At 46.1% G+C, this 125561-nt stretch overlaps 2 protein-coding genes, 1 long non-coding RNA gene and 1 pseudogene across 4 annotated transcripts; 2 read left to right on the top strand and 2 right to left on the bottom strand.

The window, feature by feature from the left end:
• Window positions 1-21769: 21769 nt before the first annotated feature.
• MAP6 (microtubule associated protein 6) lies at window positions 21770-100234 on the top strand. The gene is made up of 4 exons (XM_061139936.1): window positions 21770-23299; window positions 78228-78441; window positions 81121-81320; window positions 98851-100234. The coding sequence occupies exons 1-4, from the start codon at window positions 21915-21917 to the stop codon at window positions 100160-100162; spliced, it is 3111 nt and encodes a 1036-aa protein (XP_060995919.1). The 5' UTR covers window positions 21770-21914; the 3' UTR covers window positions 100163-100234.
• Window positions 33390-34258, bottom strand: LOC133054685 (large ribosomal subunit protein eL6-like; annotated as a pseudogene).
• A 6427-nt stretch (window positions 100235-106661) lies between the features above and the next one.
• LOC133054682 (uncharacterized) lies at window positions 106662-108296 on the top strand. The gene is made up of 3 exons (XR_009692488.1): window positions 106662-106754; window positions 107109-107202; window positions 108255-108296. It is a non-coding gene; the product is annotated as an uncharacterized LOC133054682 (long non-coding RNA).
• Window positions 108297-114936: 6640 nt separating this feature from the next.
• SERPINH1 (serpin family H member 1) lies at window positions 114937-125295 on the bottom strand. Of its 2 annotated transcripts, XM_061150597.1 has the most exons (6): window positions 125139-125272; window positions 123579-123622; window positions 120536-121191; window positions 118967-119065; window positions 118612-118844; window positions 114937-115955 (listed from the first exon to the last, which is right to left on the bottom strand). In XM_061150597.1, exons 3-6 carry the CDS (start codon window positions 121155-121157, stop codon window positions 115653-115655), a joined length of 1257 nt encoding a protein of 418 aa, XP_061006580.1. In that variant the 5' UTR covers window positions 121158-121191; window positions 123579-123622; window positions 125139-125272; the 3' UTR covers window positions 114937-115652. The 2 variants fall into 2 exon arrangements, with proteins under 2 accessions (XP_061006580.1, XP_061006570.1); XM_061150587.1 differs by lacking the exon at window positions 123579-123622 and having other exon boundaries at window positions 125139-125295.
• Window positions 125296-125561: the final 266 nt, after the last annotated feature.

Genomic DNA, 125561 nt, shown 5'->3' with positions numbered 1-125561 from the left:
TGTCCAAATTCTATCTGGACTCTTGTGGTTTTTAAGACTCTCGGGTACTTCTGAAATTAAAACAAACAGGAAAGGAGAAAGCAAGTAAAGAGGAAGCGAGGAGAGTTTGGGGTGGAAGGAAAAGAGTCAGCCAGTACCAGCCCTGGGGAGGCGCTCCCTCTGGTGGCGATTCTTCGTAGTTGCAGGCAGGGTGGACTTCCTTTGTAGCCCAGGGCTGGCGAGGGTTGGTGAGGAGCCTGAGAAATAGGCAGAGCTGTTGAGGGGAACTTGCTCACAGAGATATAAGCTTTTTGTTTATTTGTTTTTGTTTGTTTTTATTGAAATATTGTTGATTTACAATATTGTGTTAGTTTCCGGTATACAGTGCAAACTAATTCAGTATACACAGGTATATATACTCTTTTCCAGATTCTTTTCCATTATAGGTTATTACAAAATATTGAATATAGTTCCCTGTGCTATACAGTAAGACCTTGTTGTTTATCTGTTTTATTTATAATAGTGTGTATATGTCACTCCCAAGCTCCTAATTTATCCCTGCCCCTGTTTTCCCCTTTGGTAACCATAAATTTGCTTTCTATATCTGTGAGTCTATTTCTGTTTTACAAATAAGTTCATTTGTATCTTTTTTAAGATTCCACATGTAAGTGATATCATATGATACTTGTCTTTCTCTGTCTAACTTACTTCACTTAGTATGATAATCTCTAGGTCCATCCATGTTGCTGCAAATGGCATTATTTCACTCTTTTTATGGCTGAGTATAATATTCTATTGTGTATAAATAAATAAATATATATATACACACACACACACACATATACCACAACTTCTTTATCCATTCATCTGCTAATGTACACTTAGGTTACTTCCATTCTTGGCTGTTGTGAATAGTACTGCTATGAATACTGGGATGCATGTATCTTTTCAAATTAGAGTTTTCATCTTTTTAGAATACACACCCAAGAGTGGGATTCCTGGATCATATAATAACTCTATTTTTTGGTTTTTAAGGAACCTCAATACTGTTCTTCTTAGTGGCTACACCATTTTACATTCTAACAGTATAGGAGGGTTCTCTTTTCTCCACACCATCTCCAGCATTTATTTACAGACTTTCTGATGATGGCCATTCTGACTGGTGTGAGGTGATACCTCGTGGTTTTGATTTGCATTTCTCTAATAATTAGAGATACTCAGCATCTTTTTGTGTGTCTGTTGGTCATCTGGATGTCTTCTTTGGAGAATTGTCTATTTAGGTCTTCTGCCCATGTTTTGATTGGGTTGTTTGTGTTTTTTATATTGAGCTGTATGAACTATTTATATATTTTGGAAAGTAAGCTCTTATCAATTACCTCATTGCAAATATTGCCCCCCTATTCTGTAGGATGTCTTTTCATTTTGTTTATGGTTTTCTTTGCTATACAAAGGCTTATAAGCTTGATTAGGTCCCATTAGTTTATTTTTGCTTTTATTTCTGTTGCCTTGGGAGATTGACCTAGGAAAACATTGCTACAGTTTACATTGGAGAATGTTTTGCCTATGTTCTCTTCTAGGAGTTTTATGGTGTCTTGTCTTATATTTAAGTCTTATAAGCCATTTTGAGCTTATTTTCATGTGTGATATGAGGGAGTGTTCTAACTTCATTGATTAACACACAGCTGTCCATCTTTCCCACCACTGTTTGCTGAAGAGATTGCCTTTTCACCCTTGTATATTCTTGGCTGCTTTGTCAAAATTAACCACACGTGTGTGGGTTTCTTTCTGGGTTCTCTAATCTGTTCCATGATCCATGTCTGCTTTTGTGCCAATACCATGCTGTTTTGATTACTGTAGCTTTGTAGTGTTGTCTGAAGTTAAGACCACCATTTTGAACCCACTTATGTCCTGGTCATCTTCTTTCCTTCACACACTCTCCCTGGGTGATGTTGCTCATGACATGGTTTTATTACCCATCCATGTGTGATGACTTCCACCTTTATAAATACATGCTTTACCTGTCCTCCAAACTGTCAACTTAATATCTGTACTTGACTATTTCAAAAGCATCTCATGGCTAACATGTTCAAGGCTGTACTCTTGGTTCTCTTTTTCACTCTCACTCCCAATATTCCTTAACCTCTTCCAGTCTTCTCCTTCACAGAAATGTCACCATCTATCCAGTAGTTTGAGGCAGAAATCCAGGAGACATTCTAAATTCCCCCTTTACTAACACTCCCTTTACCCTCAACCAATCAGTAACATCTGTCATTTCTAGATCCAGAATACATCTTGAATGCCTCCATGTCTTCCCATCTCCCTTCTCCTTCACCTGCAGGGACTACCACAACAGCCACTGTACTCAGGGTCCTACTTCTCTTACTGACTTATTCACTCGACAGATAGTTGTCAAATGAGCACATCCCATTTGTCAAGCACCACTCTGGATACTGGGAACACAGCAGGAGCAAGATTTATCCACTGGCTTCTTGTCGTGTGTTCTTCAGTGTTATCATTGTGTTATAACTGTGTTTTTTTTTTTAAATTATGCAACTTGCTTGCTTAACAGTTACACAATGATTTCCAAACTCTTCATCTTGGCCCACAAGCACAGGAGTGATCTGGCCTCTCTGGTAGTTTCTCCTGCCACCCTTCTCCTCTTCTCCACCCATGTTCATATGCTTTAGCCACACTGCCCACCTTTCATCCTTCCAGTTCCTTATCTATGTCACACTCCCTCCCACCTCAGGGCCTTTGCTCAAGCTGTCCTCTCTGCCTGGAGTGTTCTTGCCCCAACATTTTGATTGCTGTTTCCTTCTTCTTCAGGTCTTGATGTAAATGACACCTTTGAACACCCTGTTATTCCCTCTCCTTCCATCCTGGACATTTCTTCCATAGTCTTCATCTCCCTGGGTGGTATTAAAATCAATCATTTTTACTTTTATCTACTACATAGACTGTAAACCCCTGTAGGGCAATAATCATGATTATATAATTCACCAGTCTATATCCAGCAGCTAGAAGGTACATTTATTAAATTAAAAAATGTAGGACTGAGACTTTCTCCTTCTCACTTTCACCTGTCCCAGAGCAGAAGGAAGCACCTCCCCCTCTGTGGCATTTTTCCCTTCAGGCTAAACACCCCACACAGTAGTCTGCTCTATGCAGCACTGCCTAAACTATGTTCAATGAAGTCTTGCTATCACAGAAAAGTTTCATGATGAGTTACATTTGGAGAGTTACAGCACATAGCATGCTGAGGTCCTGTTATAAAGAGCTTGTTTAGCTCTGATCAATTCCTCTGTTCCCCACCTACCTTGTTTGCCTAAATATTGCAGCACAACTTAATCAGAAACTCGGCAATTTCTGAGCTCAAGGACAATGGCCAGATTCCATACAGAATCGCTGCAGAGTCAGCCTGGAGTAGAAGCTGAAAGCCTGGACCTTGGACCAGACAGGCTTCCAGGGCCTGAGTGTGCTCTCCATACCCTGGGGATGATGAATGTACTGGGCACCTGTGGTAGGCTGAGTAATGATCCCCAAAGATGACCACATCCTAACCCCCGGAGACATGAATGCTATGTTACATAGCAGAAGAGACACTGCATACATGATTAAAGAAGTTTGCTGTTATCCTGGATCATGTATTATTCATGGGCCCGATACAATCACAACTGTCCTCAGAAGAAAGATGCAGGTGGGTGAGAATCATGGGAGAAGGCGGTGTGATGATGGAAGCAGAGGCTGGAGTGATGAACCTTAAATATGAAGGAAAGGGCTATAAGCCAAAGAACACAGAAGCTGAAAAAAGCAAGATAACAGCTTCTTGCGTCAGTGCCTCCAGGAGGAGTCAGCCTTGCTAATACCCTGACTTTAGCCTAGTGAGACTGATTTCAGACTTCTGACTTCTAGAAGTGTAAAAGAATAGCTTTGTATTATTTTATGAGGGAGGGATGATATAGGAGAATGGCACTGAAACATGTAAATTATCATATGTGAAACGAATCGCCAGTCCAGTTTCGATCATGATACAGGATGCTCGGGGCTGGTGCACTGGGACGACCCAGAGGGATGGGATGCGGAGGGAGGTGGGAGGGGGGTTCAGGATGGGGAACACATGTACACCCCTGGTGGATTCAAGTCAACATATGGCAAAACCAATACAATGTTGTAAAGTAAAATAAATAAATTAATTTAAAAAAAAGATCTGGAAATACATATACTATAGTATTAACAATAAAATAAATAAATAGATAAATTTGTAGTAATTGTGTTGGGAAGCTAATGTAGCACCTTGAAGAGGTTCAGTAAGTCTTAATTTGGAAATTTTTCCTTTTCTCTTGCAATCCCAAATGACCATGGCAAAACCCTTAGCCTGTAATCTGTGCACCATGAGCTAGCCTGCTCTTTTCTCTCCCCAGAAGGACTTGCTCTCATAGGTAGCCAGCCCAACCTCCCGGGCCCAATTCAACACCTCCTCCACCACACGGTCTGCTATGACCCCACCACACCCACCAGATAGAGCAGAGTCCACAGCATTGACAGTGGGGAGCCCTGTCCACCTCGCAGCACAGTTGCCCTCATTCATATCTCATTATCCACCAGACTGTGAACATCAGAGGAGGTTTCAGGGATAGACTGAATGAATGGTGTTATAAGGTAAAAGCCCAAGGTTCTAGAAGAGGGCTTTGCTCTCTGGTTCCACAGTGAAATAAACATGCTCTGTCTATCCTGAGTGGATGCCCTCATCTGTGTCCTCACCTTGGGCTCACCTTGTGAAGCCAGTACATCACTTTGCATCCTGGACGGTTTCCTTTGGACATCCCACAACCCCTCAAGCCTACTGGGTTTGCATGATGCAAACTGACACCATCATGTAACAAACATTGCTCTGCTGTACCCCCTGATGCCATCAGGTCATCAGCACCACCATGTACCCCTCCCCGCCACCCCCAGTCCGGGCCTCTTCCTTCTCTCACTTCCCATATCTAATTTACAAAGTCCTGCCATTTCTACCATATGTTCATCTCTCAAATCCATCTTCCTCTCTCCATCTCCATGCCCCTTTCTGGAGGCCAGACCACCATCACTTTTTCACTGGACCCTGCTACAGCCTCCTCCTTGGTTTTTCTCCTCCAACCAGCCCCTTCTCCACACAGCAGCAGCCAGAAAGAGCTGCTAAAACCCGCATCTGAGCGTTTTGCTCTCCTCGCCCAGACAGAGCAGATGACAGATGGATGTTTCAGTCTCCTATGTGTAGCCAATCAGCCGCCTTGCTCCTTGTCCTTCTCCAGTGTTTCCTAGGAGACCACAACTGCTGACGGCAGATGGCCCCCAGCTACGTCCCTGTCTACTGAATTATGATACCCAGTTCAGCAAGGAAATCAGCAGCAGCTTCCTCTGTGGCCACCATTATGACTCAAAGGGACCCAGCCCTGCAAGGCCAGCAGAGGCCTCCTAAGGCCTTCATAGGCTGGCAAGCATAATAAACTTGTTGTGCCAAGCGTTATAACTGGTTCCTGCATCAAATACCATTTTCCACAATAAAAGTTTTGAAAAGGATTTTTATAATTCTGAGTTTTGTGAAGAGTAAACTATTCATTTTGTTTTGTAACTTAACTTTATTCTAACTAAGTTAAGAATTAGTTTGGGATGCTTGTGACTAGTTGGCATCATACTGCATTTTTAGACATTTGAACATTTATTAATTTTGATATTGCTGTCTATCTGCTCATGTTTTAGAGTCAATATAATTTTCTTCTTGGGGCTTAACTATTTGTGTAAGATCTTGGAAAGCTTATGGGCCCCAAGCCATGAGGCCATGAGGCTATTAAAATGTCTCTGGGTTTTTGCTGAGGCCTGGCTCCCCCAAGAGCTTAGGGCCCCAGAGCCAGGTGATTCCTGGCATGCACTGTGCCTGGGGATAAGGAAAGGGGGGAAGAGGCTTGGGGTAGGGGGCGATCCTGGAAATTCTGAACATGCCCTCCCACCTTCATCTTGCACCTTCCTGCTTCCCACGCCCCCTCCCCACATGTGGCTGGCTCAGACCTAGCTCTCTAGAACTTTGGCTCCTCCAGGAACTTAGGCCCTGAGCTAAGTGAAGAGAGATCAGAGATGTTGGCTGCCCCATATCTCAATCTCTTTTCTGATACTCCATTTATAAGACCCCCATGTCCCCAGCATTCCAGCCTCACAGAGCTGTATAATGGAAAGAGTGGAGACTTTGGAGTCAGAAAGGCCTGGACTCACATGCTGGCTAGGCCTTGAATTAGTTCGATAATTTGGGGCAAGTCATTTCCCTTCTCTGAGACCTGATTTCCTCATTTTCAAGATGAATTGGATAATGCTAACTCATGGCTATGGTAAGGATCAAACATGAAGCCGCTGGCACAGTGCTTGGCAGTCTCTAGGCGCGTAGTAAAGAGTAGTATCTTTCACTCCAGCCATTTCTGAACCCACAGTCTCACCAGTCACTGAATGTCATTCTCATGTCCTGGTTTCCTGCCCTTTTTAGGTGATCATTGCCACTAAGTTGCCTGTGAGAATGCCAAGCCTATGTGAGGAAGAAAATGAGAGGTCTGTTTGCCACATAGCTGATAGGTACTGGGCATATTGGTGGATGCTTTAAGCAGGTGATACTATCATCCTTCAAGGACTGCTAGACAGAAATAGTTATCTTTTTCCAACAGGCTCTGCTCCCTCTTCCCCACCCTCAGTATCCCTGGTGCTCCACCACTCTGGAGAGGTGCAGAAGGCAAAATGTGGGTCCTCTTGGTGAAGTTATAAGCCATAGTCTCCTGTACTCATCAAGAGAAAATTGATTATAACTAAAACTGGTTCCCCTGACCATTGAACTCAACCCTACTATTTAAGCCCAGCAGGAAGGCATATCGTTTAAAATAGAAAAAAATATAATCACTTAATTTCAGTGCTCATCATAAAAGATTTTGAGTCAGCAAACCAACTTAATGGACTGTAGCTAATGCATTTTCCTTACAGAAAGCAGATGGCCTGTGTCCAGCTTCCATCAGAATTACAGTCATCCTGCAAAAGATGGCAGCACAAACTTGACCCAGCCTTCTGTTGTGCACCAAAACTTCTTGCAGCTTTCTTCTAACAAGGGGCAATGCCTCCAGAAATCCAAGTCAAAGACTGCTCAGTAAGCAAGAGGTAAGCTCTCTAAATTGTCTTCCAGTTACCATCACCACTATCTTCATCTGCATCACCACTACCATTATTACCACCACCCCATCATTACCATCACCATCATCATCATCACCACCACCACTGCTTCAGCAACATCACTACCACCATTACCACTATCACTACCACCATTACCACCATTTCCATCACCACTATCATCACCATCAGCCAACTACCATCATCAATACCACCACTGTCACCACCAACCAACCACCATCATCCCTACCACCACCATCATCATCATCACCACCACTGCTTCAACAACATCACTACCACCATTACCACCATTACCATCACCACTATCATCACCATCAGCCAACTACCGTCATCAATACCACCACTGTCACCACTGTCACTATCAACCAACCACCATCATCCCTACCACCACCATTACCACCACCATCACCATGATCCAACCATCATCATGAGCATCTACCATGTATCAGGCAGGATATACCACACAACATTGCTATGAGGTTAGCACTGTTATCCCTATTTTCCAGAGAGAAAACTGAAGCTCAGAGAAGATAAATCATTTCTCCAATCTTACCCAGCTGATAAGGGCTAGGATTCGAAGTGTGGTTACTCTAAAGCCCAGATTTGTTTGTTTTACTGTGATACAATGTCTATCCTGTTTCTCCTTTTATCACCATGAACTGCCTCTCCCTTTGCTTGTCAGCTCTCGTAAGCTCCTCCTCTCCATGCTCCCTCATTTCTGGCATACCCTCAAGATTAAATTCTGTATTTTATCCGTATGTTTTTGACTACGCTCTGTATTATGCTCTTGTGGCTACCTCAATAGCAGTGCTTAATACAGTATGTTATTACTTATGTCTGCTATTCTCCCATCTGTTTCAGACTTCTACTCTTTGAGGATGGAGACTGTCTACTGGTCAGTGTAACCCAGGTGCCCAGGGCTTGGCTCATGGTTAGCTCATAGTTTATTCAAAAGTTTCTAGACTGAATCCATGAATGAATATATCCATGTATGGACAGATGAATGAAGAGACAGATGGGTTAATGGATGAGTGGAGAGATGATTAAGTGCATTAACAGATAGTTAAGGGTAACTCTCAAGTCAGCATTTCAGTTTAGCCAATTCTTCCATCTCCAGATGCCTATTAGGACTTTCCACTTGGCTCTTTTGCTGTCATCTCAACCTCTACAAACCTGAACGCTACCTTAGGTGATTTCTTATCTCTTTTCTGACAATGGTGCTCCTTTTACCGGTCCTCTGTTTAGTTCATTCAGTCAGCAGTGTTTTTTGCTCATTTGTTTGGCTACCTGCTGTGTGCCAGACAGAGTTGTAGACAATGGAGACAGAGTCCCTAAGACAGGCAACTTTCCAAGGGACTCAAGGGAGTTCCCAGTCCACAGTAGGGTGGAAGGTGATGTAGCAAACAGTCAGCAAGTAAAAAGTTAGCAAGATGATAACAGAGCATAATGAGTGATACCTTAAGGAAATAAAGAGAATGATGAGATAGAAAGAAAGGACCTCAGAGCAGATAAGATGGTGGGGAGGGGGGCTTGTTTGATATGTGATATTAAGTAAGACCTGAAGGATGAGAATAAGCCATTGAATATAAGAGCAAAAAGAAGAACATTCCAGGCAGAGAAACCAGCAAATGAAAGGGCTGTAGGACTGCAAAGAGACTGGTGTGTTTCAGGTTCAAAAAGGGGACCAGTGAGGCTGGAGTACTGTGAACAGCAGGTGAATGTATGAGAGGAGGCTGTTAACAGACCTGAGCCAGGGCCTGCAGGGCCTGGAAGGCTATGGTTAAGAGTCAAATTTTATTCTAAGGAAATTGGCAAGTCATTGAAGAGCCTCAAATTGGAGAATTACATGATCCATCTCGCAGGTGGCAAGGAGGTGCCCCCAAAAACCCCAGGTGCAGATGATTTATGGGTGAATTATCTTAAGTCCTTAGGAAAGGGATAACTCCAGTTCCATTTACACTGTTAGAGTGCACAGGAAAGGAAACTATCCAAATGCTTTTTGTAAAGTCATCATAACACTGTTGGCCACTGTGACCAAAAAACCTCAGCAAAAAGAAAACAATCCAAGCTTGTTTATAAGTATTAATACACAAAAATCCTCAAAATTTTAGTAAATAGAATTCTGAAGCACTTGAAAAGAATAACACACCACCCACAAATTAGTGTTATACCAAAAAGGCAAGAATGGTTTAATTTTAGAAATTAAATTATAATTAAATATGTTGACAGATAAAAGTGGAAGAGACATGATTATCTCTGAAGAGACTGAAGACATTTGATCAATTCACCATATATTCTCAATTTTATTTAATTCTTAGTAAAATTGGAGTAGGTAGATCAATTATAAATATCATATGCCAAAAATCAACATCATTCCTAATGGTGAGATACTGGAAATATTTCCATTGAAGTTGAGAATAATAATTCTAGGGGTACATTAGGAACAATTGGATAAGAGAAAGAAGTGAGAGGTGTAAACAAGAAGGAAGGAGGCATCACTGTCATTTTTGTGAACAATAAGTTCAAGCTCATCTAGAAACTATTAAAACTAATTAGAGAGCTTAGTATGACTCCTGAATAGAGAGCAATACGTGCAGAAATTCAATTATCTTGTTTATAAGTACAGTGAAAGATACAGTTTTTAAATATGTCATTTCAAAGAAGCACATGAAAATATGTTCAGCATCACTAGCTGCTAGGGAAATGCAAATTAAAATAATGAGATACTACTACACACTCACTGGAATGGCTAAAGTGAAAAAGGTTGATAGCACCAAGTACTGATAGAATTGGATCTCTCATCCATTACTAATGGGAATGTAAAATGGTACAGCCACTCTGGAAACACATGGTGGTTTATAAAACGTTAAACATACACTTAACATACAACTTGTAAATGCACTCCTGAGCACTTATCCAATAGAAATGAAAACATGTTCGCAGAAAAACTTGTACAGGTATGTTTATAGCAGTTCTATTTGTAATCTCCACAAACTGAAAGAAAACTCAAATGTCCTTCTGTAAGAGAATGGTTAAACCAAAGGAATAATGTTCAGCAATAAAAAGGAACAAACTAGTGAAATATACAACAACTTTGGTAGATCTTCAGGAAACTCTGCTGAGTGAAAAAGAAAAGCAATCTCAATACTCCCAAACTTCAAAAATTTAGAGATGGACAACAGACAAGTAGTTGCCACATCTCCTCTGGACATTTTCCACCAGGAAAATCAGGGACAGATGTGACTATGAAGAGTTAACAAGAAAGAGATAGATCCTCTGTGGTGATAGAACAGTCCTGTAACTTGATTGTGGTTGTGTTTATATAAATCTGTACATGTGATAAAATGTCATAGACTATGCACAAAGACATACTTAACCAAATGAGTGCTTGCAAAAACTGGTAAAATCCAGGTGAGGTCTGTAGTCTATTTAATTGTATGGTGTTAATGTCAGTTTCTTTCTGGTACTGTACTATAGTTATTTGAGATGTTACCATCAGGAGATGATAGGTGATGGGTACAGGGGCCTCTCTGCAGTATTTCTGCACTTTCTTCAAGAAGCCTTCTGCTAACACCTCATTGGATAGAATCAAGTCATGTAACCACTTCTGGCTCTAAGGAAGTCAGAAAGAAAGGAAGTACAGTGTTGATGGAAACTGAAATAACATGGAACATGGTAAGTAAGGAAGAACAGGAGGTTGCCACAAGGACATCATGCACAAAAGATACATAAAAATATAAAAACAAAAATCTTAAAGACAATAAAGGAGAATATCTTTAACATCAGAGTAACTAAGAGTTCTTTTTAAAAAATATTTATTTATTTGACTGCAGCAGGTCTTAGCTATAGCATGCAAGATCTTCATTGCTTCATGCAGGGCCTTTCACTCTGCATGCAGGCTCAGTATTGCAGCACGTGGTCTCTCTAGTTGTGCCACAAGGGCTTGGTTGCCCCACAGCATGTGAGATACTAGTTCCCTGATCAGGGATTGAACCCAAGTGCCCTGTGTTGCAAGGCAGGTTCTTAACCTCAGGACAATCAGGGAAGTCCTGCTAAGAGTTCTTAAAGATGCAAAAATTACAACCCACAAAGTTTGATAAACTTTGATTTCATTGATACATTTGATTGTGTTAAAATTTAAACCTCTGTATGCCAAACTATACTATAAACAAGATTAAAGGATAAGCCACACACTGAAAGAAGATATTTTCAATGCATACAAGTCATAGTACTTAATATTGCAAGATATATAAAGACCTCAAAATAATTCATTAAAGTTAACCTAGTAGACAAACAGGTAATGCACAGAAACTCCAACAGGCAGTAAGCACATGAAAAGATGCCTAACATTCCTAGTATTTGAATTTAAACACTCATAATACAACATTTCATATCCCTCAGACTGGCAAAAGTTAAAAAAGTCTGGTAATACCAAATATTGGTGACCATACTGAGAAACTAGGAACTCTCACATCACAGGTGGGAGTGTAAATTGGTAAAATCACTTTGGAGAACAAATCGTTCCTTCCGTATTAAAAGAAACATATAGTATATGACTTAGAAATTTTACTTCTGGATTGTCAACCCTGGAGAATTGCTCTCATATAGCTTATGGCATTTGGTGCTGAGTTCATCGTCTCCAAAGGAGAAGATTTAACTGCGGGACCAAAGAAGCAGTCTCAGTCAGCGCAGCAAAGATTTTTATTTAAAGTGAAAGGACAGAGAAAACTTCTGACAAAGACATCAGAAGGGGGTACAAAGAGTACCTGCCTCATTAGTTTAAGAAAGGCATTATATACTTTTCAATTGGCTGCTGAAAATAGATAAAAAAGAACACTTCAAGTCTGTACAAGGCTGTAAAAGTTTTACCAAATCCCTTCTCCCACAACATATATCCCCAAATACCACTGACCCAAGATTCGTCAAGAACAGGTTCCTGGCAGAATGTTTCTGGGCAAGATATATTGTTTCTTAGTAAGCAGTGATATGAGAAAACATGTTCCCAGGCAAGATGTGTTACAATTAGACTCATTAACATAGAGACTAAGAAAATCATACCCATAATTAAGATATATTACTGCTGTGTGTTCATTAGGTCCAGCTCTAAAGAAAAGCTAGTTCTCTCAGGCAAGATACATCATTGCACAGGCTTAAGGAAAGTATGAGCAAGATATATTGTTGCCTGTGCAGCCTACCCTGACTAAAGCAAAACAATGTGAAAGGGCCTAGGGCTGCCTATTAACCTGCCTAAGCTTTAACTCTCTCAAATGGAGACAGACATAAGGAAAAATATGCTGTACCAGTTGTAACAACTAAAAAATGGCAACATCCTAACTGTTCAGCAGTGGAAGTTTAGATTTTTTTAAGTGGTTTATCATGCAACAGACTACTAGAGAGCAGTTGAAATGGCCTAACTAAATCAAGCTATATCAGTGTGGCTGAAGGAGAAGGCACACTGAAAAGCTTCATTAAGTATGATACCACTCAGGGGAAAAATACCAAATTTATTGTACATACACGTGTATGTAATACATGTACAAAAACATGCATCTATACCATCTTCTTTTGGAGGTAATTTCAGAGAAAAGAAGATAGGGAGGGTGTTCACCATGGACCTTAATATATATCTGTATCATTTTATTTAAGGGGAGCTGCAGAGTCATATCAAGTGGCTCCCACTGTGAAAATATGGAACAATTTGAGCATCAAAATAAAAAGTGAGAGTAATAAAAATTATGTCCATTGGAAAAGAAATTCATGCTGGTATACACAATGATGTCAACTAATAAATGTAAAAGGAATGGTGGAGGTAGAAAGTCACTCTGGCAAACAGCATAATAACTGTTTCAGGCAAGAGCCATCAATAGTTGTTAAAATAGTGGATTAAAGTTTGATGGGTAACAGGAGATCTATAGCATATCAAAGTATCTGGCTTCTAGTGTAATATTTGCAAAGGATAAGTGAAAGAATTAGGAATATTTTATCCCAAAGTGAAGTGAAGTGAAAGTTGCATCCAACACTTTGCAATCCCATGGACTATACAATCCATGGCATTCTCTGGGCCAGAATACTGGAGTGGGTAGCCTTTCCCTTCTCCAGGGGATCTTCCCAACCCAAGGACTGAACGCAAGTCTCCCGCATTGCAGGCAGATTCTTTACCAGCTGAGCCACAGAGGAAGCCAAAGAATACTGGAGTGGGTAGCCTATCTCTTCTTCAGAGAATCTTCCCGGCCCAGGAATCAAACCAGGGTCTTCTGCATTGCACACGGATTCTTTACCAACTGAGCTATCAGGGAAGCCACTGTATAGTCTACGGGGTCGCAAAGAGTCGGACATGGCTGAGTGACTTTCTCTTTACCCTGAGAAGAGAAGATCGGGGATATAATAGTTGTTTTTGAATATGACTTTAAAATGCTGTTGTGGGTGGTCTAAAGGAAAGATAGAAACTGCAAGAATTCCTATTTTAGCTCAATGAAGAAGTTTTTAAGCCTGCAACAAGTAAATAAAGGGTTTTAAAGAATATTCAGTTATTCCCACACCGTAGCAATTTTAGCATTCATTTTTCTAGGGTTCTAGGATTGTATTGTTCTATTAATTATGAGATTCTAGACTCATAAATATTTTATGACTCTATCCTTTTTAAATTCTGATTCTAAGATACAAAGATTTCACTATTTTGGTATCATTCCTGTGTCATGACACTGTCACAAGAATGAAAAGATAAGTCACAGACGTGGAGAAAATATTGACAAAAAGTGCATCTGAAAAAGGACTATTATCCAAAACGCACAGAAACTCTTGACACTTGGCAATAAGAAAACGAACAACCTGATTAAAAAGGCAAACTGAGCAGACGCCTCCCCAGAGCAGTTGTATAGATGGCAAATCAGCATATAGAAAGGTGCTCCACATCGTATCTCATTAGGGAAATGCAAATTAAGACAATGAGATACCACTGCACAACTGTTAAGAAGGCCATAATCCAGAACACTGATATCCCAAATGCTGGCAAGGATGTGGAGCTATAGGAGTTCTCATTCATTCCTGGTGGGAATGTAAAATGTCTTCCACAGGGAGACAAGCACTTTCCACAAACCTAAATATACTTTTCTACTACACAGTAACCATGCTGTATTTACTCAAATGAATTGAAAATGTATATTCATTCAAAAACATGCACATAAATATTGATAGAAGTTTTATTCATACTTGCTAAGCTTTGGAAGCAACCATAATATTCTTCAGTAGATGAATGACTAAATGAACTACGGTATGTCCAAACAATGAAATATTCTTTAGTGCTAATAAGAAATGAAATAGCAAGCTATGAAGATATGAATGAACCTTAAAAGCCTATTACTCAGTGAAAAAAAGCCAGTCTGAAAAGGTTACATGCTGAATGAGTCCATCTGATAATATTCTGGAAAAGGCAAGACTATGGAGACAGTAGGGAAGCCCTGGTGGCTCAGATGATAAGAATCTGCCTGCAATGCAGGAGACAATTTCAATCCCTAGGTCAGGAAGATCCCCTGGAAAAGGAAATGGCAACTCACTCCAGTATTCTTGCCTGAAGAATTCCATGGACAGAGGAGCCTGGCGGGCTATAGTCCGTGGGGTCGCAAAGAGTCAGACACAACTGAGGGACTAACACACTACTACATGGAGACAGTAAAAAGTTCACTGATGGCCAGGAGCAAGGGGGAAGGGAAGGATGAGTCTGCAAAACACAGAGGATTTTTAAGGCAGTGGAATTATTCTGTAGGATGCTATGGTGGTGGTTACATGTCAAACATGTCAAACATTTGTCAAAATCCATGGGGTGTAAAACACTAAGAGTGAACCCTAATGTAGACTGTGAATTCTGAATGACGATTGTGTCAATGTGGGTTCACTGAGCATAATGAATATACTGCTCTGGTGCAGGATGTTGGTAGCTGGGGAGACTGTATGAGCTTGGGGACTGACTAGAGTACATGAAAATTCAGTGTATTGTATGCTCAATTTTGCTGTGAACCTAAAACAGCTCTAAGAAATAAATATATTTTAAATAAATGTATACATAAGTATATAAAGTTCATTTAAAATTTTTAAAATTACCCTTACACTTAGCACTTTAAATAGCAATCAATATATATCACTTCATATAATTTCTGTGGGTCAAGACTTTAGGAATGACTAGCCAGGTAATTCTGCATCAGGGTCTTATGTGAAGATACAGTCACGATGTCAGCCAGCGCTGCTATCATTTGAAGGTTTGACTGGAGCTGGAGGATCCACTTCTAGTTTGGGTCACTCACATGGCTGAGAGCAGGAGGGCTCAGTTCCTCATCACTTGGAGCTGAGCTTGCCTGAATATCCTCCCAATATGGTGGCTGGCTTCCCCAGGGTGGGTGATCCAAGGGACATCAAGGTGAAGCCACAATGTCTTTTCTGACCTGGCTTTGAAACTCACACACCATCATTTTCACAGTGTCCTATTGGTTGCATGGGTCAGCTCTGGGCAGTGTGGTAGAGGACTACACAGAGCTATGCCTTCCAGAGGGTCAAGGTCATTGTGGGCCGTCTTGGAGGCTTTTACCACACAAGGCTTATAAATTTATCAGCAGACAGTAATTTTTAGTGTTTGCCAAAGAGTCTTTAAATCTCTGCTGTATCTACAATTGTCCCTCCTACTATCCTGAAATTGCTGCTGTGCGATTTTTGTTTCTGGATCAATCTGTCAGAGACTTGTCTATTTTAAAGAAGCTGCTTTTAGATTTTTCTTTTTTAAAGTCTCTAGTGTATGGTTATTTTATATGTATTATCTATCTTATTACTTTATTTTTTCCCCTTCTACTTCCTTTAGGTTTGCTCTGGACTATCTCTAATTTTTTAAGTCTAATCACTAGAGTATTCTTTATCTTTCTTTGTTTCTAAAGTATGTATTTAGGTTATAAATTTCCCGATAATATTATTTTTAGCTGCATCCCATAAACTTTGATGGATAATGGTTTCATTTTCTTTCAGCACTGAATATTTTCTAGTATCCATTATAATTTCTTTTTAAACCCATGGATTATTTAGAAGTATTTTTGTTATTTAATTTCTAAACATGTGGAAGTACCTCCTCCACATGTTTAGAAATGTTTTTTTATCTTTGCACCATCATCAGGAAAAGTGGTTTGAGTGAATCTTTGGTATTTGTTTATGTTAGTTTTGCAGCCTACTGTATGGTCAATTTATATATATATATAATGTAAATTTGAAAAATGTGTTTTCTCTAATTGTTGAACACAGGAATCATCAGATTAAGCTTATTAACTGTTAAATCTTCTGCATTCTGAATGTTTTATGTTGTTACCAATTACTTAGTTGTTAATTTTTAATCTTTTTTTTTATAATTATGGAGCTGTGCGTTTTTTTCTTAAAATTCTACCCAGTTTTGGGACTTCCCTGGTGGTACAGTAGATAAGAATTCACCTACCAATGCAAACACTGGTTCAATCTCTGATCTGGGGCGATTCCACGTGCCTCAGACCAACTAAGCAAAGTGACACAACTTCTGAACCCAAGTATAGAGTTCACAGGCTGCAGCTACCAAAGCCTGTGAGCCCAGAGCCCGGGCTCTGCAACAAGAGAAGTCTGTCTACCACAATGAGTAGCCCCAGCTGGCTGAAGCTAGATGAAAGTCCTTGTGCAGTAATGAAGACCCAGCACAGCCTAAATAAAGAAATAATAAATTCTACCAAGTTTTGCTGTATATATTTTGAAGGGTATATTGTTAGATACAAACTAGGTCATATATTTCTGGTGAATTGTTTCCTCTATTTTTTTTTTTTCTCTATTTTTATATGATGACCATTCATTTTTATCCCCAATAATGTTTTTTGTTTTAAGATCATTTTGTCTGATGTTAATATAATGGTATCAACTTTCTTTTGATTAGTATTTACCTACTACATCTTTTTCTGTCACCTTCTGTTCACCTTTATGTGTCATTGTTCCAAATGTGTTTCCTACATACAATGTGTAGTTGCATTTTGCTTTGTTTTGTGTTTTTCTCCTATCTGACATTCTCAGTCTTTTAACTGGAAAGTTTTGTTAGTTTTTTGTTGTTTTAATTTTTGTTTGTTTGTTTTGGCTGAGTGGGTCTTTGTTACTGTGTGCAGGCTTTCTCTAGTCGTAGTGAGCGGGGGCTGCTCTCTAGTAGTGACTTTTGTTGCAAAGCATGGGCTCTAAGGCACTGTGGACTTAGTTGCCCTGAGGCATGTGGAATCTTTCTGCACCAGGGATCAAACCCATGTCCTCTGCATTGGCAAGTGGATTCTTTTTTTTTTTTTTTAATACCTATTTTTATTTATTTATTTGTCTGCCCCAGGTCTTAGTTTCAGCACATAGGATTTTTAGTTGCTATGTGTGAGATCTAGTTCCCTGACCAGTGATTGAACCCAGGCCCCCTGCATTGAGAGCTTGGAGTCTTAACCACTGGACCACAAGGGAAGCCCCAGCAAGTTGATTCTTAACCAGTGGACTGCCAGGGAAGTCGTTATGGAAAGTTTTGATCATGTGCATTTACTTTGGTCACTGATATACTTGGAAATATTCCCACCACCTTATATTCTATTTTCTAGATATTTTCTTTGCTTAGTTTTGCCCTTTTGCAGGCCTTAATAAAGTTTTCTATATCTTCTTTTCTTTCCTTCCATGTGCATTTTTAAGTTAATAAATATTTTGGGTTAATAAATGAATCGATATCTCTCTTCCTCACAAACAAATAAGGACTTTGGAATACTTTAACTCTGATCACCCTTTCCCGTCTTACATGTATCTTAGTTTCACACTGTTTTCATGTACCTCATATTAATTCAAGCATGACCGGATCCATGTGCACAAATGACTAAAAAGCTAAACAGAGACCCCAGAGCAGTGGTTCAGACAAAAGAAAATGCATTTCTTACTCACGTGACGGTGCAGAAGCAGGCAGGTGGCCCAAGGTTGCTGAGAGAGCTCAGTTCTAGGAGATCACCCAAGACAAGTTTCCTCTATTTTGTTCTCTATCCTCCCAGACCCAGGACTAAACCCTGGCACCAGAACTTTCTTATCCCTTAATGCCCAGGTAATAATTTACATCTACCATGTCCACATTCTATGCTATGGGAAGGAGAAAGATGAAGTTGAACCCAAACAATTACCTTAAGGAAGTGGCCTGGAAGTACACACAATTGCTCTTTGCTGTAGGTAAGTTGGAAAATGGCTCTGGTTGGGTAAACAAGAGCCCAACTAAAACATGGAGGTTTCTGCTACTAGAAGGAATATAAGGAGAGAATGAGTGCAGGGGGAAAATTGCAGTTTTTCATTGACATCATCAGAATCCTGCATCCTCTTCTGATTTTCTCTGTTTGCTTCAGCCTTAGGCAGGCAGCCTCCCCCGGTGATAGCAAAGATGGTCACTAACAACAGTAGCCTCATGGTCTCCCATGTAACAATTCAGTGGAAAAGAGAGTGGCTTTTTATGGGTGGTTTCAGCTAATGTCTAGGATTTCCTCCAGCTGGTCTAATATGGATCATGTGTCAGTCACTATAGTCACTTTGGCCAGAATGATGACTAGTAAATGGGTGTGGGTCACAGAGTCAGCTCTGGAAGGTGGACTAAGTAAGGTTAACCCCACCCAAATCATATGGACTGAAATTAGAAATGAGGCATATCCAAAGTCAACCAATGAGGTATTGTTATCATCAGAATTGATGCTAAGCAATCTATGTAACAGATAACCATTAGACTTGATTATCCCATTGGGCCATTAGATGGTTCCAGGAGATTATACAATTGAATGTGTTTTAAAAATCTAAATGAATGTATGTGGAAGGTGATACTGATGATGAAGTTGCCTGAAGTGAGAAGTGAAAGTCACTTAGTTGTGTCTGACTCTTTGTGACATCATGGACTGTAGCCCACCAGGCTCCTCTGTCCATGGAATTTTCCAGGCAAGAACACTGGAGTGGATTGCCATTCCCTTCTCCAGGGTATCTTCCCAACCCAGGGATCGAACCTTGGTCTCCTGCATTCCAGGCAGATTCTTTACTGTCTGAGTCACCAGGGGAGCCCCTTAAAGAAGTTGCCTGGAGCACTCTTATTAATGCTTACACCTTGACTAGGAGAGTTCCTGTTCAGTCATTGTTAGTCATTCATTCAGCACCTTGTGAATGAACCTCTGTTATGCTGACCATACTATTTGCTAATTATTTATGTATCAGTCTCCCAGTCCTTCCATAATACACCCCTGTAATCGAGGGATTCCCTAGAGCTAGAACCCATCTGTATTCCATAGGGCCCAAAGCACAGAGTGGGCATCTAAATTAAGGAAGGGTACAATCTCAGTGACTCTTAATGACTTCCAACTCCGATTGCTAGTCCATCTTTTTATCTTTGGAAATTGTTACTGGAAAGACATAAGCCAAATCCCAGGGAGTTCCAGAACTGGGGAGAGGAAGGGCAAGACCAGATTATTTTGTTTATAGAAATGTATCTCCTAATGAATGGAAAACAGTGCCAGGCATCATTTTATTTGTGGAACTCAAATCAAGTTACCAATAGGCAAAGACCCACACAGGAGGAAGTTCAGCATTTAATTGACTAGTCAGAGCTGTCTTCTCATTGCGTTTGATCCTAAGGTTTAAAAAGAGCTATATTTTGAAATCAATTCCCAATCTAAACATATAAATTACTTTTCCCCCCATAGATATCAATGCCCCCCTGACTTAACTGATGCTGAAAACTCTGGCTGTATTGGAGAGAAACAGAGCTATAGGCCAGTGAATGTAGCTAGGAGTCAGAAGTGGAAGATAGTGCAAGGAGATACCCAAAGGAGACACTTGGAAGAACAAGAAGTCTTGCTGGAGAAGGTATCCAAGAGGCTGGCCTGCTTGGGAAGCTCCACCTCTGGGCTTCCCCGGGTGGGTTCTGTGAATACTAATAGATACCATTTATTGAACCATTGCTATATTCCAGATGTTGTGGCAAGGGTTTTTAGTGATCATTTTAATTCTCAGAGCAACCTTATGAGTTGAGAACTGGCACCCTCATTCATGGATGAAACTAAAGGTCAGAAACTTGCAGTAATGTGCCCATGGCAATGAGCTAAGGCATGAAAAAGCCAGGATTTGAATCCTCTGGGATCTGATTTGACTCCAAGCTTTGAGTCTTTAACTATCTTCACAAAACCACTATGAGGGAGCTATAATTTCCTCCAGGTAAGGAGACTGCAGTCCAGGGATGACTCAACTTTTGTCCAAGTGACACAGGTAGTAAGTGTCTGAGCAAAAGCAGGAACATCTGACTCCAAAATTTTTCTGCCTCCCAGATAGAAGAAGAGCAAAGGCCAGGGGTCAGGAAAATGGCAGAAAGCCACTGCATGTCAGGCCCCACCCTTTCCCAGGATACTATCTGGCTGTTTCCCACCCACCCCAACCTCCCCACTTAGGCCCCTTTTGAGAATTTTCTTCTCACTTCATCTCTTCCGGTGTGGTCCCTGGGTTAAACAGGAACTCGGTAGTTCTTAGGACATTCTAAGACATCCCTCTCTGCAAAGGGTCCCCCAGAAAGAGAACAGCTAAGGTACCATCAGCCTGCAGTTTCCTGACTCCACATATGAGCAAAGCCTGTGCATAAGACTGACAAGTGCTTAGGTCAGAAGCCAGCCAAAGGGGTTCAAATCCGGCCATAGATTTTGGCCAATAACAGGAGCTCTTTAAAAAAAAAAAAAAAAAAAAAAACATATATTCTGGGACAGACATCTCACTAGGGGTTTCCTCTGTATTTTTAAATTGAATCTCCCCCCTTCCCCCATGTTTAACCCTTATTTCACAAAAGAGGAGCCTGAGGCTCCCAGTCCTGAAGCAACCAGAATAAAGACTGCAAGTCATAAGGAGCCTGGGACTTGAACCCACCTAGGCCCCGGATTCCATGGTTGCCTAGGAGCTGAAGAGGGAGGAGCTGCCAGATCAGAGGGAGGGGAAAGAGAGAAGGCGAGCTCCCAGCAGCGCTCGCTGACGACAGCAGGTGATTTTTTTCCCCGCAGCGCTCTTTCTCTCAGCATCTTTCCTGGATTTTTCCCCCCTCTGCTGAACGGAGAAAAGGGTGGGGCCGCTTCCCTGCTGCAGAGACGGCGGCGGCGGCGGCTGCAGCATCCTTGGGAGCGGCGGCGGCGGCGGCAGCAATGCTCGGTCTCCTCGAGTGGTGATTGCCTCCGAACCCTGCTAGGTGGCTAGCTGAGACTGGACGCCGGCGGGAAGGAGAAGAGAGAGCTTTGTCCGCGACCCTGCAACCGCACTGCCCGTCCCTTCCTCTGCGCCATGGCTTAAGCCTGCAGCCACCTCGCCTTGCGTCGCCTCGCTTGGCCGGGGTCTGCGCGCCGCCGCAGCCGCAGGGAGGGGCGCGTCCCAGACGCCCTCGCCCGGCGACCCGGGTCGCCGTGTCTCCCGCTGCGGTGCCCGCAGCAGAACGCGCTCCCGAGACCTGTGCTGCGGCTCCAGGAGGCGTTTATAGCAAGGTATCGAAGGACTTTACCGACTTTTATCTCAGTGATAGCTCTGCCAGCCCGACCTTCCCGGGTGCTCTCTAGACAGGAGGGCGCGGTAGCTCAGGCCACCAAGGAAAACAAGGTGGGAACCAGACTGGCCGGTCGAGGGGACTGAGGAAGATTAGGGACTTGCTTTAGAATCCAGCAAGAAGGAGGGCGAGGTCTGCAGCGAGCACCATGGCGTGGCCGTGCATCACGCGAGCCTGCTGCATCGCCCGCTTCTGGAACCAGCTGGACAAGGCGGATATCGCCGTGCCGCTGGTTTTCACCAAGTACTCGGAGGCCACCGAGCACCCGGGTGCCCCGCCGTCGCACCAGCAGCCGGCGCCCGCGCCCCCCTCGGCGCGCACGGTCGCCATAGAAACACAGCCGGCCCAGGGCGACGGGGATGCGGTTGCCCGGGCAACAGGGCTGGCGCCGGGGCCTAGCGGAGAACGAGAGGCTGGGGCCTCCTCCGGCCGGAGCGGACCGGGCCCAACCTCTGGCTCCGGCTCCACCTCCAGCGCAGGTCCCGCGGACTCGGTGATGCGGCAGGACTACCGCGCCTGGAAGGTGCAGCGGCCTGAGCCGAGCTGCCGGCCGCGCAGCGAATACCAGCCTTCGGACGCGCCCTTTGAGCGCGAGACCCAGTACCAGAAGGACTTCCGCGCCTGGCCGCTGCCGCGCCGCGGGGACCACCCGTGGATTCCCAAGCCCGTGCAGATCGCCACTTCTTCCCAGGCGGCAGTGCCTGCGCTCCGTGCCCCCCAGCGCCGACCGCAGAGCCAGGAGCGCTGGCCTGTGCAGGCCGCCGAGGCCTCGGAGCAGGAGACGGCCCCTGGCGGAGCAGGTGTCCTTGCGGCTGGAAAAGCGTCCGGTGCAGATGAGCGCGACACTCGCAAGAAACCTGGGCCCGCCTGGATGGTGCGGCGCGCCGAGGTGTCGCAGAGCCAGGAGCGCTGGCTGGTGCAGGCCGCCGAGGCCCCGGAGCAGGAGGCGGCCCCTAGCGGAGCAGGTGTCCTTGCGGCTGGAAAAGCGTCCGGTGCAGATGAGCGCGACACTCGCAAGAAACCCGGGCCCGCCTGGATGGTGCGGCGCGCCGAGGTGCCTCAGAGCCAGGAGCACTGGCTGGGGCAGGCCGCTGAAGCCCCGGAGCAGGAGGCGGCCCCTAGTGGAACAGGTGTCCTTGCGGCTGGAAAAGCGTCGGGTGCAGATGAGCGCGACACTCGCAAGAAACCCGGGCCCGCCTGGATGGTGCGGCGCGCCGAGGTGTCGCAGAGCCAGGAGCGCTGGCTGGTGCAGGCTGCCGAGGCCCCGGAGCAGGAGGCGGCCCCTAGCGGAGCAGGTGTCCTTGCGGCTGGAAAAGCGTCCGGTGCAGATGAGCGCGACACTCGCAAGAAGCCCGGGCCGGCCTGGATGGTGCGGCGCGCCGAGGGGCTGGGGCAGGAGCAGACGCCGCTGCCCGCGGCTCAGGACCAGGTCCAGGCCACTGGCCCCGAGGCGGGCAGAGGGCGTGCGGCGGCCGACGCGCTCAACAGGCAAATCCGCGAGGAGGTGGCGAGTGCAGTGAGCAGCTCCTACAGGTGAGACGCGGTCCACAGTTCAGGCCTCGGGACTGGTCATCCTTATCCTCTCCCATAGATTCTCCGCATCGCAGGCATCCCTGACAGCCTCCCCTTCCCATTCCAGAACACACCCCCTCCTTCCCCCCACTCCTGGCCGACTGCTCTTTGACTCTTTTGTGAAAGCTGTTATCCATCCCATCTTGCTGAAGTCTTTCACTATCCACTTCAGCCATCTTTTCCCCATCCCCGCCCCACCCCAAGTCCCCTGCTTGCCCAACAGAGACCGTTGCAGTCTCTTCACAGGCTTTGCGTTCATTCTGCCCCACCCAAGCCACCGGCTTCATTAGCCTGGGTGCTGCCCTTTGCCAGTTCAGCTGACGCCAAAGAGTCTTGGTGCCTTGCTGCAGGGCAGATCCTCCCCCAAAACAGTGATCTCTACCCCTTCTCCACCTCCCTAGCCTAGTTCACCCAGCCCTTCCTTCTTCCCTCCTCCATCTCAGTCCTTGGCAGACACCCAAGCACCACACCCTTTTCAAGATTCCCTGCCAGACGCTTATAGAGCACCCTCCTCCTTCAGTCCCCTAGGTTTTGAAAGCAGATTGCTTATGCTTCTATTTGTGACACATTGGGCAAGTTTCTTAACCTTTCTTGGCCTCTGGTTCTTATCTGTAAAATGTGATGGATAACAGATTCTTCTCTTAGATTGTCTGCTCATATACTGATTTAATATTAAATACTCAACTTATTTTGAGCACCTATTATATGCTGAACACTGTGCTAGACATTTTGAAGATTAAATGAGATGATTCAGAAGAATTATGCCTGGCACATGGTAGGTAATTAGTACATCTTGGTTCCTTTCTGACCTTCTCATTATTTTGATTTCCATGTCCAAGACATTTCCAGCCTTCTCACTTATTCCTTTCTTGTTCGCCAGATGTGGTTGTCATCCTGTTACCATCAAGAACCCCCCTCTTCGGCATATTTAAATTCCCTTTAAATGAATGCCTTCAAACCTGAGCATATTCATTCACTCTCTTTCTTTCTAGAATTCTCCCTCTGCTGCAGCCTCAGCTCTTCTAGTCTGCTTTCTCATCCTTTCTCCATTTAACATATATTTCTGAATGCTTAGCTTTCAGTCCTGCCCTTATGCTTCAAACCAAAACAATTAGCTAACAGATTACTGTTGACTTTGTATACATGGCATTGGGCTTGGGGTCGCCAGGGAAGTAGATGTTCATGATGAGTGATTGAGCTAGAAGTGTGCAAATGTGACTTATGGGGTCCTTCATGAATGCCACAGCCAGCAACCTCCTTCCTGCAGAAGGGTGTGGACAGGAGGACTGCAGAGTTAGTGTCTTTTGCCAAGACCTTATATGTAGCCTCATCACACTGATGTCCCTCTCCAGTAAATATGACAGACACTCCCTCTTATGCTGAGGAAAGAACAGCATTCATAGACAAGGTCTTTTGTTAAGACCCCGCCCAGGTTTTGCCTCTGGAAAGCATTTCACAGTTAAAAGGGCAGCTTATCAATTGGCCCCTATTCCTTTCTCTTGAATTCTACCTCTCACCTGGCATTTCTCTCTTCGTTTACCAGTATCATGATCATACTGGTCACCCAAGAGTACACCACTTCCTTTTAAAGCTTTGGGTCAGGCAAGGACACAGATCTTTTCCCTTGGCTCTAGCTATGAGAAAGTGGAATGTTCACAAAATCTTTATGCTGTTACCAAGGAGGATCTAAAAGAAAAGAATGGAAATGAATAAGCAAGGGGAATACAAAAGCAAAGTCAAGATACAGTTTTGTGACTCTGCCATGGCTTTCTTGTTTATAAGGCTCTACTTTGTTCCCTAAGAACCCTAAGGCTGGCCTAACATCAGTTTTCTGGACTGACCTCTTCATCATCTTACTCCCAAACTACCACCCTGAGGCAGGTGGAAACTTACCACCTACCAGACAGAATCAACCTCTCCTCACCTCAATACTGGAGTAGGAAACAGAAACCCACTCCAGTATTCTTGCCTGGAAAGTTCCATGGACAGAGGAGCCTGGCAGGCTATAATCCATGGGATCGCAAAGAGTGGGACACGACTGAGCAATGAGCATGAGCACCTCAGTATAGTCAATACCAATCAAGAGAGATCCAGACTCTCAAATTTCATTTGATGATCCTACTCAGTTTATGTTTCCAGGTTGGTAGGACTTGCTTTGTCCATCAGCAATTGGCCAGACAGTCAAGGTATAAACCACCCTTCATAGGGTGGTGGGGGGAGGCTCAAGAGGAAAGGGATATATATATGTATACTTATAGCTGATTCACGTTGTTATACAGAAGAAGCCAAATCAACATTGTAAAGCAATTATCCTCCAATTAAAGATAAATTTTTTTAAAAATCACCCTTCAGGCAATTAACTCCAAATATTTTGGGATGTACCTTTGTTCTGTATAGCCTCTTCCTCCTAAACAATACTTTAACTGTTCAGTAAGCATGTGATACTTCGAGTTAGAATTACACACATCCTGCAAGTGATTGGATTGAGTAGGGGAACTATGCTCTTGCAACTGTTAAGAATGGTTTTTCATAGCTATCAGAATTTCATCAACCTGTCCAGAAAAATCTCTTCGTACCTCAAATTTTTTTTTCTAATTTGAGTCTTCTATAAAATTTAATTATGCATATGACTTTGGGGTCAGTAGTTCCATTTTGCTGTGTAATCAGAAGGGTTTGGAAGCATTAAGAGAATAAGTGTTGCTAAGAGACATCAATTTCTCTAATGGACAATTTAAGTGCATGACAAATTTGATGTGAAATTTAATATTATTTTTGTTCCAGGAGAAAAATTAACTAATAATAGGGAAATGCACTTTGAGTAAAAGCAGATATGAAGAAATAAGATAATTAATTAAATATACAATAAAGAAAAAAAATGCCTGGAAATTATAGGTTTATCTGTAAACTTGATTTTTTCCCTCCTTATTCTCTCACATCCTTTTCCTTGCCAGGATTTTGAGTATCTCTTGAATTTAAGTATGCTGTGTGTCTTACATCACCTTAGAAGCCAAACTGGGCTCCATTTTACCAATAATTTGACAAATCCATTTCTTCTGTCGCTCTACATAGATAATGGTAGTTTATACCATAGTGACCAGTTCATGTTATGGACTTTACAAATGACATCAGTCATATAACATCAATGTGAGTAGTTTGCTTAACTAGAGAAAGGATACACAATCCATCAGCTTAATATATTGGTATGTAATATGAAATATATATTCATCCAGAGTTGTATATCAGCACGTGCTATTTGGTTTTCCCCTGCAATATACAATCAGTGAGTGAAAGAAAGAAAGAAAGTGAAGCTGCTCAGTTGTGTCCGACTCTTTGCAACCCCATAGTCTGTAGCCTACCAGGCTCCTCCGTCCATGGGATTTTCCAGGCAGGAGTACTGGAGTGGGTTGCCACTTCCGTCTCCAGAGGATCTTCCTGACCCAGGGATCAAACCCGGGTCTACCTGCATTGTAGGCAGGTGCGTTACCATCTGAGCCACCAGGGAAGCCTTAGTTAACATCAAATATCCTTTGATGCTATGGTTTTGAGAAAGTGTCCCTGTTCAACCGTTCTAATTCTTAGCTTATCCAGACTAGCCAGGTATTTTTGCATTCAAGTGGTATCTGAGGTATCTTTAGAATTATTTGTAATCATGAAATTGATTTTCACTACTTTCATATTACATAAATGATATTATAAAAATTGAGAAACATGTCTTTATTATCATTTTAATGTTAAGGATGATTTCACTAGGCAGCTATCTGTGACTTTAGACCTAGAAATCTCAATCAGAAAATAGATGTCACAGGAGGGGATTAAAATTCCTCTCTCAGCCAACCCCATTGTCCCAGCCATGGGACAATGTTAAGAGTGATAGATTGAGTAGGAGGTGCTCCCCATAGAAATGTTAATAAGCAACTTTTCCTGGAAGAAATCAGCTGGGGCACCTGGAGGTAGAATTAATAAACTAGAGGCAAAATAGTACTTGAAAAATGAGAGGGGTAACAAGGAAATCAGAAAGAAAAGGAGTCTTTACTATCCCTACAGTTTTCCATAAAGGTTACAGAAAGGTCCATCTGACATGGCTATGCTATTCAGAACTGCCCTGGGCTTCCCAGGTGGCTCAGTGGTAAAGAATCCACCACAGGAGATGCAGGTTTGATCCCTGGGTTGGGAAGATCCCCTGCAGAAGAACAGCAGCAACCCACTCCAGTACTCTTGCCTGGGAAATCCCAGAGACAGAGGAGCCTGGTGGGCTACAGTCCATGGGGTTGTAAGAGAGTTGGACACAACTAAGCGACTAAGCAGCAACAATACAGAACTGCCCTATACCTACAGGCAACTGCCTGTTTCTCTAAATCTCAGCAACTCTTCAAGGCCAATCTCAGATACTAGCTTTCAGCAATGCCTTGCGGGTCCTGCCACGAGGGACTAATTTTTCTCTCATTTCCTTTTCGTATTCTGTGCACTTATTGTCTGCTTGATTGGAGGATACTCTTGTCTCTATCTGCCTCCCCTACCAGATAGGAACACTTAAAGAGAAGGGCTGTATTTTGTTCATCTCTGTATCTCTCACAGCTTAACATTGTGCCTAACAACCATATTGTTTTGTTGAATCTAGTGAACTTTTTAGAGTTTGGTGAAGAATTTATTCACTTACAGATTGATTCATTTCACTCTGTTTCATTTAACTGAAATAATTTTGGAAAATGACCACCAAGCCCCTGCTATGTATCAGACAGGAATCTCAGGACACCAAAAGGTGATAACCCTTATGTAAAGAAATTGTGTTTTCCTTAATCAAAATAAAGTGGGATTCCTACTCGGTTAGCACTAGAAGAAATGTTCAAATGGGGAAGGGCAGCAAACCTTACAGACCTGATTCTAGGTGCACTTTAACCAGGGCAGTGGTGGTCCTCGACCTGAGCTGTACAATGGAATCACTGGTGAACTTAAAAATGCTGTTGCAAAAAATAAATAAATAAAAAATTAAAAAAAAATAAAATAAAAATGCTGTTGCAAGGGCTTCCCTGGCAGTCCAGTGGTTAAGACTCTGTGCTTCCACTGTAGGGGAGGCGGGGTGAGGGTTCGATCCCTGGTTGGCAACTAAGGTCCCTCATGCCCTACAGCACAGCCCAAAAAAAAAAAACTGTTACATAACTGCCTTGCCAGATATTCTGATTTAATGGGTCTGGGGTATGACCTGTGCATGTGAGTCTTTTAAAACTGCCCCCAGATAATTCTCATGTGCAATTCAGGTTACACCCTCTTCCCTTAAGGCAGAGTTTCTCAAAATTTAATTCACAAGAGAATCATCTGGAGAGCTTCCTAAAATGTGGATTCCTGGCCTCATCCTCAGACACGCTGATTCAGCAGGTTTAAAATGGAGCCTAAGAATCTATATTTTAACAAGCACTCTAGGTAATTTTTTAAATATTTACTTATTTGGCTGTGTGGGGTCTTAGCTGCGGCATGCAGGATCTTCATTGCAGTGCACAGGCATGTAGGATTTTAATTCTCTGCCCAGGGATCGAACCCACATCTCCTGCATTACAAGGTGGATTCTTAACCATTGGATCACCAGGCGAGTCCTGTACTCTAGCTAATTTTGATGCAAGTGAACTTCAGGCTTTACTTGGGAAAACACTGCTTGGGGAGATTTGCTATCTGTAAGGTAGTGTGTTTTTTCATACACAAATATGGTATTGTTTGCCATTTATTTGTCTTTATGTCCTTCACTTACATTTTGTAATTTTCTCTGCAAAAGTCACGCATGTACACACATACAGCTTCCCTGGTGGCTTAGTAGTAAAGAATCCGCCTGCCAAGCAGTAGACTCAGATTTGATCCCTGGATCGGAAAGATCCCCTAGAGAAGGAAATGGCAACCCACTCCAGTATTCTTGCGGGGGAAATCCCATGGACAGAGGAGCCTGGCGGGCTACAGTCCCTGGGGTCACAAAAAAGTCAAACACAACTTAGCCACTAAACAACATACACACATACAAAATAGTTTTTAAGTTTTATTTTTCTATATTTAAGCCCCTAATAACATAATTGGATTTAACTTTAGGTATGGAATGAAATAGGGATCTAATTTTCCTTTTCTCATATGGAAAGCCATTTATTCCAATACATTTTTTAAAAGTTTATTTCTGCATTAATATCCCCACTGATTATCTCTTTATCACATAAGGTTGCATATGCTTGAGTATTTCTGAGATCTCTCTTCTAGTCCATTCATCTGAGCTAATACCATACTATCCTTTTTTTCTGAGCTATTTAAAGTTAGCTTTCTTGCTTTCAACATATATCTTATTACATTTTCTAATTTGTTGTTGTTACTCATATGTATTAATTTTTATATGTTCATATTATATTCAGCAACTTTTTACCACTGTCTAATTTTGTTTTTAGATTCTCTTGGGCCATCTGTGGAGATAATGTATGCTTTTAGTAAATGCCAATTTATCATCTTCATTCTGATATTCGTGTATTTTTGTGTGTTTGTATTTTGCTACATTGGTGGGGATATCCAGTATAATTTTGATGGTAGGTGATAACGGGCATGTTTGTCTTGAGACAAGTGGGAATGCTCCTGAAGTTTTTTCCTTAAGTATGAGGTTTGCTCTGTGTCATTAGGAGACAGCATCATATCAGGTTAAGAAATTTGTCTTTATACTAATTTCTAGAGGTTTCTAAAACTATGGATTTGTATTGAATCTTATTAAATGGTTTTTGGGGCCATCAACCAAGAAAGTCATATGGTTTTCATTTTTGGTCTGTTTATAGATTTTTCTGATGTTGTGCCATCTTTTCATTCCTAGGATAAATCTTACTTAGATAAAAATGTATTTTATGATGCTGAATTCTTTAGCTACTTTTTATTTGAAATGTTTGCACATATATTCCGGAGAAGGTGATGGCACCCCACTCCAGTACTCTTGCCTGGAAAATCCCATGGACAGAGGAGCCTGGTAGGCTGCAGTCGATGGGGTCACTAAGAGTCAGACATGACTGAGCAACTTCACTTTCACTTTTCACTTTCACGCACTGGAGAAGGAAATGGCAACCCACTCCAGTGTTCTTGCCTGGAGAATCCCAGGGACGGGGGAGACTGGTGGGCTGCCGTCTATGGGGTCACACAGAGTCAGACACGACTGAAGTGACTTAGCAGCAGCAGCAGCAGCACATATCAGTTCAGTTCACTTCAGTTCAGTTGCTCAGTCATGTCTGACTCTTTGCAACCCCATGAACTGCAGCACGCCAGGCCTCCCTGTCCATCACCAACTCCCAGAGTTCACCCAAACCCATGTCCTTCGAGTCAGTGATGCCATCCAACCATCTCATCCTCTGTTGTCCCCTTCTCCTCCTGCCCTCAATCTTTCCCAGCATCAGGGTCTTTTCAAATGAGTCAGCTCTTCGCAGCACATATATTCATAGGTAAAATTAGTCTGAAAGTTTTTCCTTTTTTATATCACTCTGGTGCAATATTGGGATCCTGGTTATATCTACATGATTAGATAGGCAGATTTTTCTCCTTTTCAGTTATTGGAACAATACTTATAACAAGTGTTCCTCCTTAAATAGCTGATAAGAATCTTCTGTAAAGTTCTCTGTACTCATCTCTTTTTTTGTGAATAGACTATTTTTTTTTACTATCAATTTGATGTCTTTAATAGTGACTCATTTATTCAGCTTTTGTATTTCTTCTTGAGCCAATTTTAGTAATTTATATTTTTCAAGGTAATGTGATCACTTTTTAATAATTTTTAAATTTATTGACATGAGTCCTCATAGCATTATCTTGTGGATTTTATATTCAATTCTACTTATCTGCAGTTAAATCCTCTTCCACACTTAATTGGTACCTTCTCTCTTTTTTCATAGTCGTTTTATTAAAGTTTGTTTAGTTATTTTTAGAGTCACATTTTGGTTTTGTTAATCATCTCCCTTTTTAGTAAGCTTTCCTTTTATTTTTACTATTCCTTTACTTTTTATGCTGTGAGAGGTCATACTAGGAACAGTTTTATATCCCTGGCTAAGGAGTTTGGATTTCTTTTTTAAATAAATGAGTCACTGAAAGAATCTAGGCTCAGGAACTACATGATAGTTGAATATGATTTAAAGTTTATAAATGTCCCACTGGCTGGTGACCTGGGGAGGTGAGAGAAAGGGTGTCCAGTAAGAGGCTATTGGAGTAATCCAGAGAGAATGATAAAGCCTGGACTATGGCTTTGGGATTTGAAATTTAAAGCATAGTACATATAGTTACTGAAAAACAGGTCTCAATGATCAACTGAGATGCAAGAAGAGGATAAATTCAAAATAAATTTTTCTGGTTTGCATAACTGGTAACGGTCCTAGTCATTGGAACAGACTTTTATTCAGACTTCTATGATCAATGTAGAGAAGAAAAAGTCAGGAGTGGAAGTTGAGCTTATTTTTGGAATTTGAATTGTCTATGAGATATCTGACAAGAAGTTTCAAGGGGCAGCTGAATAAATGGATCTGAAGTGTAGCGAGAGTTCAGGGCTGTGATTTGAAACATCCTGTGGAAATGATTAAAGACATGGGAGGAGGTGAAATCAACCCTAGAGAGGAAGTAGAATTAGCCAGCAGAGAATGGAGCCCTGAGGGACACATGCATTGAGGGTACTGACAGCAGGAGGAATAACCATGAAAAAGACAAACGATTGATCAGAAGGGAGGGAAGAAAAGTAGGAGCGAAATTAATCATGGAAACCACATTGGGTACCTATCTCAGCAAAACCTCATGCCACCCTGGAAAATACTGAGGAATTACTGTGTGCAAAGCATTTTTCTGGATCATTGATTGACCTTGCACAGTTAGATATAATGTTACCAAGACTAACCCACAAAGACCAGAGGAGAGAGGATACACACACTAATAGTTGGTTGCTCTCCTAGAAAAAAAAAAAAGAGGCATCTAATGCATCTATGAGCTTTCAAAAAAGCAGCCAAGGCAGTGACAGTTCTAAACCTATAATCACAAAGAACCACTCAGTGTCCCAGATATATAACTCAAATAATCCAACAGTGTCCTCTAAAACTAAAGAGAGCCATCTCTGTGATCAATGCAGCTTTGGTTTTTCAGATTGTCAGTTGTAGACACATAGACAAGTGAGCTTCTAATTCTCTGCCAAATGAAGAAAACTGAAAACGGACCTTGACCAGCAAACTAAAAATTCTCTTGATGTTCACTAAAAATGCTAGTTTTCACCATTAGAAATAATGATAATAATCAAGTGCCTCCCATGTGCCTGGCAGGCTGCTAGAAACTTTGTTATACCTCAATAAAAAATAAGAAACAAATTACAAACTAAGTATATGGAAATACAAATTTGATGCTCAGGAGAAAAGGCATAACAGAAAAGAAATATCTGGATATCAAGCTGTCAGTGAGGATCAAGCATGTGGGGGTCAGAGTGGTTGGGAAGAAAGGGGGTGAGACGAAGAACGTGCTGCAGCCAGAGCCCAGCCACCCCGACATCTCAGGGATGAGCAGAAGAGTCAGTCAAGGAAGGAGCGTACATGTCTGTGTTGTTCTCATCTGAGACTGAGCATGGGCCCACTATAGTCCCGCAAAAGCTACCCGCACGTGTATAGCATAGTAGTGATCTTGTCCGTCCTTCTGATCCCATCACAGTCCATTGTCGGTGTGTATTTCTTTTCAAACTGAATGAAGAGGCTTTGTAGGATTGAGCCTGATGTAATTCTTTCAATGGGAAAATAGGGCCCAAGCCCCAAACCACAAAACCCACCCTGAGTGCCTTTCACTGTGTTGTTGCCTGTGGTCACTGTCTATTTCCTGCAGTGACTTCAAAAAGCTGGCCCATGTTGTAGAATATCTTAGAGTGGCCCTTAAGAATTGTTCCTCATTAAACCATAGTGGGAGAAAAACAGTCAGTGGCAGAAAGCAAAAAAGCAGATTGTTCAAGACATAACCGAGTCTCAACCTCATTTACTGAGCACACAATGCCATACTGATTTAACATACCTTTTATTTTTTTTGAAATGGACAAGTTATTTAATTAGGTTCTTTGCAAGAAGTTCAGAATACTACTTTGTGAGGATAAATTCCATTTGTGAGAGCAAACACAGAGCGGAGGTAGCCCTGGAGCTGAGGGACATTTTTGATTCTTCACAGAATTTGTGAGTCCACAGCTTTCTGATCAGCTTTGCGCTGCTCTGTGATCTCATATTTCTCTCTCTGTCAACGATGTCACCCTCCTGGTGTCTGGGCTTACGCAGCTTCTTCTTGAAGTAAGTGTCAGTGAGATGTTCTGGGATTTTCACACCACTGATAATCGATTTTGATGGAGGTGGCAATGACGAATTTCTGGCGTGTTCTACGCAGAGGAACTTGATTGAGGGATAGAGGCCCAGTCACAAGTAGCAAGCCACTGCCCAGCTGCTTCAGGAAAACGACCCTTTTGCCTCTGTGGCGCCCCGTGAGGATGATCAGAACGGTCCCAGGAGTGACGCTGGAGGGCAGCTTCCTCCCGTGCTTACTGAAGGGTTTCTTGCCGTGACTCAACGGTTTCTGAGGCACATCTTCAGTAGGGTAATACCCAGGCATTTTGCAAAGTTTGACCACCCGGATACCACCATTCTTGTCGCCACCAACTGGTTTTGTGACAGTAGAAAGAACCCAAACTTTCTTTTTCTTTTCGACCTTGGATTTAGCTGCTGAATACTTTCTCTTGCACAGGGCCTTTCTGGAGTACATGGCTGATCGGGAATATCTGCCAATTCCTCTGACCAGGACAGGTAGTGGGTGCTTACCCTTCTTAACTTTCTTCACCATTTTCACCTTTTTAGCCTTGTTGCCAGCATCAGCCTTCTTGGCTTCAGGTTTTTTCTCCTTAGTATCTGGCTTCTCAGCCTTTTCACCTGCCATCTTGCAAGATGGGAAAGAGCTTAACATACCTTTTAATTTAGACTTTATCATGACCTCTTAAGGTAAACCTTTCTCTCTTAAAAGATGAAGGATAGAGTCAAGACAGTCTGGGGGCTAAGGTCACTGACCACCAGTCAGTGGCTGAGCTGGTTCAGGAGCCTGGCTCTCCTCATTCCAGCCTCCAGCTGTGTCTTTCTTGTGCAGCCCAAGCAGCCCTCTGCCTTGTTCCTACAATTCGACATGCCATTCCTGGGAGGGCAGCCATCTGTCCCCCAGTTTCCACTCTCCTAAGCCCATACTCTCTTCCTTCACCATTTTCTGCAGTGGCAGAAGGACGAGTGGTTTCACTCCTCCTTGTCCTGGGCTCCCCGGATCCTCTTCCCTTCCAGGGCAAGGTCTTAGCAGCTTAGCCTCCTGTCAAGGCTTCCCAGGCTCTGATAAATCTGGAGCAGTCAGCACTTTTTCCCTCTGCTCACTTTGCATACCTGATGCTTTTTCCTGCAGATTCTCAGTTCTGGTTGAACATTAAAATCTCAGGGACCCCAGGGAGTGATATAGCCAGATCACCGGCTGAGCTGACTTGACAAGCTCCACACATAACCATTGCTGGATTTTGCTCACAATTTTCCATCCCATCCACCTTCCATCTTCTTTCTAAATCCTTCTATCCTTCAGGGCTTTTAGTTCATGGTGAAAGAGGCTTATACTATAAAAGCAGGGAATTAGGTTGGATTTATTTGATCATAATATCATCATTATAATAATACAGTGGGCTTAATATCATTTTTATTCCAAGTTCAATGCAACATCTTAAGAGCATGCAAGGGCTGGGGCTATGGGTTATGAGGATTCAAGGTGCAGAGCACATGGAAATGTATGCCCACTCCCCCCCACCACCCTGTATAGGAGCTTGCGGTCTTATGTGGAAGGCAACATGCATGCAAGTATCTAAAGTACCAGGCAGGGCCTGCTGAGGTTTAATCAGGATCCGAGTTCTCAAGGTCTGAAATTAGGGCTGGTTAATTCTGTTGGAAGATTCATGGAAGGATGATTGTATGAGTCCTGGGTGATGTCCTGGAGCCCTGTAAAGCAGCGATCCCCAAACTTTTTGGCACCAGGGACCAGTGTCATGGAAGGTAATTTTTCTACAGACCAGGGAGCAGGGATGCTTTGGGGATGATTCAAGCTCATTACATTTATTGTGCAGTTTATTTCTAATCTAACACCACTGCTGATCTGACAGGAGGTACCGTGTGACCCAGGGCCTGGAGATCCTGCTGTAAAGGATTTGGTGACCAGTAAAACTAGGATTTGTGTCATCTCTCTCTAACTAAAAATCGATGACCTTGAGAAACCCTTTATATTTCTCGTCAATAAAGTGAAGTGAAAGTGTGAGTCACTCAGTCATGTTTGACCATTTGCGACCCCATGGACTATAGCCCTCGGGGCTCTCTGTCCATAGAATTCTCCAGGCAAGAATACTGGAGTGGGTAGCCATTCCCTTCTCCAGGGGATCTTCCAGACCCAGGGATCAAACCCAGGTCTCCTGCATTGCGCATAGATTCTTTACCATCTGAGCCACCAGGGAAGCCATCAATAAAATGGAGATAATTATGCAGTAGTGACCTCACAGAGTCATGATGAAGGTGAAGGGAGATAATGTTTATACGAGTGTATGCCCATCAGTAAGTGCTGCCCACTTTTGTAGTTATCATTGAGAGAATGAAACGGAGCAGGTTACCAATAAGACTTTCATTGATTCGTTTATTTAACATCTACCACATCTGGTATCAGGCACTATGCTAGAACCTGGGGCTATAGAAATAAATTACACACACACACACAAAAGAAATAAATTACACAGAATCTGTCCTACAAGGGTTCCTGGTCTAAAGTGAAACATAATAAGAAAATTATAGTAATGATATTAAGTGCAATAATAGAAATAAGCACAAGGCAAAACCAGAAACACAGAAAGCTAATGAAACTGATTGCATGGACCACAGCCTTGTCTAACTTAATGAAACTATGAGCCATGCCATGTAGGGCCACCCAAGATGGATAGGTCATAGTGGAGAGTTCTGACGAAACATGGTCCACTAGAAAAGGGAATGGCAAGCCACTTCAGTATTCTTGCCTTAAGAACCCCATGAACAGTATGAAAAGGCAAAAAGATACAACACTGAAAGATGAACTCCTTAGGTCGGCAGGTGCCCAGTATGCTACTGGAGAAAAGTGGAGAAGTAAGAACTGACTTATTGGGGAATACCCTGATGCTGGGAAAGATCGAAGGCAAGAGGAGAAGGGGAAGACAGAGGATGAGATGGTTGGATGGCATCACCGACTTGATAGACATAGGTTTGAATAAACTCTGGGCATTGGTCATGGACAGGGAGACCTGGCGTGCTACAGTCCTTGGGGTCACAAAGACTTGGACACGACTGAACTGAACCGAACTGAGAGGAAACGGGGATCTGAATTAGGGACCACTTCCTGAGTAAGTGAACCTGTGCAGTGTGTCAAGAGCAGAGTTAGTTTCACCAGGAAAGCAAAAAATAGGAACTATATAGTCCTCCCTAGAGGTTTTTCCCAATGAGAGAAGAACAAAGAAAGCCTTTTAAGACTACAATACTTAATAGGAATTCCAGCTCCTCCCAGGTGTCTAGCTTTATATGGAGATTTGCGTTCAAATCCTGCTTACCATTTATTAACTGTATGTCTTTGGTCGTTACTTAACCTATCATCTCTGATTTTGTTTCCTGGTTGGTGCAATAGAATCAATAATACCTATCTTGCAAGGTTTTCAAATGACTTAATGTTTCATGAAATCTGTGACTCCTTCACTTGTCATATTTACCATTGCACTCCCAGCACCAAGCTTAGTGCGTGGTTTTTAGGAGATGCTAAATAGATTTTAATTGAACAAATGCATGAATGATGTATGTTCGGCGCTTAGCACAGTGCTTAGCCCATAGTAAGCACTAAATAAATGGCAACTCTCTTCCTCATCACTCTCAGTAGGTGTGAGAACCACTTGGCTAATATAAAGAGGTAATTTTGCCCTTCTGTGTGCACACATTCTGAATTTCTGGGAACAGAACCATGAAATACTCAGATAAAAGATTTTCTGTGCTTTTAGTCTGATATGAAGGATCAGGGAAAACCTCAGGATGGAGGGTATCACCTAAGCTGAACTTTGAGGGCTCAGTCAGATTTCGGTAGAAACACACTGTCAGGTGGGCCCCACACTGCAGGCAGAAGGGACAGTGGGAGAAGGGACAGCAGGAGCAGGTGGAGCAAGGAGTGCATTTGGGGACCCACAGCTATTCAGATGTCCAAGTGTGAGGGATGATACGGCAGGTGGCAAGTCCGAGAAGGTCTAGACCAGTGATCAGCATCTGTTCTGTAGAGGGAAAAATAGTCATTGTTTTAGGCTTTGCTGGCCCTTATATAACCAGAAATAATAAATTTCCAGAAAGTTTCATTGATGAAATTCAAAGTATAATAATAATAGGTCTACTAATGAGAAGATTGGATTCTTTAGGGGATAACATCTGCTGAAAATGGATCCAAAATTAGTGTTCTTTTTCTTCATATTGATTGCAAACATTTATCTTCAGAAATCATTCCTAGCTCCTGGCTGAACAAAAGCAGCTTGAGGGCTGGATTTGATTCATGGATCATGGTTTGCCAATCTCTGATCTATATCACTGAGGACAGAACACTGTGCTACCAAGGTTCAGGCTCTGAATTTAAGTAGCAAATCACCTCCTGAACAGAGTGCCTGAGAATACTTGGTTTGACCATGCCTGAATTAGCACATCGCCTTTTCTTCCCAAGTGACATAGTCCCTCTCTTGTTTCCTTACAACTGAAAAGCAACAGGACACTGATGTATGTGAGAGTCTCTTTGTCTTCATATATAATGGGTAACCAGCCCATCTCTCATAGCAACAAGGATACAAGGTACGGGCATCGCCATTGTGAAATATGTTAGTCTCTGGCTGCTATGATCATGTTTGGAGTTCCCCAGGAATGGAACAGGTGCTTGTTTTTTGTTTTAAACAGACAAGGGAAAAGTGGTGTTAAAAAGTGCATTGAGATTTAACCCACTTGCCTAGGACTAAGCACCTAAGTAAAGTATAGAAGAAAGCTCTCTCATACGAGTTTTATCTGACTCCTCAAAGAAGCCCCTGATCCAGCATCCCTCCAGAGTTAGCCTAAGACTGGCTGAAGAATTGGAGACTTGGTGATTCTAGCTGCAAAGAATCTAATCTAATACCATCCTCTGGGGAGACTTTTTTAGCACATCCTAGTAGTCCTACTTCAAACAACATTTATAAGAAGGTGATATCTTATAAGTGCTACCTTAATCTCTATCTAGATGGAGGGATTTTGGTAGAGAGTATTACTTTATGAATGAATGGATTCAATTCCTATTCAATTCATTCATTCAATTTAATTCAATTCCTGTTTATTGAGTACTTCCTATGTATAAGACACTGAGCTTGGCTCTGGGGAAATGATTGTGAAGTCCACAGTTCAGAACATCCTAATTTACTCAATGTCTGTTCCTACTTCAATAGCAGGGAGATAGATGAGGAGGAAGAAGATGGTGATGATGATGATGGAAAAGGAGGAAAAAGCAGAAGATCTTGCATTGGCAGAAGCATGAACGCTTTTAACCAGAAAGGTGTTTAGTACTGGGGGCAAAAGAAGAGAGGCGAGCTCTGAGGAAATTAGTGAGGAATATGGGGGAAATTAATAGTCACTCATACTGATCTGGTAGCCACAGTGCAATAGATCAACCAAATGTCTTGGCATCAGATAAAACTCAGTTCAAATTCCAGCCTTCCTGTTTACCATTTATGTAACCTTGGTGAAGTTATTTCAAGTCTCAGAAGTTCAATTTCCTCCTCCAGAAAATGGGCAATATTATACATCATAGGTTGTGTGGATATGGATGTGTTCTGTAAACCATTAGGTCTTGCAATTGTTAAATATTAATACTCAGAAAGAGCATGGAATCCAAATGCACAGCAGCCTAGAGGCCAGGAGTGCAGTCACTCAGGGATTCGGCTCTGCACTTAAGTTGCTGGACTAGTGCTATGAGCAAGACAGGTGCGATTCACCATGGGTAAGCAGTACAACAATAGATACAGTGTTAAACATGCATTCCCATAACTAATATTAAACACAGCTGTGAGGAATTCTAGGCAGGGGAAGTACAAGATGTTAACAGGGCATTTAATGAGAGCTGACAGGCCTCGCCTAGACCAGGAGTTGGAGCTGTCATCTGAGGAAGCAGCATTTGAGCCGAGCCCGGAAGGATGAAGGTGAGCCTTGATGACTGCCTCCTGGGTGACCCTGAACAAGCCTCTCCCCCACTGACTTCATTCTCCTCACCTGTCACTAGAGGGCTGACCCAGTCCCCCCCACTAAAGTCCTTCCAGTGCTGAAGGACCAAACTCAAAGACCCCCATGCATGATGCCGAAGCGTCCTTGTCATTGGCTTGCAGTCGACAACCCTGTGTAGAGGAGAGAGCATGACCGTGACGGGAAGACTCAGTGACCTTGAAGAGGGGGTTCGTGGCTCGGGATTTGGTTTCATTCATTTGATACTGCTCTCGTTCCCTTCCAAATAGCCGATGCCATCTTGTCCAAGAAATCTTCAAAGCGCTTTTTATTTCTTTTTCAGAACTTTAAAAAATACTCCACAAAGAACAGTATAACACCCGTATTGCTGCTACCCAGAATTGTAAAAATTATTTTATTATATTTACTTTCATTCATTTTTGTGTTAAAACATCTTTTAGCCCACCTGGTCCAGACCCATTCTGCCCTGCCCTCCGACCCCCAGGAGGTCACCACCATCAACCTTGGTGTGCACACCTCTTTATCCATAAACTATGTAAGACATTGCTTTATGCGTGTATGTTTGTGTTTTCTTAAATGACCTCTCCAATGCTATGTATCATTTTGTGACTTTATTTTTTTCACTCAACATTATATATCTTGAAAGAAATACAAATATGCATATCTAAACATCCACTCTTATACAGTTCCTTCTTTTTTTTTTTTTCAGTTCCTTCTTTTTAACGGCTGTATAATCTGCCAGCAAATGAATCTATCACATGTTATTATTTATCTTTATTTACATTTTGGTTTTCCTAATCTTTAATTACCACAAATAATGCTGCAATGAATTTTCTTGTATATGTCTCTCTCTGAATATATTTAAGAGCTAAATATGAAACTATTGAATCTTGGGTTATACGACTTTTACTAGATACTGGAAATTTGCTGGACTAATTTTTATTTCAACTAACAGTGTATAAAAGTACCCCTTTTTCTTCTAATGTCAGAATTTAAAGTTTAAATTTTTGCCAATTTCATAGTGTGGAAATGGTATGTTGTTTAATTCATATCTCCCTAATTTTCAGTGAAATTAAGATGCTTTTCATGTGTTTATTGGCAATGTGCATTCCTCTCCTGTGGACTGGATATTCATTGTGGCTTTTGTATTATGAGGAGGTTATCTTTTTTCTTTTCATCTACATTGATTCTGATTATTAATCCTTTTTTTTTCCTGTGGCTTTTCTTTTACCTTTATTTATAGTGTCTTTTGTCACACAGAAAATTTTCATTTTAATGTATTTACTGTATTTAGTCCTTGCCTTTATGGTTTATGTTTTTATTCCTAATTGGAGAAATACTTCACTATCCCAAAGAGAGAGACACATTATTTTATGTTTTCTCCTGACAATTTCAAGGTTTATTTTTACACATTGAGGTCTGTGATATTTACACCTGGAATTAGTTTCTCTGTTTAGTTTGAGATAAGGACACATTTTCATGTTCTTCTCTGTAGAAGACCAGTGACCCAAATCCACTTGTTTGAAGGATCATTTTCCCCCAATTTAAAAAGTTCCCTCTATCTCATAGCAAGTTGCCTCATGAACTTACATTTTTGCTTAAGTGTTATTGTTTTCCTGAGTTTGAAGATGCATTACTTCTTCCATTCTGTGGAATTTCTTGACCTGTATCTCTGAATAGTGCTTCTCTCCATTTTCTCTGTTCTCTCCCCTACAACTTACATACACTGTTTCTTCTCGTATATCCTCTTTGTCTTTGAAAATTCTTCATATTTTCATATATCTTATCTCTTTGTGCTTAATTCTGGATAATGTCCTCAATATGTCACTAATTTTCACACATAAGATTTTACTTCATTCCCTGAGTTTTTGTTTCTATAGTATTTCATTTATAGAAGTTCTATTTGATTTTTTCAAATATGCTGTTCTTTCTTTCATAGTTCCCTACTGTCTTATTATGATTTTTCTTCTTTGTTTCTTTCAACATTTATTAAATAGTCTCTTTCAGGTCTTAATGTTATTTCAAGTTCTTAGGATACTAATCATTATAGCAAACCATTTCTCACATGGTTTTAAAGTTTTTATTGTGGGTTGTAAAAGTGGCCCCCTAGAGCACTTATGCACAATTAGAGATTCCACCCCCATGCTTAGTGTATTGATGGACTGTGACACCCCTACCTGGACCCTTAGCAGAAAGGGGCTTCCTTGTTACTACTCTAGGTCAGCGACGCCCTTACACAGCAGGGGCACCTTTGTGGCCCTGTTCCATGCAGGAGTTTCAGTTCCCACTGCCTAGATTCCAGAGGCCAGGTATTCTTACCATTAGAGCCAATACTGGGGTCCAAGGTCCCCGTTGGCCATAGTGAAGTCACTTCTCAGGCTTATTGCTCTGATGTGGAGGTGCCTTTGTTTTTGGAATCTGAGGTTTCTCATTTATTTCTTTTGGGCTCATCTCTAATGTAAAAAGATCTTTATTATATTTTATTATAATTTATCCTGATTTCTATGTGTTTTAATGGGGAGAGAAGAACTTAGCTTACTCAACCAAATTTCCATTCTTGGATTTTTCTATGTAAATGATCATATTATTTGCAATTAATGACAATATTTTCTCTGCCTCTATAACCTCTCTCCCTCTAATTTATTCAGTTTTGTCTTAATTCACTGTCTTGGAACACCAGTACAACATTGCAAAGCTTCTCCATAGACTACTATAGCAGAGAAGGAAGTATAATATAGTGGCTCACTTTGGTATCTAGCAAATCTGGATTGAATTCAAGCTCTGTGACCTAATACTTCTGGTTTTGTGCAGATTGCTTACTTATTTAAACCTGGCTTTCTCATTTATAAACTGGGATGATAGCATTTACTTTGAAGAATTATTTTTAGAATTAAATTAGTTACTATTGGTAAACCACTTGGGTTGGTCCCTGACCCATAATACAAGTATCATAAATATTAATTATCAGCAGTAATGTTGGATTGGCCAAAAAGTTCATTCTGGTTTTTCTATAACAGCGTACAGAAAAACCTAAGTGAACTTTTTGGCCAACCCAATAGTAGCTTACTATACATTATAACTAGTCTTCCCAAATCAATTGTAGAGGTTTGTTGTCTGAGGCCCAGAGAGGTTAAACACTTTCCTAGTGTCTCCTAGCTAATAACGGGAAGCATACATTATAGCCCTGAATAGGTCCTTTGAGACTGTATCTTCCCCTCCCTAGATCATGCTCCCCCTGACTGGAGCAGTAGTTTATACGCTGTTGCAGAATCAGGTCCTGGGCAGAGAACTTGGCAGGCCATCAGTGGGAACCTGGAGGACAAAGGTCCTGATACTTTGCTCAGCACTTCCAGAACAAACTTGGAGAAAAGCTCAGGGCTAGGCAGGATTCTTGAGAAGGACCTCAGAGAAAGAAATAAGCCTATAGCCTTTGACCTCTAAGAATAAGAATTCCTGTTTTCCAGTGTGTTGAAAGCATTATCTATAATATAGAGAACCAGAAGCTTCATAGGAGAGGAGCTGCTTTGCAAATCGTCCATCTATACGTACACCTATTCATCCCTGGATGCCTAAAGCCAGATGACCAGGGTTCTAATTCCAACTCTGCTCCTTAACCTTGGCCATGCTTTTTGACTTCACTAAAGCTCACATTCTTCACCTATAAAATGAGAATAAATCATAACAGCACCTACCTTATTGGGGTGGGGATCAAATGCGTTAATGCATGTAAAGCACTTAGAGAAGCACCTGGCACATTATTATGTGCAGGAAATGTCAGCTTTTATTATTATTACTTGTTTCTGCATATAGTCAAGGGCCTGCTCTGAGTTTCATCTCTGGGACCGCCAGGAAGGATGTATGAGATGTGTGGAAATTGGTGTTGTTGTTCAGTCACTCAGTCATGTCCAGCTCTTCGCCACCCCATGGACTGTAGCCCACCAGGTTCTCTGTCCATAGGATTTCCCAGGCAAGAATACTGCAGTGAGTTGCCATTTCTTTCTCCAGGTGGAAATTGCTGCAAGTGTACAGAATTAGCTGGTTCTACCAACTGTGAATTTCAAGAAAGACATGATAGATGAAGTCAGATCTGCCTTCAACACCTATCAATGTCCTCCTTTGTGCCAAGAACCTTGTTAATTAGTAGGGTTATAAGATAGAAAGTTCTAGTCTCTGCTATTAAGGAGTCTGCATTCTGGATGAAGAAGAAACTATGTGTTTATAGATGACAAACTCATAGTTATTTTTTAAAAAGGCAAGATTGATGCCCATCTGCTGATGGGCATCTAGGTTGCTTCCATGTCCTGGCTATTATAAACAGTGCTGTGATGAACACTGGCGTACATGGGTCTCTTTCAGATCTGGTTTCCTTGGTGTGTATGCCCAGGAGTGGAATTGCTGGGTCATATGGCAGTTCTATTTCCAGTGTTTTAAGGAATCTCCACACTGTTCTCCATAGTGGCTGTAACTTATTTAATCACATGTTTGTATTATGTATTTACATTTCTATAAATGCTGTACTTAACAACTGGCTCAGAACATCCAGCAGTTGACTCTCTCAAGGTAGTATGAGCTGGCTGCAGCACATCACTGACCTTTGAAACAGACATGGAAATCAGAGAAAGCTCCTGAAGGACTGGTGTTTGAGCAGGGTTCTGAGGGTTGAGTAGAAGTCTACTGGGTAAAGTAGAGGGCGGCATCTCAGGCAGAGGGAACAGAGTGAGGGAAAATACATCCCCAGGCTTCTGAGGAACAGGGTGGGAAGTAGGAGAAGAGCAGAGAAGACGGACAGAGTTTGTAATTCTTGAAGGGTCTTATGAACCCCTTATCCCTGAATTCTAGGGAACCGTGGATGGATATTAAAGAGGAGAGTGAGTGACTGGATTTGCATTCTCAAGAGACCTGTCTGGGAGCTGTGTGGTGAGAGGTTTGGAGAGACCAAGGCTGGAAGCAGAGCATGCCATGGTGCTGGGGTGCACTCAGTAAGGTGCCAGGTTAGGGAGGTCACATGTTGAGGCAAGTGCACCCAGACAGCATGGGCAAAGGCTTGAGGTGTGAGAAACCAAACACAGGAAGCAGGGATGGTATGGGAAGCCAGGGCATAGACTTCCTGCTGGAGAATAGCAGAGATGTGGCTGGAAATCCGGGCACTGTTAACACAGTGTCAAGGAGCCTTGTGCCAGTGGATATGTTGGAGATAGTTCTGTGCTTGGACTCCACTGGCCGGAAGTGGGGTCAGTGTTCTGCACTCACTCCAAACCACACTACTGAATAATTGCTAAATCCTATGGTTTGAGAATTCCCTGGTGGCTCAGCTGGTAAAGAATCTGCCTGTAATGCCAGAGACCAGGGTTCAGTCCCTGGGTCAGGAAGATCCCCTGGAAATGGCAACCTACTCCAGTATTCTTGCCTGGGAGATCCCATAGACAAAGGAACCTGGCAGGCTGTAGTCCATGGGGTCACAGACTGGGCTGTTGGTAGCTAAGTCCTGCATGAACCAGCCTCTGGGAGACTGACCGTTTAGGTTTTTGTTACTCAAAGTGTGTTCCAATGACCTGCAGCATCAGCCTCATCTGGGAGCTAACCAGAAATGCAGAATCTCAGGGACCGCCTTGGGTATCCTGAGTCAGACTGCATTTTAACAGACCCCATGGGTACTCTTAAAGTCTGGGCACCCCTGAGCTAGGACAGGCTTTCTCTCAGGTGGTCCAGACCAACTGCGTTGGAATCACCTGGCCCCCTGCGCAGAATCCTGGGTCCAATGCCTGATCTCCTGAGTCTGCATTTTTAAGTTTGGACCCAGGAACTTGAAATTTCAGTATGCTTCTGAGATTATTCATAGGCACATCAGCAATCACATTAATGACAAAAAGACGTGGTCCAAACAATCATGTTTGAATTGGGTCAGAAAAACTGAACTCAGACTGTTTCGGTAAGGTATTTCCTTCCCTTCGTATGCAAAGTGCTTCATAGGTCAGTGGCTGGCAGTGGGTTGGTACTCAAAAAACGTTAGCATTGTTGTTGTAGCATTTGTGATATTTGAAATGTCATGAGTTCTTTGTCAAGGCCAAAACCGAGCAAGATCTAGGAAAAACGTTTCTGTGTGTGTGTGTGTGTGTGTGTGTCTATGTTCAGTGTGTTGGGAGGAGGGGAAAAGGAAGCTGCAGAGTGCTGGGCAACTCCCATGTCCCCCAGCCTGTGCCTCACCCAGAGCCAGCGACCATCTGCTGTGAGCAGCCGCCTGTCTGAGAGTCGAGGGTATCCATGGGAACCAGTGTGGAGGTTGCCAGGAGGGCTTCGGGGCCACCAGCCAGAGGGGAGAGTGGAAATGAAGTGGAACCAAAAGTGACAGACTCATGTGTGTTCAATGGAGTGGGAGGCCATCCGCTGTGAGAGCAAGGTGGAGGCATGAGTACATAGCTCAGCGTCTGGCCCCGGGAGGAAAGCTCCAGACAGCAGTGTGACTCACGCAGCTGCGCCCAGAAGGATCTCTTGAGGCTGTTTAAATGTTAGCATTTCTCTCCCTCTCTCTTCCTCCCTCCCTCTTTCCTGTTCTCTCTCCCTCCTTACTTTAATAGCTTTTTTTTTTTAAGTACAACTTAGCAGAAAAGTTAAACATGAAATTTCTAATCACCTCATATCCCACCACTCAATAATTGGCTGCTTTAATTTTGGTGTGTGTTTGTCTTTTTCTCTATGCGTATTTTTGTAAGGTTGAAATCATGCATTTTCAGTTCGGTATTCTGTTCTCTAAAAGGTTCTTTTGAGTCAGGCATTTAGCTTTGAGGGGAAAAAAAAAACCATTGGAATTGTAATGAGATGCCCCCCCGCCCCCCGCCCCGCTTGCATCAAAGATCTGCCTGGTTGAAAATGAATGGTTGAGGGCAAAATGACAAAGTGATCTGAAGTGGATATTCCTAAGTGATGGCTCATTGTGCCATCTGAGCCAGCGGCATCCATTTCAGTCATCTCACCAGTTTTTGAATTGAGCATTTCTCATGCATTTAAGCTACTTTGGTGAAGCCTGTGTGTAAAGAAAAGCAACTTCTAAAGGAAGAAGAGAAAGGAGATTGTTTTGCTGAGATATTTCTAGGAATAGCATTGACATTGAATTGATGTACTGGACATAAAACGTGACATAGTGAGTAAGAACTGTATATCTAGATCATTTCTCCAGATTTTCCTGATACAACCAACCAAGCCCAATCATTCCTATTACCCCAAGAGTACTTATGCCACATAGCAGGTGCAGCATCCTCGAATGACCAGTCATATTTGAGGAAAAGTGACTTCACACACACTGAAATGTGCAAAGTACTGGTGAGACCAAGATCCCATTTCAAACAGACTATTTCTCAGATTAGTTCATTGTCGACACCAACTCTTTTCTGATGGGTTCACTCAGTTGTGTGTGACCTTGAACAAGACACTCCACAGAGGTGATAACAGAAGAGCTGTAATAAGGGCTACTGGTGATGAGTGAGGAGAGTGTAAGCAAATGGGACTCAATAAGGGCTATTCTAGTAGCCTCAAATTTTCCTGAGGCATTAAACTCCTGGTTGTTTTTTTTTTTAAAGAATTTATATTTATTTATTTATGGCCAACTCTTTACAACCTCGTGGATTGTAGCCTACCAGGCTCCTCCATCCATGGGAGTTTCCAGGCAAGAATACTGGAGTGGGTTGCCATTTCCTTCTCCAGGAGATCTTCCCGACCCAGGGATTGAACCCGGGTCTACTGCATTGGAGGAAGACACTTTACCGTCTGCGCCACCTGGGAAGTCTATTTATTTATGGCTGTGCTGGGCCTTCGGTGCACTGCGTGAGCTTCTCATCGCAGTGGCTTCTCTTGTCGAGGAGCATGGGTTCTAGGCACGGGGGATTTCAGTAGCTACACATGTGTGCTTAGTAGTTGCAGCACACAGACTTAGTTGCCCCATGGCATTTGAGATCCTCCCAAACCAGGGATTGAACCCATGTGCCCTACATTAGCAGGCAGATTCTTTACCACTGGACCACCAGGGAAGCCCCAAGTTCAGTTTTAGACAGGCCAGTCCAATGAGCACTGGACCAGTCCAGTGACTGAGCACTGCTCCAGAGCACTCTTCTCTCACCAAGCAACCTTCAGCTCCATCTTTTTGTTTGGACTGCTCACATTTTTCACATCCTTTTCACAGGAATACTCCCAGCTTAGTCCGTTTGAGCCTCTATAAAAATAGCTGAGTGTATTTGATTGGATGTGCTTCTGCCCTTTTAAATATTTCTGTCCTTTTACAAGTTTATTAATGAGTCAAAACTGTTTTCCTGGCAAACTGGAAAGCAGGAAATGTGTCTTTTTCCACTTGGTGTCAGTAAATACTGTCCTTGAATGACTGAAGGGAGCCTGTGATCCTGTTACCAAACCAGGTTCATTTTCCCCTACACTCAGCAAGTCAAAACACTGAGACGTCAAAGTTTGCTGCCAAGAGAAGGTTTATTCACAAGGCAGCCAAGCGAAGAGACAGGAGAACAAGTCTCAGATCTGCCTCCCAAAGGCAAGGGGCTCAGGGTATTTAGAAGGTAAAGAATAAAGAAGCAAGGTGGTCTGAGGCTCGGGGGCAGGGAAAAAGTGATTGGGAAAAGGTGTGACAACTGTTGTTCTGCGCAGCGAGACTGCACGTTCAAAAGGGCAGTGAATGGAGGATGGACACTCACACATGCCCAGCTGAACGGTCAGTGGTCCCATCCAGCCTTCATCAGCTCAGCTCGAAAAAGACACAGCCAACTCCATGTTCCTGGACAGCAGCTCGGGGCCAACATCATATTGTTTAGACGAAGCGCTGCTTGGAGGATGTGCAGGTCTTAAAGAGACTTTGATTAATGAAGGCAGGTGAAGTAGATTTGACCCATAGTTTCAATAACTCAACCACCATATGACCATATGCTGTTTCGCTGTACTCTTCTGCTTAAAAAAAAAAAAAAATCAGTTTCAGGGCAATTTCAAATTTTACTTAAAATTCAAATCCCCCAAAGTGAACAAAGTCACAGATAGAAGGCTTCTTGATTAAATTTTAGAATCAATTCAACAAATATGTTCGAACACTCATCGTGAACAAGACACTGAGTTAATCCAATAGCTGTTCAGAGAGAGACAGTTTGCCCTTAGGTTGCTTCTGGTTTACTCTGGGAGGCTGCTAGAAAGTATAGGCTTTATTATTACTTAGGTGTGATAAGCCAACACATCAGGAGAGGACTGCCATTACACATCAGGAAAAGACAGTTTGTTCTCAAGAAGAAGGGCAGGCCGCTCAGGCTCTGCAGGGCTCCTTAGGGGAGGCACCAGGGCTGGTCAGGAGGCAGAAGGAAAACCTTGGCAGAGGGCTTTGTTGCAGGTTTCACAGAAAGGAATGGGTGAGGCAGAGTAAGCAGGCTGAGCAGGGTAAGGATTGACTAGTTTGAACAAGTCCAGTGGGTTCTGGGGCATAGAGGCTGTCCACAGTTGTCTGGGGTGGTTAGAGCAAGAGGGTGGGGGCCCAAGAATGAAAGCCCAATAAAGGAGGTGATGGGGGTGGGCACTGGATTTGGGTGGTTTGCATGTGAAAAGTCTGTTTGCTCTCTAGGAATGGCTAGCCCTGCAGTAGGGGTGGGAACAGTCTCCCCAAGGTCAGTAAGGCCCCAGAGGCCAAAACACCAGATTAAAACACATGCTTACTGCAGAGACAAGGCAGATGCCTATTCTAGCACTGTACAAGGAGAAAAACTGTAGGTAGTAAAGAAAAAAAAGAAAGCACGCTTGGAGTATTAAGAGGAAAGGATTGTTTCAAGAATACTTGTCCTGACAGCGGCTAATGGAATAAATGGCTTTTCAGATTCCCTGGCTGTCCAGTGGTTAGACTCTGTACTCCCACTGCAGGGGGCATAGGTTTGATCCCTGGTCCCTGGGGGAAGGGGGGGGAGGGGAGGAGGGGGGTGGGGGAACTAGGGTCCCTCATGCCATGTGGCACAGCCAAAAAAAAAAAAAGAAAAAATGGCTTTTCAGCAAGACAGGGCAAAGGGAGGGAGCCCTAGCCACTCACTGGCAAGTTGCCCACCTTGGGCAAATCACTTAAACCCTCTGACCAAAGTTTATTCTGTTTCTATCTTGTGTATATCTGCATCTATTCAGCTTATATCAAAGTTATTATGTAGAACAAATGAATACCTCAGTGTTTCTCTCCCTGTGACAGTTCATAGATTTGTGTCAGAACCACATGGAAGGTCTGTTTAAAATGCAGCTTCCTGGGACCCAGAATCAAACTCTGAGGGTGGAGCCCAGGATCTGCATGTTATAAGTCCACTCACTTCCACCCTAGCTGAACTTCAGGGACACTGAAGTTGGAGATCAGCCTAAGGAAAGTAAGATAGGTGCATAGAATCTACGGGGTAAAATACATACGTAAAGAGATTTTAGATACTTATCCCAACCGTTACCCTTGCTAACCTTCAGTATCGTCTACATGTCAGCTCTTAAAACAAGAAAGGTGCTTGAGCTGTCTGCCTCACACGGCATCTGCTGAGCTCCATATTAAACACAGGACAGCAGAGATGCTGCCCCGGCCCCGCCTCCTCCGCCCCAGCTGTCTGCAGCTAACTGCTGGGGGAGCTGATACAGATTCTCTGATGGCTCCAGGAGGGACACAGCCAAGGAGCCAAGTCCCCTCAGATGGCCAGTAGGCTCCACACATGGCTTGGCCTCCAGCGTAGCTGTTTGGTCTTTCAAATTCCATGTTTACCCACAGAGTTTGTATCTTTAGCTCAGATTATTAAAAATAAGATCTGACAGACTAACTCAAAGTGATTTGGGCACTTTCAAGGGAAAATATGTAAGAATTATGAATAATGTTGGGTCTTCTGGCCTTGCCTAACTAGGGTCTTGGCAGCTGGTGCTGTAGGAACTGGTGGTCACTGGGAGGGTCAAGGAGAGGAAGGCTTAGTGAGCAGTGTTGCCTGGCCTTGACAGTGCTGTGTTAATCCTCCTAGAAGGCCTCCGAGGTGTGTTTCGCCACCACATTGTTGTGTCTCTAATTCAGCAAGGCTCATGTAGGTTTCACGGAAGGAAGGGGTAAGGGGGCATTCCAGGCAGCTGTTGGATTACGGGGGCCCCTTGCTTTCCCGGCCAGTCTGCCTCAAGAAGATGCTGGATCCCCGGTTCTTATTGTTCAGTAACTCAGTCATGTACCACTCTTTCTGACCCCATGGACTGCTGCATGCCAGCCTTCTCTGTTCTTCACCATCTCCTGGAGTTTTCTCAAACTTATCTCCACTGAGTCGGTAATGCCATCCAACCATCTCATCCTGTCACCTCCTTCCCCTCCTGCCGTCAGTCTTTCCCAGCATCAGGGTCTTTTGCAATGAGTCAGCGCTTCCCATCAGGTGGCCAAAGTATTAGAGCTTCAGCTTCAACATCAGTCCTTCCAATGAATATTCAGGGTTGATTTCCTTTAGAATTAACTGGCTTGATCTCCTTGCTGCCTAGGGGACTCTCAAGAATCTATTCCAGCACCACAGTTCAAAAGCATGAGTTCTTTGGCACTCAGCCTTCTTTATGGTCCAATTTTCACATCCATATTTGACTACTGGAAAAACCATAGCTTTGACTATACAGACCTTTGTCAGCAAAGTGATGTCTCTGCTTTTTAATACTCTATCTAGGTTTGTCATAGCTGATTCCCAGGGCTGGGGCTAAAAGGCATGATTCTAACTAATTACTTTATAAAGCCCTAGATGTAGCTCTTGGTTTATGAACTGAAAAACTTTCAGTTACTGCCTTTCATAGAGACCATTCTTACCAAATCTCTGATGGAACAACCCAGACCCTGGCTGCTGCTGCTGTTCTGCATTTCCCTTGCACTCCGCTAGTAATCATGCAGTAATTATCATGTTGGTAATTACATCATTAGTAATTTGGTGTGAGAAAGCTCTGCGAAAGAATAATAAATGGGGCGTCTCTTTATAGCGAAGAAATTACAAATGACAAATGCAGTTTTCATAGCCCTTGAAGCCTTACTAGAAGAAAAGGGAGAATTTTTCCCTGCATGATATTTTGAAAAGTGTTGGCATAACTCTTAATCGACACATGTCTAAGTTTTCCTTGTGGTCGGAAGAGCCCATTCCTAACTGAGCCCTCTAAAAGTTCTAGAAATGAAGAGCAGCAGCAACAATGATGAGCAGCCTCACATGCCCCACTGCCCCCCATCCTGACCATGATAGGGGCAGGGGAGGGGTGGAATGTAGGGGAAGGCCTCATAAAACTGGAAAAGGCACACCCAGTAAGAGAGCTAGCATCCGGGTCATTGGTCCCCGGTGCCAGCACCTCAAAGTCCTTTCACTGAAACCAGGTCAGAAACCCCTGGAGGCCAAGTCTTTGTTCTGCCCAGACCTTCCCAGCCTGACTCTTGGCCTGAAGAATGGAGGGATGAGAAGGGGCTGCTCAGCACAGTTGGTCTGGCTCCCCACCATCTGGCCATTGGCTGCCATACACCCCATTGTTCCCTTCCCTCAGGACACAGACCACACAGGTCTTTATGAATTTATTTTTACCATTTTAGCCATGAAAACCCTATGTTCCCCATCTTTGGTGCATTCTTAAGTGTCAAGATGGAACTCTTTGACATTTCTGCCCCCTTTCCCATAAAGCAAAATAAATTTTCTCCTGTATTTGCCCTTAGCACTGTTCACATAGATGCTATATAAGATGACTCATTCATTCAGCACCCATCTCCACTCAGAGTCTCATCTGCCTGGCCTGGGGATGGGGACACAGCTACTGCAGCCCACTCACCCTGTGATCTCTCATGGAGACTATTGACATAGCCTCTCCCCGGCCTCCCTGATTCCTCCTTGCATAAGTAGTGTCTATTCTTCACCTCCTAAAATGGCCACTGAATCATGGTGCTCAGCACCAGATGAGGTCTTTTCAAATCCTGCAGTGACACCCAACTCTCACAGAATAAAACCAGATCCCTCACTCACATGTGCAAGGCCCACCCGATCTGCCTGTTCTTTCCTGCTCCTGTCTCCCACTGCCCCCTCCCTGCCACCTTACTCCAGTCCATGGACGCTGGCCTTGGTTCCTCACACAGCTCTTGCCTCAGCATCTCAGTATCCTGTCTGGAGTAATCTTCCCCACTCATTCACAAGGGTCACTTCATCAGGTCTCTGCCAAGTGTCCCTTCATCAGAGAGGATGTCCTGGACACTTGCTAGCACAGCACACACAGACACAGGCATCTATCTGTGTCACTTTTATCAGTCTTGTTAGAACTCGCCACCATTTATTATACACCTGCTTATTGATCTATTGCCCATCTCCCTTCACCATAATATATGTCACTCTGTCCAAGGCAGCAGGGACTTGATCTCTTCTGGCCTCTTTGTATCCCAATCTCTTGTCCACAGAATCTAGGTTAATACACATCAAATAAATGAATGAGTTAATTACTGAGCATCACTCAGCCATCCCTCAGTACTTACTGATGGAAAATCCTGTTTGCTCAGTGTATCTGCCAAAAGAGAGAGATTTAATTTCAAGTCATGGGAGGATTAACCTAAAGAACAATAGGCAGGTGGATCTGTTGAAAGGATCACTTGCCTTCACATATCCTGCGGGATGGGGGTTTATGAGCAAATGCCAGGGAACTTGGAGGACACAGTGGGATGGTTTCTAATGCCCTCTAAATGGTGACTCAAGTGAAATATTTATGTAACCTACATTGCAACCTGTTTGTTAGCTTTTGTGCAAGTATTATTTCTTGTTTTTAATAGTATATATTAGCAATTTTAAAATAATCAGTCTATTCTGAAACTATCACTACATTGTTAATCAGCTATCAGTTCAGTTCAGTTCAGTGGCTCAGTCGTGTCTGACTCTTTGCAACCCCATGAATTGCAGCACACCAGGCCTCCCTGTCCATCACCAACTCCCAGAGTTTACTCAAACTCATATCCATTGAGTCGATGATGCCATCCAGCCATCTCATCCTCTGTCGTCCCCTTCTCCTCCTGCCCCCAATCCCTCCCAGCATCAGCTATACTCCAATGTAAAATAAAAAGTTAAATAATAATAATAATCAGTCTGTTCTGGTGCAAAAAAAAAAAAAAACCTGGACTAGGAGTTGAGAGGCTTGAATGCTGGTTCCATCTCTGCCACTAGTTTTTATGTGACTCCATGGAGTTACTCCCCCTCTCACCACTTCATTTTCCCAATCTGTATAACTAATATATTGGGTTGAATCATCTCCACAATCTACCAGCTCTAAAATCCCACCACATTTCCACAGTATTAACTCTCCTGATAGGTTCTAGTTTCTGGACCTTTTCCTGGTCCAAAAGATCCCTACTCTTTACCTGAAAATTTGTTATGTATACCCCTGAGGTCATTCTGTCCTTTTTGAATAGTAGACAGTTAGAAAACGTTGTAGATTGTAGATTGGTAAAAACAAACAAACAAAACCAGAAATGATGGTAACTGATGTATGTTTATTCTGTGAGAAAAGAAGAAAGAAGAGGGATAAATATATTGACTTACATCAAAGAATTGGGGAAGAAGATCAAGTTCACGGAGCTGGCTTTACTTGTTACTGTCTGTTTTTGAGAAGCATTTCTTTACACACTTTTGCACACAAAAATTACAGAGAATTACACATTGAATCTTCCCTCTGGCAAATTATAATCCCAGATGGCTGGATATGGAAAGATCCAGGGAAAAAAACGTAAAGGAGATCTTGCCCACCTGACTTGGTATCCTTGGGCAAATGCCCAGAGATGGCATAAGTGAGAACACAGAGAAGCCTGTCCGGATTCTGTCTGCCACTCACTTTCTAGGTGACCTTGGGTAAAGTACCCCCTATACCTCATTTTCCCTGAAGAATATAGTTAATAGAGTTGAAGGTTGAATTAAATAAAAGATTCAATGAGGTAAAGTAACTTGCCTTCAAGGTCACAGAACTAATCTTTGAACCCCAAAGCTCTAGTAGAAAGTGGGTATAAAAAGAATCAAAAAGAGACTCATAATTTTAGAGTATCTGTTGATTAACTGATTTAAGGTAAAAATGGCTATACGATTCCTGCAGAAGTAATTTCACCATTCCTAGACATTTACTCACTCACACACTTGGTGTCCATTGCAGCAAAATACGACAGAAATGTCTCAGCAGGTAGTATTTGCTGGATGGAACTGTATGATTCCATCTAAGTAGCATAATTGGATACTCAGTGCCTCTCTCCTGGGATGGCAGAAATGATCACTTTTCATTGATCTCCTTTTAGATCTGACCTTGGTATTCCTTCCTGTCTCCCCCTAAATATATCAAAGCACCCATGATTTAAGTGTTTTCTCCTTCAATTGAGTTCCACTGCTGTCATGCTGAGGTTTGTGTTCAGAAGCAAGCCTGTGATCTTCTAGTCACCAGCCTTTTAATCTGCCTCTTTTTTGCCCCTTTTCATGTTTGAGTTTTCTTAGCTCAGAGAGCCACCCAACTGCTAGCCATTGTCAGAGCTGTGAAAGTGCATCTGTGCTGTGTCCTGACAGCCCCGTTTTAAATGTTCCCATTTGGGGGAGGGGCAGGAAAGGGGGTTAGCAAAGGGCAAAAGTCAGGTGAGAAAATACTGTTGCTAAATTTCGTTAAATCATCACACTATGAGAGCAAGGTAGATGATACTACCACTATTTTACAGATGAGGAAACAGACTTAGAAAAGGCAGGGGTCTTTCTTGGGTACACAGCTAGTGAATGGCATGTTTGGGATTCAGATCCAAGCTCTTTCTGATAGGCCAGGCTTTGCTATTGTTGAGAATGAATGGAGATTGTGAAAGAGTGACCCCAAATACCTGGATATGGTCTACAAGGCTCTAACAATTAGCTTTCTACCCAAGTGCAACCCTCTTTGAGGTCATTCAGGTTATACTTAAACTAGTCATACTGGCTCCGGCATGTGCCTTGAGCCTAGGCTGTGTCAGGCCCTTCCCAGACACTGTTTCTTTACTCATTCCTTTCCATCCACACAATCATGGTAACCTTCAAGTGATGTTTCTCAGAATGAAAACTGTACTAGACCAGCTGTATTAGAATACAGTTGACCAACTCTGTATTAGATCTCTGACCAGCTGTATCAGAATCACCCCCAATGAGCCTGGTAAAATACAGATTCCAAGACTTAACCCCAAGGGAAGAAGCAGTGGAATTTTCACTAATAACAGAGTCACTGGTGATGTTTGCCACCCACAGTTGGAGGACAGTTGTTCTTAAAAGGTAATAAATTCTCATAATTAATGCAACACTGAAAATCACTACCTTTTTTGAAGACTTTCTAAGCTAAGCATTTTGTATTTGAAGTGCAGTTATGGATTCTTCTAGTGAACAGGGAATGAGTTTAAGAAAAATAAAAGGAGGAAGCTGGAACTCAGTGCAGGCTGAGTCAAGTGAATATTTCTGGGCAGCCAGAGGAATTTGAGGGAATTTATTTTTAGGGCTGATTGTAGGTCACAACTATAAAAATTCAAGTTCTGGTATAAATAGTTGGGAAAGTGGCCTCCATTCTGGACTTTTGTAATATTCTATGATATAGCAAGTAGCCTCTTCCATGTTTAGGGAAAATATTTGTAATAAGTTTTATCAGATAAGACACAAAATTATAGAAACAGATTTGTTTTCTAAATATCCTTTTTTAAGTTAAAAAAAGTTTTCATAGAGGTGTAATAGTATATGTAGGCTTCCATGGTGGCTCAGTGGTAGAGTCCACCTGCCCCTGCCAATTCAGGAGAGCCGGGTTTGATCCCTGGGTCGGGAAGATCCCCTAGAGAAGGAAATGGCAATCTACTGCAGTATTCTTGCCTGGGAAATCACATGAACAGAGGAGACTGGTGGAGCTACAGTCCATTGGGTTGCAAAAGAGTCAGACATAACTTAGCAACTAAATAGCAACAATATTAATATTATATGTACAATGTTATATGTTTCAGGTGTACAATGTAGTGAGACTCAATTTTTTAAAGACTACTCCATTCATAGTTATTGTAAAATATTGGCTGTATCTCTTGTGCTGTACATTATACCCTTGTAGCTTATTTCCACTATACATAGTAGCTTGTGCCTTTTAATCCCCTGCTCCTGATTTGCCCCTCCCTCTCCCCACTAGTTTTTCCTCTGTATCTCAGTATCCTTTAATGAATATCAATTCTGTGCTGAGTGCAATGAGTTTCCCAAAAATAAATCGATACATACACTAGTGAATTCTACCAAATATTCAAGAAGAATTAATACCAATCCTCCACAAACTCATCCAAAAAATAGTAGAGGAAGGAGCACTTCACAACTCATTCTATAAAGCCAGTGTTCCCTGATACCAAAATCAGGCAAAGGCATGAGATTCACCGAGGAAGGTGGGAGGTGTGAACCCGAGTCACCTGCTCGTTCTCTAACTCTGGCAAGCAGATTTCAGGGAGAAGCTGAGACAGAAGCATCAGTAGCAATGAAGACAATGACAGTGACTGTGCTGGTGATTATCATCGCAGGAGAGTGTGCACACACGCACACAGACATAGACCGAAATCCAGCCCTATGTTTTTGTCAAGCATTTTTCTAAGGTAGATCCTGGTCTTTCCCTTTCTCTAGAAAGTTCCTTTCTGTGGATAATTATAATGTATTAACAGAAGATATTAAAATAAAATGTCTATCTTATGAGCAAGAATCAGAATTCTTGCTCCTATGCCAGCCAAACTTACTCTCCCTGATATCTCTTCTCCCCTCCTACCCGCTCCTGGCCCTGTAATTAGAGCTTTCTCCATAGAACACCAGCACACCCCTGCCAGTAAGAGCTAAGCCTTGTTTCCCAACTTGATTTCAGATCCAGATCCAGCCTCTTTCATTGTTTCATTTAGTTATGGCTCCTGCCGTTTGTGGTAGTCCTTTGACTGTCAGTCAAGCGATGGCATCTTCAGAATGCAATGTTTCCTTTCCAATCCCTTTGACTTCCTTTGAGTCACTTAGTATTTGGACCAACACCTTTTTACAATTTTTTAAAATTTTGTATTGGGGTATAGCTGATTGACAAGGTTGTGATAGTTCCAGGTAAACAGAGAAGGGACTTAGCCATACACATACATGTATCCATTCTCCTCCAAACTCCCCTCCCATCCAGGCTGCCACATAACTGAGCAGAGTTCCATGTGCTACACAGCATGGACCAAAGCCTTTTATCCTTTGTAGTGAAGTCTTTATTAGTGAGAGCAAAATTTATGCAGAATAAATGTACTGGTGATTCAGAATGTCAAAGAAGCACCCATCCCAATTTCCTCAGCTCAGTTTGACCTGACAGCATCTGGAGCAAAGATACAGGAGAAAAATCCCAGTGTGGAGTCCCTGTGAATCTGGGTCACTCTGCCAGCTCTGTGACTTCAGACTTTTCTTTTCTGAGCCTCGTGTTCGAATGTGTGAAATAGGAAATAGTAACCTCTATCTTGAAGGATTGGTTTGAGATTAAACTAGATCAAGTATGTGAATCAACTATGAAAGCTTCCAGCACACAGTAGGTTTTCGCTAATTGTAACTTGTAAGATAGGACAGAATAGTAAGATGACTTTATTTTTGCCTCCACTCTCCCTTTAAATTTATTCTGTGGGATAAGTTTTTTCCCCACCCTGCCACGAAATTTTGGGCAAGTCCCATCACTTGTACAGCAGATTTCAGTGAATGAAAAGCTCTCCAGTCAATAAGCAGTCCAGTCCCACATTGTAGTCAAAATGTCGTCTATTTCAAGTTAAGACTCCCCCCACCCCCCTGCAGCTCTGCCTGCTGCAGAACAAATGTCTGTGTTGGGGCTTGTACTCCCACTCTGCCCTGCCCGTCCTCCGCCCCTCCTGCAGCATTTAACCTGCTGGGGGTTGGTGTTCAGGGAGTAAGAGCCAAGAGAGGGAACCAGGAGGGTTCTAGTCTGAACTGGCACGGCCGTGGTGATCGGTGCTCCCTGGATCAGCAGGTGTGCGGGGTGGGCTCTCTTGTGGGCACTGTGTGGGGTTCTCTTGAGGCCCCCACTTATCACGACAGATCTCAGCCTAGAAGTCCCTTGATAAATTACCTCCAGCAACTCCTCTTATTGCCATCCAAGGTCACAATACTTAACACCCTCAGCGCCTGTTTCCTCATCTGTGAAATGAGAATGATAATAATAGTGCTAGCTTCGTAAGTCCTCCGTGAGGATTAAAGGAGAGCACGCACACAATGGACTTTCTACAGTCCCTGGCACCGAGAAGTTTCTCTGTAATGTGAGCTACCTTCACTGCCATCACCATCATCGTGATTAATCTCTAAGCAAATCAGTGTCCAAGTGGGAAGATCACTCATTTTCATTTTCCTTTTGTTGCCAACCCTCCCTCCTTTTACTGCTTGGCCAGAGCACGCGCACACACACACTGATGCATACGAACACGCAGGGGACATACGGGCATGGCTGCTTGCACAGAGTAGTGGCTATTTGGGGGTGTCTCAGTCCCTGACCCCCTTTGATGTTGGCTCTCCTGCAATAGCACCCTAGGTGCTCTCTCCCCCACCACCCCTAATTCATGTGTCTCTTACACTGTCCCTCACAGCACCCTAATTAATTGGTGGCCCATGTGGAGCCATCTGCTGCTAGATTACCAACCATCTTTCTCTCAGAGTCCCTGGAACTCTGCTAATGGCCCCAGTGTTTCCTGAAGCAGAAAGACATTCTTATCCCATTGTTAGGAAATCACATGCAGGAGCCTCTGTGTTAAATGATTATAAGCGTGAAGATGGTTTTAGAATCTCATGCAGTGATGCTCTGCATACTTTTCCTTCTGCTTTTAGTTGTTTCTTTTTAGGTTCTGCATAGTCTGGTTTCACTCCAAAAAAAGAAAAGGCTTTGTCCATCACCCCCAAGAACAGTCTTCTCTCCCCTGTGTTTGTCGATTACAGCACCTCCCACACCACAGGTCTCAAGGCTGCTTATCTTTCTCCTCTGCCCTCAGAGACAGGGAGTGCCTTAACCTCTCTCCGAGGTACCTGGCCCCTGGGCTCTCTGAGGCCTTAGACAGTCACTTTACTCTTCTGAGCTTGCTGTCCTCACCCTTAAAATGGAAAGGAATCATGTCCATCTGGAAAGCTAGTTCTGAGGATTAAATGATTAAATAATGAGTGCAAAGCACCTGGCACATCGCAGGCCCTCAACAGAGAAGAACCATCTTATAACTGCTGAAGGTACTCAGTGAGGAATTCAATGATTTGTTAGCAGAGCTGACACTAAGTTTGTAATTCTATCATTTACTAAAACATACATGAATGTGCAGTCTTCAGTCTCTCCATCTCCCCCATCTCTAATTGCCCCCAAGTCACCCAACCAAAGTACCTCCCAGCCACATCATCACATCACTCCCCTGCTCTGAAGTCTCTGATGTCTTCTGCTGCCTCTCCTTTGTTGCTCCACGGCCCCTTGTGGAAGCCTCTGAGAGTCTCGGAGTGGCTGTCCAGGTCTGTTCCTCTGTGATTCTCCTGCAGTTGTGTTCACTTGACAAGCCTTTTCTGAATGTCTTCTCTGTGCCTGGCCCTGGACTTGCTCTGGGAACGCAAATCCTTCCCTCAAGAACCTCCAATGAGAGAAAGATGCCAGCTTGTCAAGAGACAAAGACAGCAGAGAGGATGTGCTCTGGGGCTGAGGTGGGGATTTACGTGAGAGTGGGACTTCCCAGATGACACTAGTGGTAAAGAACCTGCCTGCCAAGGCAGAAGACGTAAGAGACACAGGTTTGATCCCCGGATCAGGAAGATCCCCTGGAGGAGGGCATGGCAACCCACTCCAGTATTCTTGCCTGGAGAATCCCATGGACAGAGAAGCTGATGGGCTACAGTCCATGGGGTTACAAAGAGTCGGATATGACTTAGCATGCAGGCAGCATGTATTTTTGTGAAGCACATGACTCACTGTTGGCCCGACACATTCCGTCTCTTCTCTCCTCCTCAGCCACCCCTCTGATGACCTGCCCAGTGTGTTAGATAAAGAAGGCAGTTCGCTGATCTGAAAGAAGTTACCTATGAAATATTAATTGCTTCCCCCAAAGACTAGGTGTTCTGAAGGGCTGTGTTTGCCCAGCTGAAAGCTCGTGACCTTCCCAGCTAGAACCTGCCATTCCAGGCTGCTTTGGGGGATGTTTCTGAGACGGCTCCAAGTATGGGCTGTGTTCCTGAGTTCATGGATGGGATCTTCTTCCTCTCAACAGCCCCTGGAGAGCTCAAAGAGGGAAATAAATTTCCATGCTGCTTCCAGAAATGTCAGTGCCTCCCCTTCTCTATAAACCCCCACTCACCTTCTGAATCCCCTCAGATTCCTTGGGGTGGGAGGCCTCCAACTCTGGAGCACTTGCCCTCCTCAGGCCCTGCCGTTTGCCTGTGCTTTCCAGTATTGGTGGGGCTCCTGCCCTTTGGGACAGAAAGTTCCTGTAAGTCAAGTTCATACTTCATGGTACTCATTGATGCTTCACAGGTGCCTATTGAACAGAAGAGCTAGCAGAGGTTCAGAGGTGTGAAACAGGACTTGAAATATTGTTTGGGTACCTGCTATGTGTGATGTGCCGGGTTCAATCCTGTTTGCTCAATCGAGATGCGGCCAGGGGTCAGGCAGGATCTAGTCACAGCCCAACATTTGCCCATGTCAGAAACACAGACCTTTTCCTAACAGCCCCTGTGTTATACAGGCTCGTGTCTAATCTCTTTAGGGGCCTGTATTTGAATTACATCTTGACATAGCAGTTTTTCCAGCCAAAAAAGAGGAAGAATAATATATCCCAGGTAAGGACAGCCATGTACAACATACAAAGTAATGGGAGTGTTTCAGGTTTCACAGGGCAGCCTATGGTGTTGAAACGTGGAATTGCACAGACCTGGGCTCAGATCCGGCCCTGACTGACGGACATAGCCCAAGTAAGTTCTTGCCTCCAGCCATAAGGACTACACAGAAGGTTGAAGAGTGAACAAGTAAATTCCTCCCACCCTGGAACAGAGAGGAAGACAGACGCAGTGCAGCCCTAGCTCTTCTCTGGCACCCTAGCAACCGGCCTCTAAAGGCGTCTGCCACATCAAGTCACTGCAACACTGGCCTCTGACCCAGGCAAGTGACAAACAAGACTACACTCTACATGGTAGCTTCAGGAAGAGATTCTGGACCCCAGTTTTGAAGAAGCCCCTCCAGACTGTGTGGCCTGAACATGGGCTCACATTCTCTCAGCCTCTGATGCCTCTGAGGATGGTCTCTTGCTTCCTCAGACTTGCAGATTGCTGAAAGACTTCCTGGAAGTAAACTTACAACAGAAAGAAAAAGAATGGTATTGAAGCCACAAAAGGTTAGTCTGCCTGGGTAAATGAAGTCCTTTATTCACTCACCAGACCACCCACCCATTTCCTGCCAGGCTACCCCCTTCCTGCTGCACCTTAGGGCCCCCCTGACCTCAGACGAGCAAAGCATGGGCAGTTGAAGGCAGAATTTAAGCAATATCACTTCCAGTGAATCATTAGCAGCAAGAAACAAACTGGCCTTAAATGCACAAAAAGTGGCATCATGGGGATCATCTGTTTAATATGTTATGCTCAATATTACTTAATAATTTCTGGAGCCATGCTCCAGCACTGTCAGACTGAGAATGTATTCCTATTTCCCAACAGAGGAATGGTCTGCAGCCTTCACACATGTTGATAACCAAGTGTGTTATGATACATGAAAAAAAAAAAAAACTTTCTTGTCCAGTTATTTCTTTAAGGAAAGTTCCTAAAAATGGAATTGTGAGATCAAAGGATAGCAATTTTAAAATGCCATTCACTAAATTCACAAATTGAACAAGCATGCAGTGATCACATGTGATATTCCAGACCCTCTGCTGGGCCCCAGGGTTACAGAGACGCCCTGTTGTGCTGGACCAGGCTACACTTTCCCCACATCCTTGCCAATAGTGAGTACTGTGATGCTCTGTCTATTTTGGCAGTCTATGTAAAAATAGTAGTATATTCCCAATGGCTTAAGATTTAAAGGTGAAAAATAAATACATAAATGCACAAAGGAAAAGGTATGAATATTTATGTGATTTGACATAGAGGACTTTTAAAGCATAACCTCAAGAGTAAAAGGATAAAGGAAAAAATTGATAGATTAGGCCATGTGGATATTTAAAGCTTATATATGGATGTAGCCACAAGCAAGGAAGCCGCCCTGACTGTTGTCCTTTCTCAGGCCTTATGTACACAGCTTTCCAGTGATGCTCAGGAGACTGCTGTAGAACACACTGGGGTCTCTCAGCACGGACTCATCCAAACACCCTGAGGCCCCAAGCAGCAGGGCTCTAGTCCCAACAGGAGGCCGTGGCAGGCCACTGGGATTTCCATAGACATGGATAGAGCCATAGAGATGTAGGCAAAAGACAAACTGGGAAACACAGTGGCAGGGAAACGTTATATCTCATTTTTATCTGTAACACTTACAGAGATTCTTACCAATTAATGGGAAAAAGAAAAATGGACAACGACATGTTACTTTTACAATCAAAAAAGTAAAGACAAGGGACTTCCCTGGCTGTCCAATGATTAAGATGCCATGCTTCCACTGCAGGGTCACATGTACAACCCCTGATCAGGGAACTAAGATCCCACATGCTGCATGACCAAAAAAAAAAAAAAAAAAGCAAAGACAAGAGTACATGTCTGCTTGTTCAGCAACACTGGTTGAGTGCATGATGAAATGTTCTGGCCTCCAAACCAAGCACCTGGGTCACAGAGAGGGCTTTGAAGTCCCTATTGTCCTCCCAGGCCTCCCAAACGGGCTTGGAAACAGCCAAGAGCAGGCTGTGAGCAATCAGACACAGAAGCTGGTACAGAGAAGTCCCAGGGCACCAAAGGAGGCAGGGATCAGCTCTACAAGATGAGGGGGCACATCAGGGAAGAGGATGATCCAGCTGGATGTTTTAACAGCTTTATTGAAGTATGGTTTACATGACAAATAATTTACCCCTTCCAGGAGTCCAGTTTGATGAGATTTGGTGAGTTTATGCATTGGGGCAACCAGACAGTGTTAGAATATCACCACCCTCCTGCTATTTTACAGTCAATCCTTCCTCCCACTCCCAGGTCTAGCCAACCGTTGATCATTCTGTTTCTACAGTTTGTCTTTTCTAGGAATTTTATATAAACAAAATCAAATAATGCATTGTATCTTCTGTCTAGCCATTTCATTTAGCATGATATTTTTTGAGATTTCATTTATATTGGTTCATTCCTTACTGTTGCTGAGTATTATTCCCTTGTGTGGATTTACCATTTTCTTTATTCATTTATTAGTTGTTAAATATTTATGTGGGTTGTTTCCAGCTTTTTTGGCTACCATGAATAATACTGTTGTTAACACTTCTGTTGTTTGCAGTGTATTTCTCTTTGGTACTTAGGAATAGAATTGCTAGGTCATATGGTGTGTGGCTTCCCTGGTAGCTCAGCAGTTAAGAATCTGCTTACAATGCAGGAGCCACAAGAGATGCGAGTTTGATGCCTGGGTCAGGAGGATACCATGGAGGAGGGCATGGCAACCCACTCCAGTATTCTTGCCTGGGAAATCCCATGGACAGAGGAGCCTGGCAGGCTACACCCCATAGGGTTGCAAAGAGTTGGACACGACTGAAGTGAATGAGCACAATGGTGTGTGGCTAACTTACAAACAAATTTTTTCCCAAAATAGCTGTATCATTTTACATTCCCATCAGCAATGTATAAAAGATCCAGTTGCTCCTCATTCTTGTCAAAATTTAGTGTTGTCAGTGATCTTTATTTTAGCCATTCTAGTGAGTGTGTAGTGGTATTTCACTGTGGCTTTAATTTTATTTCCCTATAAATTGTGGTGTTGACCAAATTTTCGTGTACTTATTTGCCATTTGTATGTCTTCTTTAGTAAAGTGTCTATCAGTAGGTTTCCCATTTTAAAATTGGGTTGTCTGTCTTTTTATTATTGAGTTTTAAGAGATCTTTATATATTCTAGATACAGGTTTTTTTTTTTAATCAGGTACTTCTTTTGCAATATTTTCTCTCAGACTCTGATTTGTCTTTTCCTTGCCTTAATGGTGTCTTTTGAAGAGTAAAAATGTTTAATTTTGATGAACTGAATTTATCATTTTTATATTTTATTGTTTTTTGGCTTTTGTGTCATATCTAAGAAATCTTCGCCTACTCCAAGGTCACGAGATTTTCTTCCACGTTTTCTTTATGAAGTCATATCATTTTAGAGTTTGCCTTTAGTTTAGGTCTATGGCATCCTAGAAATTGATCTAGAATTTCATCTAGCTCCATTTTAATTAATTTTTGTATGTAGTATAAGGCAATGATTGAGCTTAAGTTTCTTTCCATAAGGACACCCAGTTTTCCTGGAACCATTTGTTGAAAAGACTATCCTCTCCACCATTGATTTATCTTAGCACTTTTGTCAAAAACAAATTTGTAAGTAGTGGTATGATGATAAATGTTTAGCCCTGGGGAAAAGAAAGGGCTTAATTTGTAGTGTTGGCCAATTTCCTAGTATGAATATATTCACATAGCTAATTTCAAACTACCAAAAATTTAATAATTAGCTTACCAAATTTCTGAAAATTTGACGGTCAGCTCTGTGAGTTAAGATAGGTAGACTTCAACACACTACTGTTTACAAAGATCGATTTCTGAACTCTCTATTTTGTTCATGCATCTATGTGTCCATCTTTATGCCAGTAGCACCCTTGATTACTGTAGCTTCACAATAAGTTTTAAAATAAGGAAATAGAAATACTCACTTTGTTTCTCTTTCTCAAAAAAGTTATATAAATTCTAGGTCTCCAGTATTTCTATATCAATTTTAAAATCAGCTTGTCATTTTCTACAAAAAGTCTTACTGGGATCTTAATAAGATTTGCTTTGAATTTATAGATCAATTTCTAGAATGCCATCTTAGGATTATTGAATCTTCCAATTTAAGAACATTGTGTAGGTCTTCATTTGTTTGCTGCTGCTGCTGCTAAGTCGCTTCAGTCGTGTCCGACTCTGTGACCCCATAGACGGCAGCCCACCAGGCTCCACTGTCCCTGGGATTCTCCAGGCAAGAACACTGGAGTGGGGTGCCATTTCCTTCTCCAATGCAGGAAAGTGAAAAGTGAAAGTGAAGTCGCTCAGTCGTGTCCGACTCTTCTCGACCCCATGGACTGCAGTCCACCAGGCTCCTCCGTCCATGGGATTTTCCAGGCAAGAGGACTGGAGTGGGGTGCTATTACCTTCATTTGTTTAGGTCTTCAAATTCTCTCAGCAATATTATGTAGTGTTCAGTATTCAGGCATTGCACTTCTTTTGTTGAATTTGTTCCAGAGTATTTTATTCTTTCTGATGCTGTTGTGAATGGATTTTTAAATTTTTTGTTTTCTTACTGTCTGTGACTAGTCTGTAGGAAGATAGTTAATTTTTGTATATTGAATGTGTATCCAGTAACCCTGCTAAACTCATTCATTTGTTCTAGAACTTTTTGTGGTTTCCTGAGGATTTTCTAAATGCAAGTCAATGTTACATGCAAATAATGATAGTTTTACTTCTTTTCTAATCTGTATCCCTTTAATTTCATCTTCTTTATTATATACTGGCTACTGACTCCACTGTAATGTTGAATAAAAATAATGACAGTGGACAACCTTATCTTACTCTAGATCTTAGGGGGAAAGCATTAAGTCTTTTACCATTGAGCATGATGGTAGTTGTAGTGTTTCTGTAGATGTCCTCTATTAGGCTGAGGAAATTTCCTTCTATTCCTACTTTACAGAGTTTTTTTTTAATCATTAAAAGGTGTTAGACTTTATCTAGTGTTTTCTCTGTATCTATTAAAAATGATCCTGTGATTTCTGTTCTTTATTCTATGAAAATGACGTATTACATAATTTATTTTTTGTATGTTAAACCTAACTTGCATTCCTGGGATAAAACTCACTTGTTAATGCTGCTTTAACTGTTTGTTTGTTTTTTATATATTGCTGGGTTTTATTTGATAATTTTTTTTATAATCTTTTGTTAAGAGTTTTAATATCTATATTCAAGAGTAATGTTAGCCTATAGTTTTCTTACAATGTGTTTCACTGGGTTGGTATCAGGGTAATACCTGATTTTACCCATCTTAAAATGAGTTGGGAAGTATTCTCTCTTCCTCCATTTTTAAAAAAGATTGTTAGGATGGGTATTTATTTTTTCCTTAATGTTTGATAGAATTCAACAATGTGAATTTTAATTCTAATGTTTGATAGAAAAATCACCAGGCATTTGGATTTTCTTTGTGGAAAGGTTTAAAATTACCAATTCAGTTTCTTTACTTGAAATACATTTATTTAGATTTTCTGTTTCTTTTTGAGTCAGCTTTTGTGATTTGCATCTTTTTCAGAACTTGTCCATTCCATCTATATTGTCAAGTTTATTGACATAAAGTTGTTCTTAGTATTTCCTTATAAGGGAGCTAAACTTTAAAGAGTAAATGAGCATAGATCTCAAAAAGTCATAAAATGATATCTTCAGCATCAGCTTTGATTATTGAAAAAGATTTACAAATCCCTCCTATACACAGAACAAAGAATGAGGAAACATACTTATCAAGCACTTCAGTAGGTGTATCATACAAGGTGTATCAACCACTTTTTATAGATCATCTCATGGGAGTGTTCTCCCAGAATTCTAGGTTTACCCAGAAGGAGGCAGCACTCCTTCCCCACTTTTGGGACAACTCTAAGGGTTCCCATTTCCTGTCCTAGGAACCATCTTTCTGCTAGTAATAGACACGGGTCTTTGGGGACACAACCATCCAGAAGAGAGCAGCCTCAACCAGATAACTGTGATCTTGCAGCACAACTACCCCTGCATTTCTGCAACCAATAAACCAAGATAATAATGCAAACATGGGAGTAGGGGATCGAGGAGGGAGTTAACTGTAATTTTCTCACAACCTCTCATCTAGCTCTTACTCTTTTCTGCGTGAGGCATATTTGTGTGTGTACTTACCTTCACCACCAATCTTTCTCACTCTGCCAACTGTAAGTTTCTTATTTTGCACCCTTTTTCTTCCCTACAGTTCCTAGCATAGATACTGCAATCTGAGTTTGTATAGAAACAAATGTTTGACTCCTAGTTTGAGCAGTTTTCACTTTTATCTATCTGTATTCTAAATTATGGGCTTCCCTGGTAGCTCAGTGGTAAGGAATTCACCTGCCAATGCAGGAGACGTGAGTTTGATCCCTGGGTTGGGAAGATCCCCTGGAGAAGGAAATGGCAACCCATTCTAGTATTCTTGCCTGGGAAATCCTGTGGGCAGAGAAGATTGGCGGTCTACAGTCCATGGATCGCAAAAGAGTCAGACACGACTCAGCGACTAAACAACTCATAACTATATACATTTTGTGCACGTGTCTTTCTCTCTGTGAGGCACTGTTTCCCAGGTGCACAGGGGCCTGTGAGCCCCACTCAGCCCGTGACAGACTGAGATGGCAGTGACCTGCAGAATGAGCCATTTACCTATTGAGGGGACCCACATCCCGACACTTGTCTTTGCCAACTGATGTCCATGGCAGATATCTCCATGTAAGAGAAAGGAGGATTCTTTTCCTTTCATTCTCTGTTCATGTTAGATTAGCTTCCAACTTTACATACTGACAATTTTTTTTTTTTTTGCCCAATGTGTGCTTTCCTTATTTTAGAAAACCATCGAAAAAAAAAAAAAAGAAAACCATTGTACACAGTGTGCACGTGCATACCAGATCTTAATGGGTAAGAAGAGCAATCTTAGATGATTAGAATGTTGGCATTCTCCATAAGAGTCCCTTTGCTTCCTTTCACCCAAAAGAAACTGAAAGATGCATGAAGCACATAAACCTGCATAGATCATGACACTCCTCTCTTGACCCAGACATCTCTGGCTGGAAGAAGCGACCATCCATTCCCCTCTGGAAGAAGAGAACTTCTAAGCCTCCTGCCACCCTCTAGGCTCAGGGATATTCATTTCTTTTTCATCTACAAATCCTGTGTCCTTTAGCCAACTCCTGACAATAGCTTGGCAACCGACATCACTCTCTGACTGCCTCTGTCAGAGTTCAAGAAGGAGCCCGCTTCCCTTCTAGAACACTTTAATATAACAAGTGTAGACGTGATTTTTGAACAAAGACAGTGTTTCCATGACAACGCAAATCACTGATGTGCATCCACAGGAAGATTTTAAACCATTAAGATTGTGAAGTGTGGTTTTCTTTCCTCATAAAGCAGTCGAGGAATGTTGTTGAGAATTCCGTTGTCAAGAGAATGGGGAAAGCATTCTCTTTCCCAAGGACTTAGGACACATAATAAATAAATCTGAGCTTATGGGCAGAGAAGTAGAATTTATATTTGATTGTAGTTGGCAATAATCTATTATTCTGCCTTCACTTCTGCTAAGAAGTGGTTTATACCAATTAACGCACGTAGATATTCTTCACAGCTGTAAAATTGTCCTTCTATAATTCTCTTCCATTTTTTCTTGTAAACATCAGGCTTTTCCACAGGAGAAATGAAGGGCTAGCCTCTATTCTCTTCTTTTACAATGTCTCCCCAAGGCCAAATCCTCCCCTCATCCCCCAGACGCTTTCCCTCCCCCTTCCTCTTTTGGGACCTGGCTTCATCAATCACCTAGCTCCCGCCTGTCTTCCGTCTCTCCCTCTGTAATTGCTCTTTCAATATCTCCCCTTCAATCACTGGAGGAAAATGTGCTTAAGTGGGACAAGGCCTTAAGAAGTGAACATCTGCTTATAGTGGACCCTCAGTATTGGAGATTCAGTTAATCAGGCATTGGTTGAATGCCACTTTGTTTGAGTTTAACATGAAATGTATTCAGAATGAATCATTTGAAACGAAATGAAATCGCTACTGGGAGCTTCTGTCCATATTTTGTGCATTTCGGGCACTGGAACGTTGACTGCAGTGGTCAGAAGCAAACAATAGCCTTGACGGATGTTTGATGTCTGTGTAATTGTTTAGACCTCCCCACTGACTGCAAGGTCAGGCAGAGGCAGCATCTGGCTTTCACAGTTTCCAGCTCCGTGACTGGAATGGAGAAGACGTGCCATCATTTTTCTTGAACACGTGATTCTGTAATGAAAACCAAATACATTAGTATATAATTATCCACCATAGATTTGATAATTCTGATGTTCAGGTCTTCTGCAACTAACACTTCTCATTTAAACCCTCATCAATCCTGTGAAACAGGCCTTGTCCAGGAGTTTCCAGATGAGCTCACTGAGCTCCAGAGCAGATGAGGGGCTGATGGAGAGTTAGTGCCCAGATGGCACCCCGGTTTATTTCATTCTAGAGCCTATGCTCTTGCCACGGAACCACCATCTCTGTTCTCCTCTAGTTTCTATGCTTGTTCCCACCTCCCTGACCTCCCTTCCTGTGCTTCCCTGAGCCCTGCATGTGCTGTGTGCACTGAGGCATCATTTTCTCCCGTGAGTGCCTGAGTTTCTCTGTTTCTGCTTGTGACCATGCCCCGAGGCATGTTATTTCTTAACCAACTTTGCTGCATCGGAGGCTTTACTACCTCTAGTGAAGGCTGCAAAATGTTCTCCTTCAGGTTCTTACAACCCAAGCAATGAGGGAACCCTGGGTTCGATCCCTGGCTTGGGAAGATCCCCTGGAGAAGGGACTGGCAACCCACTCCAATATTCTTGCCTGGAGAATTCAATGGACAGAGGAGTCTGGTAGGCTACAGTCCATAGGGTTGCGAAGAGTCGGACATGACTGAACGACTGATACTAACACTAAGGGAAGAGTGTTGAGGAATTTGTAGACATATTGCGAGAAGTGGTATACAGGCCATGAGATGCTTGTGTAACAACTTTATCTCCCCTTCCCGGCTGGGGCAGCCTGGGGACTTCATGTTTAGCTGTTCACAGGGGTGAGGTGGAGGTGGCATTCTGAATCCCTTGCCAGGGCACAGTGAGGGTTATACAGGGCACAGTGAGGGTTACACAGGGCATAGTGAGGGTTATACAGGGTACAGTGAGGGTCACAGGGCACAGTGAGGGTTATACAGGGCATAGTGAGGGTTACACACAGAGGCAGAAAGGCAGTCCTGACCTTCAGCGGGGGCACAATCTGGGAGGGAAGGAAGATGCCTCCACAGGGAGCCTAGGATAAGCTGGAGCAAAATGAGTGCCACCAAGAGGTGAAGGTCAGAGGAGGCAGGCTGGATTCAGCAGTGATCTCTCTAGGGAACTCCCTAGAGAGGAGCGCACTGGAGCCTGGCACGGAAGGTCACGCAATGCTTCAGCAACTGGAGGTGTGGAGGGAATAGCGAGCCAGAAAGGGGAACAGCGTGGCAGGAGAGCACAGTCTGTGTCTGGGGATGTGGGGCCATGGAGTCCTCCCAGGCAGTGATGGTCCCCTTGGCACAGGGTCCCTGTGAGGACTGCATAAGACAGTGCAGTCTAAGGGCATTACAAGGTGCCTGGCATGCAGAAATGCTCACTCAGTGATGGAGTGGATGAAGATAAAGGAAGCTGGAAGGGTCACCTCAGGCCACATCACAGGGCCCTACATATCATCCTGAGAAATCACGACACGTGGCAACCAGAAGGGCCCTCGGCTGGGAACTTTGTCCTTCAGGACCCTGGGAACAGTTAAGGTGTTTCTAGATGGGAGCAGTGTGCCCACAGCTGAGCTGGAGTCAGGTTTACCCTGCAGCATGTCTCCTGTGGGTCAGAATGAGGAGACAGGGACCAGGATTCTGATGCTAGGTCCAAGGAGAGAGAAGAGGTGCTGAGGGCCCAGATGATGGGGGCAGAGGGGCTGGATAAGAGAAGGTAAAGGTAGGGTGTCTGCTGACCCCTTTAAAAACTTCACCTGGTTAGCACGATCTAAAAGCCCTGCTTCAGCAGTCACTCTAACATGACCGGGCTGTGATTTAAAAGTCCTGAAGGAGCAGATCAGGAAAATCTTGTCCACTGAGTCCTCCTGAGACAGCACGCCCTGGGCCTGCTCTGCCATCCCCGGCTAGGGCCTGGGGACCAGCCCAGGCTTTCTCCATAGGTTTTCCCAGCACACAGGGCTGTCATCGGGGTCCTTTAAGGAGTCCTTAAGCCCAGATCTGAACACAGTAGTGCAGCCACTTCTCTCTGCAGCTGACCCACCATGGAGAGACATCACAGTCCCAAACCCTCTCTGCCCCTTCAGGATTATTAGGACATCAGTCAGGCACTGACCCTCCAGTGATGGGGTCCATCTGGGGGTCTGCTGTGGAGGGCACAGGGGGCCCTTGGCAACATGGTTGGATCATCCTGTCCCCGTGGCTTCCTTACATCCCAGTACAGGAAAAGCTGTGGATGAGGAACAACTCCAGGAGGCCAGGACGGCAGTCTGCAGATGGCAGGGGGGGATCCTCCCAGTTTATCCAGAGCCTTGCTGCGGTGCGCACCAGACGGGCTGAAGGGCAGTGCTTTCTTGTGTTTACTGCCAGGAGCCAAGTCACCAGGAGCTGGAGGTGGGTTACACACCCATCCCCAAGTGCAGGGAAGAGGACATAACAAGGCCTTGGAGTCAGGCAGACTGCAGTCCAGTAACTGCCTCACCACGTACCAGCTTCTACTGACTTGGCGTCCCTTCCCTTTGCTGCGTGCTGAGTTCCTCATACACAGCATGGGGTGAGTAACAGTGACCACTCAGGGTGTTCAAAGGCTAAAGCAGGATTAGATTTTTAAACAGCTCAGCCTTTTAACAAGTAGGTGTTGGGCAAGTGTTTGTTAAGTTTTCTTCTCCTTACCTGCCTTGAGTCTCGGGTGCTCCCGCTGCCCCCAGTCAGCCCCTTTCCCACAAGGGCAGCTTCACTCAGCAGGGATGCTGGGTGCCTCCTGTCCATCTAGGGAGGATGGAGTCCATGCGAGCTGGGTGACTTTGCATGTTCACCCTAGAAAGGGAAACTCTTCCTGACAAGGGCTTAAGACCTGCAGTTCGTGGGTTTTAGGGGAGGTGGTTTAAGCAATAATCTGCCTGCAATGCAGGAGACCCAGGTTCAATCCCTGGGTTGGGAAGATCCCCTGGAGAAGGAAATGGCAACCCACTCCAGTATTCTTGCCTGGGAAATCCCATGGACAGAGGAGCCTGGCAGGATACGATCCATGGGATCGCAAAGAGTCAGACACAAATGAGCAGCTAACGCTTTAAGCAATAATAGAAGCCCCACATGTGAGCAGCCTTCACAAGTCTCTGCAGTAAAACAGAACACTTGATTTTCTTTGATCCTCCAAATATTCCTTGGATGTTTTGCTGTGCTGTGCAGGGCAGCAGGGAAACACAGGTAACAGAGCTTGGTACCTGGTGGAAAGGGCCTCTGGTGAGGGAAGGAGCCACGCTGGTGAGGCCATCATCATTTCAGCATGATGGACATTGGATAGAAGTCTCCGATGTTCTCTTGTCTCCAAGGAGCAAGCACTGCCCCATTTGGGTGGGCAGGAGGGGCTCAGAGGAGGGTCAGGAGCTGACCAGAAAGGAACTCCACTAACAGCTGTTACTAGTAAATGCCTACTGAATGCCAAGCCCTTCAGTCTTATGAAGAATGTAGGAAAGACGTGGAGTATGGCTCTGAATGATGACCCAGGGTGAGGGAAGGGCCCTGAGGGAGGTGGGGGACTGGGGTCCTCACCCAGCCAGGCCCCTAACCTGCCTACAGTCTGCCACAGGAAAAGTTAAAGAATATTGCTCTACAGCCATGCAAATGAGACTGGACTTGAAGGAGAGTTCTGTTCTGAATTTTCTCTTAAGTATCTTATCCCCCAAGAGAAACAAATGGAATCATGAAAGAATTAAAGGATCATGAGACTGCTAGGCAACCACAGAGTCAGACAGTACAGTAGAGGGCCCAGGAGCCAGGAACTGGGAGACTTTGGACTGAGAAATCCAGGAGGGGTTCCTGGAAGAGGAGAGCCCTGAACTGGGCCTTGAAGAATAAAACTGGGACAGTCCACAAGGAGGGGATACTGTCAGTGGAGGAACAGGAAAAGTGAGTCACCTCGCTCAGTAGTGTTCAGCGGCTCCCCAGGCCTCGAACGAGCATCCCGACATGGCATTCCAGGCTCTATACAGCCTGCTCCCAGCTCCTGCCCACCCAATCACCTCACCGTCCCTCCAAGAGTCTCACTCACCTGCTCCCTGAGTGCTTCACCTGCCTCTGATCCTGTCCCACATACCTCACTGCTGCCCGATTCCCCCCACCCACTTCTCCATCTGCATCTTTCAGTGCCCCCTTCCCCACCTAACCCCCAGAACAGAGCATCTTTTCCTCTCTTTCCTTCTGGACTCTGTCCAGTTTGCTTCATTCTGGCTTTTCTTGAGATCCCACATGGACAAACCCTGACTCACTAAACTGTAGAGACCTCTACCTTGGCTTCCTCCTCTCTGCGGGCCATACCATGGCTGGAGTTTGGCAAATGCCAAACAAGTGAATGAGTGAATGAACAAGTGGAAATCTAGTTGCACAGAAAGGGGAATTGATGGTTACAGGGGACCATGAAACTCATGGCAAGAGACACTAGATGTGACTGATCTGGGAACGTGACCCGCACTGCTCTGGGTGGAGCATCTGAGGGCCAGAGGAGCACAGGTATTCTCTGTCCAGTCTGTGTCATATAAAGCCTCCAGGGCGTTGCACACAGCAGGCCCAACCCTACTCAGGCAGGAGCCTCGGGCACACTGCAGCTCCAGCACATTTTCCAAGTGCAGTGGGAAGGAGGTGGGCTCTGGGGCCCGACTGACCTGGGCTGAGAATCAGCTCTGCTATTTGCCAGCTGTGTGGCCTTATGCAAGTCACTTAACCTCTCTGAGCCTTGGTGACCCCCTTTCATAAAAGGGAAAATAATACTACCTCCTTTCAAAGTCATTGTAAGGACTATAGAAAATATACAAAAACAATCTTCCAGCTTATAAGAGGTAACTAATGAATGGTATGTAATTCTTCTTTTATGACATATAATTAGTTGTTCCATGTGGCTGGGGAAGGCTTTGTAGAGGGTTAAAAGAAAGTCCTAGGTAATAAAATTTGGGTTTAAACCTATCAGCCTGTCATAACTGCGGTGAACTTAGTATGAGACTCATTAACACATCCCACATAGAGACGATGTACCAAAGTTGTTCAAGACCAGGGTTACCGAGCTGTCCCCTCAAGGACACATCCCATTGGTAATGCTCACAGTGAGACCTTTGCCAGCCACTGCAGAAAGAAAGCTGAGAAGGCCGGCCCAGGAGAGATGACCCAGAAACAGTGCTTAGGGCCAGTGTATACCTACTTCAGCCCTCATTCTGTAGCAAGCAGGCAGGGGTGGGAGCAGAGAACCCAGGTTTCTGCCATCATATTTTGGGAGCCAGGTTCTTATTGCTTTGGCTACCAAGAGACCTGGGCCAAGTATCAGGGCTTTGGAACTGAGGGTGGGAAGAAGGAGGGAGGGCCTGGCACCTCAGGCAGGTAATAGTGATCAGAGACCCAGCTACAACCTGAGCCAGAGCTGGGCTTGTGGAGACAGAATGGCTCAGAAGTCAGGTTGTGGTAATGGGTTGAGTCTACAGAGGTGTAGGGAAGAGGAAAGAATCAAAAAGCTCTCTAGAAGCTAAGTAGGTGCTGCCGTTAACAAAATCAGGAGGGTCTCAGCCCTCCTCCTAAACCCCCTCTCTTCCAAGATTCCCTGGCTCATGGGTAACATCCCCCCCGCCCCATCCCACAAACCCCCAAATCTCTCTCTGAGTCTGGCCTCCCCCAGCTCAGCGGAGTTCAAGTCCTGCCCATCCCCTCAGCGCTGTGTTCCAAGCACCCCCCCTTCCCAATTCAGGCCTCTGCTTTCCTCCCAGCTCACTGCACAGCCCTCTTGGCCTCCAGCCCCACCCCTCCGCTCTGTCCCCATTCACACTGCTTCCAAAGTTCTCTTCCCCAAAAGGAATCTGGCCACATGCACCTTGAACTTATTTGGCAACTCCCTGTTACAGTCCAGACTATCCCCTCGGCAAGACTGGCAGGAACGTCATGACCTACCCAGCCTCTCATGCCCCCACCAGGTTTCAGCCCTGTCACCCCAGCTTCCCACACATCCTCCTGGGGGGCCGTGCCTCTTTGTGTGCTCCTCATCCTACCTGGAACCCACCCCTTCTCTCCGTCAGCTCCCTGCCAACCTCTGTGGTTTCCTCTGGAACCTGTCCTTCAATTCCCAACCTGGCCCAGGAGCTCCTCCCCTGTGCTCCCAGCCCCTTCTCCTATACGGAGCCTCACTTATTGTCCTCCCACCCCTCCCACTCCCACACCTTGAGCTCAGTATCCTAAGCAGACCTAAGCACTCAGTAAATGTTTAATGAATGAATGAATGGTGGGTGGGTGATGGAGCAGTGAGGGAATCCAAGAAGAAAAGACCACATGGCAGGGGAGACAAGTTGATTTGGTTCTAGGGACGCTGAGTTTGAGTTGGTAGGGGCATCTAGGTGGAGGTTCCAGCCGCACTGGAAAGGTGAGCCTGAAGCTTGGGGAAGGTCTCTTAAGAAACTGTGGTCTCTCTGTTTACACGTGAGCCTGTGCCCCTCAGGAGCTCAAATGACCAGGGTATAGCTCGGTGTTGCCAAACCAGCTTTATCAACACAGAGAGCCTCAGAGTCCGAAGGACATTATAAAGACATATCTGGTCAGTCTTTTTTTTTTTTTGACAAATGAGGAAACTAAGACTCAGGGAGGGGAGAAACCTGCTCAGCAGCTACCTAGAGGTAGAGCCAGGGCTAGAATTCGTGCGTCTCCATCACAGTCTGAGCGCTCTCTCTACTGTGCCCTGGGGCCTCTTGTCGGTGGCGCTCATGTCTGAGCCCCGGAGGAGGGAGTTACCATGAGGATGAGAGACGGCACTGGAGAACCTAACTTGACAGAGAGTCACGCGCTGGCTCTTCCTCTCCCACAGCTTCTCACAGCCCAATGAAGGGAAACCTGATAAAAAGCTCAGAGCCACAGAGCTTAGCTGCTCAATGGCTTGCACTCAACAAACAGGACAGACCCGGTGGCCTCCATCAGCAGCAATATTAATTTTACCCTGTTTTCAACATTGTCACCATCTCCTCACCAGTCCTGTAACAGATCAGGAACCAGGAGAGAGAGTGCTATGAGCAAGCAACCTGACAAACTGTGAAAAGCAGCAGATGGGGATCACGTAGAATAAGAGCCAGCAGCCATTTACACCAACCCCACCAAGACTCTCCTATACGTCATATATCCCAACACAAGTCCTCATGGTGACATCCAGTTGTGTTCAGTACATGTCGCTTATGATCTGCAGGCATTTAGACATTTCATAAGGATTTTCATCTAAAGTGATTGAGATTGTTAAATTTCAGGCAGCACACAAAAAGCAAGCCCTCTGCTATCACAGGGAGGAATAAACTTTAAGGATTCGGGGTTATGAAATGTCTTCATCACAACAAAGGAAGGAACAGAACTGGCATTTTTTGTTTGACCACAACCAACCGGGCACACCGTCCATGTAACAGTCACGACTCTCTCACCTCACACACAGCAGCATTGGGTCATATGTGCTGAACTCATAAATGACTGATGATTGAGTCTTCAGCCCCATTTTCAGTTCAATTCAGTCACTCAGTCATGTCAAACTCTTTGCGACCCCATGGACTGCAGCACGCCAGGTTTCCCTGTCCATCACCAACTCCTGGAGCTTGCTCAAACTCATGTCCATCGAGTTTGGACACCATCCAACCCTCTCATCCTCTGTCAACCCCTTCTCCTCCTGCCTTCAGTCTTTCCCAGCATCAGGGTCTTTTCCAGTGAGTCAGCTCTTCAGGACTGATCTCCTTTAGGATGGACTGGTTGGATCTCCTTGCAGTCCAAGGAACTCTCAAAAGTCTTCTCCAACATCACATTTCAAAAGCATCAATTCTTCGATGCTCAACTTTCTTTACCATCCAACTCTCACATCCCTACATGATTACTGGAAAAACCATAGCTTTGACTAGGCAGACCTTTGTTGGCAAAATAATGTCTCTGCTTTTTAATATGCTGCCTAGGTTTGTCACAGTTTTTCTTCCAAGGAGCAAGTGTCTTTTAATTTCATGGCTGCAGTCACCATCTGCAGTGATTTTGGAGCCCAAGAAAATAGTCTGTCATGGTTTCCATTGTTTCCCCATCTATTTGCCATGAAGTGATGGGACTGGATGCCATGATCTTAGTTTTTGATCTTTTTTTTTTCTCAGCCTCATTTTAGATATTGTGAAAAGGAGGTCCAGAGATTAGAACTGCTTGACCATGGTCACGCGGTGGGAGCTGGGAGCCTGCACTCTCTCTCTGAGGTACTACTGCTGTTGCCACAATCTACCTCGACCGGGCCAGAAGGAATGCTTACATTTATGCAGGAGGAGAGAGAGTTCACTCGTCAGCCACACATCAGTCAGAACGACAGGCACTAACAGAGAGCTTGCTGTGCTTGCAGCTCTGAGAGAAGGCCCTGCTGCCAGGTAGAGGATGTATGTATCGAATCACTTAGCTTTTCTTTGATTTGCAGGAATGAATTCAGAGCATGGACGGACATCAAGCCTGTGAAACCGATAAAAGCCAAGCCTCAGTACAAGCCCCCAGATGATAAGATGGCTCATGAGACCAGCTACAGTGCCCAGTTCAAAGGGGAGGCCAATAAGCCAACCCCAGCTGACAATAAGGTCATTGATCGCAGAAGAATACGCAGCCTCTATAGCGAGCCCTTCAAGGAACCTCCAAAGGTGAGACAGATCTTCTGGGGACCCATCAGCAGTCTGGCATGGAGGGGTTAATGGTAGCAGAGATGGGGGCGGGGATACTGCCAACTCTGGTCCTTAAAGCTTCCTTAAAGTCCCTTCTTTCCTTCTTAGCACACAGAGATAGAATGGCTTCTTACCGGGAAAGTGAAAGTTGCTCAGTCCTATCCAACTCTTTGCAACCCCATGAACTATACAGTCCGTGGAATTTCCAGGCCAGAATACTGAAGTGGGTAGCTGTTCCCTTCTCCAGGGGATCTTCCCAACCCAGGGATCAAACCCAGGTCTCCCACATTGCAGGCGGATTCTTTACCAGCTGAGCCACAAGGGAAGCCCAACCTTTGCTAAATCGAAAGGGAATTTCTAAAGGAACATTACCTAAAACAGGGGTTCCCAGGTGGGTCAGTGGTAAATTCCAGAGACTGCCAATTCAGGAGATTCAAGAGACAAGGGTTTGATGCCTGGGCTGGGAAGATCCCCTGGAGTAGGAAATGGCAATCCACTCCAGTATCCTTGCCTGGAGAGTCCCATGGACAGAGGAGCCTGCTGGGCTACCGTCCATGGGGTCGTAAAGAGTAGGACACAACTGAGCAACTGATCACACGTTACCTAGAATGAAAACAGTTTAAAAACTTTTAGATTTCCAGAGAATTAGCTTCTGATTTTGAGAAACTGAGAGAAATGGTAGAAAATCTCACCTGAGCCCTAAACCCCCTTGTCTTAAAATAACTGTGCTTTTTCCCCTAAAGCACTGGCCCAGATGTGGGGGCATCCTCGCCTGACTTCTTTCCCACCCAGCCCCTGCCCCATTCTCTGCTCCAATCACTGGACAGTTTCTCACCTCCCGAGTCCCTGAAAATCACCTGCTCTTTCTTATCCTTTCCCTCCATCCAGCAGCAATCCTTAGTCTGTCAGAACACACCTGTCACATCAGCTGCAAGAAGTGTTCCAAGTAATTTGTTACTATGATGAACAGTTTGTGAATGATCTTCATTTCTAAGTAAGATACAGTGGATTCAGGTGTTTTCCTATGAAGACAATTGTTGTTGTTCAGTCATTAAGTCATGTCTGACCCTTTGTGACCCCATGGTCTATAGCACACCAGGTTTCCCTGTCCATCACCATCTCCCAGAGTTTTGCTCAAACTCATGTCCATTGAGTCAGTGATGCCATCCAACAATGCTTTGCTTTATTTGTAACCCGATGTGCAATCATGAGAGGGGAAAATCCTGTTGGATATTCTGCTGTTGAGGCTGGAATCACACATGCCATAACTTATTCTATGATATCAAGCCACATGGAATCATGAAAACATCAGCTGTCCTTTCTATAATAGCAGAAAAAGTCTGAGAACCTATGTAGCCTTTGCTCTGCTTTGCCCTAAAGTCTTACAGTCCAGCGGAGTTTCCTCTTTGATCCAGGACTGGTTTACAGGTAAGGGAATTACCCAACCCAGTTTGCCTGGACTACTCCAGTTATAACATTAATGGTTCCATATTCCATGAAAGCCCTCAGGCCTAGACAAGCCAGGATGATCTTATTTATAGGTTGACAGTGACTGAGAGCCCCTGAACCTCACTGAGTGGATGACCCAGCTGGTGAGGCCCCGCATCATCTCTGTCCCCCTTCTACAGGTGAAGTGGGACCAAGATATAGGGTTGGCTCTGGACAAAAGAAGACTTGAGTGGAGGAAGGAGGGAAGATTGGGGAAAGGAAATCCAGAGATGGATGGGAGGACGGTAACATATTGAGGGACCATATCCAGTGGCCCAGAATTCTTGAGAAAGAAAAGCCACTGCCGTCTTCTAGGAATGCGGGGGCAGAACTAGCAGAGAAAGCTTGGGGAGAGTGAAGTGGGCTTGAACAGCAGCTCTGGAGAAGACCATCTGGGGAGCCAGCCAGGGAGGAGGAGGGGACGCTGGGCAGTGCTGAAGGCCTCGCTGGGCGAGACTGCCCACCCAGGCCTCTCAGTGAGGACGCCTGTCCACAGGAGCTCAGAAACAGGGAAGACTGGCTGCTGCTGTGAATGGAAAGTGAAAGTGAAGTCACTCAGTTGTGTCCAACTCTTTGCTGTGAATGGAAGATACCCAGAATCTTGATGTCTTCCATCAACAAAGGTTGATTTCTTATTACCATGTGTCCACCGTGGGTGGGCTACAGCTCTCCGCGTCCACACCCTTTCAGGCTGAAACTCCCGTTGAGGAGCGGCCTCTCTGTGGCAGAGGAAACGAGTACATTGGGAAGCGTGGGCCGACTCCTGGCCTTCTGTCTGGAGGGGGACTCGTCACCTCGGCTCACATTTCATTGACTACAGCCACTCCTGTGCCTGCCTGAGTTGAGCAGGATAGTGAGATACAATCTCCCCACCGGGAGGGGCAGCAGCCCAGAAATACAGTCCAGCGCCTGGGGGACCTGGGGGCCAGAGCCAGCATCAGGAGCCAGAGTGGCTAGCAAGAGGGCGGCTAGAACGGGGGACCAGGAGCTCCAGGTGAGAGATGCCAGGTGACCAGGCGTCAGCAAAGGGGCTTTACATGCCATGCTTCTCAGAGTCCTGTGCTTTCGTTAAGGTTATCCTTTCACTAATCATATCTTCTCTCTAAATTCTCCCTCCAAATCCCGCCCCCTCTATGTTTCTGTTTGCGGTCTGTCTGTCTCTCCGTGCAGGTGGAGAAACCTAGTCTCCAGAGTTCCAAACCAAAAAAGACCTCAGTGAGCCATAAGCCCCCGAGGAAGGCCAAAGACAAGCAGGGGGCGTCGGGCCGGGCATCCAAGAAGAAGAGCGCGGAGGGTGCGCGCACCGCCCCACCCGCCGCGGACAAGGAGCAGAGCGCAGAGATGAACAATAAGCTGGCTGAGGCTAAAGAGTAATGCACTGCACTTCTCTTTCTTCTTCCCTTCTTTTTCCTTTTTCCTTTTTTTCCTTTCACTAATCAACAAAAAAGGCCACAAAATTGATTAGAGGCTTCCCGTCTGCGTGGGTCCTGAGTGTTCTAGGAGCTCTTTGGTTTCTCTGAGCAGGGGGATCCTATTTCAGAGACCAGGCAACTTGCCTCCTGTCCAGATCTAGACCAGGGCCACGCCACGGGGCCCCTGGACCCGTCAGCGGCTGACTTGCAGGGCAGTGCCTCCCTCCCAGCAGGGGTGGGCACGCCTGGTGAGGCAGGCAGGAGGACACTGGAGGAACAGTCCTGATGCTTCGACGTGAATATGGGGCATCCTCCTCCTGTTCCTCCCCAGCGTCTGCGCTGGTGATCAATTTTGAACTTAGGTAAAGGTGTTCTTTTCCAAAATTCGCCGAGTTATGTGCTGTAGAAGCTTGACCTGGGCTTCAGCAATTGACAAGATTTGTGGAAATATTTAAAAAAAAAAAAAAAAGGTTTTTTGGCCTTAATCTCAATAAAATGAGTTGTGTTTGTTAAGTAATTTTTTCATAGACTCTTTTGCTTGAAACAGGTGACTACGTTTAGTTTCCTATCAGTGGGCTTTAAACTGTATGCTGAGTAAGAGATGTGCCACTGATGACCAAAACGAGGCCAGGGCAAAATAGTTAGGTGTCATAGGTACACTCCAGACATCATAGGAAGGTGACAGAAATAAGACTGTTTTCCTGTTAACCCCCAATCTATCCAGTGCTGCTGATTTTGCAAAGTGACTGGTTACGGGGGACTGGAGGAAGGAAGTTCAAGGTGTAACGATAGTGTATTTAGAATGTGGCTTTCTTGCTTCTGAGGAACACACAGCAGGAAGCAGACATAGCGGCTACTGTGACAGTGATTGCTGTCCCTGCCTGGACTGTTCTTGCTCTGTTTCTTGGAGAGGATGGAACGTGCTGAACTTCAGGTTCTGGGAGATTTCTGTGACTTAGCCTAAGACGAGGAGCGTTCCCTGCTTGGTGATTAGCAAGCTTTTTTTTTTTTTACCTCATTCCTGAAGAAAAGCAGCTCTCCCTGTATTGTGTGTCTTGTGTCTGTGTGGCCAAAACAGCCAGGGCTGGCACTGCCACCCCAGCTGTGCTTGAGTTGTGTTGTGGGCATTAGTCAGGGAGTCGTGGAAAGACCCCATATACCTGCCAGAACAATTACGTTTGCAAACCCCATGGCGTGTACGTTCCTCGGTACCCTTTATTTCTCATGTGTACAGGGTGCTTCCTGTCGCCAGCATTCTGAAATTGCTGGGCTGTTGTGTGACACCAGCCTCTTCAGGAGTACTTTTCTTTTGTCCTGAAAGTGGTGAAGAGTGAAGTCCTCACAGTTCCCTACTTCAGAAGTCCATTTAGGTCCTTCAGGTTGGAGGAAATAGAGCCTCCACAAGCTCTCTCATATTCTGACTGTTCAAGCAGCAAAATCCCCATTTACACCATTTTATTTGTCCCCTTTGGGCTTATCAATATGTCTCTTGTAAATTAATTGAGCCTTCACTATGCAGGCCCTGTTTCCTAAGAGGACAGGACCTACAGAAACAAAGCACTGGGCCAGGCAGGCCTTTCTGCCATCTTCCAAAAGGCAGTTCCATGGAAGTTCCAGAGAACTTCCAGAGAAGTTCCAGAGAAGGAACTGTGAGGATGAAGTACTGAGGAAGGTAGAAGATGTGAGTGAGTGTCAGTGTTTGTGAATCACAGATTTGGATGCCTCGATGGAAGGGGCTAGAGTAGATCTGAGTACTGATTCAGGTATTTGCTAGCTGGTCTAAACAATGTCAGAGAGCTCCATCAACATGACCTTAACTTTGTCCAGGAAATTCGCCAACGTACATTTGTTCTCTTGAGATATCTGGTATTCATCAAACATGTTGATGTTAGCCACAGTTTTAATTTCTCCATAGAATAGTTATCTGGTTTTCTTTGCGGATCAAGTAAACACAACTTTACATCACACAAGGGACCATTCCCTCAACATTCGATTGTTGAAGGCCAGTGTGCCTGACAGGGGGCCAGCCATAATGGGTAGTGTGTATAAATCTGGCTCCACCACAGCACCACCAGGGTGCATAGGACTTATCTCTGTGTCTGACCCAAGCTTGTGTTGTCCAAACTGTAGTGTTTCCTGCCCCCTTGCAGCCCCAGGCACCGAGCTTCCTCCCTGCCCCACCTGAGGCTTTCCATGACCTGTAGGGTGTCTCTTCACGTCTTTAGTCTCCCCATCTTTTTAGCGCCTCCCACTGAGAAAATCCATTGGTAGTTCACTTTGACTCTTGAATGTGTCACTTCGCTAGCAAGAAACCTCCTTGATTTCTGCTGTTTACAAATAAAACTCAGTCGGTCTTGTTCTGCATCCCAAACATGCTGACTGAAACTGATTTCAGCCTCACAAGCAGTGTTTCGGCCTTGCCTTTCTGAAGGCGGCCAAGCTTCAAACACCTGTTTGGCCTGTTTTTGTACACTTCCCTGTGGTTCCCTGAACCCCCCTGACGAAAGAGCGAGGACTGGAGCCTCCCTACCATCTGCTTCACTCGCCCGCAAACCCGATCCCTGCAGCTGTGCGTCGGGTCCTTAATGCTGTTCCTTTTCTGCCGGTGCTCCCATGATGCCTTTGCTCTCAAGGCAGACCGGAAGCGTCTAATTATGATTTTGTGGCCTGGGTTTTGTTGCGTACCACAGATGGTCTATGTATGTGTAGCGCACACCTTTCTTGGTGCTATTTCATTCCTGCTGTTAGTAAGAAAATGACAAAAATATTCATGTATAGCCAATTGATTGTGCCGTGCTTGTGGTCTGTGCTTGCTCAGAAACAAACAAACAAACAGTTTTTCCAATTATAAATAAATGCTAAAGACGAACACCACTTTCTTGATCTTATTTCCTTGGTAAGGCCCAGCTGAGTAGGTGAAGGAACCACCTTTTGCCATTTGAGCTGCTCTCCCCGAGAGGAGCTGTGCCCTGCAGTTTCTCTGGGGGTCCTCCATAACACAGCTTGACTCTTTTAGATACTTGCCTCTCAGATACTAATTGCAAGCAGTCAGAGCTAAGTGTTGGGAAAGGCGACGATGGACCAGGAGACCCAGTGGCCAACAAGGTAGTGTAACAATTTGATCCCCTGTTGCTGGGGGTGAGCGGCCAGCACTGCCTTGCCAGGCTGGGAGGCTGGCCCCTGACCCCCATCCTCTTCCTGTCAACCCACCGGACTGTCTGTTTTGGTTTTTCTCCTCCCAAGGGATGGCAGAGATGCCTTCCCTTACTCATTTAATCTGGTCATTGTGGAGGCTCCACCCCCTGGGGGCTAGTTCACTGTGTGGGTTATGGGGTGACAGTCTTGGCATGTACCTAACTCGGGAGTGTGGAAACTGCCATAAGAGGGTCCAAATAATGTAACAACAGACCAGGTAGTGGGGAGCTCAGATGGAGGTCAGGATTCTTCCTACTGGGAATGGAGAATCAGAAAGCTTCATGATGAGTGGAGGGACCTTGGAAAGAGGGTGGGATGTGGATGTGTGGGGCATGCAGGGACTGGCCTACAGATGGGAGAGCAGAAGTATGGGCACCCCAGAGCCAGGGCCAGTGGTGCCCACCTTGATATCCTTCTGCTGAAACGGGAGATGAAAGATTCTGTACTTCGGGATCCCACTTCCTTTTTCCAGTGCATGTTGATTGAATACCTATCATGTGCTGGGCACTGTGCCCTGAGCAGAGAACCAGGATGGCTCAGACCCCCCACCTCCAATCACAGTCAGACACGAAGGAGGAATCTGTTCTAGCAGATTCCGTGTGTCAGTGGATGGGGAGGTGGTGACCAAGTGAACAGAGCCAGGGCTGGCCAGAAGCAGAGGTGTGGGGGCCCCACACCAGATGAGCTCAGTCCCGGGGAGCGGTTCATTCGGGGAGGGTCAGGGCAGTGTGTACATCCTGATGCCATGGCGGGGGGTTGGGGTCACTAACCAGAGGCTCCATCCACACCCCCAGTTAGTACCCCACCTGTGCATGCTCCTACCATTACGCTGCTCACCCTCACTCTCACACCGGGCACCAGCCACAAGTCCTCTGTTGCTCTAGGCTCAGAGCTCTAGGCTGGGACTCATTCTGTTGCTGGTTCTCAAAATCTGGACTTTGGGAAGGAGCTGTGGTCGAAATAATCAAGGGTCACATATATGGGAAAAAAAAAACATTATATATTTGTTTTCCAGATGAACAGAAAACATTCCACCCACCTGCCTGCTTTTGTATGAGGCAGAAATGCAAAATACTGTTCAAAATAAAACACACATAACAGGATGCTATTACCTCTCTTTTGATCAGTTAAGAATTTTTTGATCAAAACTAGTGCTTGAGAGAGGTGAAAAGGCAGAAGAGGTAGAAACAGAGGCAGAGAGAGAAGAAGACGCACTGAGATTAACCCAGGAGAAGGTGAGACGCACTTGGAATCAGAGAAAAGAGCAAGGATGGGCAGTGAAGAAGCAGGAAGGTGGGAACCACCCAGTGGTCAGGCTCGCCCAGAGCCTCGGCCTCGCTTCCTCCATGCTCTCTGATGCTGCCCAAGCCCAAGAGGCAAGTCCTCACCCATTACTATCACCACCTCTCTGAAATAGAAAACAAAGTTAAAACCAGCCTCTTATTTTGAAATAGGTCCCCAGTGCTATGACTACATTAGCTGTAAGTGTAGTTTAATCCTTCCTTAGAGTTTGTGTGTTCTTAGTGAAGTTCTTCCCTCATTTTTTGCCCACTATGGTTTAATAATGCACAGCCTGCCTCCTGTGGACTCACAGGGACTGTCCAGTCTGCTTTCACAAAGGCTGTGAACCCCCTCCGTGTGTCATGGTGGTTTCAAAGCTCTCTCCCTGCTAAAATGCCTTAAGGCAGTTTACATTTTCAGGACCTCAGATATAGAAAGTTTCTTTCAGGACATGGGCCATGGACTATCTACAGTTAAGGGGAGACCCTTCCGCAGCCCCAGCTGAGGACAACAGGGCAGTAATAGCGGCAGGCTTGATGGTGGTGACAGCCAAGCTGAGACAGGAGAGGCAGCAGTTTCAAAGGCATGGAACCAACCCTCCTCAGCCTCCCCTCATGCAGAACCGGGCATGTGATCCAAAGCTCTCCATCCCACTGCCATTAATGCATCAACCCTCACGACACTAAGACCATCCCAGAATAGCTCTAATAACAGAATTGCCATCATCACGTATTTTCTTCCTCAGCATGTGAATACAGGTTAACAGTGGCAGTGCCCTTAGGCCTTTACCAGATTCATGGATGGAAGTCGGTGCCAGCTAGGCAAGTCTGTGACATTCACTAAACTCTCTGAGCTTTGGTGTCCTCCTCTGAAAATGGGGACACTAATACCCACCTTAGGGGGGAGGAGTGAGGATGAAATGACTTGATGGCTCTAGGGAACCCATAGTGGACACTACGTAGGGCTCATTTCAGGCCCCTCCACCTTCCCTGTACAGCACTGGAGAGGTCTGTGTTCTTCATCTCTTCATCTTTCTGATAATCTCTGACAATATATGAAGTGGATGGAGGCAAACACTGATTAAGAGGAACTCTTTTATATTTTAGTATATGTGCTGCCGAAGCGAGCACTGGAACTCTTTTATAAAACTCCAGCTACTGAATTACCTTGAGTCCACAAACCTTAACAGTAACATTCTAAGAATGTATATTTACTGATTGCTTGCAAAGCATTCCTTTCCGTGTGGTCCCACTGACCCTTCCGGATGTAGTGGAGCAGGTGTTTACACCAGGTGACAGACAGGACAAGGCAGCTCAGAGGGAAGGGTGTCTGCCTGCGTCACAGCCTGGACTGCTTCTCCCTTCACCCAAGGTGGGGCGGGCACCCTGAAGGGAGACAGGCTTCAGATAAGTTGGATTCCTAACTAAGCTATATCCTCCCTCCCTCAAGGGGCCCTGTCTGTTCTGGCATCTGCAGGCTCACCTAGGGTCCCCTTTAAATCTTGGGAACTAGATACAAATGAGGGGAAGTAAGAGTTGGGTCAGGTCTTCACACACAACTGGCTCAAACATCCTGAATGAATTGACCAATTGTCTCTGCTAAATATATAGGTATTCTCCTTAGGGTGCTAAAATAACTGACCGGGTGACTAAAATGCATGGTTATTGAATACAGAATGTTCCAACAGTTTTCATTCATAAAAAATACACTTGGTACTAGAGATACCAAGATAAAACTGGTGTTCAAACCTGACATTGGAGGGCTTTGCTCAGAGACCATCACCTCATGCTTTTTATTTCAAACAGTGGAACGGAGCTTAACTCTCTGTCCCTTGTCCTCATATAAGTGGCCCTCGGTCACTGGTTTATATGGTATTGTCTATATCTATCTCAATCCAGACATCTTATCTGGGGCCAAGGGAGCTTCAGATACTGAGATACACAAATTGCTGTCACTGGTACTGGTTTAAGCTGCCAGAAGGATCTATAGGACATGCAGTTCTGACCATGTCACATCCTGCTTTAAACCGTCTGTGGGCTCCTCTCGGCCTGCAGAAGCTTGTGTCTGCTCAGCGCACCATGCTGCTTCTCACCTCCATGCTTTACCCACACCGCCCCACCTGCCCAGATTGCCCTTCTCCTGCTTCTCCACCCAGCTAACTCATCCTTCAAGACTCCGCTCAGGGGACAGCTCCAGGAAGGCTTTCCCGCACCTCCCAGGCTGGGTAAGATGCTCCCTGTGTGTTCTTCATCATGGAACTTAGCACATGTACTGTGTCTGCTCATCTGTGTATGTGTTCCCCCACGAGAGTGTGCTCCCGCGGGGCAAGGACTCAGTTCTTCTTCTGCTCACCTTTGTAGTCCTAGTTTCCGGCCCATTGTCTCCTGCAGATGATGTCTTCTAAAGTGCTTGTTGAATGAAGAGTGAGCAAATGAATGAATGATGATCTTCACCATCTGCCTCCATACCCACCACAATGCCTCCACAAGGCTTTATTCTGCCCAGTTACTGGCTCTGCTTACATGACGGGGGTGGTTTTGAGAAAGGTCATGGCAACAGGAGAGCCCAGAGGCATCAATGGCTGGTTTTAAAAAGGCCAGCCTCCAGGCCAGCCCCCTCTGTGCTTTATATGGATGCTTTTCCTAAACAGTCCTGACTTTATAAACATAGATTTAAGGCTACAGGGTAATCTTAAGAGGCTGGCTGAGCCCATCCCTTGCAGAGTTCCTAATTCTGAGACGGCAGAGGCATCCCTCGAGGGGCATGTCCTAGACATAAGGGCTGGGAATTAGAGCCGACAGTGCTCAGTCGCTTCAGCCATGTCCGACTCTTTGCGACCCCATGGACTACAGCCTGCCAGGCTCCTCCGTCCATGGAATACTGGGGTGGGTTGCCATTTCCTTCTCCAAACACCAACAGTCCTGGTTCTAAATCCAAGCTCTATCAGTTACTAGCTGTGTGACCTTAGCTGAGTTTCTTACTTTCTTTGAGCCTCAAAGAGGATAACAAGCTTTCAGGTATCCATCTATGTGACTCCCAAGATTCCGAAAGTAGGAGTTTGGCCAGCAAGGGATATAGTGTGATCCAAATCTGTTTGGTTCCAGTGTGGGATAGCTGGTGGTAACAGAAAATCCTGTTTGTGATTCAGGGGACTATTATGAGAGGGCCTCATGGGGTTGCATGCGAAGGCCCTGTGAACTTCCAGAAGGCCTCTGGAACACCCTTGTCATAGTTGATTTTTGGGGTAGCTTGCTGACCACCACTCTCCATTACTTAGCACCTTTCACCCCAACAGACTGGTGGTAGCTGGAGCTACACACGGCAAATCCACTCTCTCTGCCATGCAACTGCTTGAGATGAAGCCCCTCCAGCACTGGCTCTTGCTGCCCTCTCCCCTCCCCAGCCCTGCCCCAGCCCGTCCTCCCTGAGCACCCTATCAATCAATCTGGTACAGATTCCATTTCTGCAATTACATGGTCATTTTCACTGATTCACTCTGGACACACCAAACCAATTTTTGATCAATGGCTCAAGAGCCTCTCCTTTGCTTTAGATGGGATGGGGAGAAGGACAAAGATAGATTTGCACGTTCCCAGCTAGACAAGAACTGAGCCATTACTGTCTGGCTGCCTTAGTCCAGCACTTCATATTTTTAAAAGGGTCTTTAGCAGGATTATCAGATTCATGATAGCTCATTAAGACACTCAACTATGCTCTTGACTTAGCCTTCCTGGTGTTAAGACAACCAAGGAAGCTTTTAAAATATCTACTATACAACTTGGAATTTAGTTAGTTCTTAGTTCTATATCTAGAAAAGGTATTTAACAGTAAAAAGGAAAAAGCAGGGACTTACCTGGAGGTCCAGTGGTTAAGACGCCAAACTTCCACTGCAGGGGTCATGGGTTTGATCCCTGGTCAGGGAAATAAGAACCCAGATGCCACACACAGAGTGGCCAAAAATAAAGTTAAAAAAGAGAGAGAAAAAGAAGGAAAGAAAAGAAGGAGGGAAGGAAGGGAGGGAGGGAGGAAGAAAGAAAGGAAATTTAAAAAGAAACAGGGATATATCTGTCTACAGGGGACTCGGTTAGTGTTAGTTGGTGTTAGTCACTCAGCCATGTCCAACTCTTTGTGATCCCATGGACTGTAGCCCGATAGGCTCCTCTGTCCATGGGATTCTCCAGGCAAGAATACTGGAGTAGATTGCCATTTCCTTCTCCAGGAGATCTTCCTAACCCAGGGATCGAACCCAGGTCTCCTGCTTTGCAGGTGGATTCTTTACCATCAGAGCCATCAGGGAAGCCATCAGGGGACCTGGGAGTGGTGGAGAAAAATCCAAACTAGGAGTCTGCTCCAGCTATCTAGTGCCACTTTGTAAAAGGCAGAGGTGGTACAGCCTAGGGCAAGGGAAGGAGCATGTGTTTGACCTTACATACTTGTTCCCATTTAATCCTCACAATAGGGCTACAGAGTCTGCTGTAGGTACCATCCCCATTTACAGATTAAAAAACAAACTGAGACTCAGTGATTAGATAACAAAGTCACACAACTTGTACGTGGTGAGCCAGGATTTGGAACCAGGTTTGGGTGACTGAAACCCATTCCTTGTCCAGCACTTGGGACCATCTCTAGGATTCTTACTGTAAAGAATTCCTGCAAGAGCAACCTCATCCTGTCCCTTCCTTGCTCCAAAGCTTTCAGTGACCCTAAGGACTCAAATCATCTTTGGAAAATGAGTCAGATGAGGGTCACAGATGCTGACTTTGCCCAGACAGTTACTACCCACTACCCACCCCTCCACCCCCTCACCTCCCGCCCAGAATTAAGCCTTGTGGTGGCAGCCTTTTCTCTAGCCATGGTCCTAGTTGCTCTTCCTGTGCTGATAAGTCACAAATAGATGGACTCTGTGTAGCCCCAGGCTGATCCACTGACTGGCAGCCATACAGGTAGGGCTTACAGGTGTGGGTGCAGATGGGCATTCTTAGACCAGGATGCACCAGCTTTCTGAGACTAGCTTCTTTGCCAGGGTCTGCTGAACACCTGGAGGTAAATCAAGGAGGTCCTTGTGCAGTGGATGCAGGAAGGGCCGAGGCAAAGGGGAGCTGGGTGTTGGAGTCCCACAGGGGCAACTCTCAGGAGATGCAGTTGGGAGCTCAGACCTGTGGACCTGTAGAGGTCAGTGACTCTAGCCTTCTGGACCATACAGAGCCAATCGGAGTTATGTCAAGCCAGACCTAGTTCAGACATCTGCAGACAAATTTGGGATCTCTGTGGTTGAAGTCCATCCCTAAGGGATATTGTTGCAGAAAGGAAAGAGCTTGACTGCAAGTCTGTCATCCTCAGTTAAGGTCTTGGCATTAACAGGCTCATTATGTGACTTTCTGGAACCCTGCTTCTGCCTTTGGAAAGCAGGGACACAAGTGAATCCCATCTGCCTGGGTGACGGGCTGCTGTGAGAATACAATGTGCCACCTTGAATATAAAGTCCTCTTAGAAAACCATTAAGAGAGGTTGCAGTTTGGGAGAACAAAAAAGGTGCTAAGGCAGTTAGAAATAGGAAAGCATGTGTGTATCATGTAAATGCAGTTGCTAGAATTTTATCCTGTGTGATTTTTTTTTTTTTAAGCTTCCCATTTGGAGAGGAGTCCTCCTATGGTGCTAGCCCAATGCTATGGCACTCTAGCTAAATGTTGTGGAAGGATTGTTTAGTCGCTCAGTCGTGTCCGACTGTTTGCAACCCCATGGACTGTGGCCTACCAGGCTCCTCTGTCTGTGGAACTCTCCAGGCAAGAATACTGGAGTGGATTGCCATTCCCTTCTCCAGGGGATCTTCCCAACCCAGGATCGAACCTGGGTCTCCTGCATTGCAGGCAGATTCTTTACCACTAAACTGCCAGGGAAGCCTTCTGGAAGGATGGAGGGAGTAACAAGGAGGGGAGGGGAGGATGGGGAAGGAGTGAGGGAAGGAGGGAAAGAGAGAGGAAAGAGAACGAAGCAGATGTGGTCTCTGCCCTACCGAGCCCCCGTCTGGAGAGGCAGCTTCAAAACTGTTGACAGCTGACCTGATGGGGGCTGCTGTGTCCAGGTGAGGGCGTGGGAACAGAGCACGAATGTGGGGACACAGGAGAAGGGGTATTTGACCCTTGATGGTAGAGGGTCAGGGTGATTTCACTCAGGAAGTGACCCTGAAACTGAACCATTAGTTGCTGAGGAGGATGGTGCTGGGCGGCAGCATTGCTGTGCCTGAAAGACAGCAGCGGGGGCTGTATCCATGGAGGTATAGGTGCTGGGGCAGAGGAGGGGTGTGCTGCTTGGAGACCCAGTGGGGACATCCCTTTCAGTTCTGGGGTCACACTTTCCAAAGGAAGGGAGCCAACCGAGATGTGTAGTGAGGCGAGCAGGCGGAACAGTGAGGGCTCCGAGCTGTGGTGGGGCACACGTTGCCCGGAGAAGTCAGGGGTATGGACACGATTGCTGTCCTTTCAACTATCCTCACATATCAGTCCTGGGTCAGCCAACAGGGCATTCTCTGGAAGGGTGACCCCAGAGTACAGGATCCGGAGCAGGGCAGGGATGGGAGGGAGTGGAGCTGACAGAAATCCAGGCTTCTGCTCAGGGTCCTGGCCACAGAGGGTGGGCTGCCTCATGCAGGTGTGTGCCCTACCCCCCAGACCTGAGCAGCTCAGCAGCAGCTGGGGCCAGCTGGTGGGAAGACAGCAGCACAAGTTCAGGAGACCCCATGACCCTCAGATCTGTCCTTCCAGCCTGGGCACCTTCAAATCGCTTCTGCGGAGTTGTGCTTTCTGGGACCAGAGAGGGAGGACTTGCCCAAGGCAGTGATGTCTTTGCACTGCAGGAACTTAGGCCTCTCTGGTTGGAGAGACATGGGCAGATGAGGGCTTGGGGCCAAGGCTGGTGGTCCTGGAAGACTGGGAGCTTTACAGGGTTTGTGGTGCAGTCCCCACAGCGGGGGCTCCCGCCTCCCTCACGCCCGCCTGTGCCCCCCAGCACATGGCCTAACCCAGAGCATGGGCTCTGCAAACTTGGTCCAATGAATGGATAAAAGAGAAAAAACATCAAATATCGATAGAATAAAGAGAAACAGCTCTACGCCAGCTACCCATTACTCCCACAAATATCTGCCAGGTGCTAGTAGCCAGACACTAGATACTCATGATGCAGAGATGAATAAAACACAGCCCATGAGCTGGGGGGGAGAGGCAGGTAATTACCAAACACTATGATAATTGCTAAAATAGAGGCCATGGAGCCTCATGGGAGACAGGGGCGGGGCAAGAGTTCTTGTTTTGAGAAAGCCTTGTCTCCCGCAATTCTTTATAAGAATAACAAGCTTTTCAAAGGCAGTTTCCTTGACACTCTCCCTCGAGTAGCTGCATCTCTTATAATGTGTTGGGCTCTGTGTCTGGGAAACGTGCACATCTGTACAGGGCCCTTGGAGACAGACAGAAGGAGACAAAGCTGTGAAATCACTTTGCCCACTGTCCCCCCTCCTCTTCCTGCAGGGCCCATGAGGTACAGACAGCCTGGCCCCTCTCAGTCTCTCCTGCCAATCCTTACTTCCTTCACGTGAGCTTGCTCCATCCCTTCCACCCACCCAGTGAATTTTTTTTTTTCTTTTTTTTTTCCCACCCAGTGAATTTTGAGAGGCCCTTGTTAAGTCCTAGACCCACTATTTCTTAGCTGTGTGGCTGTGGAGAGTTGCTTGCCTACTCTGGGCCTGGTTTCCTGTCTGTAGAATAAGACATTGGACCAGATCACCAAGTTCCTTTTTGGAACTAATGTTTGTGAAATATCTCCTGTATTCCAGGGGTCATGCCATGAGGGTTCCCATAGATGAAGGGAGAAGTCTCCCATTTTATAGATTAAAGAAACTGAAACTGGCAGCCTGGATGTCCATTTACATTCACGGCTAGGATGGACTTGAGTCAGCCTTTGAACCCAGCTCCTCTGGCCTCAAGTCCAGTCAGTGTACTTTCTCCTCCAGCAGGCTGCTCTTTACTGAACAAGAGTTTCTTTCTCAGAGCTTTTCCAAGCTGTGGAAGCAGGGGTTTCAAGCACAGGGTCCACAGGCCCCTGATTTCTGAACAAGGCCCTACACCAGGAGCATGGCCTCAACTGGGGCCTGCTGTGACGGTGCATCAGGAGACAAGCTGGGAAGTAAAAAAAATCATAGGTGGATTATGAGATTAGAATTGTGTGCAAAGGCAAGAATCAGTGGGAGGGAAGAAAGCCCTTTCTCCAGATAGTCTCAGGCAGGGTTTGATAATCCTACTTCCAGACGCTAATAAAGCTTGGCTTCAAGGTCAGTGTGTGTATACACAGGAGGCACTGCCTGTCACCATGGAAACAGGAAAACAGGCAGAAAATTAAGTTTCTAAGACTTTGGTTTTCTCATATAACCTAGGAATATTACATTTTGCAAATAGAACAGAGCTTGGCACAGAAAAGCCTCTCATTTATTCATTGATTGGACAAGTCAGAGATTTCCCTGAGTCAGGTACTGTTTTAGGTACAATGATTTACAAAATGGACATGGTCCTGCCCTTTGAACACTTCAATCTAGAAGGGGAAACATTAGTGGAAAAGAATGCAAGTAATTATCTGTGATAAGGGATAGGAAAGAAAATGTCAAGGACAAAGAGAGCCTGTGCAGTGGCCTGGTCACATCTGCTTCCCTGGAGGATGAGCAGGATTAGCAAGGAAGAGGGAGCAAGAGAATGTCCCAGGAGGAGACAGCAACATATGCAAAGTTGTAAAGGAAAGGAGCAGGGCATGCTGGAAGGCTAGGACACAGATGGCTGGAAGGCGATGGGAGCAGGCTGGTCCGCAAGGGAGGGCCGTGGAACAGAGTAAAACTTCTTTATTCTCAGTGCAAGGAGAAGCCTTGAAGACATCTCAGCCGGACGGAAAGACTTCCTTTGGGTTTGTTTCTTTTCTTTTTTTTTTTTTCGGCTGCACTGCGTCTTAGCTGCAGCATTCGGGATCTTTAGTTGCAGCATGTAGGATCTAGTTCCCTGACCAGGGATTGAACCCTGGCCCCCTGCATTGACAAGGCAGAGTCTTAACCACTGGGCCACCAGGGAAGTCCCAAGGATTTGCTCTTTTTTTTTTTTTTTTCTTTTTCTATATGAAGACTATGTTGGAGGAGACGCCAGAGATACCAGTTAGTGGGCTGTGACAGTGGTCCACAGAGATGATGGCATAGCTTGGGGGGAAGGTAGGGAGGGAAAGAAATGTGAATATTTAGGAGATACATGTTAGGAGCTAGAAAAGATGGTTCCACATGGATTGGGTGAAGGCTTTGAGGGAGCAGAAGGTATTTAGGATGACTCAGAATTTCTGGCTGGGGCCATGGAATAGATGATGAACCAGGTTTCAGCAATAGTAATTTGTAATTCTGTTTGACCTTTTTTTGTTCCAGGTACTGTGCTGGGCACTGGGGCTGCAGGCCAGGTGGATGGTCCCTGCCTTCAGGGAGCACACAATCAAATGGGGCAGGGGGGGAACTTGCAGTCAGGGTATCTATGAATGCAGGGAGAGACTGTAAAATGGTGCTGCAGGGAGATACAGGCAAAACTAATTGAGCATTCAGGAAGACCTTGTGAGGAGGTAGGAATCCGAGCCGAGCCCTCAGGGATAGACAGAGGAAAGTGGGTGAAAGAGGGCAATCCAGGCAGCAGAAACAAAGAAACAAACATTGAAAGTATGTCAAGTTGCAAGGGTGGCCAGAGGACAGTGCAAGAGGGTGAGACTGCAAGACTGTCCACCACCTTCCTACCTTCCTCCAGGGCTGCCAGGAGGCTCCAGTGAGCTAAAATAATGTGCCTGTGAGCATCTGGTAAACTTTTACACAGTTACTGTGGTTATGGACTTACTTATGTGAGGCACCAAAGTGAAAGTGAAAGTCACTCAGTCGTGTCCAACTATTTGTGACCCCATGGACTGTAGCCTGCCAGGCTCCTCTGTCCATGGAATTCTCCAGGCCAGAATACTGGAGCGGGTAGCTGTTCCCTTCTCCAGGGGATCTTCCTAACCCAGGGATCAAACCCAGGTATCCTGCAATGCAGGAGCCACCAGGAAAGCCCAGCTGAGACATCAGGGAAGCCCATAAGGCACCAAAGCTCTCTACAACTGTCACCAATCATGATTTCAGATCCAAACAGGATCATCTGATCCTCCGTCATAACGCTCTCTGGCATTTGTATTGTCATCCCCAGTTTACAGATGAGGAAACAGGTCTGTTGTGGTTGAGTAACTGCCCAAGATCTGGCAGGAAATAAGCAGCATAGAAGCCAAGGAAAAGCCAGCAGGTCATTTTAATTTCTGAGAGAGTATACAGGCTAGGAGGCTGGAGGAGCCTGTCCTCTATGCTGTCTTGAGAAGATGTGCAGCTGGCTCAAGGCACCAGACACAGACTCAATTGTGCAGGCTGGACCAGGCCCCTAGGCAGCTGGCCTGTGGGCTGAACATGGCCCACCACCAGTCACCAACGACACGTTGGCTTCCAGCTTGGGTATGCGGCTCTGTCTCATTCACACAGAGGACACTGTGAGTGGTGGGGCATTTTACAGATGGGGAGACTGGCAGGCCACCATGGAACCAAGTGATGGCCAGTCAGTGTCAATGAGAGTTTTATGTTGCACTTGAGGGTGGTTTTGTTCACAGGAAGACCAACCAAGACTGCTTTGGTTTTAAAAAGAAATGTTTAATTTATAAAAGTAACAAACTTAAAAATCTAGTAAAATGGAACAAACCTTTTTAAGGAGGATTTTATAACTTAATTCAATTCCTCTAAATTTTTTAAATTATTAGTAAGTTTTTTAAAAAAACTAAGCTTAAAAATATGTTTACTATTGATTTGTAATAAAAGTTCATCATTGTTTATAAAACTTATAAAATTGTCATATCTTTGAACTTAAAACTACAACTCTAAATTAATTATTCCATTATACATTTTATATTGGAATCACAAAACTAGTCTAAATATAATATGCCAAATATATTATATATATTATAATAATATATATTAGATACAATATGCAAATTATTTTAAACAGCATGAATACTTTCAAACTAAATCTACACAGATTTTTTCCTAAATTTAACACCCCCAAAGGTAATATTATTTATCATTTCTAGTCTAATTCTAAATCTTTCCATGATTAAAGACACTTACTAAGAAAACAAGTTTCCTAACCAAATCAATATAGAGGTGTATATCAGAGCAATTTCGTGGTTAGCTCACAGCTGGCTGAGAATACTCACTAAGCAGAAAAATGAGGCAGGGCATGGGAACCAGTGCCACAAACATCCAGGGAAAGGTACTTTGCACTCCATGCGGTGGGTCTGGCCCTCTTTTAAATCTCCATGCCAGCAGAGGACACTGGCCCCATATCCTGCCAGTGGGATAGGTTTTGCAACCCAAGCCCTGAGATCAAGTTAAGCTTTAGTCACCTCTTTTGTCTCATGTCTCAGCTTCATCACCCCATTTGGGATGACTCCATCCAGGTAGTTCACTTCCAGATAGGATGATCTAACCATTTTCCTGCTGGCTTCTACTCTGAATTAGGTTTTTATTTTTCCTTTCTGGCCAACCACCAAGTATTAGAGGTATTTTAATGCCATTCTTAGATTTTGCATGCTCCTCGTAGCCTTGCTCCCTCCATAAACACTAAGGTCCTGCTAATGGTAGCCAGCTGTGTCCATGTGACCAGGGCAGCTGGTCTCTGCGTTGTTCTGAACTAGGGAGCCACCCCGGCCCCTCTCTTCCACTGTGATGCTCAGAGACATCCAGAGGGACAGGATGGACAAGCTGCCTGTGGCACTCTGTACTCTGTTGAGAAATGTCAGTTCCTAGGAGGCTCAAGATGCTAAATATGGTAAGAGCTTCTGGACTGGGATGACATGTCAGAATAAAAATAGTCCAAAGATGTGTAACTTTACTTCTAAGTAGACAGAAAAATAATAGCAATATTACACAGAACATGGTACAAGGTGCTCTATGTATATAATTTCTAATCATCATAAATTTCTGAGTAGATATCATTTTACCCAATGATATAGATGACACGATTGACGCCCAGAGAGGCAAAACCAGAATGAGCTAAGAAAGTGTACAACTGGAAGTCTTACAGGACCCACTTTAAATGACAAGAAGTATTACAATACTGAAGTGGTTTTAAGCATAAAGACTTGATTGGCCCAGGGAGAGTAAAGGGAGCCAGAGTGGAGACAGAGCAAGGGGAGCAGGGCCTCTTCACTGTCTGAATGGGGAGTCCCAGCCAGTCACCACCAATATGGTGCAGGTGACAATGCAGTGCATGGTCTATAAGATAATTTAAAAGCTATAATAAAACTCATTAAAAGTTGGTCTGTTTTTTACAGTCACCCCAGCCAGCTGTTCTAAACCATGTGATAAAATACTTTTTACCCTTTTCGGGGAGGTGGGGAAGAGAGACCTTCCCACTGCCCTCTTTCTCTCATATGTGCCTTGGGACCCCTTGCCGCTCCCCACTGAGCACTTAACAAGGGGGCTGGGGAAAGGGAGGAGTCTGGGAAGCCCTGAGAACAGAAGCACTCTAGCCTGTAGGGTCACCTGAGTGGATAGCAAAGGTGGGCCCCCAGGATGGACCCCACCTATTCCGGAGGAAGGAAGAGAGGCCTGGGGGGAATGTGGGGTGGACAGCCTGCTAGGATGCCCACTGGAAGACTCTTGAGTCCTAGTACAGTACTGCCAGTGTCACCTGGGGGCTGCCCTCCATGCCACCTGCAGGTTATAATCAATTGGCAAGCACACTGAATGACCAACTCCCAAGCCTGCCCCTCACCCTACCCCACATTCTATACTAAGGATCTGGAGATCAGATTCTCCTCCTGACTCCCCAGCAAGTGCTGCCCTGCCGAGGCTCCACTAGGCAAGACTTAACTCTGTGCTCTGCCCTATCCCTGGTCCAAGCGCTGGCCCTCACAGTGACCACCTCTCTCTCCTCTGCAGGAGCCAGGTCGAACCCACCAGGGATTCACCTAAGAATCAAGGTCCTGTAGCCACAGAGCCAGACAAGGATCAAGGTCCAGTGGGCCCAGGGCCTCTGAAAGATCAAGGTCCTGGGATCCAAGAGCCTTCAAAGGGCCAAGGCCCCATAGCCCCAGAGCCTCTGAAGGATCAAGCTCCTGTGGTCCCAGGGCCTCTGAAGGATCTCGGTCCCATAGTCCCTGCGTCACTTAAGGATCAAGATCACATGGTCCCTGAGCCTTTAAAGAAAGAAGGTTCTGTGATCCCAGCACCAGTCAAGGACCAAGATTCCTTGGACCCCATGCCTCTAAAGAATCAAAGTCCTATGGTTCCAGCAAGAGTTGAAGATGAAGGTTCTGTGGTACCAGAGCTTCTGAAGGATCAAGGCCCCACGGCCTCTGCACCTGTCAAGGACCAAGGTCCCATGGTCCCTGAGCCTGTGGATCAAGGCCCCATGGTCCCAGCACCTGTCAAGGACCAAGGCCTCATGGTCCCAGCACCTGTCAAGGACCAAGGCCTCATGGTCCCAGCACCTGTCAAGGACCAAGGCCCCATGGTCCCAGCACCTGTCAAGGACCAAGGCCCCATGGTCCCAGCACCTGTCAAGGACCAAGGTCCCATGGTCCCTGAGCCTGTGGATCAAGGCCCCATGGTCCCAGCACCTGTCAAGGACCAAGGCCCCATGGTCCCAGCACCTGTCAAGGACCAAGGCCCCATGGTCCCTGAGCCTGTGGATCAAGGTCCCATCATCCCAGCACCTGTCAAGGACCAAGGCCCCATGGTCCCTGAGCCTGTGGATCAAGGTCCCATCGTCCCAGCACCTGTCAAGGACCAAGGCCCCATGGTCCTAGCACCTGTCAAGGACCAAGGTCCTATGGTCCCAGAGCAACTGAAGGATCCAAGTGCCCTGGTCATAGAACCTGTGAAGAAGGAAGGTTCTGTGCTATCTGAGTCTGTAGAGAAACAAGGGTTATTGGTCCCACAGCCAGTCAAAGATCAAGGGAGAGGGGTCTCAGAACTTCTGAAGGATCATGATTCTGTGATTGCAGCGCCTGTCAAGGATCAAGGCCCCGTGGTCCTGGAGCCTGTCAAAAGTCAAGTTCCTATAATCCCGGTGCCTCTGAAAGATCAAGATCCTCAGGTGCCACCACCAGCAAAGGACCAAGGTCCTGTGGTTCCTAAGCCTCTGAAGACTCAAGGTCTCAGGAGCCCTCAGCTGCCCACGGTCTCACCACCACCCCCAGTCATGATCCCAACTGTCCCCCATGCAGAATATGTCGATGGTTCCCCTTGACACTCACCCCTTGACATGCCAAAGAAGGAGCTGGAGGTGAAAGTGCTCCCTCTCAGGGGCAGCAAAGACACTTATTTAATCTGCATGAAACACGTATTGTATAGTCTTGCTGGAATCTAATAAAACTGGTCCCTCTGGCTCACCAGTGTCTCTCTGGCTTCATTTGAGTGTGTGTGTGTATGTGTACCATGCATACTGGAGAGCAGGCAAGCAGGGCTCTGCATTTATTCATTTGGGCAATCTGAGAAATCCCCCACTCCTGTGAGTTGTCAGCATTCAATGGGAGTGGGTGGGAGATGCTAGGATCCTGACAACCGGACCCCATTGTGAGGGTGTAGGCAGGACACACTTGTCTTTCCCCTTTATTCTCACACTCTGACCACATTTCACTTGTGACACCACAGGTAGAGGGTAGGACTTCTGCACATCAGGCAATTATCTACCACTAGCTGGGGATTCTATATTTAACTCAATTCTGATACTATCTACCTAGAGACAGCATTAGCTTCCACAGGTTAAGATCTCCATCCTACAAGACTGCCTCCTTGTCTCCCCAACTTCAGATGCCAATTGCAAGTCTCAGGCTATCCCTTGTACTTCTAACTGACTTGCTTTAATCAGGTTCCCACAACTCCCTGCTTGGGTTCAATAATTTGCTAGAATGGCTCACAGAACTCAGGGAAACATTTGTGTTTACTGGTTTATCCTAAAAGGATAAATAACACACCAAGGTGGAGAAAAGAATAGGGTAATGTATAGAGGAAGGGACATGCAACCTCCATGCCCTGGCCAGGCACACCACCCTCCCGGTACCTCCAGCAACCTGGAAGATTTTCAAACCTCAAACTTTGGGGATTTTTATGAAGACTTCATCATACTGGCATAATCGAACATTAATTCCATCTCTAGCCCCTCTCCCCTTCCCAGCAGATGGAAGGCGGGGCTGAAAATTCCAAGCTTCTAATTGTGACTGGGTGTTTCTGGTGACCAGCTTCCATCCCGAAGCTATCCAGGAGACCACCAAGAGTCTCCTCATTAAAACAAAAGACATTCCTGGACTTCCCTGGTGGTCCAGTAGTTAAGAATCTGCCTGACAAAACAGGGGATGTAGGTTCGATCCCTGGTTTGGGAAAATTCCACATGCCAAGCGGCAACTAAGCCTGTACGCCACAACTACTGAGCCCATGCTCTAGAGTCCATGTTCTGCAACAAGAAAAGCCACTGCAATGAGACACCCACACACCACAACTAGAGAATAGCCCTCACTTGCCACAACTAGGGAAAGCTCGTGCACAACAATGGAGACCCAGTGCCATCAATAAATAAACAAATTTAAATTTTTTTTAATAAAATAAAACAAAAGACACCTATCACCTAGGAAATTCCAAGAGTTTTAAGAGCTCTGTGCTAGGAACTGGGGGCAGAGACCAACACATATATTTTCTATTATTTCACAGGTCAAGTACCATGAAAGCCTAGGTACCAAACAGGGGTCAAACCACAGCAGGCTGAGCCCTGGATTGTTCAGAGCAGAAGCCTACAGAGGAAAATGGAAGCAGGGGCCCAGCTGACCCAGGTTAATTCTGGATGACAATCATTTGCCAAGGGTCCTGAAGATCATCCAGAGGTCATGCTTCTTGAGAAAACTAGGCCTCCGATCAGAAGAGTCCCAGGACACTCATGAAGCAGAACCTAGCATCTGCTAGTCCTCACTCAGTATCCAGGACAGCTCAGCCAGGACTTCTCAAACAGTGCAGTTTGACTTATCCTTAGCACCCACTTTGTGCCTCGCTCCGTGCTGCGCATGAGGTCACAGTGGTAAAGAAATCCCGCTTAGGACGATAAAAGGTGGTGTCAGATGAGGCCCTAGGTCAACTAAAGGCCTGACTTTGAGAGGAGAGTGAAGGAAAAATCTCTAGCTTCTCAGAGAAAGTAGCCATGAAGTACAGACAGCAGCAGTAGGAAGGGATATCGTGGATGTGGCCAGGGCGGGGGTGGGTGGGCAGCGTTGGCCCTCCCTGGAAGTCCTTGAATGAAAGAAGCCTGATTTGCCTGAGGGATTGACCAAGGAGTGTAGCAGGCCTCTGGGGCAGACAACTGAGAGCAGGCAGGGGTGACCAGTTTTCTGAAGCCCAGGACCTCGGGGGAAGTCAGGTGGCAGGGAGTCAGTCCTGTAGGCTGTGAATGTATCACCGGGAAAAAGGCTGGGGGGCTGCTGGAGGCTAAAACTCAGCCTTGCCCATAGATGCTTCCTGCTAGAATCCCACTGGGGTAAATTACAGTAGCCTCCCCTTTAAAACCCAAAGCCCTGGGACTTCCCTGGTCGTCAAGTGGTTAATAATCTGCTTTCTAATGCAGGGGATATGGGTTTGACCCCTGGTCAGGGAACTAAGATCCCATATGGCACAGGGCAACAAAGCCAGTGCCTTCTAGAGCCTGCATGCCATAATGAAAGATCCTACCTGCCATAACAAAGACCCGATGCAGCCAAATAAATGAATATTTTTAAAATAAATAAAAAGGAACCAAAGTCCTCAGGGGCCTGGGACCCTTGGGGAAGCCGCAACTGTCGCCCCCACCAAAGCTGGCTCCCAAGGAACACTCCTACCCCTTTAAGACTTTTGAGACCCATTATAGACATTAACCCCTTTAAAGGTCTCTTCTTTTTTTTCTTTTTGGTTGCATCCTACAGCTTGTGGGATCTTAGTGTCATGATCCAACCCACATCCCCATGCATTGAGTCTTAACCACTGGACCACCAGGGAAATCCCAAAGGGCTCTTATTCAAAGGAGCGCAGGTTGGTTCTTACAGAGAAATCACAGGAAGTACTGATGATTTCCAAATGGTCCAATTTTCTAAGCAACTGGCCCCAAGCCTGTCTCCTCACTCTATTCCTAATAGCACCAGGGTTTTCTGCCCCCACTAGCCACTTCTATAAACACACACATACACACCGATTATGAAGCTTCTTCCTGGCCTATCACAAGTTTGCTGCTATATGAATTATAATAGGGCCCTGCCAACAAGAAAAGGGCACACTGAGGCTAAAGAAGTATTGTGTATCCGCACCGCTCTCCCTCTGACCCACACACCCCGTTCCAAGCCACACACATTTCCGTGGGCCAGGCAGATGGTGCTGTCTCAGAGAGGGCAACATCTCACCCAGGGAAGATGTCCAGAAAGCCATGGGCTACCAGGGCTCCCCCTCTGAAGTGAGAGCTGCCTGGAAACAAGGTCTGGATGTCAGCCCCCCATGGGCCCCCGCTAAGTTTCCTCAGGGATAGTGTCAGAATGTTAAGAGAAGTGGACCCAGCCTGAGGCTCTGGTGACTTGTTAAAGGCAGGAGGAGAAAGGCACAGAGGAAGCTGAGGAAGCGCTCGTCCAAAGCTGTGTGGAGAAACCAGGGCCTGTGGTGCCAGGAGTGATTCAATACGGAGAATGATGCCCAGCGTCAAAAGCTGAGGGAGGGAGTGCAACTCAGTCGAAAGGTGAGGGACAGGAAGCTGTGGGATTTGGCAGCTTCCACTTAGGAGCAGGTCGACCTCCAGTCCAGCGCCAGCCACCCGTTTCCTCATCTGCAGAATGGTCCCGATGATAAGAGGAAATCCTGAGGCAGAAAACCTCCAGCCCAGGGTTGAGCTGCAGGCCGCCGCCTCACCTGCATCACGCCCAGCTCTCCACTGCATTGGAAGAAGGCCTAGTGACAGAGGTGGTCGGCTCAAGGCCCCCGTTCTGGGCTGGGGCGGGGAGAGGCGGGAAATTAACTAGAGGCTCTTAGCTCTTCTCAGATGCAGACTTCCTCCTTGACCTCGTTCTTCCCAGGGGCAGCCATTTCCCAGCCCCTCCCCTGCACGCACCGTCCCCACCCCTCTCCATCCCTCCCCTCCGCTGCCTGGCGAATCCAGACTAAGGACCCGGACCGGCAGCAGCCAGCAACCCCGCCCACATAGACGCGGCTGTCTGAGAAAGGGCGGCGCCGCTGCTTTGGAAGCCTGCAGGGATCCGCGACTGAGCCCGAAGATGCTCAGTCTCCGCCCAAGAGTCTCGAACCTGGCTCCAGGCACCGAATTTAGCGATCGGACGTGGCCCCAGGGCTGCAAACCCTAAGCTCGCACCCCCAGCCCCGGTTCCAGTTGCCAGAACTTCGGGGCGCGGGTCTGGCCCTTGGTAAGACAAGGCCCAGGAGAAGGCTGGCTAGAGAATCCTGGGGACCCGCGGACGCGCGCCACCCGAAGGCGGGTCCGGGGGGGGGCCTTTAGGAACTGGGCTGAGGCCTCGCTGGGGCCCCTGGTGGCTGATCTGAGGAAAGACTGAGATTTAACTCCTTTCGCGCTGTGATCCCCGCCCTCAACACCTGGGGGTGCGAGGGCGGGTACCGCCCGGGCACATTTTTGGCATTTTCGGGTAGCAAGAAGACGGCGCCTGCGGATTCGGGGCAGATCACAGGCCCGAGTCCTATTGCAGCAGCACCTTCCACAGTCTTTGTCGCGGCGAGGATGGACATCTAGAGGAAGGGGATGGGGAATGCACCCCAGTCTCAGTCCGAAACCTGGGGGGTAAATTGCATCCATTTCCAGCCTCTGCTTCCAGTCTGCCACTAAGACCTATGCCCTCTGCCAGCTAAATAAATAATGAATCTGCCCTCTTTTTTCTATCTCTATGGCCACCCCCTCTTACCTCACACATACCACAGTTTGTAATTCTGTATGTGAATTACCTGATGGCACTCAGGATGTAAGAAACGAGGAATTTTCTTATTTTGACAAATCAAATTAAATCTAGTTGAGGCTCCTCCTCTCCCTGCCAGGGTAGGCAGGAGCTCTAATCTCAGTCACTTTCCTGAAGCCTCCCCCTGTCCATAGGCCATCCTGAGAAGACACATGATGGTTGTCACAGTGGCGGCCCCAACCCAGCTAGAGGGGCACTGGGGACCCCATGCCCCCTGAGCCATGCTTGGCTGGGGAGCTCCCTAAGCCTGCCCAGGTTGTGTGGTGTTAACATCGTTCGCCAGACATTCCTGCCACCACCCACATCTAAGCCCATCCCTTAGTGGCCCCATAATCCAGACCCCCAGCTCCCCGCCCTTTCTAAACACCCCTGTTCCCAAGACAGGCCATTGTCAAAACCTACACTTTTACCCCCTGTCCATCTAGGCTCATGCAGTTTAACATCCTCCATGGACTTAGAACTAATTCTTGGGGGGCAAGGGCTGCGCCATTGTATATTCTCACTTGCAACATATGAACATTCCAGTTTCTCCTCATTCTTGTCAACACTTGTTATTGTCAATCTTTTTTATTATAACAGTGATTTCTTTGCCTATTCCAGAATCTTCCAGTCTTTCTTATACACCCAATAGATATGTGTGTTGAGCGGATGAATAGGAAAACAGGAAATGGCAGGTTTAAGCAGAAGGATGAACTCAGGCTGGTACATGTTGAGTGGGACAAGCTTTTGAGACAAGGAGAGGTATCTCAGGGACTTCTGGATATTGTAGTCTCAGTCTGGGACAGGAGTCTGAGATGAAGGCAGAGATGGGGATCTCATTAAAATGTGGGCTTCGCTAGCCCTGGGAAGTTATGTGAGGCCATGAGAAAGGCTGCATTTACGCAGGGGGAGTGTGGAAAGTGAGGGAAAGGTCCAAGACAGAGTTTGGGGAAGCACCAACATTTCAGGGGTAGGAGAGGAAGGAGGCTCTGAGCAGAGCATGCCACAGAGCAGCAGCAAGGTCAGAGGAGAACTAGAAAAGATTCACCTTGGAGAAAGCATCAAGGGAGAACAAGTCAACAGGATCAGAGACATGAGTGCTTCCCTATGAGACAGATTATTGAAAACATCCATTGAACAAAATGGGTAAACTGTCAACACAGCTGAAGTTGAAACTGTCAATACTATTGAAGTTTTGTGATGGATACTTGGAAGTTCATTACACTATCCTCTCAACTTCCATGCACATTTGAAATTGTCCATATTTCCAAAGTGATTTTTTAAAGTATCCATTGAACTAACAATAAGGAAATTACTGGTGAACTTGGCAATTGCATAGTCTCTGGAGGGAGAAGAAACCCAATTCCAGTAACAGGATTTTCTCATACCTGACTCAGGACTCACTGGTATTCCAGTAAGCAATCACTGGGCACATACACCCCAAGTATTCTTGGGAAAAGAGAAGATTGTGTGTGACAGTCAGTAATTTTTCATAGCTGTTGGTACCTCCACACAGGGAGTTTTTTCTCAGCAGGCCCAGCAGCCAGCCAGGAGCTCTTCCTCAAAAGGAGGAAAATTGTTTACCAAGGAGTGCCTGGCTTTGCTCCTGACTCCTAGACACTCCACTGCGGCTCTTTTCTCGGGGTTTGCCACAAGCTGACTTCATCCCCATCTGCTGCAAACACATGAATCACTTTGCATTGGCTGAGTCATCAAGGCTATGAGAAAGAGCTGCCTGCCCTTCAGCCTGGACACCTTTTTGGACTTCTTTTGCTCTGGGCTCCACTTGAAGCTGGCAGCCTTACTGGTTACTCTGTAAATGAATCAGAGCAGCACTCCAAAATGTGACATACATTGCCACCAAAATACATGGAAACCCAGCAGGTATGCTTCTTTCTTACTACTACTAGGAAGCAGAAAGCACAGCAAGTTCCTTTTACTTTGTAGGATGTGATAATTAATGTCATATGTTAACTCTACTGGGCCACTGGGTGCCAAGATATTTGGTCAAACATTATTCCAGGTGTGTTTGTAAGGAATGAGATTAACATTAGACTTATAGATGGAATAAAGCAGATTGCCCTTCCCAGTATGGGTGGATCTCATCTAATCTGTTGAAATAGAACAAAGGACTGAGTAAGGCAGCATTTGCTCTCTGCCCGGCTATCTTCAAGCTGGGAACATCGGTCTTCTCCTACCTTCAGACTGGAACTAACCATCACCTCTCCTGCTTTTCAGGCCTTCAAACTTGAACTGAAACTATACCACTAGGACTGCTAGCTCTCCAGCTTACAGACAGAAGATCATGGGACTTCTCAGCTTCAATAATCCAGTGAGCCAATTCCTTATAACACATCTCTTTGTATCTCTCTATCTCTATATACACATATTGATAGCTGTATCTTCTATTCATTTTGTTTCTCTGAAGAACCCCAACTAGTATCTCTTTCCTAGCATGATCTAGAGCACTGAACACCCAGAAACTTCACTTAGGTGTCAGGCCCCTAATGGGATTCATCTCCCATTATCAGCACTCTTTTTAATCTTGAAGTACCTGCTACTTTAACTCTCTGAATCCTAGGAACATGATGTCATCAATGTAATAGACATTCTGTGTCTGTATTATGGGAGGATGATCAGGTTACATTGTAACAGAGAATCAGAGACTTGAGGAGTTTCAAGACAAGATGAGAAAGCTGTATTGCTGCCCCTGCCAAGAAAAATAAAGCTGCTTCTGGTATTTTCTATAGAGGAAGAGAAAAAAAAAATTCTTTTTCAAATAAATAGTCTCATATTAAGTGACAAAAATATGTATATTTGCTCCCATAAAAAGACTACACCCATTCATTCTTTAAAAAAAAAAAAAAAAAGACTGCACCTAAAATGGGAGCTGCTGGAATCATTATTTGGAATCATCTGAGTAAACTTATGGTAATTCCCTGTTCATCCTCCAAGACCTATGCCTTCTGCACAGACTGAAGAAGTAAGTTAAGCAAGATGCAATAGAAGCCAGCTTGCATTTCTCAAGTCTTTGATGAGGGCACAAATTTCTGTAATTTTCCTGGATTTGCACCATTACTTTGGGTTATTGATCAGTAAGAAGAAAAAGTTCTGGAAGCTTCCACTTGGCCCTTTCTACCATAATGGCCCTTATCACAGGTCTACAGGTGCATGTATGCTCTAAATTTCACTTATACTCCCTGAAACTAAAAATGCAATTGCAGGATGAGTCCAGGCACCATGCTTGGACTTAAGTCAAAATGCCAGTTGTCACCTGACACATGTGAACCTCTACACAGTGGTTTTCTGTGTTCTTAGGAATTAGCATTAGATAGACTCAAGTTCTGCTAATCCCTGAAAGGTCTGTGTATTTTCCTTTCACAGAGCACAGTTCTCTGGCAAATGGTCTAGGACCCTTTGTGGAAGGTAGGCTAAAAGGAAGATTTACAGTATGTATCTGGGGTTCTATTGAAGGACTCACTCTGAGGGTACTGGTCTCTCTTCCTTTCAAGGGGCTTGGCTGTTCTCTTTCATAATGGATCAAATCAGATTTTTGCTAGCAGGACTGGAGGGTTTTATTTGTGGTTTTGCTTTGTTGTTTCTGTTACACAGATTGAGGAGGACTTAGAGGCTGCCTGTCTATTCCCTTTGGTCTTATTTGGCCCTTAAACGATTAGTCTTTGCTAAAGACATTTGCGGGTTAGATCTTTCTGAGTATCACTTGGCATCTGCTGTCCCAGGTGGCCAAGTGCTGCTGTGTGTGCTCTGCTCCCCTGGGATCCCATCATTTCCACTAAAATTATGGAGTCCGTTTCTGTGACAGTGTCTTTCACTAGCATCCCTAGCCTGCAGAGAAAAGTACTACATCATGTTCAAAGATTCTCCCCTCACTGACGTGTTTCTCCATGCCTTGGTGAAGGAAATTTCCTCCAGGCTGTCTAAGAGGAAGTTGGGACTGTGGAACTTGGCTTGGGGGTGGTATATGAGTGGGTCAGGACAGGGTAAATCCACATCAACATTGCTTCCTCCCTTAGCACTGGATTCCTTCCTCTATGTTAAAGCAAAGAATTCTGGCATTTCAATATCAAGCATAGACCTCAGCTGAATCCAGGTTTCTGTCAACCAACTAAGCAAATAATGAAAACCACTCCTAGGTGCTCAAACTAGCACACTGACTCTGGAATCTGAGGTAAACATACATTGATAGTCCATCCCAGTGGAAATTATGTTCCTCCGTCCAAGGACTAGCACCCACAGACAATATCCCCACAAACATTATGCAGACTTTTGGGTGATATATTAATGAATTAGCAAAACCTTGCAATTCTTCTGATGTGGATGCTACTTCTTCCCCGATCTGACTCTGGAACTAGTTTCCTGAGGCAGGAAAGCATCTAAATCCAGTTATGGTACTAGAGACAATGGGGCTGGGACATGAAGAGGGTTGGCCACCCCTTGGGGAGTAGGTTGAAATCATGCCCATGATATTTTGGAGCTCCTTTCATCCAGAGGTAGAGTCTCTTCCTCACGCCTTGAATCCTGGCTGGCTTGGTGACTTGCTTTGACCAACAGAATGAGATGGAAGCAACATGATTGGAGCTGCAGAGCTCAGGCCTCAGAGGCTTAGCTCCTGCCTTCATCATCCGAGAATCCTGAGGCCACCACCATGCCAGGAAGATGGAGATGCAGGAGCACATGAGAGAGAAGCTCAGCGCCCGGCCATTCCAGCTGAGCCCAGCATCTAGTGGATGCAGTCACCAGAGCCAACCCAGACCAGACCAGTGGAATAACCACCCAGCCAACCCACAGAACTGTGAAAAAGAACAAATTGTCATTTTAAGGCACTAAGTGTGGAGTGGTTTGTTTTTCTGCAATAAACAACTAAAACACTTTGCAGGGTAACTTCCAAGACAAGGTCATTTCAAAGTCTTCAGGGAAGGCAGCTTGTGCTGCATGGGGATTTAGTGGAGCTAGGGGTGTTCTAAGTCATTCAAATCCTCCTATATGGCCTCTAATTCCCTTCCTGAGATCAGTGCCCTAAATTTCACCCGAGATCTAGCAGTGACATGAATGCAACTGACAAACTGACAATGTAATTTGTTGACTGCAGCATCAAAGTTCCGTCTTGGTTAAGTTATATAACATAGCTTAGCACTCCCCTCCTGTTCTCTGGCCTCTTCTCCCCTCCCCTGCTGAGTTTGTCATCTCTGGCTTATACCAAGACTAGGTTAATGGAGAAATGACATGGAAAAAAAAGAAAAGTCTGACCACTTCTCAGTAGGTGTATTTGAAGTGTCGAAACACTTGCTAATTCTTGCTGAAACAGCAGGTGGGTCAGCTCGTGCCTGAACACGTGGACTGTACGCTCCCCTTAGAAATGAGACACTGGAGATAAGCATGTGGAGGAGCTGAGCAGACATTGTCCATGACAGAAAGGAAAGACAAAAGGTGACAGCAAGTGGTAGTGAAGATCCAAATACCGCCCCCCACCCCCCAAGAGCATCTTGGGAATGTTCGGTGTGTGCTGCCCAGAGATACTTCTATAGGGCCCTGGGAGTGCGGAGGTGGCCAGACTTCTGAGAGGGCCCAGGGCCCCTCCAGGGATTCAGTAACCTTTGAGGCAGGCTTTGAAGGATGAGTAGAGCATCCATGGGCAGAGGTAAGGGAGGCATGATGCCAGCAGAAGAGGCCGCAGGAGCAAAAGGAGAGGGAGGGAAGTCCAGGGGAGGCTTAAGTCAAGCTCTGGGGAGAGGAGGGAAGTTGGAGGAGTGGGAGAGGCAAAACCAGCTGATCTGCTCCTGCAAAAACATTCACTGATAAAGTGAAAAAAAATAAACCATTCACTGACCTCAGGGCCTCCCCATCAGCCCCTCCTTCCAGCCTCTCTAAGCAGTTCAGCCTAGAGCCTGGCAGCCAGGCCTTCCTCCATCTCACCACTCCCCTGCCCCCGACTCCCCAGGCCTCTCACTGTGTCTCAAGCTCCCACGGCCCTTCCAGTGGCCACATCTCTGTTCATGCCGGGCCTCTTCCTCCCTTTCCTACCCACCTCTAGCACCTCTTCTCAGGGGAGTCTCCACTGACTGCTTCAGCTCAGCCTAATCCCCAGGTTGTATGGCATAATAGAAATAATCAGGCGTCAGGGGACTTCCTTGGTGGTCCAGGGGTAAAGAACCTGCCTTCCAAAGTGGGGGACGGGGGTTTGACCCCTGGTCGGGGAACTAAGATCCCACATGCCGCAGGGCAACTAAGCCTGTATGCTACAATTAGAGAGAAGCTCTTGAGCTGCACCTAAAGATCTTGCATGCCCAACTAAGACCCAATGTAGCCAAATAAATAAATAATTTTAATTGAAAAAAAAAAAGAATCAGGCTTTAAAGTTGTAGAGATCTGAGTTCAAATCCCATTTCTGCAGTATGATCTTGAGTTACTTACCTTCTCTTTTTAATAGTTAATATTTCTCAGCCACATATTGCCAAAGTACCATGGGTTACTGGGCAAATTCATTCTCATTTCATTATCACCACAACTCTATGAGGTATGTACTGTTATCATTCCCATCTTATTAGTGAGAAAACTGAAACTCACAGAAGTTAAGCAACTGGTCCAAGGTCACACAGCTAGGAGTGGCAGACCTGGGTTTCTGGTCTGTTCTGCCAGGCTCCAATGTCTCTGCCACTAAGCACCAAAGGACCCACTGAATCACTTCCTTTGAATGAGCATTTATTAGGCACCTCCTATGTGCCAGGGGTGTGCTGGGTCTGGAGATGTGGCAGGGCACAGGCAGACAAGGGCCCACTTTCAATGAGGTTTTAGCTGGAATCTGTTTCCTCCTCCATAAGATGCAGGATAATGAGCCCCAGGTACATAAACTGGAGTAAAGATTATATAGGATCCCATTGGTTACTTTCTCCCTCCTATAAACCAGAGGACCTCGTGTGTATTGACCACCTCTCTCCTCCACAGCCAGCAGACCTGCACTCCCATACTTGCCAGGATCTGTCATTGACCTGCTAGGTGGCCTTGGGCAGGTCACGTTATTCTCTAAGCCCCAGTTTTCTCATCTACAACTTGGGGCTACCAAGGTAGTAGTAATAGCCACCCCTGATGGAGGCTCTAAGAATTAAATGAGATTTTACACAGAATTGCTGGGCACACAGTTGGTGCTCAATAGAAAGTTAATCCCCATCTCCTCACACCTGCACTCAAACCCAGGACCCACACAGTGAAGCAGGGTCATCATTTCTCTGAGACTTAACAAGCATCGTGGTGGATATAGCAAAGAGGTCCTTTCAGTGGCCTCAAGGTGGCAAGAAAGCTCCACACTGGGCTGTGATGAGCCATCAGGGGCACTGACAAGGCTGGTCCAACCCAGCCCAACCCTGACCTATCTACCCACCTCCGCCACCTGCCCTGCCACCCCTCACTGTGAAGTGGGAGCATGGACCCCTCACCACCCTCCCACCTGTGCCCAGACGGAGGCAGGTGGCCTCAGGGCCCCCTTGGTGTCATCTGGGGAGCCCCACACTCAGCTCTGGCTTCCTTCACTGTCCCATGCCCACCTGCTGGGGGTGCTGTTGCAGGCTGAGCTTTGGGTCCAGGAGTCCTGAGTTCTAGTCCAGTCTCCCCATCTCTGAGCTATACCTGAGGGATTAGGAAGACTTCCCATCTAATTGGGCTATTATGGGGATTAAGTGGGATAACGTATAGAGACTGTGAGGTTAGACACCTTTATTATTAAAATCTGGCCAGTTCCTCTCCAACCCTTCCCATGTGGCATGGAGGAAGAACTCTTCACTGACTAGGAACATTTCCCAGCTCAGGCCCACTGGCTGGGGAACCTCGGGTGGATCACTTAATCTCTCTCAGCCTTGGTTATCTCATCTGTAAAATGGGAACAATCCCTACCTAGCCAAGGTGTCAGGAGGCTGGGATAAAACCTTAAGTGACTGACATGGTGTTTGGCACATAGTAGAAGCAAAATACAGAGGTAGGATCAGCTGGTATTATTAAAATCATTATTCTGATCAAGAAATGCCTACTTACCCTTCAAGGCCTACTTACACCATGTCACTTCCTCCTGGAAATCTCTCTTGATCTCCCCATGGCAGTCATGGCTTCTTCCTCTGGATTCCCAAAGCCGTGGTGCCCTTCTAACACAGATCTTTCACTTACTAACGCATGTTTTGAGTGTCTTATGTGTGTGTGAGACACTGAATTTGGGTGCAGGACATAAATAAGATAAACAAGACATGGTCCCTATTCTCCTAAGCTTCCATTCTAGTAGTGGGTACAGACCGTGAATAGGTAGAAAATTTAGGAGCACTGAGTCAGTAAAACAAGAAAACAAAGTAACATAGACTTGACTTTATTGGGCTCAAAATCACTGCAGATGGTAACTCCAGCCATGAAATTAAAAGATGCTTGCTCCTCGGGAGAAAAGCTATGACAAATCTAGACAGCATATTAAAACACAAAGACATTACTTTACCGATAAAGGTCCATTTAGTCAAAGCTATGGTTTTTCCAGTAATCATGTATGGATGTGAGAGTTGGACCTAAAGAAGCCTGAGCACTGAAGAATTGATGCTTTTGAACTGTGGTGTTAGAGAAGACTCTTGAGAGTCCCTTGGACTGCAAGGAGATCAAACCAGTCCATCCTAAAGGGAATTAACCCTGAATATTCATCAGAGGGACTGATGCTGAAGCTGAAGCTCCAATACTTTGGCCACCTGATGCGAAGAACTGACTCATTTGAAAAGACCCCGATGCTGGGCAAGATTGAGGGCAGAAGAAGGCGACAACAGAGGAAGAGATAGTTGGATGCCATCACCGACTCAATGGACGAGTTTGAGCAAGCTCCAGGAGATGGTGAAGGACAGGGAAGCCTGGCGTGCCACAGTCCATAGGGTTGCAAAGAGTTGGACACAACTGAGTGATTGAACAACAACTGACTAACAATTGGAGCTGCTTATATACTGAGGTTACAGAATGCTTTGTGGAGTAGACATTTAAACTGATTTCTGGATGACCATCCCCCCCCCCCCCCCCCAAAAAAAAGCAGTCTCACAAAGATCTAGAAGAATCATTTTCCAGAAGGAACTAGTGCAAAGGCCCTGACGCAGGAGAATAAGCGTGGCATGTGTGGAACACCGTGAGTACTGAGCGTGCTTGTCACTATCTCTACGTCTCCACTTCTAGATGAAACCTTCTGAGGGCAGAGATCTGATTTACTGAGTCCACAACACCGAACAGCCCTGGAGCTCCGAATAGCCGTGGCATTGTGGTAATAATGAGAATGAATCGGCTGGCCCTTCTGTAGCCCATTCACTTCTTGGAGGACTCCACCTAGGTTGCCCAGTCAGGCAGGGACTCCATTTTGAGACCAACACCACCCAGGGCAGAGTTGTTGGCAAAAGGAAGCCGGAGAGGTGCCCAGAGAGAGGTAGTAAACTGCCCAACGGCACACGGCCAGCAAGCAGCAGAGATGGGCCATGAGTCCAGTTTCCTCTGTTCCTCTGCCTTGCTGCCCATTGGTCTTCTGTCCTGTGCATCCCACTTGCCCTGTCCTTCCCTAAGCCATGATGCCAAGAGCCCCAAGGCTCACAAGAGGTGAAGAGTGTGAAGAGTGTTTCGGGACTCTCGGCTCCTGCTCCAAACCCAAGTACACAGCAAGGACTCCACAAGCTCCTTCAAAAGATCCTGCCCAGCCAGGCAGCCTGAGCTTGTGCCCTCTGGCCCTGGATGTGGATGAGGTCAGATTGAAAGGAAAGCCTCGGGGGCTGAAGACTGGGATCCTGAAGCCAGCAGGACAGCAAAGCCCTGGGCTCCAGGACCAGTGCTGTCATTCCAGCCCTGCAGCCTCCACCTCTGCAGGGCAGCCAGAGCCACAATCCCCAGAGTCAGCACACAGTGGGCCTGCCACACAGTATTATCTCCAGTTATCTGCCAGGATCTGGGGGCCTGACAAGGACTATTAGTAGCAAACAGAGCTTAACAGAAGGAGCCCTTGTCCCCAGGGAAGAATGACATGGTAACCTCTGATCCAGTCATCCATGATCCAACAAAATTTCACTGGAAAAGTTTTATTGAAAAAAAAAAAAAACACAATTGTACAAATAAGTTCTTGGTTGACAGCAACAAAGGCTCATTTCCCCACTTTCCTCCCCATTTTTGAAAATCTATAAAAGGAAAAAAAACAATGTTCATCCCCATGATGCCTGACCAAAGTCTGCGCAAACCCACCCCCCTCCATGAGCTATTTCTCAACCCCTTCTCTGGGGTCAGACTCACTGTGGGAGCACCTGTCCCAGGGGCTGCAGCACCTAGTTTTATAGATGAGGGAAGTTAGGAGAAGATGGGGAGAGAGCTGGGGAGGGGGCTGAGGTGGTGGTCATATCAGGAAGAGGGCCCCCACTCCATGAGGGCTTGGCTGAACCCCCAGCTCGATTCCATCTCACAGATGAGAAAGCACTGGGCTATAAATATGAACACTGACTGAGGCAGGCTGGATCCCAGGACTGAGAGCAGGGCTCGATGACTACCGCCCAGCTCCCACGGGACACGGGGTCTCTGGGCTCAGCACCCTGACACCTGGGGGACCGTGTCCAAGCAGAGTGAATCCAGGCCGGGAAGGACTGCTCAGACACACAGGAAGCCCCCTGTTTTCCCACCCCCACCCCACAGACTATCCAAGGTCGATACCTCAGCTCCCCCACCCCCATAGCACCCATGTGTCTCAGGAGCCTCCCGCTGCCCCCTGCCATCCCACACCCACCCTGGGGCCTACAACTCGTCTCGCATCTTGTCGCCCTTGGGCCGGACCAGGCGCCCGATGAACAGCAGGGAGCCGCTCTGGGTGTCTCGAACCAGGAAGATGAAGGGGTGGTCGGCGTAGAAGAGCTTGGGGCTGCGCAGCTCCTCACGCCCGTAGATGTCCTGGTCGAAAGGGTTGCCATCCGTGTCCCATTCGAAGGCAGTGGCGTGGAACACGCTGGCCAGGTACAGGTCCTTCTTGCCCGACATGCGAGACAGGTCTGCCTTGTTCTTGTCGATGGCCTCAGTCAGACCCAGCCCAGCCAAGTGTTTCTGTAGAACCAGGTGGATGATAGTGAGGCCATGGTAGGCAGAGTTCCTAGACCCTTACCCTCCACCCACACCACCCACTATTTCTCCTCTCCTCTGGGAAAAAGTTACCATTCCCTGGCCACCTTCCATGTGCCAGACACGGTGTGGAAACTGCAAACCACTTTCCTAATTCATGACAGCCCTGCAAGAGCTTCCAGTCACCATTTCACAGATGAGGAAACCAAGACTCAGGGGGGAAAGGCAGAATATATGCCTGGCCCCGCCCAGCAATCTTGACACGTGGTATGAATGGTAGACAGCCAGCATCGGCCTCCTCTGCGGGCTTATATAAAATGCACATTTCCTGATCCAGCCCAGAGCCTCTGAATCACAGTGTCTGCAGGTGGACCAGGAACCTTTCTTAACCAACTCTCCAGGCAATTCTTGACACACTAACATTTGAAAAAGACTGACCTAAGGACAGCTCTGACCACATCACTCTGGGGCTTAAATCCTTTCCAGAGTGATATAAAGGCTGGGATTTGCTTCATGATAATCTGATGGGGGAGAAATGGGTGTGATGGTTGATGTTGGGTGATGGATACATGAGGGTTCCTTACATTAATCTATTTTTAATATATTTTAATATATTTCCATAGTATTTCAAAAATTAACACACACACACACACACTCTCTCTCTCTCTCTCCAAGGCTCTGCACAGCCCCTGGAAGCCAAGGACAAGCTCTTTCCTGGGAACTGTGCTTGCATCACAGTTTCACCCCCTAGCATGTACCACTCTGATCTCCATTCAACAGCTCCCCTGAAACTGCCTCCTCAATAGCTTCTCTGTGTCTATCCTGTCTCTGTAGTGCCCTTTAGATACCACGTCTTCTGGGGAGCCTTCCCGGCCCCACAAGACTGGAGCCACACACCCCTGGCCTCCCTCTATCAGTGTGTGGTCCTGTCTGTCTCTCCCACCTGGCTCAGTGGTCCCTCAAGACAGGGCCCATGTTCAGGGCTCACCCCGCTCTTAGTGCAGAAGAGGCAGTGGTAAAGAACTGTTGGCTGAGTGAACAGCACCCCTCAGGGCCCAAGCTTCTGGAGGACAGTGCACTTCCCCAGCATGGCCAAACCAGCCTGAGACCTAGGGGCCTGAGAGTCCGGGTGTCCTGAGACAGGCATTCGAGGCCCAGCTATTCCAGTCCCCATGACTTTGCACAAATAACTCACTTGGAAATTTCCACCTCAATCTACTGTAGCGTAGTAGATAACATGTCCACCCACGGTGCCAGAAAAACACGGGAGAAAGAAGGAGAGTCAGGTGATGGCAACTGCAGAACAGGCTGGGGGAGTGTCAGGACAAGCCCAGGAGGGAGACGGGTGTGGCTTCTCTCTGGAAACCTCGCACTGTCTACCACACAGACTATACAAGTTCCACCGTCTCCAGCTTGGAGTCTAAGCCCCATTTCATCTCAAGCGTTCTCCTCCACACTCCCTCAGCTGCAAGTCTTAATCAATTCTGCAGGCAAGGGATCTCCTACAGAACCATTTCTGGAACCCAAGGGAGGAATGAGATGAAATTTTTCCCTTTTGAACAAAGGAAAAAAAATCTCTCCCGAGTTTTCACCTGAGAACTAACTGTAGCCCCAGCACTTACTAGCCAGGGTAACCTTAGCAAGTCACTGCTTCTCTCTGAGCTTCGGCCCATCACCCAGGGTGGTCATGAGGGGGAAATGATGCTGAGCAGGTTGGTTAAGTTTCCAGCCAAGTGACTCAGAGCTGAAAGCTATTATTAGTCTTACTAGTGCAAGGGGAACAATCCTCCAGCTTGAATAGTGTATCCAGGCATACCCTAGAGATATTACGGGTTCGGTTCCAGACCACCACAATAAAGTGAAAATTGCAATAAAGTGAGTCACACAAATTTTTTGCTTTCCCGATGCATATAAACGTTATGTTTACACTATACCGTAGCCTATTAAGTCTGTAACAACATTATCTCTTAAAACAATGTGTGTACCTTAATTAAAATTTTTTATTCCTAAAAATGCTAACCATCATCTGAGTCTTTAGGGAGCTGTAATCTTTTGCTGGTGGAGGGTTTAAAATATTGCGAGAATTACCAAAATGGGACCCAGAGACATGAGGTGAGCAAACGTTGTTGGAAAAGTGGCGCCAGACTTGCTTGATGTAGGGTTACCATAAATCTTCAAAAATTGGTTAAAAAAAAATTGCAATAAAGCAAAGCATGATAAAATGAGGTATGCCTGTACCTTGTGCCGAGAGGCAGCGCAGCATAAGATTAAGGACATGGCTTGGTGTTAAATGTCTGAGTTTTGTATGACTCTGGATAAGTTATTTAACTTTTCTGAGCCTCACTTTCCTCATCTGTAAGATAAGGCTGATCGTCCTATCTAATACAGTGTTGAGGGTTAAGAATTTCATACAGACACAGTGCTTAGGAAGTATGCCTGGCGTACAGCAGGTGCTCAATTATACTTAGGTATTGATGTTGTCACCATCTTCCCAAAGGCAGGGAACATGCCCACCTCCCTCAGCACAGGCCAGTACTGCCTAGACCCCCAGAGGGGCTCAGGACAGACCCGCTGAGCTGGCGAGAGACCCCCCCCCCAAAATTCTAAGCCCTGCAGGCCCCTGAGTTGGGCTTCCCCTCACCTGCAGGTCGTGGGTCACCTCAACCACTCCCTTGGGCAGGGAGATGGCCACAGCCTTCTTCTGCATCTTGCCCATCCAGACCTTCAGCTGCTCTTTGGTCAGCAGCTTTTCCAGGCGCTCAAGGGGCTCCACGTGGTGGGGCATGATGATGATGAGGCTGGACAGCTTGTGCGCCAGCGGCATCTCCACCATCTGCAGCTTCTCCTTCTCGTCATCATAGTAGTTGTAGAGACCTGGGAGAAAAGCAAAAAGGGTACTGGGCATGCTGTGGGGGGGAGGGCGGGCCAGGCCCTAAGGACCCTCGGGCCCCACATTGCCCACCCGCCCGTCCCACCCTACTCTGCAAGGCACCTACCTGTCCGGTGCATCATGGTGACACCCACGGTATAGGAACGGGTCACCATGAAGCCTCGGTTGTCCACCATCTTATGGTGGAATCTCTCATCCCAGTGCGCTGTAGCAGGAAGTAGAACACAAGATCAGAAATAGATGCACTGCTTCCCTTACCCTGTTAAGACACTCTCCCAACTGAATATCCTGGAAGATTTACTCCTGCCACAGGCCTCCGTTCCAGTCTTTGGGGCTCAGCTGCAGCCCACCTCCCCGCTGAGCACCCAGTCCCCTAGAGTACATGTTCCTGCTTTAGGAACGGGGACATGCTGCCTGAAGACATGGTTCTCTACATACAGTCAGGGCCTAGCAGTTTCCACATGACAGGAAATACAATCAAAAGGAGGACCCTCAGTTCAACCACTGCCATGTCCACCTCTGCCCTGACCCCTGCCAGGCATTTGGGCAACATGTGCTGAGCTAGACACACCCCCTGCCAGCTGAGGTTTGTGCCCGAAGCAGAGAATGCCCCAAGACTGCCTTTAATTCTTGTCTGCAAGTCCTGTCCCTGTGACCAAAAAACATTACCCCAAAAACCTTGCGTATGTGACAGTGGCCTGAGTCCTGACCTACGTCACATCCAGACCTGTGTTCAAATTCAGTCTCAGTCACCAGCAGGCTGCGGGACCTTTCACCGCTCCTATCTCGGTCCCCTCATTTGTCAAACAGGGGCACCTCATCCTCATAGCAGCCTGTGAGAGTACAGTGCTATCCATACAGGTACTCAGAAGTACACATTAAGCCCGAATCAAATCTTCAATTCAAGATGCACCTGGACATGGGTTCTCTCCTCCTAGCTGAGCCTGTTTTCTCACCTATGAGATGGAGGTAACACCTCCTACCCTCAAAGTTGCTTTGAGCATTAGGCATGATCACAGGTGTGGAGCCAGCTCATTACTGAGGCAGAAATGATTACTGCATTTAATTCCAAGACAACCAACAGCACTCTGATGTGATGAAACACATGCTGTGGAGTCCTTCGGCTGGGCTTGGATCTGTGTCCCATTGCTTTAGACACAACACTGTGCTGTGCTGTACTTAGTCGCTCAGTCGTGTCCGACTCTGCGACCCCATGGACTGTAGCCTGCCAGGCTCCTGTGTCCACCAGGATTCTCCAGACAAGAATACTGGAGTGGGTCGCCATGCCCTCCTCCAGGGGATCTTCCTGACCCAGGGATCGAATCCAGGTCTCTTGCATTGTTCTTTACCATCTGAACCACCACAAAAGCCCAAGAATACTGGAATGGGTAGCCTATCCCTTCTCCAGGGGATCTTCCTGACCCAGTAACCTAAAGGAGGTCTCCTGCACTGCAAATTCTTTACCAGCTGGGCTACCAGGGAAGCCCCAGACACAACACTACACCTCGCTGAACTTAGTTTGTCATATATAAAGAGTTCTGTAACTGACTCCCTCCACGTCCACGGGTTGTTAGTTGTTAATGACTGGTGCTTGGCACAGAAATACTGATTGATCAGACTCGCCGGGGGCGGGGCCTCGGGGAGAGGAAACCCCGCCCCACCCCGCCGGACTCACGCTTGAAGAACATGGCATTGACCAGCAGCGCGCCATCGGTGCGCTCCACGTCCTTGGTGACCTCGGGCAGCTTGCCGTCGGTGGTCTGCGCCGCCCACTCGTTGATGGACTGCAGGGCGCTGCGCTTGTCGCGGAAGTTGATCTTGGAGTGCTCACAGTTGTAGTGCTGCTTGCTGCTACGCACGAAGTCCTCTGCGAAGCTCACGGAGCTGGGCCCGTACAGGCGGCTGCCCAGCTTCCAGGTGACGTTGCGCGCCGTGCTGTTGCTGAGCGAGCGCAGCAGCTCGCCCAGACCCGCGTGCACCTCATCGTCGCGCAGCTGCTCGGCGCTCAGCACCGCCTTGGCCTGCGACGCCGTGGCCGCCTTGCCGCCCAGCGACACTAGCCCCAGGGACGAGGCCACCACCACGGGTGACAGCAGGATGTTCTCCACCGCCTGGTCCTTGGCCATGGCCTGGTATAGGCTGAAGGCCAGGCCGGCGCTGCGCTCAGCCAGCGTGGCCGCCTTGGGGCTCAGCTTCTCCGCGGTGCCTGGAGCTGCTGCAGCCGCAGGTTTCTTCACCTCAGCGGCCAGGGCCCTGGCCAGGAGGCAGATGGTGCTGATGAGCAGGAGGGCACGCATGGCTGGGAGGTGGGTTGTGAGCACCGAGGAGGACCTATGAGGGTGGCAGAGAGAGGGCACCCCTGAAGCCCCAGTTGTTCTTCCCCTGCACCAATCCCCACCGTTCTGGCTGTGGCCAAGTCCCCTGGAGATGGGAGCAGGAGGGTCCAGAGCTCTGGGGAGCCCAGACCTAACTCCAGATTGCCCAAATTGGGGCTCTCCATCTGCCCACTCTCTCAGAGGCCTTCTTTGACTCCTCATCTAAAGCAAGCAAATAGCTACCGCAGCCCTATTTATTTCTTACACTGAACTTAACATTTACACTCATGTGTCTTTTACATATTGTTTCCATCACAGACCTGGAGGTCTGTGTCCTCCAGGAGGGCAGGAAACACTGGCTTCCCTTTATAGTCCCCTGTGCCCAGCACACAACAGGCCTAAGCTATTCCTGAATGAACAGAAACCAGGGCCGCTTGGCCAAACCTGGGCTCTTCAGTTTGCTGAAGGTTAGCTCAAATCTCTTACAACCCTGGGGCCCTTTTCCAGCGGGTAGGGGAAAGTGGCAGACGAGCTGAGGGACCATATGAAACTCAGGGGCCTGGACAGAGGATGTCAGGTGGGAAATGCAGTGTTCCTCCCCCACGCCTTCCCTTCTGCACTGGGATGTTAATGAGTCACCGGAAGGTTCACAGATTAAATAAGAGAGCCCAGATGCTCTACTCCGTTGCCCCAAGGGTGACCTTCAGTCTGAAAGTGTGCATGTGTGTGTGTGTTCACCCCTCACTGAGTCTCGGGCTCCCATTTTCCAAGTTCTAAGGGTCTTGGTCTCCAAGACCTCTGTCTTGGCAGGACGTGCCTGCCCACCACCCCTCGAGCGGATGGGAAATCCCCAGGACAAAAGCAGGAGGGGGATAGGAGGTGGGGTAGGTTTCCTGAGAGGAAGGATATTAAGGGACAGGGCACATTACAGCTCAAAGGAACATTGACACCCCCTCCCGTTCACCAGAGGCTGGTGGCCAGATGTGTGTGCAGTCTCCCCGGAAGCAGGGGCCACCTCAGGTTCCATTCTGCCCTCCCATTCCCACCTGGCAGGATCGCCACACATGCCCATCTACACTGTGGCTTCAGGACTGCCATCCTCACACCACAGCTGTCCCAGTATCCCCTACGACAAGCCCCCTCCCCTCTCTGGGGCCTTCCATCAGGACAGTCTCTCCACATGGACTTATTTCCATACTCGCCCCGCTTTGAGGTCACTTCCGCCTCTCCTTCAGGCAGCACGAAGCAAGACAAGATGACAGAGCAAAGAAAAGGGCTGGAAGGAACTGTGCTAGAAGCTGGGATCCCACTGCACTGGCAGATCCCAACTTGTGGTCCTCAAGGTGGGAAACTCAGAATCCTGGGGAACGACCCTCAGTATTCGGGAAGGAGGGAAGGCCACCGAGACCCACAACTGCCTGGGAGAAGGTACCAAAGAGAACTGTAGCCTAAAGTAGGGATTGCAGAGGTAAGATAGTTTTACCCTAAAGAATATCTCTGGGCCCAGGTCACCTTCCTCCCACCAGGCCTGGAGCCTCAAAGGCAGAGGGCCTATATAATTATTGTACAAACAAGGACACTTGGACACTTAAGAGAGTAAAATGGGAATACTACTAATTATTATGCCAGGACAACAGGCATATGGTCATCCTATTCAAAGGCCGCCTTTAGTCCAAACAGCGGATGCCAGAACTTGGACCTCTGCAGAGGTCACCAGCATCCCCCGGAGAGATAATCTAGGAGCCCAGTTCACAGTCCTGCCACGTGGCAGGCACTATCTTGACAGCCCCCACTCCCAGCCCCAGCCAACCAGAACCTCAAAGGGCTGGGAGGGGCTTTTCAAGAAAGCTCCAAATGACTAGTTTGGGATTCCTCAGGCAGCCACATAGCTGCGCTCCTGTTCCTACTGCCGGCTCCGGGTGACGTGGCAGGCTGGAAACTGAATTATCTCCACCCGCCTGCAGAGGGGGGCTTCCAGCCCGGGAAGCCGGAGGCCTGGGTTCAGGTCCCAGGGCGGGGGGGGTGCCAACGGAGCCTTTCTGGCCCTAGCTTCGAACCCCGCAACATCAGACTCTGCAGGGAGACTCTGCAGGGAGACGTGTAGCGAGGGTGAAGGGCTGTTAACCCAGTGGCAGGAATGGAGGAAGGCAAGTCACTGCAAGCAAGCCAGCCTCCCACAGCCCAGCCCCTGTTGCCACAGAAAAATCCCAGCCCTGAGGCCAAGGTTAGATGATTTATGGTCCCACGAAGAAAAATATACAATCACAGAACCAAGGCCTGTGCCCACAGCTAGCCGGAAGGAGACTGGATTCCAGGTTTTTTAAGTAGAGGGAAGGGAAGCAGATTGGGGGAGGGGTGGGAGCACCAGAAAGGGTCTCAAACACTTGAGGAGGTCTAAAGTACCTTGAAACTGCCTCAGGGGGAGGTCAAGGCCTGCCTTTTTCATTCTGAAAGAAAGCAGAAGAGTGAGGAGGACGGGGTAGGGCAGAGCTGGGTGGTGGTTGAGGACTGGCCTGGAAGGCCCAGCCCCGCTAAGGGACCCCCATCTACTCTGCCCCTGGCAGAAGGAAGCCACAACCAACTCCAGATCTACAACCTCAGAGGTCATCCACATCACTGCACAGTGGGAGAAACTAAGGCCAGAGAGAGACAGGGAGCCACCTCCGTGCTTCAAGGATCTGTGGGGGTCGGGCTTCCTAGCACAGGGCTCCCTCCTCCCAGAAGCTCCCACAGAGCCCCTCCAGAGGGCTGGATTCAGTATCCGGTTACAGCCAGTTTTAAAAAATAACATTTCTGCTGGGAATCCCAGTGCCCAGAGACAAAAGGAGGGGACCAGGAGGCCTCAGGAAGGGGGGATGGGCAGATGAACTGTCTGAGGGCACGAGGGTGTGGTCCCAGCCAGCAACTTCCAGGGAACCAAAGCCCCTAGATTTTCCTGCGGCCTCCATCCGGGCCCTGCAGACCAGGGGGACCAGCAGGAAACCCTGGAAGAGGCGGGGCCAGGCTTTCTGGCCATGCTGGAAGCCGGTTTCATTCTTCTCCCTCCACTCCAGTCACCTCAGGAATGTCCCTAAGCTGGGGGCAGGGAACCCCGGCCTCTGAAGTAACCTTAACGCTGCAGTGACGCCAGGAACCAGGTGGCGGCGGACAGGATTAGAGCGGGCGACCAAAGGCCTTCCAGGGAGCCCCCTCCACCCCGGCCGCCCTCCCTTCTCTGGGGGGATGCAGACCTGGTCACCTCCTCAGCCTCTTTTTAGAGGGAGGTGGGGGAGACTGGTGCTGGCCAAGTCCCTCTTTTTCTTTTAGTTGCCATCACCTACGCATACAGGCTGCTGCTCAGCAATGGAGCCGCGGTGGGTGACTCCTCCCAAACCGTGGGGACCCCAAAAGCCAGGACAGCCCCCAGGAAAAGGCAAGGTTGTTTCACCTCCTCTCCCCGCTACCCTTCCTCAGAAGGCTCAGATGCCCCCCATCAAGCCTGTGAGGAGGCTGGTCCACTGGCCCTAGGGCCTCAACCCACAACTGGAGGCATGGGGACATGCAAACCAGCCTGGCCTCCCTGTTCTTGCTGGAAGGGACTGCAGACCGGATCCTCCCTCCTTGCCCTGCAGAGAGAGGAGCCTCAGCATCGTGGCCCCCAGCCTCCCTGTTCCCTCCTGGCCACCACCACTCCAGCCCCACACTTCTGGGGAACCCTGCACTTTCCCCGGGCCCTCTGAGTGTCCGGACTGCCCATCCCGGCTCCATCTCTGCGGTGGCCCTCAGGCTTTCTCGGCCGTCACCAGCTAGTCTCCGTCTCCAACTCTCCAGCTGCCCCCAAAAATTCCAGGGACTCCAGTCTGCGGGCTCAGTCTGTGGCTCTGGTTGGCCCCTAAACCCTCGCCCGGGCGCCTCTCCCCTCTCATTCCCTTGAGCCCCCCTAAAAAACTCCCCCCGCTCCCCCCGGCCGCCCCCGCCCCTCACCTGGCCGGGCTGGGCTGGCGCCGGGACCGCAGTCACAGTGTCACACTGGAGCCGCGAACGGATTCCACTCTCCGCCGCGCCCCCGCGCTCCAGATCTATATATGGCGTTCCCCCACCCCACCTCCCGCCCGTCCCGAGAAACTTCTGGAAAGTTGGAAAAGCTTCCGGAGGGCGCCCCTGCCTCGCCAAAAAAAGCCAAAGACCTCCCCCAAACCACCCCGGCTTCCGCCCCCTCCTTCTGCAGGCAGTCACCCGGCCCCTGGGTCCTACTGCCCTGCTTATCGGACGCGATCGCAGCGCCCGTGAGCTCCGTGTTGGGCGCCCCGGGGCACGCACGACTGCGGGGCGAGCGGGCATCCTTCACTCAGTTGAGACTCTTGAGTTCGGACCGCTTAGATGAAGGGGACACGGGGCTCCCTAGTA

This window comes from Dama dama, chromosome 1 (genome assembly GCF_033118175.1).
Source record: "Dama dama isolate Ldn47 chromosome 1, ASM3311817v1, whole genome shotgun sequence".
Classification (NCBI taxonomy): domain Eukaryota; kingdom Metazoa; phylum Chordata; class Mammalia; order Artiodactyla; family Cervidae; genus Dama; species Dama dama.
Note: the sequence above shows the minus strand (reverse complement) of the source record. Positions and strands in the feature narration are given on the sequence as shown.

Bases quoted from the DNA above. Each gene is read 5' to 3' on its own strand.
- MAP6 (XM_061139936.1), top strand. From the start codon at position 21,915: ATGGCGTGGCCGTGCATCACGCGAGCCTGCTGCATCGCCCGCTTCTGG. The intron at 23,300-78,227 runs GTGAGACGCGGT...TTTGATTTGCAG, and splicing joins GCAGTGAGCAGCTCCTACAG to GAATGAATTCAGAGCATGGA. The intron at 78,442-81,120 runs GTGAGACAGATC...CTCTCCGTGCAG, and splicing joins CCTTCAAGGAACCTCCAAAG to GTGGAGAAACCTAGTCTCCA.
- SERPINH1 (XM_061150587.1), bottom strand. From the start codon at position 121,157: ATGCGTGCCCTCCTGCTCATCAGCACCATCTGCCTCCTGGCCAGGGCC. The intron at 119,066-120,535 runs GTGAGTCCGGCG...TTCCTGCTACAG, and splicing joins CAATGCCATGTTCTTCAAGC to CGCACTGGGATGAGAGATTC. The intron at 118,845-118,966 runs GTAGGTGCCTTG...CTTTTCTCCCAG, and splicing joins CACCATGATGCACCGGACAG to GTCTCTACAACTACTATGAT.